The sequence below is a fragment of the Trematomus bernacchii genome, unplaced genomic scaffold (genome assembly GCF_902827165.1).
Source record: "Trematomus bernacchii unplaced genomic scaffold, fTreBer1.1, whole genome shotgun sequence".
Taxonomy (NCBI): Eukaryota; Metazoa; Chordata; class Actinopteri; order Perciformes; family Nototheniidae; genus Trematomus; species Trematomus bernacchii.
In genome coordinates this window covers 2858973-2980868 of record NW_022987567.1, presented here as the reverse complement: position 1 = coordinate 2980868, position 121896 = coordinate 2858973, and the positions used below count along the sequence as shown (strand labels likewise).

The 121896-nt window shown below is 41.3% G+C and overlaps 5 protein-coding genes and 1 long non-coding RNA gene across 6 annotated transcripts; 2 read left to right on the top strand and 4 right to left on the bottom strand.

Annotated features, from left to right (window-relative positions):
• Nucleotides 1–326: 326 nt before the first annotated feature.
• Nucleotides 327–8506, bottom strand: cel.2 (carboxyl ester lipase, tandem duplicate 2). Its single transcript, XM_034125655.1, has 11 exons — nucleotides 8434–8506; nucleotides 8046–8193; nucleotides 7510–7629; nucleotides 7236–7433; nucleotides 6981–7111; nucleotides 5152–5259; nucleotides 2062–2176; nucleotides 1504–1690; nucleotides 1190–1393; nucleotides 724–933; nucleotides 327–601 (listed from the first exon to the last, which is right to left on the bottom strand). Exons 1-11 carry the CDS (start codon nucleotides 8494–8496, stop codon nucleotides 418–420), a joined length of 1668 nt encoding a protein of 555 aa, XP_033981546.1. The 5' UTR covers nucleotides 8497–8506; the 3' UTR covers nucleotides 327–417.
• A 1822-nt stretch (nucleotides 8507–10328) lies between these two features.
• Nucleotides 10329–17191, bottom strand: gtf3c5 (general transcription factor IIIC, polypeptide 5). The gene is made up of 11 exons (XM_034126083.1): nucleotides 16857–17191; nucleotides 16046–16244; nucleotides 15751–15952; nucleotides 15433–15613; nucleotides 13910–14014; nucleotides 13531–13645; nucleotides 12829–12909; nucleotides 12501–12589; nucleotides 11708–11790; nucleotides 11254–11396; nucleotides 10329–10596 (listed from the first exon to the last, which is right to left on the bottom strand). The coding sequence occupies exons 1-11, from the start codon at nucleotides 17055–17057 to the stop codon at nucleotides 10415–10417; spliced, it is 1581 nt and encodes a 526-aa protein (XP_033981974.1). The 5' UTR covers nucleotides 17058–17191; the 3' UTR covers nucleotides 10329–10414.
• Nucleotides 17192–19058: 1867 nt separating this feature from the next.
• LOC117479059 lies at nucleotides 19059–22213 on the top strand. The gene is made up of 3 exons (XR_004555521.1): nucleotides 19059–19079; nucleotides 19694–19891; nucleotides 19983–22213. It is a non-coding gene; the product is annotated as an uncharacterized LOC117479059 (long non-coding RNA).
• Nucleotides 22214–25925: 3712 nt separating this feature from the next.
• Nucleotides 25926–30912, bottom strand: gfi1b (growth factor independent 1B transcription repressor). Its single transcript, XM_034125650.1, has 7 exons — nucleotides 30728–30912; nucleotides 30238–30338; nucleotides 29452–29631; nucleotides 28793–29022; nucleotides 27612–27749; nucleotides 26772–26937; nucleotides 25926–26386 (listed from the first exon to the last, which is right to left on the bottom strand). The coding sequence occupies exons 2-7, from the start codon at nucleotides 30329–30331 to the stop codon at nucleotides 26208–26210; spliced, it is 987 nt and encodes a 328-aa protein (XP_033981541.1). The 5' UTR covers nucleotides 30332–30338; nucleotides 30728–30912; the 3' UTR covers nucleotides 25926–26207.
• Nucleotides 30913–33519: 2607 nt separating this feature from the next.
• On the top strand, nucleotides 33520–62365 carry tsc1b (TSC complex subunit 1b). The gene is made up of 22 exons (XM_034125791.1): nucleotides 33520–33744; nucleotides 39183–39395; nucleotides 39484–39587; nucleotides 40733–40885; nucleotides 41993–42137; nucleotides 42398–42552; nucleotides 42640–42713; nucleotides 42818–42996; nucleotides 43550–43662; nucleotides 44953–45118; nucleotides 45213–45319; nucleotides 46140–46233; nucleotides 48642–48749; nucleotides 49568–50195; nucleotides 52468–52511; nucleotides 54690–54856; nucleotides 55803–55985; nucleotides 56103–56213; nucleotides 57609–57731; nucleotides 58391–58578; nucleotides 59104–59277; nucleotides 59922–62365. Exons 2-22 carry the CDS (start codon nucleotides 39287–39289, stop codon nucleotides 60598–60600), a joined length of 3804 nt encoding a protein of 1267 aa, XP_033981682.1. The 5' UTR covers nucleotides 33520–33744; nucleotides 39183–39286; the 3' UTR covers nucleotides 60601–62365.
• Nucleotides 62366–105021: 42656 nt separating this feature from the next.
• Nucleotides 105022–113494, bottom strand: gtf3c4 (general transcription factor IIIC, polypeptide 4). The gene is made up of 5 exons (XM_034126054.1): nucleotides 113129–113494; nucleotides 108695–110434; nucleotides 107605–107735; nucleotides 107136–107224; nucleotides 105022–105251 (listed from the first exon to the last, which is right to left on the bottom strand). Exons 1-5 carry the CDS (start codon nucleotides 113441–113443, stop codon nucleotides 105187–105189), a joined length of 2340 nt encoding a protein of 779 aa, XP_033981945.1. The 5' UTR covers nucleotides 113444–113494; the 3' UTR covers nucleotides 105022–105186.
• Between the last annotated feature and the right edge of the window lie 8402 nt (nucleotides 113495–121896).

Sequence of the window (121896 nt, the reverse complement as noted above, 5' to 3'; positions counted from 1 at the left end):
ATACTCAAGGTTTTTTGTGAGAAGATTTAGACAAAAGGATTTGGTGAGACATAAAGCATATTACTTGAAACAACTGCTTTAATTTTGCTGCTTGTACTTTAGCTCACGCAGATGATAACAATAAAATACACAAATATTCTCATGTTTTCATCTCTGGTTTGCCGTCTATTTTGTAAATCTAGTTAACACACACTCTTATCTTCTATAAAACAAACAAACCCATGTTGCAGGTTCCATACAAATTGAAATTGTTGAGTACTACTAAGTATATAGTTCAATAGGTCAAACTAAAGAAAAAAAAACAAGGAAAGATCATTTGTATTTTTCATCAATTTATTTTTTACATGGACCAATGATTATTTAATAATACAGGTTTATAGATCCACACTGCAGCTGCACATCTGATGCACAAGGAGGTTATTCTGAGGCTGAAATGGGAAGGTTGGGCAGGACGCTGGTCCAGAAATGCACATGACGCATTCTCATCTTCTCTCTCACATAGGCTTTGTTCATATCATGATGGATCTCCACGTACTGGTGTCCAGTGCTGGTGAACTGAGGCCAAGGAGTGGGCACCCTCTGACCTCCTTTGTTGGGGTCCCTGTGGATACAATTGGGAAAGTGCAAAACATTTAAGACAGTTTAGGTTTCTACTTGAATGTCTAATTCAGGTCTGTTTGAATTCTGTGAATCTCCTATCTCTTGTATCTGCAGAAATGTTACCCAGTTTTGGCGAAGTTGGTCCAATAAGCGATAATGTAGCCAGAGACGTCACGGTGGCGGGGCCAGTACCCCAGTGGTGAGGAGAAAGGCTTTCCGAAAACGTACTGCAGATCATCAGCGTGGTCGGCTCCCATCCAGCTGGGGTAGGGCCTGGCAATGCCGCCCATACGGCTGGGCTCAGAGAAGAGGTAGGAGTAGGTCCGTCCGGTTCTTTGGTGAGGCAAGGAAAAAAAGGTATGTGACAATGACTACACAACAAAAAAAAGCGTAGAAATTCACAAGTACAGTCGACAATGGCACTAGAGTTTGTGAAGAGCACATTATGACTTGCTTGTAATACAAAACAATTTAAGGACTTTGGAGATTACTAGGGACATGACTAGGGACTAGGAAATCACAATTACGATGTGGAACAAAAGGGCTTTTAAATAATAGCATCCTCCGTATAAGAATATCTTATTCTCACTTTGCGTTGGCAGCATGAAGGTAAAGAGCAGCCTGAATAGGAACCAGGAAGATGTAGTCTGTTCCGATCTCCACCACGGTTTTCTTGATGGTCTCCCAGCTGGGGTTTGAGCCCCAATTTGAGGTGTATGTGGAATAAGCATTGTCCGCACCGGCCTTGCCCTTGTCCTTAGTGTACGCAGTCAGGAGCCTCTTCACATCCTCGCTGCAATCAGGTATGTTAGACATTAGAAACATACAAAACAGTTCTAACCAAAGTATGGTATGTTGCTCTGGGAACAGAATCTTTAAAGTGACCAAATGGCTTAAACTCACATAGGGGTGTTCACCAGGGGGGAGTTGATCGTAGGAACATCTAAACCAGTGAAGAGGTGTCCGTCCATGTTGTTGACTCCAGCGATGTAATCGATGTCAGCCGTATTGTTGAACAATTTGGAAGGGTCATCAGGAATGAAGTCCCCGTCGATCACAGGAGAGAGGGCCAGGTTGAATACAAGGGGTTCTGACAGAGGCAGATACAATGAGACATTACCATTCAGAGTACTAACTTGTATGCCTAACGAAAGTGGAATTCTGATTTCCCATTTTCTAGATCTTGTATTGTTTTGTCATATATGGCATGTGCTTAAGAGTGTTGAAGTATGCATTTTCGAGAACATTAGGTTGTGTGAGGCCACTAAGTGTTTGACGACAGCTTGTTATGTTAGGGCAACACTCACTAGCCAAATTTCCATCTGAATTTAGCGTACATTTTAATCAAAACAATGCAGAAGGAGTCAGCACAACAATATGCTTTTTCCTCTCCATTGCTCTGGTAAAAAGCACCACAATGTCTGAACAGAAAATGTAAACTGTCTGTGGAGTGCAGCTTACGGTCAGGTGAGCTGGAAATACTGAGAGAGCCTGCCAGTGTAAGAACTGCGGGATCAGTCATCTTCAAACAGGGAGCCATCCTTTCATCGGTGGGGCAGTTGACCTTAATAGCAACCTGAGGAGAAATGTAAATCATGTTAAAAAGTGGAAACGGGCAACTTGTGGTTATGCTTCAACTGTGTTAGAGCTTGACGACGGCCAACCAACATTTCTGATAGGGGTGGGAATCACCAGGCACCCCACGATACGATACGATCGCGATGCTTAAGCCACGATACGATAGTGTTGCGATTCTACGATATGCTAAGTATTGCGATACGATATATTGCGATATTGCAAAACACATGCGTCATATCCATGTCCGTCTTCCCTTCCTGGTTAAAAAATGTATTTGCAATATGAATAGTTTATGTAAAAAACCCAATTTGTGTTCTTTGAACCTGAAAAGGAGATGGCATTGTTTTTGTTACTTTCATTGCAATTGTACACGTCTTAACGTATCTTCCTGTTTTATATAGACATGCTTTTATATTGAAGGCGACTTTGTGATATAAGCAGGAAGTTACTGTTCCCAAAGCAAAAACTTGACGGAGAAAAAGAACGGAGATAAAGTACAGATATTAACGGAGATATCAACATTTAAAGGGGACCTATCATTCAAAATGCACTTTTGTACATCTTTTATACATGAATATGTGTCCCCGGTGTTCCAGGGAACTCACCAAGTGTCAGAAAACACAACCCTCTCTATTTTCCTCCATACCCAAATCTCTAAAAAAGGGGCTGCAACGGATCTGATAAAAACTGATCCAGATTTGAACACTGTCCTGACGTCAGGACAGTGGCCAACTCCACCAATCAGGAGGAGACAGCCACGGCCATTGCCGTTCGAAAGCGCTGGAGACGCTGTAGTACATATGCCAGGCCTGTAGATGGTGCTGTTCTCACTGAATCTGCCCTTGCAAATAAAGAGCTAAAAAATGTCAAATTGAGCAAAATGAGGCATGGCTAAAATGCATAATCTGTTTGGTATTTTGAAAAAAAAAAAGTATAAATATGCCTTATATAGGTATGGTCCTACACTATATTATTCAAATATAGCATGATAGGTCCACTTTAAATACAGCAATATTAAAAGATAAAGTTTACATTTAAGTGTTAGCACCCCGAAAAGGCACAAGGTTAGTATTAACTGTAATGTAAAAAATGTGGTTTGTGTCTAAATTCGTTTATATACTGTATTATACCTTTGCTAACTATTTGAAGTTCACCTGTTTAATGATATTCTAAACTGTTAAGCCCGAGAGACCCCGGTACCGGGGCAGTGCCGCAACATCTTGCAGGAAACAGTGTCTGAGGGCATGTTCATTTAATAAAACTATGAATGTTTTATATCCATGTAACGGGAAGAAACTCATCTAACTGATATATTTTTTTTTTTTTTAAAAAGAAAACCCACAATGCTAACACTGAGCCTCTGAATTAGCAACGAGCGAAAAATGCTAACACCTTACTGCACCGAAAATCACTCACAAAACCTTATTATTTATCTCTTCTCTACATCCATGACATCGTTTCACATCGTGAGGTGACACAGAATCGATGGACACCCACATTATCACTGAATTATACGAAATGGCGACGTTATAAGCAAAAACGGACATCAAAACAGGTGACGCTAGGTAGCTAAAAATGCTAACATTTTTACCTTGGCTCTGTAGTCTCTCCAAAGTGGTCTTCAATGGCATTAAAACGATAAAAACGCTGCTGAAGTTAATCCATAGGTTAATCCAATGTGTCTGTGTCCCTTTGAAATGATTTCTGATAATCCATAAGCATTAAAACTGCTTTTCCGTTTCCAGATGTCAAAGCTAGAGATAGGTTCACTCTGATGCAAAATTACATGCGCGAAGCCCCCACCGTTTTGTTTCACAACGTGTGTGTGTGGGGGACTCCCCCTTCGATTCTATTGGCTCTAACGGTCAGAAAGAGGTGTCAACCATCAAAATTGAGCAAGGGAAGCCAGAGATATGGAAAATCCACCCAAATGACCCCAGAAGTGGTTTCTTTTTGCTAAATCTCTCTAAAAAGGTCAAATGTCACTTGTTTTGCATCAATCTTGATACAGGGTACTTATTATATGTTGTACTTTGGATTCCTAAAGCTTTTAGTCTACCTTACCATCATCCAAGGGTAGTTTTCACTATAAGTTCAAATACGGACGGACACTATAATTTACAGTTTTTTACTATGTAAAATCTGAATTTTCTTTAAAATAAAAAACATCTATATTGATTCTGACTTTTCTACATCCAACTCACAGGTTTATCATTACTTTGAGAAATAAGATGATTAATTTAACCCTTTTAGAAGGGAAGATATGGTCATTTGTTCTGGGAATGTCATTTTCGAGCCTGAGACCTAAAAAACAGGCTCAGGGCTTAACAGGGCATAGCCGCGGGAAGTAGGGGTGCTGGAGGTGCTGCAGCACCCCCTGTTGGCGAATGGTGTACATTTGAAAAACTGATCTTTCTTTATAAATATGTACATTTAGTGCACCAATTGAAATGCCACTGTCAATGTGGTTTGCCATTATTGATAGGGCTTTTTTGCTGGTTACTATTATGTTCAGGCAGGCTCGGATTGGCCATCGGGAGAATCGGGAGTTATCCCGGTGTGCATTTGTGTATTCTGGAGAATCACAGAACGGCCGGGCGTCAGCGGGCCGGCTCGTATCGCTGACGGCCGGCACCGCGCCCCCCCGTTGACAATTCATGAGCAACGAGCTCCCCCCCCGTTGACAATCTCCCCACTTTTGGTCACACCCCTCAAGTAAAATCACTGGCATCCGTGAATCGATACAATATCGCCACGCAAAGTATCGCAATACTATGCTGTATCGATTACTTCCCCCACCCCTAATTTCTGATGTGTCAGAAATTCAACAGAACGGTCAAGAGCAGTTGAGTGGCCATTATCGGTCTACGCTGCACCCTTTACACTGCATGGCAAACAATGCGACACCAGCTTTACATTTCAGGGAACTATTCCATATAAGAAACAAAACATGTAAGTAAAGCTTTTGTATACCTCCTCAGCAAACCTGCGGGGGTTCTTGTTGATAGCCCATGGGCAAAGGGCGACACCGCTCTGGGAGATGGCTCTCTTGAAAAGCCCTTTGTTGTGGGGAGTGAGAGTCTGTGTGTAGATACAAAAATTTGGTTAGATACATACTAAGGAATTTTTATTCAATGTACTATATGGGCCATTCTACCGAATTGGTGCAAAGTCAGGTTGGAACAGTTTTGAAATTTTGTATGTTTTTTCCCCAAAACTTTGTCCATATATATTTTGTACCATATCTAAATTACACATATCTAGTAAAAGAACCGTACATTTTTATATCGTATTTTCAGACTGTATTGGAATGTTCTTCCTCTACCAACAATGGTCACTACCGAAACATAGTAAATACACTGTCGTAAAAAAGTATTATATTAACCTGTTAAGATTGTTTTACCTTCCCTCCTCTAAATAGTATTTTAACAAATATTTCTTGAGGGTTTTCACAATTAAATCAATGCAATTTAATTTTTAATCAAATTTCAAAGTTCAATTTATACAATTCATAAAAATCATAATGCAAACTTTCTTTGTAAAATGCATAATACTGATCATATTGATTCCAGAGTTGATGATTGTTGAAATATAACATACATTAAACCAATTAGTATCATATCATTTTAGTTGATAAGTCAATATACTTAATCTTTTACAAAACATCCACTGTTTCGGTAGTGACTGCAGCATTTTTTTTATCTCAAAGTTGTATCATATTCCCTCAACCTTATTGCTTAATCTTAACTCATAACATGCCTTATGTTGAAGTGTGAATGTTTGAAGCTACTGACCCAGAATCAGCACTTTAGTAACAGGCTGAAATAGAGGGGGATGAGGCTAGAATGGGTAATCTGTTTGGTATTTTGAGCAAAACACTTCATAGACATGTTTTTTATATATCTGAGACCTATAATATATGCCTAACAATAGTATAATAAGAGACCTTTAAAGTAACACACTGATTTTCAGACTTCAAAACACATTTATTTCAAAATGGTGGGATTTACCTGCTTACTATTCCATTTTGTCACTACCGAAACGATCATGTCAATTACTGAAACGTAACCATATGTTTCAGTAGTGACGATTCTAGCTAAAATTGAGCATAACTAAAGAATGCTAGCAAGTACATGGCTAGCATACACGTCTTTGAAGAGGTTTACACACATAAAAACCTAATACTTTGCATAAAAGCCCGAAAAGGTTTACTTAATTGAAGCTAATATGTGTTAGGTAGTGACAATTCTTAAGGTTACAAGCAGATTTTCAGATTTTGGAACAGATGTATATCAAAAGTATGGGATATAGCTACTTGTGGCTAAAAACCAGGCTCACCCATTGGACTAAAATCCCTTGTGTTTCGGTAGTGACATGAAAACTGGGGACATGATTTTTTTAGTATAGTTTTTTTAACACAATAAATCGAAATATTCCAACTTCTGTTTGAATGTTATCATAAAGATCTTCTAAATACACCATTGAACAATTTAAAATAAAATGTTTTAAGTGTTATTTACAGAAATTGAAATATAGATGTCAGGGTTGGGGACAGCTACTTCCCAATAGAAAGTACCCTATATAAATGATGTTTTTGTATATATTAAGCTTATCACTATATAATTGAATGCCTTATGTTTAAATAGACCATAACATATCTTAGTAAATATCTATGTCTGAATACTTAATTGTTTTGTTAAATAGTTTTTCTTGTTGTGGGACCGCACTTTGTACTAATTCGGTAGAATGCCCCATATATGTATTATCTATCAATCATTCCACACAATGGGGTGGACACTGACCTGGAAGTTAACACTAGCTCCACCTGCAGACTCTCCAAAGACGGTGATCTTGTCAGGGTCTCCTCCAAATGAGCGGATGTTCCTGTTCACCCAGGCAATGGCGGTGTGCTGGTCCCAGAGACCGTAGTTTCCTGACGAGAATCAAATGTTTCACTTAATAACGGAAGTTTAATGGTATATTAAATTGGCAGGAAGGTCAACATTTATTCAGATCTGTACAATTTGTCACTTTTGTGAAAAAAAGCTGGCACCAACCAGGGAGGTCTGACTCTCCAGTGCTCAGGAAGCCCAAAGCTCCCACACGGTAGTTAATTGTCACCACGATAACATCTCCTCTGTCTGCAATCTCCTGCCCGCTGTACAGATAGTTTTCCAGGAAGTTAGCTCCCATCGAGCCTCCAACCAGGAAGCCTCCGCCAAAGATCCAGATCATGACGGGCAGACCAGTGGACACTAAAAGACAGGGAATATTAATGCCATTCATAGACCTAATATGGGAGACACTTTGTAGAGTTTTCTCAGTTTTTACCTGAGCGGCCGTGAGGAACCCAGATGTTGAGGAAAAGACAGTCCTCACTGCCTCTGGTATCAGTCATCAAAAGGTTCACCTGAATGCATCTGTTCCTGTACTCTGTGGCCTTCAGGACACCTGAGTACACACACAGTGTTAGAGCAGGGGTAGGACAATTTTAAATCAGGTTCAAGCACTTTATGTCTGTAGTTGGTAAACATTATATCGCACACAAAAAACAGAAAATACCATGATTGGTATTTTCTTGTTTGTTTTGTCAGTCACTTAGTTGAAATGTTATTAAATTACATTATTAAAAATCATGGACTCCTCTTTCAAAGTGGGGCTCACAGGGGGCCAAGCTCAGTGTTACAGGAGCACTGGCCCCTGTTGGCCCCCCCTTTAGAGCCACCCATGCACAGGACAGCAACAAAGCCACATAGGATGATTTTATTTAATCTAATGCACTGCTGTAGATTAAGGGATTTTTAATAAACACAACATTTTACATCTATTACACTAAACATACACATAAGTAATACTGCTCCACTCACCATCCCAGCCTGGATGACGTTTTGGTTTCTCAAACCTTCCCGGGATGTCAGCAAAAGGAATCCCCCTGAAGACGTCCATGTGGCGGCGGAAACCAAGACGGATGTTCTTGCCCTGCACCTTACCTCCATCTGTGTACACCACCCCGAGCTGCAGAAATCACACACAACATTCCTTTATTTTATTCCTTTTTTTACAGTGAAGTGTAACAATGAAAGTTGTCACACATATATAATGACATTTTCTCCAATAAAATATATCTATCAGTGTTTGATGATTGAAAAATGAACAAATAAATAATCCTACTTCCTAAAGAAGTATTAAGTGAAGACTTGAATACTATTAAAGAGATACTGAAAAGAGTGAGAATAATATAATTGTGACACTTACAGAGGTCGCAGAGACCGTCTCCAAGAACACAGCAACAGCTACCAAAATCCCAAGCTTCAACATCTTGATGGTGGGAATTAGATTACCTGAGATTGCCTGCCACTTTTATAAAGGAATAACCCTCCCCTACATGACGCTTGATCAGAAGGAGTTACATAACATGTAATATTGAACCGCCCTGTGTCCGAAGCACTTTCTTTGATACAATTTAGTGATGACTTCAAACACTTGTTTAGCTAAATCACAATGTTTTTATTGATCACACATAAACCTTTCTCTGTTTTCTATGACCGATGTAAAAGGACATCTGATTGGTTGAGCTTAATGTGGTTGTTATTTGTTACTTGTTACTTGTTAGATGCTTTTATCCAAAGCGACTTACATACTCAGTACTGTGGACAATCCCCACAGGAGCAATTTGGGGTGAAGTGACTTGCCCACAACGACATGCTGACTGCAGTGGGGTTTGAACCTGTGCCCCCCTGATCCGAAGACCAACGCACTAGTCCACTGTGCCACATGCCTCCCGCCAGTTGTATTTTCTTATTACATATAAAGTTGTACAACCTTAACTGCCAACATGCAAACTCCATTCATTGGACTGAGCCGAGGCGAGCCAAGAGCATGGATGTATAAAGATAACTTATCCGCTGATTTACAGACGTCTCCAAATGTACTTTCCAAATGTAAGTCAATGGGAAAAAGTGTTTTTGGGCCCAATGACCTCACATAAATTTAAGTACCAGCGTTTGGCCACTATGAACATTTGCTCCAACGTCCGGCACACTTCCTGGGGACTTAGCCTAGAGCTGGAGCGCATGCTCTAAAAGCAAAAGGCCCCAGATGATCCGGGTACTTTCTGAATCTACAGTCGCTCCATTTTGGGCTTGAGTATGAAGCGCCACTGAGCACAGAACTTGTTTAGCACTAAGAAATATTCGTCACACCAGGTGACATTAAGTTATTGGGCCATGACTGAATCATCTTCGATTTCAATTTTGTTTTGTTTTCATGCTCAGTAAAAGGTGAGAGAACACAGGCCTGAGGTGACCCAGCAGAAACATTTATTAAATCGGATAAAATGTTCACTTCACACTAATCCATTACACAAAACCCCAGACTGAGACTCAACTCAAAATGGTCTTTCAGCCTAATGTCTAAAATATGGGGTTTGGTATTATAGGGCTGTAGAGAAATAAAAATCAATAAATAGCAATCTAGCACGGCTTATATTCCCCTAAAGGTTTATTAATTCCTCTGAGTGCCATATAAGAACATTTCCTGTTTACAATCTCTGTCGGGCCTTGCACTTGTGTATCAGGTGGCCAGCTCTGCTGAGTTGACACAGCTGTGCAACAATCCACAAACAAGCATCCTCATGGCTGTGCCAAAAGCACCTGTACAGACTGGATTTGTTAATTTTTAACAGGGGGGGGGGGGGGGGGGGGGGGGGACACAATGAGAGCTCTCCCCTGCTGCCACACCCCTCTACACACCCCCTGTACACCCCCTGTACACACCTCCCACAGGATATATGTAGCATTCTCTCTGCTACTATATGGAGAGAGGGCTTGTAAGGTTAACAAGGGCCCCCTGGCCTCGTATAGCATGTAGATACAAATGTCTTGGGCTGGCAGAGGCTGCGGCGGAATAGGGTTCGAATCCAATTTACTTGAGTCATCCCCTCTGAACGGCACTTTCAAAACAATCTTAAAACAATAAAAACGTTTTGCATAGAATAATACATTTGCAACACTGGTAAATAAAGGATAGGTATGTGAAGCATGTGGCACTTTCAAGGTATTTGCTTTGACAATGTTGCGTATCTCTTATGTCAGAATTTTGAATCCTTTCAGTTGTACCGTATAATCCAAAAACATAATAGAAGACAAAACCACTAGAAATACTTTCTTTTTTATTTAGATTTAACTGAAAAAATAATACAGACTTATCAACTCTATCAGGAAATGGCAGTCTTTTGTTACATGTAGTCCAGAATTTCTGTCTCCATCTCGTTTTCGCTGCCCTCCGACGGCAGAAACTCATCGTCCTCGTCCTCGTCTTCGTCATCCTTGTTGTCGTTCTCTTCCTCTGAATCCGAGCCTCTCCCCGGGGATATTGCAAGGCCTTTGCGTCTGCGTCTCTTGGGGAGTTCTGGCATTGCTGAAGGGAGAGAAATGAAATCAGAACCAATTCTTCAAGGATTTTCTGTCCATATTCCAACAAACATTAGGATGTACTTCCTCAATGGTTAGTATCCAGGTATAAAGCAGCATTTTTAATTAGCTTAGTCTTAGCTACCGAAGCCTTATTAGCTTTCTATGCTTCTAGTATTTTTCGTCTTGTAAATTTAACCTTAAAGGTAGGGTAGGTAAGTTTGAGAAACCGGCTCGAGATACACTTTTTGTTATATTCCATGGAATGCTCTTAACATCCCGATAGCAATGAATATCTTAAGTGCTTTGACAAAAAATCCATAAAAAAATGTCATCTGTGGAAGCCGTAATACTGTAAAAAGCACGACCAATCATTTGAGCCAGCCCGGCTAAAATAACTGGATGGCCTACCTGGCTGTCAGCCTTCCATCTGTGCACAAACTTATCTCGTGCCCTCATTGGTCATGTGCGCGTTCGTGTGTGTTGGAGGAGGGGCTCTATAAGGAAGTGGCAGATTTTCTCCGGTTGTGTATTTTCAAATTCTAGCGATCTCGAGCTGGTTTCTCAAACTTACCTACCCTACCTTTAACAATCTTTGTACTAGTTGTCCATGAAGACACCCCGAGTAAGAGCAGCCATTCTCTGTCATGGATGTTTTCCTTACGTGGTTTACTGGCTCGGATGAGCTTCTTGATCATGGCTGAGATCATGTCCCGCAGTTTGTCCGTAGTGCCGAGGACACACCAGCCGTCCCGCTCGTCACAGGGCAGATCCTCATCGGCAATCTGAGCGATCACCTTTTTGATACTGGAGACACAAAAAGCTGAATCAAAGACACACACTGGTGCAAATACACATTTTCTTAAGCACTGTTAGTACAATTTAGAGGTGCTTGTTCTTAAAGGGGCCCCATTATGCTGTTTGGGGTTTTCCCTTTCCTGAAGTGTGTTATATAGGTTTTTGTGCATTTAAATGGTCTACAAAGGCTAAAATCCCAAAGTCCCTCCAGAGGGAGTTTCTCTCCCACACACTGTCCCCCTGATTTGAGTTTCAGAGCCCATATTATTTAGTGAAGTGAATACTAGAAAGAAGAATGCACCCTCAGCAATTTAACGTACCTTTCCACATCCAGATCACAGAGCTGGTAGAACATCTGTCTGTGTGGAGGCAGCATGCCCTCTTTGAAAATGTAGGATGACTCCTGTGAGGATTAAACACAATAAAAATGTTGTCTAAGGAAAGTTTTCCATCACTTTACTCTTCTATTTAGACTCAAACAAGTAAAGCAACCCTTGTTATCTTCTAACATGAATCGACATTTAGCTTAATAAAATCTCAAGATAGGAAGATATTGGATAGATAATGACAAAATGTAAGATATAACGACAAATCAGTTCCGCCGAGAAATAGTTTAAAACTAGCATGTTAGCACCATGCTGCAGCATTGTCCTATCACTCCAGTTACTGAGCTTCAGTAGAGGAAGAATTAAATCAGACTTTTTACTTGAGTAAAAGTAGAAATACAAAACTGTTAAAGTACTGCTAAGTATAAAAAGTCAAAGTACAAAAGTATTGGCATTAAAATATACTTAATGTACCAAAAGTAAAATAACTTATTCTGCAAATTAGCCCATTTATGACGCATTAATGTGTTCATAACAGCTTGTAATAGTGGAGCTTATTTGAATTACCAAAAAATCTTAACCTATAATAATAAAACATGGTTTGTTTGATAGTTTATCTATATTTTGTATGAGTTTATAATCTGATTCTGTCACAAAAACGAGTAACTACAGCTGTCAGATAAACGTAGGGGAGTGGCATGAAATGGAAATGCTCATGTAAAGTACTAGTAACTCAAAAGATCTTACTCAAGTACAGTACTTGGGTAAATGTACTTCATACACTGACCTTCAGCTGGTAGGAAATCGGGGTTGGGTCTCGAGTGGAGCCCGGACCCTCCTGCGCGGGAAGCTCCATCACACTCGCAGCCTGAGGACCTGGGGGAAAAACACACGATTTTTCCAGAACATTATCAGTGAACTTTGTATATTATCAGTGAACATTGGAAACAGTAGCGGGAGGATGGAGATTGTTTTATAGATTCTCAGACAGGACATTTAAAATCGATGAGAGAACTTTTATAAAGCCATATGCTTTTTCAGAAAGAACCAGAAACCACGTCTGAACTTTACATATCTCCTTTATATAGTTTGTCTACATCCACTCACAAACTCACCTGCTTTGTTCATTGTGATGGACAGGTTGTAGTTCAGAGCGCTCCTCTTGGCTTTCACTGGCATGTCAGATAATGAATACCCTGAAGGTGTAAAGAAAATAAACAGGGCCAGATGGAAATTGTTCTTAATCTTTGATGTTAAAAATGGAAAAAACATGATAACGGTGAACTGGAAAAATAACCTTCTGGTAGATAACGATGAGTTCCTCTAGTTCATGGGCGGGCCACATACAGAAAAATATACGAAGGGCTGGGCCACTCACTAGAGGTATATTGCCTCATAAGTTCAGTTCTAAGTTAGCAAAATCAATCAAATGTAGGTCAATGATGCTTGTGAGTGTTGACAGCTCATCCCTTAAAACAGAAGCCTCAGATTGATTATAATAAGGAGAAATAGGAAGGGTGTATTTCAAGTTTGCTATGTAAATAAGTCATTGGGCTTTTTTCTTATCAACTAAGATATGTTAGAAAATGTTTCCAACTTGAATTGACTGAATTTATGTGAAAATTAGTCTTATTAACACATGAATACTACTGTGTAATATATGTTTACATTTACATTTAAGAAGTACAAGCACAAGTTTTATTTGTGGGCCATATTCCATTACACTTTTTGAATTTGCTGAGGGCCGATTTAAAATGGTCCGCGGGCCGCATTTGGCTCCCGGGCCGTAGTTTGGACACCCCTACTCTAGTTCTTACCATGCTTGGTGCTACAGCGGATCCTGAAGTCCAGTAGCTGGTATTTCTTGGACTCTTTGGTCTTCCGGGGGTCATAGCCCAGCCTCACCCACAGACTCCTCCACGGCCCTGTCACCTGCAAGGGCAAATCTGATGTTTAACTTTCTTGTGGGTAGGGAAAAAAAATCTTTAGTTGAGTCATTGCTTTGGTAAGATAACATTGTACTTCCTTACTTTCTTTACAAAACACTGCCTCTATGAAGCTTATAGTATTGCATGTTTTGATCCACAGGATTTTTTTTCTTGGAATCCTCAAAGGGACTCTGGAAATCTATTTCTAGAGATGTATTTTCTATGTATTTCCCCCCCCCCCCCCCCCAACTGTTGACCCTCATCTCACCATGTAGTAGGCGAAGACGGGCAGCAGCAGTTTCAGTTTATCAGGGTGGATGTTGATGTTGGCCTTGACCGCGTTCCGGGACCAGATGGGCCGGCTCTCAAACATCTAAGGACAAAAAAGTTTGGCTTGAGATTAGATAAAAGTTTGATCTGTGTGATGTTACATAAAATCATGTTTAGTGTGACAAGCAGCTAGTTCTTGAGTCAAAACAGTTGTTTATGATAGTCAGTGGTGAGTGATTTAATAAAAAGGCATACATGTTTTTAAAAGTGCTCTGTGGAGTTTTGACCACTGTGGAGCAGGAAGTGAGGCTCTGTTTTGTTTGCTCATTAGCATGTGGGGGACAAATCGTTTACACTTTTAGGTGAATACGCAGAAACGCACCTGCAGGAACAGGGAGAAGAAAACTGCAAGCTTGCAAACATGGATGTTGAAAATACAGGTTTAAAATCTACAAATGAAAAATCCAGCCTTGCAATTGGTATATGAGGAAGGGGATGAATTTAAGGTCTATGCACAGAGATAGACAATGTGTTTTGGTGAATAATACCAAAAGTATTTAAAATATATTTTACTGTTAAAGGTGGGGTAGGTAATTCACTTCAGAAACACTTTTTGTTATATTCCATGGAATGCTCTTAACATCCCGATAGCAATGAATATATTAAATGCTTTGGCAATAAATACATAAAAATATTTCATCTTTGGAAGCCGTGGCGACCAGTTATTTTAGCCGGCCCGGCTAAAATAACTGGATAGCCTACCTGCCTGTCAGCCTTCCATCTCGTGCACAAACTTATCTCGTGCCCTCATTGGTCATGTGCGCGTTCGTGTGTGTTGGAGGAGGGGCTCTGTAAGGAAGTCTGAAGGAAGGGGCAGATTTTTTTCAGCTGCGTACTTTCAAATTCTAGCGCACTCGAGCTGGTTTCTCCATTCTTACCTACCCTACCTTTAGGCTTTAGAGAACAGGGAAGGAAATATAAGGGCTGAGGACACATTTATTTTCAATAAAATCGCAGGGAATATTGAAAGAAGAACATCACCATATTATTATATTAAAATTGTATTATGTTATTAAATATAATGTCAGTAAGTGGGTTTTTTGGAGCCATCGTCCACAACCAAGATATCTATAGTAAAATGATATGAAACAGAGAAAGGAAGCAAACACTCACGATTGGTAACCAAAAAACAATAATCTTTCAGCAACAGAACAAAATGATTAAGAACTGTCAGACTAAGAACTCTTGCTGTAAATTAATTAACTTTCAAATGAACATTTAGCAGTTTTTAGCCTTTTCAATTAAAGAGACAGCATATTTTTTTGTCTAATGAGCCCTTATTAAACTTTTCAAGAGAAGCCTCCCTGGATACTGGCCTCTCCTGCTTTATTCAAATACTTAACCTATTTCAGACTTCATTATGTTTTTTCTTAATAATTTTTCATTATACTAGCAAGCCTCAATTAGAGTATGTTTTCTGATTTCATTAAGCAGTAACCATGACTGCAGCAGCACACATACCTGTCTCAAATGTTCCTCGGCCTGCTTGTCGCTCTCCTTCACGCAGACTCGCTTCCAGTTGAGTTTCGCCGCCTCGAGGCACTCGCCAGGGACAGTTGGGTCATTGAAGGTGAAAAAGATGGCGTTGTGGGGCCGACGAGCTCGATTCAAACCGATGAAGTTGCTCTTGTTCATGGGCTGGCTGTGAACAGAAAGGAGAAGAAAAAGTGTGAACATTTTCCAGATACGCTGCATTAGCACAGTGACATTGAAAATTAAGAATGTCCAATATTGTTGTTTACAGAGGACAAATAAGGTTACATTATGTTTTTCCCTTACGCTATATTTTGATTGACGTCAGGCCGGAAATAATAATCCACTGGGGTGTCGAGGCGGGAAAAGCTGGCCGGGGGAATAAACAGGGGAATGGGCTTCTCAAAGAAATCTTGATTCTCGGGTTTGCGCAGGATGATTTTATCGTACAAAGAAGTGTCTTTTCCACCTTCTGAATTAACAGCGAGGCACTGGAAGTCTGCCATCCCTGCACAAAAACAAATGTAATCAGTCAAGAAAATATCTCACATTAGTGAAAGGGGAAAACACTTCTCTACACAATAAGGAGGTTAAATTAAACCTTGGAATTTGTATGTTGTTGCAATGACTCCCAGGATATCCATGTGGATCTCAACGTCTTTGGGGTCCTTCTTTCGCACCCGACGCCGCACTCTGAGCACCAGGTTGCTCGATGGGTAGCGGTTTCCACACAGGGAGTGACAGAAAGGATCCTGAGGTCGGAAACGCAGCTCAAGACGCCTGTTTGGGTGAGCGAAGGTCTGTGGGATTCACAGGGAATGCAGACAGGTATCAGATTAATTAAGTTTAGATACTGCGCTGATGATAAACATAAGCATTAATGTCTACCGTTATGTACTCACAAAACAGCCACTTGACAGAAAATCTGTGTAACCAACCATGAAGGCCCTCATCATGTCAGGTGATAGTGAACTTTAGTTGTGCATGTTCGTGTACCAAGTTCAAACTGTTCTGCCTTTGAAGAATGGCTGTCAGTTCACTAGAATTTGAAAATGCAATCAACCTTACGTAAATTAGTATTTTAAGATTACATTTTAATTGTGTCTTTCTAATGCTTCCATAGATTAAAGCTAGTCAAACGTCATTTGAAATGTAGCACTGTGGCTAACTATGAAGCTATGCTTTTTTAAATCATATAGGCAGGGTATATAACACCAATTACTAAATAATATAATGCTTCGCTACAGTATGCAGTTATATCAGTATGATATTTGTAACATACGTCATAAGTGAGGGCATTTGAATACAGTATAATGGACAGTATACAAGTGAACTGGAACGGTTTGTAGGACTGTTTTAGGACTCCAGGACTTAAGAGCAACAGCATTGTGTCCCAGTGACGGCCAGCTTACTTTGGACACGGCTCTTTCCCCCCCGAGAGTCTCCAGCATCCTGTCCGCGCTGCTGACCACCGCCGGGTACTCCACACACACCAGCCTCTGGTCCTGCAGCTCCACGCTGGACGAGCTGCCGGGGACAGCCTCCTCAGCCTGCGGGGACAGAGTGAGCTCCTTCAAGATGAAGTCCAGCTTCAGCTCCTTGTTCTCCGACATGCTGGATGATTTAGTTGGGATATTCACGCAGACACATTAACAAACATGTAGTTAAACCATAAACTAGAAGTAAGAACGCGCGCACAATTAATTACAGCAGTGTGTGAGTGTGTGTCCATGTTCAAAATAACACCGTGCGGAAACAAAGTTCAGCTAAGGTTGGTTCCGCAGGCGTACGTCCCCTATTGTAGATTGGGTTTCTCTGTTTAATAAATGCAGGGAATTTACCACTCATTTTAATATGTATATAATAAAAATGTAAACAAAGTGATGTCGACATTTACCTTGATTTTTTTTATTCGACCATTAAATGTGGCCATTACCGATACTATAAATTATCCATATATACTGTATGTAAACAATTTGGAAACATATTATCATTAAACGCAACAGATATGTATTTAAATGCTGAGATTCAACTCACATACCAAAAAGACTGATGTAGAATCATATATGATTTAATTACATTTTGTAGTTTTTTTACTTGATATATATTATTAATTTGATATTGTTAAATTATGTTTTTAAATTATGCAAAGACGTTATCACATTTGTACGTCACCCTATACTCGCACCTTTTTTGTAATCAAATAAGTAAAAACTTGCTGTGTGTTACATACGGTGTAACACACAACATTGTTACATTACAGGTAAACCTGTAACAATGAACTCAATGCGTACATTTGGCCACGAGATGGCGCTGTAAAACCAAAGAAAATATATGATGGAGAAAACCCTCAGGCAGTGAGAATACCATGATGCCTCCATCAAAATTAAACAACTCAAGTAACTGAATTACTTTTTTTGAATACTCTGTGTCCACTTGAATGATCTGTCTTATTCCTATTATTTTATATTGAAGATCAAATATTTACACAGCCATTTTATTTAATCTTTGTATTATCAGAAAGAGACACTCTTTTGTGACCTTTGTAAAGAGGTCCCTCCCAGAAACTATCAGCAGACAAGAAGAGAAGAAGACTTTGAAGAAAAACTGTTTTGTTTACCAAGTGATAAAAGATGTTGTTATAAAGGTGACTTTAATGTGAGGTGACACTGTGTTTACTTAGATTCTAGTTTGTCTTCTTCTCTTGTGCCTTTAAGGGAGTACAACGCTTAACATTGTTTTCTTAACCAACTCATATTTGTTTTTTCATGTTTTTATCTTCGTGTTCTTGAGTGGGCCATTTTGGTGATGACTGCTGGAATGGTGCATTCATGTGCAGTTGTAGGGATTGGGAAAATAACTTCCCTTATTGAAGGCCAGCTAATGTGATGTTGTTTTTGGTGATGGAACTATCGAGTTATCAGCCTGTAAGTTAAGACAGGTCTGGAACATGTTTCACATTAGCTTAAAGTTGTAAAGCAGTGAGTCCTCCAAAAAATACAAAGTTATCAAATTCACATTGTGTTTTTCCAACATGTGAAACACACACACGTACCACAAACAAATCCATGCATCTCTTCAATATGCTGATGGGTCACCTGCTGCTTGTAAATAAAATATGGCAGATTTGGAGTTCAATTGAAAAGTTATTTATTTTGTATTGTGAAAATGCTAACTGTTTCCCTTTGCATCAATTACTAACCCCCTGAATTCCTGAAGAAGAAGAAATGACTCCACAATGAAAACCGTAATAAATGGAAGTCAATTAAGGTGGTATTTAACAATTGTTAAACAGTAGAGGGATGAAACCCTCTTTTAATGGTCACACATGCAGAGCACACAGCACACACAGTGAAATGTGTTCTCTGCTTTTAACCCATCCTAGTACCAGGAGTCTAGTACTAGGAGCAGTGGGCAGCTATTGTACAGCGCCCGGGGAGCAATGGGAGTGAGGGGGGAAGGGGGGTGTCTGGTGCCTTGCTCAAGGGCACCACGGCAGGGCAGGAGGTGAACTGAGACCTCTCCAAGTAGCAGTCCACACTCCATATTTTAGGTCTGGTCGGGGACTTGAACCGGCGACCCTACAGCTCACAGTCCAAGCCCCTACTGACTGAGCCACTGCCGGACACACCAATGTAAGACTGCTTACATAAAAATAAATTGTGAATATTTAAGTTTAGCATAAATGCTACATGAGTTGTGGGACAGTTAAAGAAGTTTGAACTTTTTAGTTTTTTAAAACATAGCCGATACTTAGTTCAAATCATTAACATTTTAAATGTTTTGGAAATCATTTTGTTCAACATAGAGGCATGACAGCAATACAAAGTATTTGTTTAAATATGAGTCACCCATCTGATTCTGTGTAAGATTATTTTTTGGACTGCTCACATTTGCACAGGTGTAATCAATAATGTTAACGATGGCTCTCTGATTGACCTACTCAGCTGATTATAGAGAAGCCATCGTTAGCATTATCAGTGACACCTGTGCTTGCTCTGCTATGACAAGGTAAAAATACCTGCAGTGAAAAGGGCTCATGGCCTTATATTAGCTAGAAAACTTCAACAACACTGGACAAGAACTAATGATGGCTGAAATATCTGGCAGTTACCCTTCATCTTTGATAGAAACAAGTTTGCTCTGAAATATAAACTAGAAGACTCCCTTCATTGGTTTTCTTGATTAAGTCTACCAATTCTGACGAAAACACTGTTAACTATGATTGCTTTGTTGGTTTGTTTATCAGCAGGACCAGGAAAAACTACCGAACCCATTTTCATGTAACTTGAAAGATGGGTGTAGCATGGGCCAATGAAGAACCCATAAAATGTTGAAGCATGTCCGAACGAATTTGAATCAACTTGAGCACTATCAGAGCTTCAATAAACACATAAATGGTGACGTCCAGCCTGGCTTATCACACTGTGAAGCTCAGTGTTCTGTGGTATGGATATAAGGAGGAGGGGACAAAAGACTGACAATCTGTTGTGTTCTGTGGTAAGGATTTCAACTTTTTTTTTCTGTCTCTTCTCTAGGGGGCCCTCGTCCATCGAACAGTGTTCCAGCTCTGGGTGCTATCTCAGTCAAAGGCCTGTCCACTCCTCCCTGCACACAGCAGGCCTGTTCCAGCCGTTACAGTGTGGGGAGGCCATGATAAGGTTATCAGACGGTTACTCTGAAAGAGCCTGCTGCCTTCAGATTTCCCCCTTCTGACACTCACTCTGACTTCTCACTCAGCGTTTCCCCTCTCCTGTCATCCCTTCTCTCAGCTTCCGGACATCCAACGTTTCTGACTTGGGTTTGCAGCTGGCTGTATGTTAGTCTGAAAGACTTTCTGTATGCATGACAATATTTGAGTATGTGGAGTATGCATTAAGACACACCTATAGGGCCTTGTCATCTTCTGTATGCAAAATCCAAGATTATTATAGTTAATTGCTTGCGCTGCACTTTTGTAAGTCATCCGTAGTTTTCATGTTTTATATATGAGCACACCTTTCATACCATGCTGTTTTTTAGATGCTACTCTTAAATTGCCAATGTCTAATTTTGATCCATTTCACTGGTTAAAAAATATTCTACACCATGATAATTAAAGAGGCCTGGAAATGAAAAGATCAACATGTTAACTAGCTTAAATATTATTTGTCCCCTTTTATCCTGTCATGAACCTTCAGATTTAACCATTGTAGTGGACGTTATCCCTAGGTTTGGAAACACTGCATGGTATGATGCTTCGTTTAAACCTTCCCCATGAAATGTGTTGCTAAAATCAAAGATTTTCTTTTCAGATTAATATTCATTACAAATCAGTATCTAGTAGTCAAATTTGTATGGCATGGTTTGCCGTTATGAAACACTTCTGGCAGTGGCAGGGAAACATAGGGCAGAGTTAGGTGTATGGTTCCTGTACACATGGCTTCCATCCAAGCCAGTATCAGCACTCACCACCGCTGACATATTTTAAAGGCGTGACGATTGATTTATCTTTTGCAGGAAATACAAATGCATTTTGTGAGGCATATATTTAAATGGAGTTTTAATAAAGAGTCCACAAAGAGTCTGAAGTTCATTAAACATCAACATTTACAAACTGAGCTAATTTTTAAACGGTTTCCGAGACCTGTAACCACATCAAGGGATGTTCATGAGCATTTTCTAAATTGGCATGTTCTTTTTTTCTATTTCCTGTATTTTGAAGTGTTTGGTCTCTTCTGCTATTGATAACAGGCTTAAAGTCAACATTTTGAATTGCCTACTTGTGAAATAGATAATTAAATCCCAGGAACCACAGAAAACTTTTTTCCCCGTCACTCTTACGTCTCTTTGTAGGAGTGGCCTTCGGTGCGTCATCACTGCACTTATCAATGGGAGGCCAGGACGTTCAGCCTGGACCACAACACAGTGCCACTGGCAATCAAATAGTATCTCACCCACACACACACAGGATGTGATCATACTGCATCTTCCTGTGTTCAGTCACACGGAGGAAATCTGCTGACAGTTTCTTTTTCTATTTGGATTCTGTCAGCGTGATGGATCACTGGCATGTCATTCAACACTGAGTTTAAAAAGACAAGGAATAGCTTACTGTAGTTGTGTATAAGGACTTAAGGGCCAACTTTTCCTTGATACTTGTAGATCTTATTAATAAACTGTGTATTTTATGGTTCAAACACAAAATATCTAATATGTTTTCTATGGGTTAACATATGCTCCAAGTCCTTACACTCTTTACTCAATATTTTGATGTGTAATATTTTGGAAATAACTTTCAAATGTGTGATTTTGTTTACTTAATACTATTGTTTTTTGGTTGTGTGTGTATCTGTCCGTTCGTCCAGAGCTAATCTCGTATACTTCTGGATCTATCAGTCTAATATGTCGGTGTACATGTATGACTTTATGCTCTCATGGGTGTGGTCATTCACACTTTTTGAAAAACCTATGTCATCGGCTGTTTCATACCAGAATTGACTGCTTACCCCTCGCTCCTCTTAACCGTTAGGTTAGGGCAGCAAGTCCTCCCCATTACTTCAGGAGCAAAAAGTATTAGTGGCAATTGGTCGGCTAAAAACATGCCTAACCTACCAGTTTGGCCTTTTTCGTGGCTCGAAACTGTCATCCATAGATAATTGTAGTTTTGTTTTGAACCAGTGAAACTGCCAATTAATTCCATCCAGATATGTTATGATGAAAATCCCGGTTTTTGTAATATTGCCGCCATTTTGACGGTACGGGAGCCATTTGTGTGAGATACAACTCTTCATTGTTACGAAGGGAGACACACTTGGCTGAGATATTATTACATCTAATATTTCTATTCTTTATAAAAGGTACAATCAGTTTTGAAATGTATCATTTGTGTCACAGGTGAAAGCTCTATAAACAGCAGCTCTAGGTAGTCTGGTCCTGTTTTTAGAAAATATGATAAGTAACACCTCTTATACAGATTTGTAAGCCTACATAATTGCAGCTTTACCTTTCCTGGCCACCGTACACATCCCTGTGCTGCTGTAACACCTGCATAATTAGATGTATTTTATTTCAAAATAAAAGACCAACACATGACAAATTCAACTTTTAAAGCGTCTCGTACTGGATAAAGTTACCTTTAAAGTTTAATTCAGGGGTTTTGACATATATTCCTAAATATGAATAGTCAAAGTAACTGGTTCATTGGGTTCAACACTCATGAACCACTTGGTCTTACATTTTAAATTAACATTAAACTATCTTTTAAATTAACATTATTAAATAACCTGATGTTATGGAAAGCACTTGACATGCTGCTCTGTCAAATTCACCCTTAAAGTAGAGGAACAGTTTGTGTTAGTGATAATACAACTTGTAAGTCAAACATCCTGAGCTGCTTTTACAGCCAACACAGAATCAGATTAAATGTAGAAAAAGGAGGAACAAATCTGGGTCCTACAACTGTAAAAGTGATTTTTTTTAGGGGGGGATGTGCTTTTCCAAACATAGCAGTTGATGTTGACTGTGTCCTCGATGCCTCAGGCTCTCCTGCCATCCTGCAGTGTTTCCACACCACAGCAGCAGCCAGGGTTCATTTGCATGCTCATTTGCAAGACAAATTTTGAGCTGTGTGATCTATCTGTTCATGTATGTGAGATACAGAGGGACAGAACTGCATTTGGACTGGGGTTTGTTAGTTTTTGAGCCACAGTGCTGATGTTTGAGTCTTGATTTGTTCATTTGTTGGCTGTTGGATGGAACAGCGTTGGTTTTTAGTGCTAAGGCTCCACTGTACTGGCAGCAACTTGAAGAAATGACTTCTGTCACACATTTCATGTTACTTGTTAGACGCTTTTATCCAAAGCGACTTACATACTCAATACTGTGGGCAATCCCCACAGGAGCAATTTGGGGTGAAGTGTCTTGCCCAGGGACACAACGACATGCTGACTGCAGTGGGGTTTGAACCTGTGACCCCCTGATCCCATCACCAAGGCTCTATCCACTGTGCCACACTGCAAACATACTATAAATTCAATATATTGAATGCACTTTTTCATGCTGAGTACTGAATTTCAGAAACGTATGTTTTACTAGTGGTGCTCTGTGAGAGGTGAACAGTTAGAAAGAGTAAATTTGCAAGTTTCACGATACCGAACGCTTCAGGGAACACATATGCAAATGAACAAAAGTTTAGATAACCACATAAAAAGTTCCTGCACAGTCTTCATCTGCTTTTCTCTCAGACATCTCTGTTACAAAGCAAACATTCTCCACTTTAAGCTTTTCACAACCAAACAATTGTACACTTGTGTTACAGGTGACCTCTCCACACTATTTTCACTTTTTCCCGTTTCCCCCCAGGCTTGGCTCCTCCCCTTTCAGGAACTTCATGTCCTGTTTGTTAGGTCCCACCCAAAATGCATCCCTTTACTGTTGGTTAAACCTGTGCAGTATTTTGATTTGCTCCGTCTGCTCTCACCAGGATGTGGTGGTGGCAGCAGCAGTTGTAACTGTACAGGATCACAACGGACCCTGTTGCCGTGGTAATGGCAACACATTTTGCATAAAGGCCTCAGATTTGTTTGCCAGACCGTAAGCCCTAACTCGTCCTCCCTGATTTCTGCAGCAGTGACTCCCCTCGGCACAACACGGGGGAAATCATGATCCCAGGTTTTAATTGTTAGTACATATATGTATTTTTTAAAGATCCCATAGATGCAGGAAGAAGTCCAGAAACCTAGAAAGTAGTTTGCATTTCACCACTACTGGTCCCCTTTCTTTAGTTATATGCCTTAAAATATATCTGTAGTCAACACAAACTTAAAGGTCCCCTATTATACAGTTTTTCATTACTTTATTATAGGTCTCAGATATACACAAAATATGTCTCTGAAGTGTTTGACCTCAAAATACCAAACAGGTCATGCATTGCAGCATTACCCATAATCCCCTCTGTTTCAGCCCTGTTTCAAAAGTGCTGATTCTCTGTCTTACTTTAGATGAAAATAAGGAGCCACTCCCAACGCCCCTCTGAGAGATATTTGGTAACACAATGGTGCTCTAGGAGGAGATTCAGGTGATAAGGTGGGGGGGGTTACCTTGGTTGGTGATTGGCTAATGGTTACACAAGCCAAAAAATCGTTATGACATCATAAAGTGGCCAAAATCTGATAAGTTCATTTTCAGACAGGTTTTTATATAAATGGATCAGGACAAAAAGTGAGCGAATCTTTTTTCCTGAAACTTTCAGAATCTCTTTTACACAGAGGGGACACATGTTTATGTATAAAAGACATGAAAAAGTGGATTTTGCATAATAGTTGACCTTTTAGACATGTTCTATTTGTGTTCTGTGACAAAAAATACACGAGTAAACACACCTTACTTGAATATCGAATACTTCTATGTATCAACAGTGGTTGCTAACATCGACTAAATGAGACTACTAAACATCACAATGCGAACATTAGCCGCCTGTAGCTTAGCGGTGGTGACATTAAGGTCAAGTGACCATGATGTTTGTTTGTAGCCTAAAGTTAGCTTTTTACTTCTGGCATTGCATGTACACTTCAAATATGGAGTCAAATATGTATCAAAGACATTTGTTTGCCACAGATGTTATTTTCTGCTATATTACCCAATGGACAAATCCCATTAGCTTTCTGCCTTGCGATGCTAACCTGGGTCGGCCTAGAAAAAATGTGTCATCATTGCCCCACTGAGAACAAATTGAGAAAAAGGTATTGCCATCACTATCTTATATCAGCAATTGGTCCAATTTATCCAAAAACCAACACTTGTACAAGTTCTGGCAGCGCTGCATCCCGTTGGTGTCAGATTTATAAGGCCCAGGTGATGATCTGATTTGCCTCGAGCAGCTTAATGTCCTAACAGGTTTGGTGTTTGAGGAAGGGGGTGTGTCTTCGTTAGAGCCGACACTTGTTTGTTGAAGTTAATCCAAAAGGCGGCTGGGTGTGGTAACAGTTGACTAAGTAATCAATCCCTTTTTACACAGTCCTGTATTAATCCCTGTACCCGATTCGACTCACCGCAGGGTAAGGGCTGAGCAGCTACACTGACTGCATGTGTGCAAAGGTGTGTGGCCAAAGTTTGTTGCAGTCCATCCAACAGTTTGGGCAATTTTGATTTTCTACTCAGATTAGTAGACTAACCCTAACCCTAATCCTTCATCTGCTTTCCAGTCAACTCTCTGGGTTTATATTTGCATGCTGTTCTGTGTGTTATTTGAACTCCATTTCACATCGTCCCTGTAAGAGATTTTCACCCAAGGCCGCAGTTAGATATTTTACATCCTGCTCTGACAGGAAAAGTGACAAAACACACAGAAAGAGGCGAACGGAGGAGTAAAAGTGTGTTTACAGTTCTCATCCAGTTCTCATCCAGTCATCTTAGACAAACATGTATTCTGCCTTAAGGGCACGAAGATGTTATATTGCATTTCCCTTTGCATGTCGTTATTCTAAAAGAAAAAACAAAGATTGGCAGACATTTCACCCTTTTATTCCAATTGAAAGCATTGAACAGCTCACACACATTGATCAGGCATACTTTAAATAAATTATATGAAATCAAAAATAAAAGTATATTTAGCATTGACACATCTCCCACTCATCATGTAAGCACATCTTTAAATGACCACTTAATATATTAACAGATACATTTTCATCAATCACTCAATTTCTTCATTATAAATGGCCTTCAATGAGGAATCAATATCAGCTTATTTAATAGAAATGTACACATAGACACTGTTTTCCTTTTCATTTCAGGCCGTGCTGACTCTCGTGATGTCGGCGAAGATCCACCTTTCGCTGGAAGCCCTTTGAACAAATGTCACACCCAAATGGTTTGAAGCCTGTGTGTTTTCTACTGTGTGTGATCAGGTTGGAGCTTTGGCTGAACGCTTTACCACACACTTGGCATTTGTGGGGTTTTTCACCTATAATAAAACACACAAAAACAACACAGTAAGAAATAATATCCAATATCTTCAATTCATTCAAAATGGTGCTTGTATGAGTTTTCCCTCGAAAATGTTTGCAATAACAACTACGGGTGAAGAATCATGCCATTGTTCAGATTTGTCAAACATTTATTTGCAACAAATGTCACCAGCATAGACCTCCTTTCACAGAGCGCTGCGTGGAAGCAGGAAAACCAGATATGCAAATCAACAGGATATTTGTTTAAGTTTCTTTTTCTGATTTATCAGTAGTTTTATTACTCCTGGAAACAATTCCTGCTTGCTGCACCTGGATAGCAGATAATAACATCCATGAACAGCTTCATATAAGGTCGCCTTTTGTAAAATGACTGTGACCTACCGGTGTGAATGTACGTGTGTTTCTTCATGTCAGACTTCTGGTGGAACCTCTTGCCGCAGTACTGGCAGGGGTACGGCCTCGTGTCCGAGTGGATGAGCAAGTGTGTGGACAGAGTGGAGGAGCGCTTGAAGGTTTTCCCGCACATTTTGCACTCAAAGCTTTTTTCCTGGTCAAAGAAGAAAGTAAAAGCGTTACACAGTTATCAACAAATAAAAAAGATGTGAGAAAAGATCATTTTTCTCCAAGTTTATAGGTCACATTTAGACCAGCATAGACAAGAAGTTCTTAATAGTACAAGAATAAAATGGAAATTTGAACACCAACAATATCTACTCAATAGACCTGTTGGTGGGTCCATTGGTGGGAAAAGGTCAGGTTTTTTATATTGCGTAAAAACTAAACTATGGATTGAGTGAAATCAACTTTTGCTAATGGGAATGTCTTGATTCTTTTTTCATATCATAACCATTTCTTCAGATGTATTAAGTCATGTTTAGTGCCATTAACTTAACAACTTGGGAAAAACCTTTAAAACTCAGAACTAGGTCAGGTAAATGCAAAAGCAGCTTTTTCAAAAGGCACAACCCATCCATTTTACATTTTTAAAGATTTCAACTTTTCTCTTGGAACTGAAATATCTGCTTATTTTAACTTTAATTATGCCCTTCATATGTATTTACATCACTTATACATAATGTATGTGCCGCTATTGTCTACTGGATTTTATTGAATTTGATCCTTTTGTCAATAAACAAGAAGACAAACTTTAATTGAGTAGCCCATTCAATTCAAGAAACTTTTAATATGTCATACAGCTTTGGAGTGTCACCATAGATTTACCTGGGAGTGGACATTCATGTGTTGCTCCAGGCTCACGGCGTGGCCGAAGGTTTTCCTGCAGATGCTGCATCCGAAAGGTCTCGTTCCACTGTGCGACCTCCTGACGTGAACCTCCAGTCCGTGGGGCGTTGAGAACACCTGAAACAGATAACATGGGAGTTGTTGTCTTAACCATTAACATCAACGCAGTCAGCTTCTTACTGGGATTACTTCATTGTTCATTGTTCAGGAGGTTTTTAACGGGAGCCTCATTATCCACACAGGTCATCTCCACTCCAAAACAAACACTGTGATTAAAACAGGTACAAATATTAAAGTAGAGCTGTTCACATAAAAGATCTCTGTTTCTTTAGCAGTTGTTGCTCAGCTTGTTCGTGTGATAACTTCACATCAAGACGTTGAGGAGGTTTTTACTGGGAGCCGAATTAACCGCAGAGGTCTCCACCTCTCTAAAACAACAAGACCAGGTGATAAATAAGTAAACAACGGTAATGATAAAATCATAGTTTTGTTCTAGGTTGTTTTGGCTGTCTCCAACGTTTCCTCAGGTTGTTTCTTTGATAAATTAAGAACCAGCAACCGATTACCATAATCCATCATCCGGCTAAAATATACAATATCTTAAAACAACCAAAATATAAGAAAAGTATCATAAATAAAACAAATACCCAGAGGTGATACACCATCATCACAGAGACCAAATGAAATGGATTGTTATCTTGATTAGTTTCACTTGGTCTAAGTTGTTGAAAACTTTTGGTATAATGTAATGTGATACACACTTCAACAAAGATATTTAACAAATGAAAACTACTGCAGCAATTTTTTTAACTGATGTCAACCTAAACATTTGCGTTTACAGTCATGGAAATTGTACATACAATAATTCCTGTGTAAAAGTAATATGTAAAAAGTATTTGTTTTTTGGAAATTCAATCTAAACGTTTTGGCTCAAGTCAAATGTAATTAAAAATATATTTGAAAAACACATTACAAATTCCTCCAACTCAGTGTAGGTTCTTGGTTAAACATAATTTCAATTTAAGTTGACTTAACTCAAAAAGGTCAATGCACTCTGCTGCGTTTATTTATTTGTTTACCTTTTGGAGCATTTGTTTTTAGAGTGTATTTAGAACAGTCACATATTATAGTACATATGTACAGGTGTGATGCTGACCTACCTTTTCACAGGTGAGACAGTGGAAGGTGTTGGAGGTGGGGGAGTAGTGCGTGCTGCAGTCCAGAGGCTGCTGGGGCTGGGGGCTTCGGCTGATGTGGGACCCGTACAGGCTGCTGGCGTGCTGCAGCACCGTGGGGCTGAAGCTCATCTGCCGAATCTTATAGGAGGGGGGCATCGGCTCCCAGGCGTACGGCGGCTTGTAGTAGGGAGGGAATCCGGCCATGTGAGGCTCTGAGGGAGAACACATACAGAAAATCATCCATCTGAACGAAGGTTTTAAAGTCAAGTCAAAGTCAACTTTATTGTCAATCTTCCAGTTTGTGTGTACAGACAGAGAGATCGAAATACTGTTTCCCACAATCCTGAATATAAAAACAAATGTATATAAAATATGTGTGCAAATATGTATAGATATACACAGTCAAAGACACATTTTGCACACATTAAGACCTAAATAAAAACACAACAATCAATATACAAAATAACAGTCTCAATATTTTGAGAATGTACATTAGTGCAGATTGTCCATCGAATGTGCAAAAATAAATATTAGTGCAAGATTGTCCATATAATGTGCATTATTGCAATATTGTCCATAGCAGCGTAAAAAGTAAAATATTTTTATAAAATCTGAAGGAGATATATGCTTTTGCAGCTCACCGTTGAGGTAGTATGGCTGAGTGGGAGCCACAGGGGGTCTGGTTGGCTCTGGGTGAGCAGGTAAGGGGCTTTCGAGCTTCACCTCCTCCTCAAAGGAGCAGGGGTCTGCAGGGGAAGACTGCTCCTCCGACTGAGGCCTGTCTTCAGAGTCTGTGCTCTGATGAGCCTCAGGTGGGGCATCTGCAAAACCACAATAAATAAAAGATTCAGGAGATTGAAAGGCTTTATTTGTCATAATGCAGAATAACTATAGCATAGTTAATATTATAAGTCTCAGGGTCTTCCAACATTGCAACATAGAAGCTATAGAACATTAAAGAAACATACATAAAATAGTGAATTAGAAAAATATGTACATATAAAATGATAAAGATAAAGCAAAAAGTAAATTAGTGTACAGTAGAATAAATACTGAAAACGATATACTGTTGGATATGTGAAATATATATATCATGTATGTACAATTAACAGTGTTATTGATTCAAATAAAGAAAAACCCTCAAATTGTGCATTTCATAAAACAATAAAACTCTGCAAGTCGTCACAATTTCTTAAATTGGTTAACTTATATTCAGTGTTTTACCATCATTAATAACATATGTAGGATTAGTGCATATCTCTTATATAATCTGCCTTCAAATCGAAATTCATGCAAATATTTCAGACAGCAGCTGCTTCAAAATAACGACTTAAGGCAGTACAAGAAGGCAGTTTTAATTTAATTAACCTAACCGTATTTCCAAATATATTTAGATAATTAAACGTTTTATTGCAGTAGGCTATTACCTGTTTGTAAGGGGGCCTTCGGCTCGTCTTCATATGACCGGTGAACATTAAAGGACGTGCACCTTTTGTTCTTCACCAGAAATGACCGCGGCATGTTGATCCTAAACGATACAAAAACATGTGCGACAAAATTAGGATAAAAACAAAATTCACCATGGAAACCAAACAAGTGAAAGACGTAAAAAGACGTCACTAGCTACATGTTTTTAAATCTAAGATATTCTGAATACAGTTATATTTATAATTTCAGTTACTTTTATATTTAATTTACATGTTTTGTTTATGTTCCCAGTGGGATACTCAGCAGTAATGTCAAGTAGCCTACTATGGTAACTTAAGTGAATATGCGTAGGCTATATCTTTCTTCTTGGTCAACAGAATAAAGTTTAATTAGCAGTTGTTTGATATTCGTACGGCTTAAATTGTTATATTATTTGTTGAAATAGTATTACAAGTTTTACTAACTGTATTTAGAAGTTATTTTACTCACCGTTAACCAAGAAAGTTCCCGCAAAATGGAAATCGGTGTAATAAAAAGTAATGTCCTTCTTCTTCGGTTGTAAAGAAGCTAAGATGAGGGAAATTCGTCGCTAAAATCCTTTACTAAAAAGTCAGCAAAGCAAAGCAGTGTAAAACCATCACACTTGTTGCTCTCCCCTTTTCTCCCCTCCCTGATTTTCAATCAGATAATTTCGCAAGGGGAATCTGACTGTGGTTTCAACCAATGAAAAGGCCAACCTGCAGGTGCGAATTTGCGTAAAAAACACAGGCCTTCTCTGTCACTGAACAGTTAGCACACAAAACACCCAATGCTCCGGGGTAAAAGGAATATTATAAGGTACATGTTTAAAAAATAAAGTCAATAAATACTTTCTTCCAAAGAACCTTTTTGTGCTTTAATTTAAGCTTAATTAGTTTGCCTTTTTGCTGAACTTAGAGAGAAATGTCCCCCAAAAAAAACAACTAAATCACTATTTATAAAAATAAAAGAATAGGAAAAACAGAAACAAGATTTTACCACGAAAATCCGACCAAATATTTCCACCACACACTGTTTGATTTACAGGATTTACTCTGAATCGTACTGTGTGTATGACTGTGTTGTGTGAAGGATTTAAATGATCATATGAGACTGTAGCACCTCCAAAGATACACACACCAAACCAGTCCGTGAGACTGACAACGTTACACTGCTGACTCTGTCTTTATTTGCCAAAGCCTGTCAGTATTCAGACATGACAGATTTCTTAGTTTGATGCTTCAGTGTCACGCATGTAGGTAACATAACTAAAAGATATGTTGATATGATCTAATAAGGCAGTTACAAAATATTAGTAGGTGAGAAAAGTTTTCAGAAATCACTTTATTTCTATTATATATTTATATGTAAATCTTGAAGAGCAAGTGGAAGACTGGATACACATTTTGAGGATGAGGATTTATATAAGGAGGAGGTGCACGTGCGACATCTGGTGGACAGAGTGTCTTGACTCTTGAGACTTGAACTGGTATTAGAGATTTTCTTATATTTATAATATTTGATCTCTAAAATTGTTTTTTTTAAATGTATTTATAAATACATCTTTCCACTCTATCAAACGTAACTTATTAATTCACATACATTTTGTTTCATCCTTTCTGTATGTAATACAAATCATTAAAAAAATAAGAATTTAGCTTATTTTTTCAGATTTAAAATGAATTTATTTGGCTGTTTTTATCATCAGGATGTTATGACACAAAATAGATAATTACAGTTTTATAATATAACTTATCGCAGTTTAGGATAATGAAAAATAATGTTGTAAAATGAAATATATAAGAACATGATACAATACAATTTGTAACCACATTTTCAAGATGTTTGCATCATATTTTGTATACCAGTTACATTCACTCTATACCACCTTCAAACTCACCTCTTCAATCTGGCTTTTAATGTGTGATTGTTGTTGTATTGATTGATTTTAATGTGACTTTAACTATATTTATTTGTTGTTCTTTTCTTTTCACTATCTCTGTAAAGCGACTTTGAGCCCCTGTAAAAGCGCTTACAAAATAAACTATTATTATTATTATTATTATTACTACTCCATCGTCCACAGTACATGCCAGAATTACATTCAGTCAAGGTTTATAGGCTATGTTAATCTTTTGTTACTTATATTTCTACTTTCCCGTTTGATGCTCAACTGTATGAAGATGTACAAGTTCAAGGTTCAAGGTTCAAGGTTCTTTATTGTCAATCTGACATAGCTACAGAGTAATTATGTAGTTGAAAATCTTATGTCACAGGCTTCTCCAACAATGCAACATAATAACATAATAACAATAAGAGCAAGAGCAATACAAAAAGAAAAATAGTTATAAAATAAAGTGATGATGTGGAATAGTGCAGTACAAGTCTATATACAAGTTATTGGAATGATATATATTAGGTATTAGATACATCATACTGAGTAGCAGATGAATGTTTTGAAGTTGTTTCAACAGTTCAATTTTTTAACAACTACTGTTCATCTTCAACAAGAGTCATGGCATACGTAATGGCAATATTAAATACCATTTCTACTTTTATGGCCGAACATTGTTTGTAGATGTATCTACACAAAGTAAAGGCAACAAAGGAATGTTACTATAATTGAGTTAGGCCCACTCTTGAGTTACAGTACATATACGTTACTACAAAATCTAGTAAAAGTAATAGTGTGATTACATGTTATCACTTCTCCCCAATACTGCATACATGCATTTTGTCATTCCTAACTTTATATTTAATTTTCTGGCGTTATTGGGCTTCAATGCTTATCCCACACTACCTACTGTAGACAAAAATGTGCGTGCGCTCTTCACATGTGGGTCAGAGGGTGTTCATTTAAAGATGAGTAATGGCAAAATATAAATATCATTGCTTACTTTTATAGCACAACATTGTTTGTAGTTTCAGTAGCAAATGGCAAACAAGAAATACATGTATTTGAGATAAGATTACTGCAAACACTACGTGTTTGATTACATGTAATTATTTCCAAATACTGCCTACATACATACATAGGCCTACATTTTACAATTCCTAACTACTCGATTTTTAAAAATATTTTCTGGCGTCAATGGGCTTCCATAGTGATCTCACCACTACCTGGTAAAAAAAAAATCTAATATGCGCGTGCGCTCTTCACATGTGGGTCACGCGAAACCGCATTACACACATTTCATCCTTCCACCAATGGGTGAGATGGGAAAAACAATCTTAGCTCTGCAACCTAGCGATTAATGTGTCGGGTTATGGATGCTATTATAATTTAAGATTGACTTAATGTAAGTCAACATATTTTTTAGAGCTATTTTTAAGGTTTAATTAGTTGTAAAAGTCTCTCTTGCGACTTGCGGGGCGCTAATTTATGGGATTAGTTTGTATGCAGCCCGACAGCGGAGGCAGACTGCGGTGGGATGGGCTGTGAGGTGTTCAAGATGGCGGCGCCCTGTGGAGTGCAGCTACTCTAACAGGTAAACAGGTCCAATTATTTATAGCTTATGTGTTTTTCTGACAGTGAATATCAACGCATATGATTTGTTTTACTGTACACGGGGTGTTCGGCTTGCTTTTTGGCCGGCAAAACACGGCTGACAGGCAAGATAAATCCCCGACCGAGAGTGGGTCGCTGCTCCCAGCTAACGTTAGCTCTCGCGCTGGGGCTGACTTGTTTTTGGAGAGACCCAGTGATGGATTTAGTAGACGTTGGTGCTTTGATGTTTAATCGAGGTTATATCTGCGTTTTCTGCGGGGCTTGAATAGGTTATCTGTTCGCAGGAGAACATATATATGCATATTTTTATAATCGGATAAAGTAAACCCAACCCTGCCCATTGTTCTCTGCGAGTTGTTTACGACAAGCAGCCAGTGGTCAGTCCTCCAGAGCAGCGGTGCTCAGACCTGAGCCTGGCCGGGCTCTGAGGCGCTCTGTCCGGGCTTGTCCTCGATCTGTCCCTCTCTCCTTATGCATGTCAGTACGACGTATTATAATGATGGCCTATTTGCTTAATTGTTTGCTCATTATGCATCAGAGTACAAATATTTGTCTTGCAGCATTCTGCACTATACTTATTTTATATTTTGGTTGCAATCCCACTCTAATACACCAGTTTGTACCCCATGCTAATCATTAATATACTGTTGTTAGCATGTGTTCATTCAGTCGTCATTAAGCTTTCCTGCCACCATGGAGACAAAACGGTCCACTAGTTTCATGGTTTGACCTTCTTGACCTCTCTGTCATATTATACTAAACTCACTGTCACCATGTCGCATGTCTGCCTGACATAGCTTTGTATAAGTTATGAAAACACTAACATCTGAGTAGAAGGGCTGTCGCCAGTGTTTCAGAACTACTGAGGTGATGAATTCAATGTCTGAACAGAAACCTTAGATGTTTCTGAAATGTTCTTATGTCAAATTATTTTATTTATTCAGCTTGTTTTCTGTATATTTGATTTCCTAAAGCCAGTTCCTACGTGTTTTTATGGCTGGCATGATTTAAACTGATATATATATATATAGGTTTTTTTTTAAATATTGATAGGATTCTAATATTCAGAGGCATTGAGTTCCATAGTTTTTGGTTATTAAAACTTTCAAATACTGAATTATTGGGATACTTTAGGAACATTTGACAGATTATGGATCTAGCTGAAACATACAATTATTATTTTGAAGGCCTGAATGTAGTGAAGTGTCACTTTACTGAGCGTCGGAATAACAGAGGGAGCCTTTTTTTTTTTTAAGAAGTGAACTTCCCCCAGGAAGCACATTCCCTGAGAAATACCAGAGGCTCTCCTCAAAATCCCTGTGACCATTATAAGGCACTTGCAAGACTATTTTCTTGTTACTGTCAATTAGAAAAATACTTGTTTGCAATACCTCTCTTTTAAAAACATCTTCGTCTCTCAGTGCATCAGTGCTTAATGTCCGTAGACGAAAGCGGCCTTGCAAGAACTTTTGTAAAAATAAGATGTGATCTAAATGAAGATGGATATCTGCTGATCTTAATTAAGTTTGGTATAGAATGAGGGACTGTGGGATTTCCAGGAAGTACAGACCTAACACTGTTTTTTTTTGTTATTTAGCAAGGAGAAATTCAGATGATTCCCACCCACTCACTGTTGTTAATAGTTTGCTTATTATTGACCGGCCCGATGCTGGAGGTTTTTTGTTTTATGATATGAACGAATTAATAGTTTTATTCTTGTGTCAACAACATACCACACATTCTGTTAAGTAAACCCCCCAGCAACTAACAGCACGACATAGATCCCTCTTAAAAAGTATAATTACTTTACATATAATCCCCCACAAATAATGAAGTATGTCGTTTTGTAAGTTTTCTTCTCCTACTAGTTAACTCAATTGCCAGTTTATGAGGTGCTAAGTTAGAATAGGTGCAGTCTTTTGTTTTTCATAAACGTATTTTAAGTGGTGTCAATAAACCTGTATTGTCATGTTGGAGCTTACCGTTTGGGATTCTGTGGCATTGCACTGCGTTTTTAACCACGACGGGTTTCTATTATTTTGGCCACCATGTTTATGTTCTATATCACGGTAGACTAAATGTTTGATAGAAACACGCCCCAGAATTATGCATTACTGTTACCATAAAATGCATGTTTTAGCTAATCGACTGTATCGACTGAGTGCATATTCAGAGAGATCATATTTACGATATGACATAAACAAGTGGCCTTATGTCAGTAATATTGCATGGTTTGATCCTATTATTCATAAATAATTACATTTGAGGTTTTCTTTATATAACATTTTTCTTATCTCAGTTGTTAGATGTTTTATGTGTGGCTGTGGCTCTGGAGGTAGTACAGGTTGTCCTTCAAGATTGGCGGTTAGATCCCAGCTTCTTGTCCCTATGTTTGCACGCGTAAATGGACGATAGGCATGTTTCAAAGCACATATTCCGGCAATATAAAAAACACAGTGCATCTACCATGTAACGTAATTTAAGGATAGTTCATGGTCTGTATCATTATCACCATCAAGTAACTTGCAGACTCTCAATTCATCAATTAATCTGCTGACAGAAAATTAACTTAAACCAAATATTAAATGGATTAATGTTAAAGTTTCTAGCAAAAAAAAAAAGAAGCATTCTCAGATAAAAGGAATTACTACTTTGAATATGATATGAATATCTTTTGGACTTTGGACAGCTGGTTGGGTAGAACCAAACATCACATCATCTCTGGGAAGATGTGATGGCCATTTTGCCCCACAAATCAAATTTAGAATTATAGTTAAAGCATTTTTGAAACTTTTATTCCAGAATTGCACCACGATACTAGACCTTGTTCCTCCATGGTTTATTTTTGACACAAATCGCCTAGTTCCTCTCTTCAAACATGCTGGAACATTTTTTCACTGATAACATAGTGAGTGTGCCTTTCACATTACTGTCTGTACTGTTCAGTGTGTGGCAAAAAAAACCACCATGCAGCACATGTGTGTACATTTGACCGGCAAAATTATCAACGTTGATCAATGGTCACCAGTCATGGCCGATCAACTCAAAACCTGCCACCATTGGCTGATCGATTGGTGCATTGTTAAAAGTAATTACCATTCATTAATCTGTACTGACAATTATTGTAAGATGTGCTCAAACCCCTGTTTAGTCCAACTTCAAATTCCCCTAGTTCCTTTCATCTCCTGCAGCAAGTAGATAAAAGCAATCTGCCGTTTGCTACCTGAAAAGGGCTCTTAGGATCTTGAAAATCATTCCTTCACAAGGACTGAGCAGGCTGTTTGTGTCTTTTATGAAACCGTTTTAAAGCATTCACCCAGGACAGGAGAAAAGGAGGCTGGTGGTAAACAACTTGCACACAGCCAAATGTAATTCCAGTGTGTAAATGGAAGTGCTCAGGCCGCATAAAGCTCCTTTGTGTCCTTCTGACGTTCCCAAGCTGAGTTCACACTCGGTGCGATTCGTGTTTGTGCCACAGACGGACCTGTCCTTTCGCAAGACGCTAACTCGCAGGGTGAAAAAAACTGCACACAGACTGCCAACCCTGTGACTGAGCAGTTAATTGATAACAGGGGGACAATCGCGCCGTGACCTCTTCTGTGAATCTACGAACGGGAGCACGTTGAGAAGAACTAGAGAGGCCCGAGGACATTTATATTGTCATGTTTCTACCCAGAGGGCAGTGTTTTTATCTGACATATGACTTCATTGAAATATCTTCCCATCCCACGCTCCAAATTAGCTCTTGTTGTTTTCCTGGTAGCATGTGACTGTGTTGAAAAGATTGAATACTCCGCGATAATGGGACAGTTTGTCAGATTCATCCTCTCGCGTGTCGAGGGCCAAACGCGATCTTAAGAGTTGATGAGATGTCTGCTGCTGATTCATTCATCTCGTGTTTAGGGAATAAGCTGCTGGTGCACCCTGGCGATGATGACCTGCCTATCAGGATTATTTATGCCTGTTTTCTTCAGATGGAGATTTGCAAGGCTCCACTGGCCTCCTTTTCTGTGAATGGCTGACTCAGCGTTCTGCCTAAATGTATCATAAGCTAATAATCTGAAATGGTAAACACATTAGGCAAGTAAATTACTTTATTGGTATAATTTAGATGTCTAATTTAGGCTAGGTTCTTGAAATAAACTGAACATTCATAGAAGTGGTAGGAAAAAGAGGATTTTAATTGAAAACAATTACCTATAGAACACTTTACAGGAAAGGGAAAACCCCAAAGAGCATAATAGGGCCCCTTCAACTTTTACTTTGTACTAAATTGTATAACCTTTGAGGTTTTGGTCTGCTTTTGCCTTTTTGTTATGACAAGTTAAAAGGTCTGGTGCGAAAAGGGGCGTCTTTTAATTTTAAATGAATACAATGAAGACCATTAACATGCACAAAACCCTATGTAACACACTACACTGAAGGGAAAATCCCCAAAAGCCACCAATGATGTAATGTGTGCGTGTGGCTGTGACATGTGTAATGCAAATTAAACCATTATATTGGGTATATGATAGTGATAAACTGAGGCCTTAACCAATCGCTATATCCCTACTTTAGTGAATTACAAATGTGTCATTACAATTGGCAAGCTAGTGCTGATGGTAAATGCTAGCGTTCATTGCTTCTTTTGCAGTTCATTTTAATTTATGGCCAACACACAGCCTGCACAACTTGTTTTTCGGGTGTCTGGGGCATGACATCATAGCCTCTTATTCAGCCGCAGCAGCAAATTAGGTTTAACCTTTATTTATCCAGTGACGTTTCAGAGCAGTGCTGTTTTTTTTTCACGACCTGTTTACACTCACAGTTTTCGCACATTCACACCTGAGAGTGGCCCAGCACTTCCACTGTTGGCGTCTGAGCTTCTCCAGTTAGGCATTTGGGGGCTAAGGGCTTTACTGAAGGATAAAGGTGGTGAGAAGGTACTGCTTTCACTTGACAAAGATACAACATAGCAATTCATGAAAACAGTCCTGGTGTTCTTTTTGAAACAATAGAAAGACAGACTAGATCATGTAAAAATACCCTCTGTTTATTATACAACAGAATTCAGTAACACTAAAATGTGAGTCCTCATAGCAAAGCCATTCTGTTCATGTGTATTAAAACTATGAAAATGGGAACATATTGTCGAAGATAAGTGAAGCCAGTCTGTCTGAAAGGATGATATCATCTCAAGATCATCATATCACTGAAAAATGTAGCTTATCTCCTCAGAGCCTTTCTTCTTTATGACTGAGTCAATTTCATAAAAGCCCTCATTAGTGACAACACTTCAATTTGTTTCCATTATGCCCTGAGCACAAACCCTGCTCCCCAGTTATGAGTTGGTAATGTCATGTGACCGCTAATCCAAGATCAGAGCTCTTAACTCATTCTGGGAAATGTTTATGCATTTGTCTCGGTGCGATGTAGAGGTGCCTGGAGACTGTATTGGTGGGTGGCCCCAGGAGTCCTCCAGGCAGGCAGGGACGGACACCGTAAGAGAGACGCTGCCTCCCCCCAGCTCTGCCACCACCATGGCCAGGGAGCAGCCCAACGTGGGGGACCTCCTCCCGCTCCTTGAGACCTCCGACCTCCAGCAGCTAGATGAGATCCGAGGCCTCATCAACGAGCATCTCAGCACCGGTAGGACAGCGTGGCGTTTTTAAAAACATTTATCTTGGTGTCTCCAGACTACTCTTTCTTTTTCTAACTGATACTTCCCCCCTTATAGAACGAGGGTCCATGCTGCTAAACGGACTGGTGGATTACTTTTTGGAAACAAATTCGGCCCAGGCCATGCATATCCTCTCCTCTGTCAGAGAGCCACACGATAAGGTGAGAAAAGCAGCTTGATGGTCGTACACCGGGATGTAAAACTGCACAATTTGGTGGTGAAATCATTTTTTGCCAATCGGAAAAGAGGATCTGAGTGACTGTTGATCCATACTTTCAATATATTTAGTTTGAGAGGGACAACAAATAAATGAAGTCTGGCCTCCTGATTTATATACACCGACTGATATGTCGGTCTGATATATGATGACAGGAGAGGTCCAGCCAAGCATGTAAAATAATGGAATAATATGGAGATGGAACCATAAACACAGTCACAGATAGATTACATTACATTACATGTCACTTGTTAGACGCTTTTATCCAAAGCGACTGACATACTCAATACTGTGGACAATCCCCACAGGAGCAATTTGGGGTGAAGTGTCTTTCCCAGGGACACAACGACATGCTGACTGCAGTGGGGTTTGAACCTGTGACCCCCTGATCCGAACACCAACGCACTGCGCCACACGCCTCCTATAAGATATCTTATACATATTTTAAAAAGTCTACACTTTTATGCAGAACAATGTAGAAAAACAACACAATTTCAACACTGACGTTTTTTTAGATGCGGTAATGTTGACACAAAAATGCAAAATCTCTCTTCAGTTTCTTTCAAAAAGAATGAGACAAAATATCACAGGCTGTCTTTGTCGCTGCATTTTCACATTGCCAGGAGTCACATCATTGAAAGAGTTACATTTAACAATGAACACAACAGAACTTAAATCAACAGAACACATTAAGTGTGTTAGTGGTGTTGCCCTTAGCTCTTCAAAATAGTATCAATTGTCTTTGTGTTGTTGTTTTTATTAGTATTTGCATATTGCCATGGCAAACGTAGATGTGGATCTGTTGTGGCTTTGTGGCGATTTTCATTATTTCTGTAGTCTCTTTTATTTGCATCTAGTCAAAACGATCTTACCATCCTGGACTTCTGAACCTCCATTAGAGAGATCAAAGTAGAATCAAACAGCTGATTTGTAAATACAGCATACATATATCTATAGAAATGGAAAAAGCTCAATTTCTAAATGAAGTTCCCTGAATGAAAGTTGCCTATAAGTCAATGACACGAAACACTCCTGCTCCCTGATGTGTTGAATACAAAGCTAACTCGGCTCTCCCTCCCTCGCTCACAGCACCTTCTGGACAAGATGAATGAGTGTATGACCAAACAGGCCTGCCGGCTGCCGACCCTCACTCTGCTCGGCCATGTCATCCGCAAGCAGCCGTCCTGGATCCACAAGATCGCTCGATACCCTCTGCTGCTCTCGCTGCTCAAATGCCTGAAGGTAACCAAATGAAATGTGTATTGTCCTGCCAACTTTAACTCCACGGTACAGTTGGAAGATGTTCTAGCGACCTAAACACAGACCTTTCCTGGACTCACTTGCACCTCTTTCTGCCAAATTAAGACAGTAAGAGAGGTTGTATTAAATGACATGCATGCTCTGCCAAAGCAACAAATTACCCTTTTTGAATAGTTAATATTAAACATAACACTTAAGCCAAACCTCCCTCAAAAACAACAGCCGGTTAGAAAACTCAGGTTTTTTTTATAGACACAGAAAAAAAGTTGAAAATAGATGCAAAATTATTTCCATCTTCTCTAGTGAAATAAATATTCATATGTTGAATACTAGTGTCTTGAAAACATTGTGTAAGCAGGTGTTATCTTCCTAACCAACCACCTGCCTCCTCAACTCTCTACCAGCATGTTAAATATCTCCATTTCTGGAACCTACAAGCTGAATATTAGCAATAAATTACTTATCAATGCCTGTCCTTACTAGCTTAGCTTGAATACGGCTGTGGTTAAATCCCTTAAACTGCAAGGCCACCCTCATTATAATGACATTGTTACGACCTGGCTCAAAAGGCCATAACAAAGAGGAGACACACCATATCAACGGTTACTAAAATGTGTTTATTTAACCAAACAATTCAAATTAGCCAAATCAAATGAAGTGCAACAATAAGTAAAGCATGAGGTGTGGACGTCAGTGGTATCAGTAGTGTAAATGCAGGGTGAGGGTTGCATGGACGTGTATGTGTGAGGGTGTTGAGGTGCACAAAGTAAAGCAACTAAAGTAACAACAGCATATACTCAACAAAACCGGGGGCCTGCAGGGAAAAGCAGAGAGACAACAGAGAGGCTTTAAATAGCTGCAGGGCACCAGACCTGAGTTACTGCAATCAGTGCAATCAATGCAGCACAGACAGGACAGCCACACCCTCTCCATTGATGGACCCACAGGGGCATCACAGACATATTCAGAAACATCAACTTAAGAGACCATCTTATCAGAGATAAGTAATTAAAGGTTCTTAACTATTAACAACTATTAGTCTCTGACTTTATCACTAACTTGAATACTTGCGTGTTCTCTCTCCTGCAGACGGACACAGACGTAGTGGTGCTGATAACTGGAGTTCTAGTGCTGATCACTCTGCTACCCATGATCCCTCAAGCTGGGAAACAACACCTGTGGGAGTACTTCGACATCTTCGGTCGCCTGGCGTCTTGGAACCTTAAGAATCCAGGTTAGAGCTTCCTGTCATTTCCCACAAAACATTGCGGTGCAACACTTTTGTATTATACACATACAAGTGATATTATTTTGGAGGGAGTAGGTGTTAAGTTATCATTTGTTTATATCGTTTATATATATGAAGTACATCTCATCAAAGTGTCAATCACTCTACTTAAATTATAGTTACCATCTTTATTTCCAGATATCGTGTCGTGTATCGCAGCAGTTCAAGTTTGTGCTTCTTTTCTTTGATTCTCTTCACATGTTCAGGGCACGTTTCTGAGGTGTATCTAATCCACCTGCACGCCAGCGTCTACTCCCTCTTCCACCGTCTCTACGGCATGTATCCGTGCAACTTCGTGTCCTACCTGCGCTCCCATTACAGCATGAAGGAGAACATGGAAACCTTTGAAGAAGTAGTGAAGGTGAGGATGTTATCCCTGCTGCTTCGTGCACTTCATTCGAGTTTTTTCAGCCGATTACTAACAAAGATTTTGAACCTTTCCCTTCAGCCGATGCTTGAACACGTCCGTATTCACCCAGAACTGGTGACAGGAACCAAGGACCACGAGCTGGACCCCACCAGGTTATTATTTCCTGCTCTGCCTAGAAACGGAACAATTACGTTCTCAATCTATTTTCCGAAGTCAACTGCATCTCTTTGGCTAACGGTGCTATGCTTTTTTGTAGGTGGAAAAAGTATGAAATCCACGATATCGTCATCGAATGTGCCAAAGTGTCTCTCGACCCGAAGGAGGCCTCCTGTGAGGAGGGGTACGCCACCATGCCTGAGAACTTCTACCCCCAAATCCACCTGCGACCACAAGACTGCACTTCCAGCCCCTACACTGACCTCCACAGCAGCTTCGGTCAGAAACGCATCATACACTTGATAGAGCCTCAATGAGACTGGATTTATTTTCTTTTTTAGACGATAGTGCCTTTATTTTTTAGATTGCAGTGTTAAAAGAGGTGGTGACACTGTCTAATTATTCTCCTATCTATACTGGATTTTTAACATGAACAGCAGAATTTGAAATCTTGTAAGCCCCATTTGTATCTTAAAACTGTATTGAGTTAAAACCAAACTCTAGACAAAGGGTCTGGAAAAATATTTTGAGAAACATATGAGTAATATGAGGATAAGATAAGCCTGTTTGTTTCCTTGCTTTGTCAAAAATATAGTTTCAATTTCACTTTTAATTTCAAACAAGAAACATTCTGTATCCTTTTCAATAATGAAAAATGTTATTTGTAGCCATAATAGGCCTTTTTCAGTGAAACACTTGTGTTTTTGATATGAATCTTTTTTGAACGAGCAGTCATCAAACAGTGTCGTCCAAAGACTAAAGAAGCACCACTGCAAGTCGGCAGGTGCATCCATTGAAAGATTGATCAGACTATTTGTGTTCTCGCCAACAGGAAGCTCCTCTTCGACCCCGTTCTCGACTCCGCGGCTCCCCCCGCCCCTGTCCTTGCCCCCCTTCCCAGGGACACAGTCCTCCTCCCGCAGCCCACAGACCTCCAGACGGCAGGTAAGATCATCCGTAATGCGGTTAAAAGCTGTCAAAATCATGGTTCAGAGGGTAGTAACGGAGCTACATGCCGTTAATCTTCTGTTTGCTGCTAACTCTTGTAAATGCAGCCATGTTTACACTCCCTACTGTATGTCAGGGCATTCCTCTGAAAACCACACATTACTCTCATTCACATCAACCATTCATGTTCTTTAAAAGAGCGGATAGGAAGTGAGTGGGCAGTTTTTGAGTCATCAAAGTCAGCAGGCAGATCAATAGTCAGGAATTAAACATGTGCACCGTCCTCATCATGCCACCTCTATGTAGTCACTCCCTAGGGCTGGTTGCCATAGAGATCAAGTCCCTTCCTTTCTATTATTGGGTCTGCCACACAAGGGAGGGGTGTTATTTTACCCCCTGGGGTCTCTCTGAGGATTTATGAATAATTAGGGAAACATTGAAGAATTTAAATGTAATGGAGAAATCTGTGGATTCTGGGTTACTATAGCAAGGATTGATCATTTTGTCATTTTCTATGTGCACATTTCTTGAAACACACTATTTCTTGATGATCAGTTTTACTTCACCTATGGGTTTAGTACATGATGTAGATGTAGTCATTCCATCTGCATCAGAAAGATGTTTTTCAGTAAAAAGCGCCAAAAAAGAGCCATTTTTAGTGTTCAATATCTTCAGACATATAACTCCTAAAACATTACATTTTTTAGGAGAAGAGACAGATGGAGATCCACATTTTAAAATGCATAAGCATATTATTGGCATGTATATATTGATGATTGATGATGCTCAAAATAGGCACTGTAACATAAGCAGAATTGGAGATATGGCAAGTATAACAAGCCAGGGTTGCCATTTTAAGATTACCAAATAGGACCATAAAACTTTCTGTGAAAAAGGCTTTAAATATTGTCATTTTGTGTTGGTCAATCTGATTGGTTGTAGTTTCATCGGATTGTGTCCTGCCTCATTTTGTTCTATGTCTGCTGAACACATTGAACATTCAAAATGAAATGACAGGTTCACCTTCAGGCTAGGTTATCTTAGCTATCCATAAAGAATCAAACAGGAGGGAATAGGTAATCTCGCCACTTGTACGTATATCAAATGAACAGAGCTAAGGTAGCTGTTTCCCCCCCATTTGCAGACCTTATCCTAAAATAAAACAACTTGCCGCCAATTGTAATTCCACTTTACAGACATAATCCATCTCCCTTCTGGAGAGAGAACAATGCTAAACCATTCTTACTGATCTGTAATAATTGTACTGTTTCGTCTCTTTCCGTGCAGAACTCCACCTGTGAACTCAACTCTTCCTGCGTGGGGAAGGACCCTCTGTGGAGCCCCTCCTCGTTGTGCGGCATGGCCACGCCCCCTTCCTCCAGGGGCATGTCGCCCAACCTAGAGCTCTCCCACAGTGCCTCACACCTTCCCAGCCGCTTCCACTGCACATCAGGTACACACTCACACTACTACACCAGGTTTAAAACAACTGTTGATTGACGGTAGTGACTGGAGTAAGTAACAGTGGAATTTTATCTCCTGAGCAGGAGGGAAAGGAACGCCAGCCACCTCCTCCCCGCCTCCCAGCCTATCAGATGACTTCCCCATAATCTCCTTACCAGCCAACACAGTCCAGTCCAGTCCACCTAGAAAGGTATGCTCTCCCCCCTCCATGCTCACATTTTTACACCACACCCCATGCACCTGAATGTTTTCAGTGTAACAGAATTGCAAAGGGTCAATGACCTTGTGATGAATATTAATTTCCAGTAGGCTGTTTTTCTGAATTTTGTTCCAGATCCTGTTCCTCTCTTTTTACATTGGCTTTTATTTCTACTTGAGATGTGTGTCATGTCTTCTGTTATTACGTTTGTTCCTTTCAGGGCTCCACGTGGTCTGGGTTTTGTTTTTATGTTGACCTAAAATGTCTGCCTCATGTGCTTATGAGTATTCATGTTTCTGTGGTCTTACTTGTGAAGCACTTTGTGAATTCTATTTCTGTGAAAGGTGCTATAATAAGTACACTTATTATTATTATTATTATTATTATTATTATTATTATTATTATTATTATTATTATTATTATTATTATTATTATGCGGCTTAATGAGGAAGATCCAAGCAAATATGATAAATATTCTATTATCTTGAAAACTAAATTCATTGATAGCAAGAAAGAACATTTATTTATCAAGATTTAAATGTTTGATTTTTGTAAAGCAGCAAAAAAAGGTTGAAGTCAGTATACTCGCATCATTGTTTTGTCTTGTTTGGGTTTTTGTCTCATAAATGTTCTTTATTCTAGTGCAGAAATAAGCAAAGAGTCTCTAATCAGACTGTTATGCACGTTTTTAATCGCATTTTACCTCACGGGGAATGTTGAAATGTTCTCAGAAACATAAGGAGCTGAAGTAAACCACGACAAATATTATCCTAAACGAATTATTAATACTGTTGTCTGTGTAACTCTCCAGGACCGCCGGCAAGGAGAGAGCAGTAAGCCCGCGCTGGTGAGACAGGAGCCCGTGAAAGAGACCGAGAAGAGCGCAGAAGGATCCGCAAACAGAGGTTAGTCACGGCGAGTCTCAACACTTTAATTTACCATCAGTAATTCCAAAGTAAAGGCCCTACATTTTTCAATTGTATCTGAAATGACTTCTAGGAACAAGCATGGTTAATTGTCTATCTGGAAAGGACCAGAAAGGGCAGTCAGAGGCGCAAATAATTTGTCCGGAGCCAAAATATGTCTAACCTGAAAAGACCTAGTAGAAACAGAACATCACGAGCAAGCAATTAACTCAGTCGCGGTAAAAAGGTGTCAAATCATTTGACACTTTTACAGATTTGTCTGGCTCCTGAGGGGACAATGATGTACCACATGATCAGAACTGACAGAGTCCATTTGATCCAGGTGTTTAACATATAGACAGGCAGACCTGCTGCAATACAACAGGATCCAACATGGACTCAATTAGCCTGGATGTAATTGAAACTCAGCTTGAGCTCTCGTTTTGTTGCTACATTTTGAATAATTTGGTTCACATTTTACATTTTCACTACAATATACAGAATACTTCCTTCTTTGGAAATGGCACAAACATGGAACTCATAAATCTTTTGGTGCAGATATAATACCGTAAACCAGGGGTTTTCAAAGTGTGGGAAGGTGAGCCTCCCCTCAGAGAATATAAGAACAGCCGCGCCCCCCCTCCCAATTATTATTGCTATTATTATTATTATTGTTGTTGCTATAATGCAGGGGTATTATTATCCAGTGGAATGCCCTTACCTACTGGCCTAGTTAAATCAAAGTGGTTACTTATTTTTGTCTGGGCAGTGTAGTTTTACACACCATCTTATTTGACTTTCTCAGGGCAGACCCCCACAAAGAAAAAAATATATGTACACACGTAAGGTCATCATCTTAACAGTTTTTAATGCTCGAGTCATCCGTGAGCAGAGCATCAAGTTGGCATGCCTATTACAGCTGAATGCGGCGATTACCATCTTGTTCAGCAAAACGCCTCACAAACGTATTAACATCCAAAGCTTTAGTGCGTTTTGATTCAATGCTGAGCACAGCCAAATTTGACAGTCTCTTCTCTGTCATTGTAGACCGCAAATACCTTATTCCTTCCGTGTACTTGGGTCCGAATGCTTCTCGTTTTCTGCCGCCCGTTCAAATGAAATCGCCGCCAATCACATTTCCTCGCTCGCGCCAGGGTTACAAGGCTCGCGTCTTGTGCTGCATTCACTTGCACTCGGACATCAGGGATTTTCTCTGATAAATGTCCGATGAGCCACAACTTTTATTTCAAAACAAAGCTGCCAACTGGGGTGGCCAGACGCTGTCTCCTCTCTCACTTTAGGTAACTTCACTAAAAATCGATCCATGTTGCCGCTCGCATAAAGTTAGCTGAAGTTAACGAGCTAGATTTCATTGTTTCTCTTTATTTTTTTCTCACGCTGCGCCTCCCCTGAAGCTCTCTGGCGCCCCCCAGGGGAGGCGCGCCTCACACTTTGAAAACCGCTGCCGTAAACAAAAAACATGTTTACTTTCTTTAAAGGGGCCTATTTTGTGCCTCTACTGTGACATGTTTCCATGCTTTAATGTTCTATAAGGTCTTTATTTTTCTCATACTGCCTGTGCTGCAGCACTTCTTTTCACCCTCTGTCTGAAACCAGAGCCCAGTGATATCGTTGTGTTACGAACATCTTTACCAATATTCTTATTGTCTTAGGCTGGAGCCACACGAGAACGGTAACGATGACGCAATAGCCCCGCCTCTCCCCACCTCTCCTGCTCACTCCCGTGTCACCCGCGTCATTGCTGATGTGTTTCGCCAACAACAACAGTTTTCCGAGTGTTTCGAGCCAGGTCCCGGTATCTCGCAGGACAGTGCACCCAGCAGGTGCCTCCAGCAGACCCCCCCGCACGGCAGAGTTTCCGTTAGCCGAAATCTAAAATTCTCCGGTCAAAATGTCGCTTATTGTTTAGGTGTCCTTTGACACTCAGGCAGTCATATCATTAGCTAGAACTAGCTAGATATGGACATAAACGCGAGTGAAGTCTAATCGGACAGGAGAGAGAGAGATCAGAGATCAGCTGACGGAGAAAAAGAGCCCTGCCTCTCCCCACCTCTGCTGCTAAATCCACTGTGGAGAATAAACAGAAGGGCAACCATGGAAACCATGCTCGGAAGTCTTCTTCGCTGCTTTTGGTGTATTTTGTGGCGGAAGTACAGCGCCACTTACAGGCCCGGCATATGTACTACAGCGTCTCCAGCGGGTCGAGAGGTCTCGTGTGGACGGACACGTTTCTGGTGCCTATTGCGTGTGGACGGAAGACCTTTTTGATAACGATTTCGGTTCATTTGCGTTACCGTTCTCGTGTGGCTCCAGCCTTAGTTACATGTTGTGTATATGCTTTGGAGATGTTATTTTTCATACGTCTGTTAAAAACACCTCCTCATCAGATGCAGGAGCTGCTGAGATCATCTCCATGACTCTGACGGAGCTGTCGGTCTTTATGAAGAAGCAGGAGCTGGAGCTTCAGCTGAGAACAGAGAAGGAGAGGGAAGAGGGTGAGTATCCACTTGGTAAAAAATCAATAACAACATACAATCAGTGTTTGACTCGGCATGGAAAAACACCGGGACACATTGTGGGATATATCCACTAAAACCAAATGTAAGTGTTACATTGGGCCGTCCCAGAAAGAAGAAATGAACTGTTTTTGATTTCTCTTTGACGAGGCGTGGAGGCTCTAAAAAACATGAGCCAAACCACAGGGTTTCCTGACTCAAGTCTGCTTATCCAGTTCCAGTGGTAAAACAATATTTATTTATAAAGAACATAGCACATAAATGCAGCCTAGACAATTACTAATGTGTATAATAATTACCATGAAGGTGTAACACAATTTCACAATTTGTACCGAATTCAGATATTGTTACTATTATGTGAGGATCCTTCTTTTAGAGTTTACTTCATCTAAAAGAACCTGAGCTCATGCACCTTTACTAAAATATCCAAGATACTAACACATCCCTGTTTATATGCCTGTGTGTTTAGCTAGCTCTGCACAGTTATTGGTTTAAATCCCACTTGAGCCACTCGTACTAAAAATAAATGCACCTACAGTTCTGTGAACCGCTTTGGATCAGAGCATCTGCCAAATGGTACAAGATCTTCTGCCAAAGCTCGCTGCTTTAGACTTAAACATTTCCACTCTCTTTGGGGGGAAAACAGAAGCCCAGAAATCTTCTTTCTTTCTGTTTAGGATAGCAGGTACTTGGCACTTGAAGCGCCGGCAGAAATATTTAAGCACAGCTATTGGCATTCTGAACATACACGCAGGTTTAAATCCTCCAAAATCCTCCTTATGTTGTTTCTGATGCAGCTGCCATCACTGAGGAGCTGCTGAAGATCACCGAGGAGAAGCAGGAGCTGTCGGGCCTGAGGGGCTTCGACTCTCCCTTCTACCACACCACTGAGACTCTGACTGGCTGTCAGGCACTAGACAAGACCCTCTCCAACGCCCAGTCCGGAGACCCCGTCACCCACCATGTTGAATCAACGCCAGACAAAGGGGAGAGCACCGTGAGCACCAGCGGGAGCGAAAGAGAAGGACGGGGAGCGGGGGACAGCAGGAGTTCAGCCCTCGATCAGTCCTGGTCCTTCCAGTCAGGATTCACCCCCATCGACCACCACCTGCACCGGAGCCCTTCAGCTCCAGACGACGAGGTGGGCAAGTTTGGGATGTTCTCCCCGAGCCCCTGCAGCAAGACCCCGGGGGCCATGGTGCCCTACGAGTCGTTCTTTGACCTGGCTCTGCCCCGAGCCGCCTCGCTCTTCGTGGGCCAGAAGACGTCGGAGGCGGTGCACAAGGCGGCGCTGGAGAGGCTGCTGCAGCAGGAGGAGGGCCTGGAGGACGGGGAGGAGGAGGGGGTAGTGACCGCTTCGCCACTGGAGGTGCTGGATCGCCTTGTTCAGCAGGGGAGCGACACCCATGATAAAGTTCTCAAGAGGTGAGGGGCTAACTTCAAATGAGTTCGTACTTTATTCAAGGTTTAATGGCCGGTTTATGTAATTATTTAGAATCGTTGTCGTGTAAAGAGGTTTTCCACCATTTTACTTTTGCACCTAACCCTAACTCTTTTTCAGCCTTATTTTTAACATCCGATAATCTTCAAATCACGTACATAGCATATTGAGACGATTTCCCCACAATTGTTCACAAGGCATACAGTTCTACAAGATTTGTCGAGGGTGCACTGTTTGACTCACTGCTGTCACTGCCACATGACAGCAGAGCTTCAGAATACCAACTCGTGTGTACCATCACACACAGCGCTTTATCTGTGAGTGGAATAGCATACTTGCATACGAGCGTTACTGCGCCGTGTGCACAAATGTTGTGTGAGCATGGGGCTGTGACGAGCGCAAGCCGGACCCTCCCTTCTCTGTCGTTAGTCAAGTTGAAGATTTGGAGATAGAATAGACAGTGGTTCATGTTTTTGTCCTGGCATGACACCACTGAAAGTTATAAATGAATGAATGCAACCATGGAAAGTTTACCTGGCACACACAAAAAAGTATAGCGAATTCAGCCATTTTGGTTCCAATTTATAACAATACAATCCCATTATTCCCACTACTTTTTGTGAGTAAGTGATCTCATGTAGTGGACAGTGCAGCCGTGGAGGAGGTGTTTGTGCTCTCTAGTTCCTGAAACTCATGTTGATCACACACTCGGTAAACAGATTACATCAAAACTCTCTCCTGTGCTCAGCCTGGCTGGGTCGCTTCCAGTCTGTTACTGCGGCCAAAAGAAAACAGCCCGTTGAGAACAAGCACGACATTGTTCAGAGTCCGTCTGCCCTTTTTTTCTTTCTCCACACACACAGCAAACCGGTCAGAGCCAATAATACAACTGCGTCAGCAGAGTCAACTCTGGACACAGAACAATCTGGCTTCACTCATTTCACTCATCTATCACCCCCACGCCTGTCTTCATCGGAGACAAACACTGGCTGCTGCTGTTCATTGCATTAAATGTCAACATGGCGGTCATATTGGTACAGTTAGGCCACGCCCCCTTTACATATCTATGTCTATCAAGGCAGGAGATTTAAAATTGTCACACCTCGCTGAATTTTGAACACATTTTTAAGCAGTTTTGTTCAACAAAAAAAGTCAGGCATGTTTATTTTTGAAACTTTGTTAAATTTATCATGCAGTGTTTTTATATCAAAATATTTGAAACCAATAACTAGACTGCAGCAGTGACATTTCTACAATATAATATTTAAGATCAAATTACCCTATGTAATTAGTTTTTTATGGTTTTAGTATTTACTTTTATTTGTATTCAAGTGTTTGCGATACTCTTTTGTTTCAGATGGTTTTATATTATAAATGCTGTATGGTAGTTTATTCTTTAACAATGTAATATATCATCCTCCAATTTGTTACTACATTGTTAAATGGCTTTTTTATTTAAATGTATTCATTTAAAAAACAAACAATTACAAGAAAGTATAAACTTAATTTAAAACGTTCAAATATCTCCTGCATTGTTAAATTGCTGCTGAGATAGTTGTGTTTATATTTTTGGGAAATAAATAAAGATTTAAATGTATTTCATTAAAAAAGATAAGCAATTACAAAAATACACTAAAGTTAAAATATTTAGTAAATTAATCCAGAAAGGACTTTAAACCTCTGACGACTAAGTACACATACAAGCAAATGTGAAAAAAATAACAGGTTGCTTTACATACACATCAAGTTGGTTTAAATGACAATATAAACGGTGTGGATAGATTTTTTTTTACTGATATTTATTGTACTTATTGTGATAAATTCAACACGTTTAAATCAGTAAAATCCGTACAACATAGAAAATGTTATTGCCTGTTGCTTGGGTCCATCACTTCTTTAATTGGAACATCCAAAAGCAGGACAAAAGTCTGGCATGTGCTCTGTTTGAACTGGCAAAACCTGTGTTTCCTTTTGAATATGGCACAGTACTTGCGGTAAACCGGGAAAACCTGGTTTGAGATGTACTGTGTTTTGTAATACAACCAACGTCAATAAAACATGGATGAATTTGGACACGGCAATATTTTTTCCCAATCCAAAAACCACAAGCTCTTCCCCAAACACTTATTTATACACATATTTAAATGGCTACTGGAAGGACTTCTGTTTACAGTCTTATCCTGAGCAGCTTAAGAGAGAAACATCCGAGGCAGATCATCCTTCTAAAATGTTTTTCTTTCTCTCCTTTTTTTCCAGATTACCTTTGCCAAGTAAGTCAGCTGACTGGACGCACTTTGGAGGTAAACACTGGCAGCGCAGCACTGCCGTACACTGATAAAAGACTCTATTATGAGGACTGCAGATGGAGCGTTTTTCAGGCATGACTAGTGATTCGTCACAAGCTCCGAGACGTGAACAGCATGTTAAAAACGTTAGACAGACAGACAGGGAATTTGTTCAGCGGAGGGGTTTATCGAGAAGCACAAAGTTCCCACAGTCACGCAGAAACCCGATCAACTCAGAAATTCGAAAAGTTTGCCACTTATTAGAGATTTACTCAACGTTTATTTACCTCCCCTGTGTGCATTCAGTCAACCAGAGCCAGAATCTAATCTTCTCCAGCTGACAACAAAACAGAAACGCTCTGTTGTCTTTTTTGAAAACTCTCCGCCAACTTGTAATTACAACGGAAACGTAATCATCTCCCCGGGTTTGTGTGATGGGAGTCATTTCTCTCAAACCGATGTGACCTCTCTGGATCAGATTCTCATGGGAATCTTCCTCTAAATGCTCTTTCTCTGCCCTCTTCCCCTTTGTACACGTTAACAAGTGAAGCTCTGTGTGCAGCGTTATCTTGAAAGGGGACAGCATTTTCCACATTTTTAATATCTTTACAATGTGATTAAATGGTTAAAGCAGCCTTAAAGGGATAGTACGGATGTCTTGAGGTTGAGATGTGTATACTAATCCACAAGTCAGCCTGTTTTAAAGTCGAGGGCTGTCGGCATGCCACTAGTTTGGAGGAACACACAGGAGTATGAGAAAGGAAGCTAAGCATTGTTCTGCTTTGGATGGGGGCAGCACCAAAATGTATTTTTAACTAAAACACACCAAACCCATTTTTCAAATACAGATATTTTACCTTGCAGAACACATAGAAACTCCCTCTGGAGGGAACTTTGGGATTTTAGCGTTTGCAGACCATTTACATGCACGAAAACCTATATAACACACTATAGGAAAGGGAAAATCTTTAACTTCTGTGCCGTAGTTTTCACCAAACTGGCGGTGTGCAGATTGTCATCTATTGTAAGTAATAAAATGACTTTAGATATTTACTTAATACAACCTTCAAACATACGAACGGTGCCTTTTTAAGGTCAGCCAAGTAGAGTTCTAACCATCGGGTCAGTGGTTCAAATTAAAAGACAAGCTGATATAATCCTATCACTGGATATGGATCTATAAAACAGTCACCTTTTTATGGTTGTTTTCAGTCCTGTTTGGCTGTGGGAAGTTTGCACCATGAGCCAAGGTACAAGTGATTAGTTTAAGTGCAGATTTGGAAATGTTATTATATCATTTCTTGAAACCGAAAAAGTCTTAGCACAATGCAGCTAACTTGTCTCCACCTAATTAGATTCCAGCATTTTGGTATGGGTGTGTATTTTCTTCAAAAATGTCCTTTGCAAATACAAAAAAACGCTTTTGTTCCGACGCCTAACCTTACTTTTCACTTGAAACCATTTTTGATTTAATAATAGAATCGAAATTTTTCAAAAAGTAAATGCTGTACTCAATAAAATTGCCAAATCAGATTAGATGTATGTAAGAAACTCTTTAATCAAATAGTAGATAAACAAGATCATTGATGTTACACCAGATGGTCAAGGCTAACTTTTGGTCCTTGAGATATTTGTTATGCTGCTCCAGTCAGATTTCAGTCGGTACCAACAGAAGTAGGTAGAGGTTCAAAGCCTTGGACTGTTAACAGAGATTTATGTATCTTTTGTGCAAAAGCTCATCCTTTTTCGCACGTTTTCTTTCAATTAAAATATCCCAAAATATAAGATCCATAGTATTTATACAGTATTTTATCTTTTGCACAGTCATTTAATTATCTGTAATATTCTGGTGTGTATATCCGAGGGGTAAATTAGGTTCAGGGTTTGTAGCTACATTTTAGGGGAAAAAATTATATAAATATATATTTAAAAATATGATATATTTAAAATACAAATGTGCAATAATAAGATGAATAGAATATATTTAATATATATGCATATTGTACAAAACAATTGATTAGCAACCATTCCACTCTAACTACAGTGCTATTAAAGTATTAGCTACAATCCTAATGACAACCTGACTATTGCTTGAAATGTGCAATATAATACACCTTAATGCACATTTAAACTTTAATGTGTGTCATGATTGTGACCTTGTTATTTACACAATTATTCCCGCGGGCTCCCCAGGTTCGGCCCCGCTGGACGAGCTCCACACGCTGCGCAGCCAGCTGCTGCTGCTGCACAACCAGCTGCTGTACGAGCGCTACAAGAGGGAGCAGCACGCCGTGCGCAACCGCCGCCTCCTCCGCCGCATCATCAACGCCACCGCGCTGGAGGAGCAGAACAACGCCATGGCAAGTTTGCACGTTATCTTTTTCATGAGATGAGCCCCACACAAAAACAGTAACACATCTAAGTACTTCAAAGATATCTTCAGAGGCATTTAAAAACTCTAGCTGTCAAATGAGTCAAGAATCATATGTAGGACGCCGCAGAGAAGCTGTGACTGAAGTTGTTTTGGTGACCGAGACAACAAGTGATGCTTTCAAAGAAGGCTGTTCTGTCTCATGGGATGAAATGTAAACAAAGTGGTGAAACACTGACACATTCATGCAGCAATCAGCGGAAACTTGTGCTTGGTAATTGAGTTTTGTTAACGGGGAAAATGCCCTCAGTTAAGTTGTGTTCGCACTGCAAGGCTTTGTGCTCTATTTGGAATAATTTGCTTAGATCAGATTTTTCTTTACATGTGTCCGATGTCAGATTCCTGTGTGAATTGGTCATGTTTCTGGATTGACCCAAATGCAAAAAGAACAATCCCATCACACTTAGCATGCTGTCATAGGAAATTAAACATGAAGGCCACTTGCGTAAGCTTTTGCGGTTTGATTTGTTAGCAGTGGTTAGCGCCAGGAGTTATGTCTGTTTTCTATTCACTGAGTGGATCGGGCTAGCACAGAATGTAAATGACTTTTTCCATCTAGAGTGAAATAAAAGTCACACCAATTCCAACCTGTATCTGATTTTTGTTGTCCAAAAGAAGTTATCCAAATCATATTCCAGAGAGATCAGATTCCATGTGATTTTTATGTTCACCCTATTACAAAAACCCCCTGAGTCACACAGGCACAGAAAAAACATTCCATTTTAGGACACTTTTTCCAGCAGTGTGAACGCAGCAAAAAAGACCGTCTGGACTGCATAAACTGCTGCAAAGTGCTTTAAAAGATCTATTTTCTCTAACCGCTTCACACTTTGTGCTTATTTTGTGCATTTGTGTGTGTGTGTGTGTGTGTGCAGAAGGACCAGCTGAACCTGCAGAGCGTGGACATCGTGTCTCTGAGGGAGAGTCTGCAGGTGGAGCAGCAGCGCTACAGGCAGCTGTGGGACGACCGGGAGACGGTGGTGACGCGACTGCACAGTCAGATCAGACAGCTGCAGCAGGGCCGGGACGACTACTACACCAAGAACCAGGAGCTCCAGGTACACATCCTTCACCTCTATATACACATTAAATATCAGACTGTACAAATACACGTGTCCACAGTTTTTGCATTTGTAAGATATTTGTAAATCTCTTTAATCTGATTTTGTGTTCAGAGTAAATTGCAAGAGGGTCAGAAAAGGATAGATGATCTGGAGGCGGAGCTTCAGAGGGCCAACAACAAAGTCTGCCACACTGGTCACCTTCTCAACCAGATGACTATCAAGGTAAAAAAACACCTGAGTCATGGTCTGATTATAATCATGTATTTGTCAGTTTCAGGTGGTTTATTCAGTACCAGAGCCTGTACTCTGAAACGATTTGTATTACTGTTGGTACGGATGTGTAAAAGTAAATCAGCTTCAATAAATTGCTGCTATATTATTACTGGAAGTTGAATTGAACTGGTGTTTCTGCCATGGAAAAATGTCAGCCTTTTACATTACAATATGTTACGTCTCATTTAGCTGATGCTTTCATCCAGCGTGACTTACAATAGGTGCATTGCAATATGAACCAAAAAAACACAAAAATCCTGCATATAAATTCCAAAAAGCCAAACTTTTCAGTGCTAAATACAAAAGTGACGCTTCCAGTCCAACTTGTATCTGATGCTTCCTTCCAAAAAGCAGGATGTCTTCTGTTTTTTTTATCTTTCATGTCTGGGCAGGTTTTACATTTCACATAAGGAGATAAACGCGCCTCTGCTCACTAACACTGATCACTATCACACAGCATTAAATTGCTCTTAGTTTAATCAGAACTAGTGTTTAGTCGCTGCCATTCAGGCTCCTCTGGTGAAAATAAAAATCCACCTTCTTTTGCATTATAAACAAATAGTATAGTTACTCAAAACTCTAATATATAAAATATATATCAACAAACATAAGTGGAAAAAAAGCTAGAAAGAGACAGATAAAGGAAATGATAAACGTCAATTTACAGAATATAGTAGGAAACTTCATTAATTAAAAAATAGCACAAGTACATTTATTGTCAACGACCAACCAGAGAGTCATTAATAATGTCAGATTTCTTAATGTCTTTTTCTGCCTTTCTATAAAAAGAACTTGAGCAGGATAGTGATTAGACAGTTGGGTCAGACTATAGGAGGGTTACAGCAGCACATGCCCCCCCCCCCTCGTTCTGCCACCTCTCTGTAGTCTGCACGCTGTCCCAGGGCTCCGTTGCCTTGGAAATTCTGTCTCTCCTTCTCTATTTTTGGGTCAGCGGCACAGGGGGTCCGGGTGTTTTTCTGCCTCCTGGGGTTTGTGTGAGGTCTGTTTAAATCCTCTGACCCAGGAAACAGGGATTTAGTGGACTAAAGGTCCTATTTATGATATTCAGCCAGAAGAAATAGCCTGTATAGTTTAGTATTCTGTCATATCAAGGCCTGGGGATGAATTTCTTAAGAGCATTTTAATAGGAACAGAGAAATAAAGTGAACTTCCGCCACAGATGTGTATGCCGGGATGTGCACGGCACATTTGGAGAGATCATTAATGACTCATTCCGCCGTACTCAGTGTTGATGCTTTCCCAGATATTTCGGGACAGGTGTGATTTGTAGTATAATTGCTGTTTTGCCCTCCATCGTCATTGTTTGTCTTGCGTGTCCTTCAGCTGAGCAACAGCGAGAGCACCCAGCAGCAGATGAGCTTCCTGAACAAGCAGCTGCTGCTCCTCGGGGAGGCGCACAAGCTGTCCATGCAGGACCTGCAGCACGGAAGCACTGATAACACCAAGGTACGCTGGAGAGAGGGTGTGTCTGTGTGTGGGACAGATGCAAAGGACCACAGAGACAATATAGGAACACTAATTTACTGGTATTACTGGCTTACAGTTCCCTAACTTAGTACTCTTACCACCCTGGGAAAATACTTAGTTACAAGGAAAAGTCCTGCGTTGGTATTTTTAGAATAATATGACTACTGGATTAATGAGTAAGTTGCATTTTCCTGCTCTTTATGTTTTAGGTTTGGTAGTTTAATCTCCATTAAAGAATGATATCGTATCAGGTTATCATATGTTTGAAGCTTTGTCCGTATTCTGTGAGAAAGACGCATCTCTAAAAAATGTCAACTTTTCATGAGTTTCTCAGAAGAAAAGTCAAGTTTTCAGCTTTTGTAATTTGTGGAGTAAAAAGTACAATATTTCCCAATGAGATTTAATGGAATATAAAGTAGCTAGAGGGAAACACTCATGTTGATTAAGTACCTTAATCTCATACTTAATAGGATAATTTAGTGTGGTTTTAATTGCATCTCATTTCTAGCTCCATTATTTGTAAAGTCTGGAAGTAGAAATTACAAAGCGTAGGGGTCAAACTGTCTCCTAGTCTCTTTTTATTTCTTAATCCTTTCTTCACTTTGTGCCTGTGTGGACACTGACCCACCACCATGCAGGAGGCCCAGATGCTGAAGGTGTCTTACGGGAACGAGGTGGAGACCCTGAAGCAAAGCCTGCTGGTCCAGGGTCAGAAACTGGAGGCGGCCCAGCAGAGAGTCGCCGAGCTGGAGACGCACCTCTCCAAGAAGGAACACCTCATCGCCGAGCAGAAGAAGTTCCTGGAGGATGTGAAGTGTCAAGCAAAGTGAGTCTGAACCTCCAAGTCCTCACAAGAAGCTTCATATATCCTCTTTGCCCTCTTCATCTTTGTTGGGAAAATTCTGAATGTACTCTTCCAATATCAGAGTAACACATGATAACAAAGGCCCTACGTTGCTGTGTACATAACCGGATGTATGATTACCCAGAAGAGCGTCAGGACACACTGTTTTAGGCATATGATAGCTATGTGACAAGGATTAGCATGAAGATTCAGCCTCTATGGAGATAGAAATATGACTGTATTGCTTATGTGGGTCTTAGCTAATCTAAACTAAACATTGTATACTGCTTTGAACCGGTATTCCTGCATCTTGTGACTGATACACCCTCTCTTGTATATAAAGCATGTGAAGGACACTGTTCTGGGAACTATTTTGTCTCATGCAGCTCTGTATGTGATGACTACTTCCATTCTTGCAAGGATAATAAATGCATGTATCCTGATATTGAAGCTCAAGCCGGTGACGAGTGATATTTTTCCTAACAATCTTCCTCTCTCTGTTTGCAGGGCGGAGCTGCAGGCCTCCGACAGCAGGTATCATGCTCAGAGGAGGATCACTCAGATGCTGCAGACTGAACTCCTGCAGCTCTACAGCAGGGTGGAGATGGAGGCTCCTGTCAGCACTGTCAGCAGTCCACCACCAGGGGGCAGAGCTGACCCACAGACTTGTGCTGACTCCAGGTCAGGCTCTGCACATTTTCTTTAGTGAGCTGTTGTGTTGAATTGCGATTTCACTGCTAAAATGACCACTCGATTCAATCTACTTAAGCTATGTTTTATAATGGTCCCCAATCTTTGTGCATTGTGAGAGTTTAAACGGACCAGTGTGATGCTCACATGTGGTATGTCTTACGAGCAACACCACATGTTATATTTGTACTTTTTTAACCCATTTATAAAAGCCTAAATATATTAAAACTATCAACTATGACTGTATTTAATGTAAAAAATTGAAGAGTAAAAAAAGAAACAGATTTCAGCTATTTCTTTTTGATCTTGTTAATCATCCAATGACCTCTCAGGTAAATATCTTGGGTTATGCACTTCTAAGTTAAATTGGTCATTTGGAAACATTATGAATTTAGTTTGTGTCTCATTGCGCTTTATAAGTGCTTACATTTCGTCACTTTTACTATATTAGTGATAGCAGTGCCTTCACCTAAATGATATATTTAACTAACTTTGGAGTAAAACCTGATACAATGGTGATGGTGTCAGATACTGTATGAATGAATGTTATCTATGCAATCATTTAAATATTAGTGGCCAGTCAATGGTTTTCTGGGTCCTTTTTTATAATGTGTTAATATTATTCTCCTCCACAGTGTCACGGTGCCAGGTGGACGAAGCAAACCTCACACCATCGAGGAGTTGGTAGACGGTAGACCGCCCCGCGACTCCTCCCGGGGCAACGGCAGCACTTTATCGCCACGGCAACCAAAGGTGAGCAACTCTTCCAAGACGACGAAGGCGGCAGCCAACTCCATGAACGGCAGCCAGGACCCGGCCCCCCCGCCCCTGTTGGTTGAGCCCTCCCTGACCTGTCCCTACAGCAACCCGCTCACTGCCCTGCCCCCCTGCGACGCACCGGTAACCGTGGGCTCCTACCCCAGCGCCAAGAGCTTCCTGGGCATGAGGGCCCGCGAGCTGTTCCGCAACAAGAGCGAGAGCCAGTGCGACGCGGAGCAACCGGCGACGCGTTTGTCCGGTCTCGCCCACGGCCTGAAGACGGATCTGTGCGTGGAGCCGCCCTGCCCAGGTTATGGCGCCCCCGTTGGTCCCGCACCTTCCTCCACTCCAACCCCAACCACCCCTCTCACTGTGCCCACCCCCTCTGAGCCCAAGCAGCGGGCCACCAGCCAGGAAAGCCCCCGCAGGAAGGCAGCGTCAGGCTCAGGCGGAGGGAGGGGTCAGGCGGGGTCAGGGCGCCCCCGGCAGCAGCAGCAGCAGCAGCAGCAGCTAAAGATCATGGACTACAACGAAACACACCACGAGCACAGCTAGAGACACGGATCTGAGGCGGGACGTAGGGCGGAGGCCGAGAGACTACAAGTTTTAAACAATGGAGAAGAGCTACAAATCAGCTAAAGAGTTAACATGTCAGTGACTCTTTGGAATTCAGTGTTATTTGTTCAAATCCTCTGAGTGGACAACAGGATTTCCCACAATGTTTTCCTATATTTTTTTTTCTTATTTTTTTTCTAGTCATTCCCCTGAAAAATGTTGACAAGGATACAAAGTTGATGAGTTGTTACCAGTGGAGATGCTAGTGGTATGCATTTAGATTTTATGCAAAGACGCTCATGCTAGCAAGATGCAGTTATCGATAACTGTGTGACACTGTGAGTCTGAAGATTAAAGGATAAATTAATCCAAATGACAAAAAACCCCACTTTGCTTGAAAACATTTACCCATATTTTTCAGATATTTGTCGCTTTATTATGCCTTCACAGCCAACACAATGGTAGGAGCAACTTGTCTTCTGAAACAGTGTCACAGTTACGTTGGATAATCAACAAACTTTTCTGAATTTGTACTGGAACTACTTTCTAGTGAAGAAATAGTCCATTTGAAAACGAATTATAGTGAGGTTTGTCGAGTCACATGGATACTATTTCACAAAGACGGGCTGTGATATTTTTTTAGATGTCAATTGTAACTTCTGAGGGCACCACAATTATAGCTTATTTCACCACCATTGTGTTGCTTATGAAAACAGGAATCTACGAGACAAACATCTCCAAATTTGGACAGATAAAACAATATACTATTAGAGTTAAGTGAGAATTCCTTTTTGTAGTTTGGATGTGCTGACCCTTTAAAATCCAAACAAAGAGCTAGTAATGTTACATCTGTCACGATCATCTGTTAGGCATGCTTTGGCGTTGACCATGGACCGAAATATATGTTTGATATCAGAATGCATGTTGAGGGTTACATCAAAGCGGTTGAGGTGATAAGTACCTACAAGACGCTTAGTTTACTATGGGGAAACTTTGAAGTGAAACCACTTGAAAAACTGACATTTCCATACAAAACTCAATTGAGTTTTTGTCCAAATTAAGTCAGAGAGAGAATGTGTGTTGTTTGCAAAAAGGCAAGCATGTAGGTCGAGTTGGTTCGCGTATTTCAGCAGAAATGAAATTAGGAAAGTGTATGAAAATGTAAAACTGATTAAATTGTTTGCATTCTTTTGAATTCCATTGTACCTTTTATGTTTTATTTATTCAGCCATGAAGGGCTCCCATGGCGTACATATCCTACAGAATCAGACCTGGCAAGTAACGCAAGCCCAAGCTATAAAAAGTCATCTTTCTCTGTTGAAAGGTGATTTCTGAATTGTGTTTTTTTTCTCATGTTAAGTGTACATTCAGCTAGTACAGCGTGGGAAACAAACTAATTACATCTTGTCAAATCAGGTTTCTTTCTGCGGGTCTGATAAACTGGGAGTTACCTAGTTTTCTTCTGATTATTAGAAGTAAACTCTGGCATTGAAAGTCGTCTAAATCCTGTTGTCCACCTGGAACTCCTGCTGTCACTTCCTTTTGCCTCGCTATCTAAAGCATGTTCAACAATCCACTTTAAATGCCAACAGTAGTAACTACCGCAAACCAAGAAAGAAGGTACAATCAGCACAAACTGAAGAAACCAGGACTCTGACCAGAGCTGGAGATATCTGGGATAAAATGGCAAAAAGGAAGTTCTTAAAGCAGTGGCTTGTGTTTAACTGTGAACAATAAAGATCGTCTTCAATGTTTTGCACTACAATTCTGAGTTTGGCTTTTTTTCTGTCGCCTAATGTAATCCCCTCCATTTGTACCTCTGTGGAAATGTAGCATCATGGTGTTTTTTCATTATGGCCAGTAGAGGTTGAGTTTGGTTTGGGGACGAGCCACTTTCAGGTGTTTGCACAGAGTCAGTCTGTCCTTCTAAACTGTGTTGTTGGTTTTCAGCTCAATTGAAAACAGAAAGACAATCAAGGAGTTTCTCATGACAGTACAGTATTGGATAATTGTCTTTGGTTGTCAACCCTGTGAAATTAAATAACGCCCAACTACGCACAAAAGCACAGGTTTGACCCACTAGAATATACAAATATATTATTAAAATAAGGATTAATCATTTTAGTAATTTTCTTTACCATATTTTCCTTTTAGTGTACCACAGTATACTCAATATATTTGGTTTTTCAATTGTTATTCACACACTTAATGCAATTAGAAATGGGCAATTTTCACTCCTTTCCACTATTTTTAAATACGCAACTATTCATTAGCTTAGTTTAGCATAAACCGCTAGCTTAGCCCTGTTCACGGTTTAAAGACCGCCCAGCTGAACTTAATGAGGCGAATTAACCTGCTTCTGCCTTATCGTAGCATATATTACTGTAATGAATGGATATCGTATTTTCAACTAACGTAAACTCTCAGTATAAGACGGCCACATTTTCCAAAATGTATTTTTTCTTCAATGAATACAGAGGTAAGTCTAAAAAGTTCTCAAATTCAACATTTCGGTTTCGTTAGCAAAACACAAGATGGCAAATTAGCCAATTCCTGCAGCAACATGGAGTTTAATTTGACTACATGCATGAAAACTGTAATTTCAGTGTTACTTGGTATTTAAGTGAAAAGAACGTTAAAAATTGTACATAATTTACATACAAACATGCTTTAAAAACAATAGGACATGTACAGTAGGCAGGACAGTAACCAAGGTAGGCCTACATGTTAATTATTCACATATGACATTGACGAGAGGATATTTATTTACTAGCCTGCTTAAGTCTTATGGGATATCTCAATATAACCTTGTACAGTGAATCTAAATGTTCAAATTTAAAGTGGGAGGTTGTGCTTTTTAATAGAATTAATCTGCATGCTGAAAGATCTTGCTAAAGTGGAAGTGAGTCCTCTTTGTAATGCCTACCCAAAGTACAGCCAATACCAAATGTGCCAAATCAGGCAAAATGTATATCATTTATATTCATTTTGGTATATGATAGTTTATCCACTAATTTCGTGAGTTGAGGGTTTGTGTCTGGAATTAAATATCTACTGTTGACACTCAAAATATTGAATTTAGCTTGATTAGGCCTTTTTTTGTTTGGTTTTTTGTATGTTTTCTAGTCCAAAGACAGTTGTTCTTGAAATACTCTCTTCCAATAACCTCAAATGTATAGTTGGACATGTTTTCATTATATACCATATTCTTTCTTCACACTCTTGTTAGTGTCCCTGTTTCTTTATTGTTTGTATTTACTTGTATCCTTCTGTTTGTTGTCTTCCACCAGAGGACACTGTTGCTCCAAAATGCAGCCCACTCCACAGCCATGTTGGGATCAACAGGTAAGACAGTGTGGTAAATACGGTGTTACACAGATGATGATTGAACATGATCCACATGCTTAGGCTGTTAATGGTGCTGTTCAATATATGACAGCTGAATTGATGATATTGACGAGAAGTGCTGTTATTTTTCCTGTTTTTTTCCTGTTATATTTCAGTCTAGGAAATGGTATCACAACTGTTGAAAAAGCAGAAAAACCTTCTGTAAAGACAGCATACAATACATTCAATAAAATATGACTGATGCTTAAACAAAAGTTGAGTTATACAATTACATTCATCCTATTTATTCATGAATCTGTTTGAATTTTATTACACAAATGTGAATGTAACAGAATTCTGTCTCTTTGTGTTAGTATTTTTTTTTATGTGTGAATGTACATACGTGACTGTGTGTGTGTGTTTTATCAACTCCCTATTCCCCAGGCCTGGCTGTGAACTCTCATCCTGTTTCCAGGACTGAATCATTTTTTGTGAGTACAACCGACCAAGTATGATTAGTTTATCAAACGTGTGCATATGTATTTCACGAGAGTCCAAAAAAAAAAAAAAAAAAGGGAAAAAAGTGGTATGATTAATTTACCAGCATTCCGCAGGGTCAAGGAAATTGATGCAGGATAATTGGGCACACAGGGAATCCTTGGCAATTTGTGCTTTCAGACTCTACTTGAGAAATTAGATGTCAGTGCAAATGTGAAATTGCTCCTCAATGTTCTCAAAGATTCCATGAAAAATTTAAACATAAATCTTAAGTATTTCCAGCAAAGGGATTCTTCCCCTTTTTTTAGTGCCAACTTGAAATGAAGCCCTGTGAAAATGATCTGAATGAAAGTGTGTGTGAGGGGGGGGGGGGGGGGGGGGGGGGGGGAACATGCGAGCTTGTGTAAAGTTGGGGCTGCACTCGGAGGAGGATGTTCGGGGCTCATGCTCTCGGTATAATCCTCATGCAAGAATTCATTAGGTTCTTCTTTTTGACAGGAAGTAAAGTTTGAATTCATCTGAAGATGTGTAATTATAATATTGGAGATGTGTACACCTATAGCGAAGAAATATAACTCAGACGGAGCGGTATAGCCTAGTTTTTTATTCTCCGGTTGTCAGTTTCGAAGTTGTAGGTACAAACGTGCGACACATGTGTTCATTTGAATGAAAATAAATTACACAGGAGTGAATAATTGATATAAAGGAGAATACATTTGTCAAGTTCGGATAGTTCACTGATTGATAAAGTTCCTGTGTATGTTTCAATTTGACGTATTTATTTTGAAAAGCATCTCTGATAAACCATTTGTTTTTAATTCACTGGTCATTAATTACATGTTATCAATTTAGCCCTATAACAAGCAACACTGAAAATTAATAAATCATCCTCATCAGATCCTAACTTGTGTGAAATTTGATATTAATGCGAGATCAAGATAAACTGATCGCTTAAAAGTCTCGCTTCAAACTTGTAGTTATATTCAAATGTTAGTGTTTATTCCTCACGGACACAGAGTGCTAAAAGAAAATGCTAAACAAGAATATTTTTGGTAAGCATACTACATACTGACACTCTGGAAAACGGCTTCATTTGTCCTCATTAAAAGCTTAAAAGTCCATGAATAAATAATCATTAAAGAGGATACTTTTTCCCCCTTTTTTTTTCTATCTTCGGCCTTATGCAAAAACACCCACTGACTAAATAAATATGCTCCGTAAAGGCTGTTTAGAAGTGTGCCCTCCCCCCTCTACTTCCACATTTAGAAAGCTGACATGCACCTAAAGATCAATTCCTACATTGGCTGTTGCCGTTGGAGGGAAAAATTGGACCTCCGAGAGTCAACTTAATGCAATTAAGTGAGGATGATGAGTCTTTCTCTCTCTGTGCTGCTTGAATCCGTAAGCAAGGCGGTATAAAAACTTGAAGGCAAGAAGAAAAGAAAAAGAGTGCGAGATGAGCGTGCACAGACGGGTCCCAGCGGTTTAATTATTTTAATTATCTCTCCTCTTTTAGCTTTCCTAAAAAAACAGGCCATTAAAGGATGCCCGTTTGGGTTAATCTGATTAAAAAAACAAGATGGAGGGAGAGATGAAAGGCTGCAGATGTCAGTGCTAATCAGGGGAGTTAAAACTGCTATTTGTGAACTGGGACGGTTGTTAAAGTGGGTAGAAAGTGCGTGAAGTGTTTTTCTAAATGCGTTTTTCCTCACTTCAAAACACCTCCTTCCTGCAGCCTCTGTTGATAAACTCCCTCTCTTGCATCTCTTCAAACTAACGCCATGTTTGATTCTCCGCCGCGCTCTGTAACTGCGCTGGCAGCAGGTCAGGCAAACACAGCGCGACTGGAGAGGCATGTTCAAAGTTTAACTTTAGTCCCCAGTGAAACGGCTTCATTTTCGCAAAGGAAGATGCCATTTGATGAAGTGATGAAAGCGGCATAGGCAATTAGCAACAACAGAATTAATTTTTCTTCAGATTTTTGCTGAATCTCGGCCAATAAGGCATTATCGATTTACCAGTCAAGTCATTTCTGTTATTAACTTGGTCTTTAAAGTGTTATTTTCTTAAACAGAAGAAGAAAGTCTGTCAGTTTCCTCTGCAGATGAATCATTGCATGCATTTAGAAAACTAGTTTCAATATGCATGAAGGTACAGTAGAAGAAAATGGAGTTGAGTTTGTTCTAACTCCAAGTCCAGCATGTACAAAACATTAGTGTGCTCAAATCACTCAGAATGACCTTTTGAAATCTGCAACATTATTTCAGATCCTGTGTTTAACAAAGAGGATTTAAACAGACAGTTTTGGTATTTCATTTTGAACGTTTCAAGAAACAGATGGTCGTTTCTACGATTGCTTTCTCAAGGATTTAAAAAAGAAAAAAATGTAATACATTTTTCTAACAGCAAAAATGTAAAACTGACTTGATAAGATAGAGAGGACTTCTGCAGTGTAATTATTTGATATAGTCATGCTGTAGGAAGCTGTATACTTTGCATCACTCAGCAGATGCAACACTGTCAACTCTGATAACGCAGGCAGTTGTTAAAGTTCCTCTGACTGCAGAGCTTGACATTTGTTCAGGCAAGAATGAGCACAAACCCAGCACAGGTGTTGAGCCGCAGCATGGTCGAGAGAGGAGGGGAAAGGAGAGGTGAAAAAAATAAAACAAAGATCTACTTTCAAACTAAATCAAGCAGAAGGAATGTCCTGAGTGTGTACAGAGATGGACGGGAGCCCATGCAATATTAAAGCGCCATGTCTGGCGATGCCAACCGTGCCACTCCTCTCCGAGCCTCCCGCCCTCCCGGCTTCCCGGCCATCGGCTCTTCCCTCAAGGTGACACTTCAAAGCGGGCACGCAGACGTGGCAGGCCTGGCTGTCGGCATGGAGCCAGCCCCCCCCTTCCCCTCCTCCCTTCCTCCTCTCTCTCCCGCCCACCACCCATTCTACCCCCACCACCGCCACCACCTCAAAGACACAGCTCCTTCCCCTGCTGGGCCAGGTCAGCGCCAAGATCCACACCGCTCGCCGCCTCGGGAGCCGCTGTCAAAAAAACTCTTCCCCACAAGCTTAATTAATAACGGGCCATTCCTAATGCAAACCCTCCGAATCTGCAGCCTGTTTCCCTCCCATCCTATTGGTGAGTTCTGAGGCCTCGACAGAAGGCAGACAAGCAGAGGATGGCTGGTTGGGGATGCATCCAAATCATTTGAATTTCGATGATTGGGATTCACATGCATTATTCTCCACGCTTTATAACCTATTTTCTGTGGTGTACAGTGCCTGCCCGCCTGTCTGTCTGTTTTTTTCTTTTAAAGACGTCTCTCTTCTGCAGATGATTGGAGACACTCCAACCAAAGAATATAGGGCGGCTGTCCTCGGCCCTTCTTGACAGGTGGGGAATGAAAAACCTAAATGTCCACACACATACACACACCCAGTCTGCATCAGCTGGGTCCAGGGCCCGTAATCACCTTTCAAACCTGGAGGGAGAATTTTACAGAGCACGCCGTGATCGATATTTGCCGATCCGTCTAGCCGCATCAACCTCAAATAAAAGCAGAGTGCAGGAGACAAGGCAGCACCGGCAGGTCGTGGGGAGGTCTGCGGCGCCCCGTTTGATGTCTGTGAGAGCGCTCATCAGTGTGTAGAACCGGCCTCATCTCGGCACGCCGGGTCACCGCCGCCTCACCCCGAGCAGCGCACGGCTGATTGTCTCGCTGTCGGGGCGGGTGGGGTTGTTGTTTTCCGAGGTGAGAGGAGGGATCCTTTCCACAAGCTGGGCTTCGGTTTTTTAATAGGGCCCCAGCTCCGGCACCTCGCAGGCCCACTCAGGCCGACACGCTGATGATGAGGAGGGGAACTCGTCCAAAATGCACTCCTCCTCCTCCTACTGCTGCCAGTCCTCAGCTCATGTTGTTACTGTATTTTTATTCACTGCATGTGCTCCTCTGTCTCGTCCGTTGCATTCTTGATGGACTGAGTGAATGGGGAGGGGGGGGGGGCGAGCAGGCTAAACAACCCTGCGTGCCTCGAGAAGCCGTGGTTAAATGGTACACGGCTCGGAAACATAAGGTCTGCAAATACGAGAGCATTGCTGCATTTAGGGCAAGGTGCTGGTTAGGTTAGCTGACACACTGATATAATTAGGTCATAATAAAATAGTAAGGCAATGGAGAGCGAGGGCGTGTCTCATCTGAGGCCATTAGAGAAACCATGTAGGTTGCATTTTTGGGGGGAAAAGGTAACCTGTCCACCTGGAAAAGCTCACTTTCTTTCTGCTCGGTCTCACACACATTTAGTCAGTGTCCTACTTGCAGAGTTCTTGCGATTGTTTTTCTAAACCCCAGAAGTCCTGTCCCTCTTAGTGAGCTAACTGGGGTGGTTGTAGGCTCAAACCAACCTAATTAGAACACTTACTGCACAGCGAGGGCAGGTATGAATGCGAGCCTCCGCGCTGCAGCCTCCCTCAGATTAAGCCTCTTTTAGACAAGGCTGTAACCTCCCACAATGAAGCCGTAATTAACTTCATTAGCCTTCCATTCGTTTTTAGTTTTGGCAAAGTGGGCGAGGCTTAGTATGGGCCTCTGTTGAGATAAGAGTCACAGAAATCGGTTAATCTCGTCTGTCTGTGTGTTAGCTCCACCGATGTTGCTGTATTTCAAGGGTGTTACCTGCTGTTCATCTTGGCGACATGCATGTGCATGAGCGGTTTGTAATGAGTCAGGCATCGGGTTTTAATAAGCAGAGCTTTACCCGCAGATCCTTCTGTGATTTGCATCCATGTCCGACACGAGGCGTAAAGCGGGGTGATTGATTCATGGCTCGTCCCATATTGGAGCAAAAAAGAGGGAGGAGAGAGACAGAGAGAGAGAGAGAGAGAGAGAGAGAGAGAGAGGAAGGCCGTAGATTTATTATCAAGCTCAGCGACAAAGGGAGGAAGAGAGTGTGCATATGTTAATCCGCTGGCTGAACGATGATCAAAGACTGGAACAAGCTGAGCCCTGCTGATCGCCTCGGGGCAAACGATGCTCTCCAAGCAGCTGGGAAAGTGAGCAGACGAGGAGTAAACAGATAGTTAGAAAAATCAATAGCCGAGGTTCAGGCCATGGCTTGGTCTGAAGGTCAAAGGAGGCTGGTGTCTGCGGCGAGTGCAGGGAAGTCTGGAAACCAGGGGCGCTTTTAGGCCAATTTAAGAGAAGTGATGTGTTTACGACTGAGTTGTGTCCAGGCATGAAGGAAGTTCAAGCTGAGGTTACGGCTGCTCTGGTCAGCTTGGTGATATGAAAAATAACACCATGAAAGGCTGACTCAGACTTTAACATCTAAGGATTTGATTCATGGGCAGTGGCATGGCTGTGTGTTTGGAACAATGACCTCGCATCATCTCATTTGGGTTTCAAAGGGAGAAGGATTTTCTTTTTAGTGTCAAAACACCCTGCGTGGGACTCGATTGTTCGTTATCTGTTTTCTCACCTTCTTCTTTAGACTGACCCAAAGTATTCCCACAAGGCCTCTACCTTAGGTACCCTCGCTGGATGCCTGCTTAGGGAATTTGTTCCATCCCTGTGATCTCGTCCTCTAGGCTCATATTTGATTTGAATTCCACAATTTCCATCGTCAAAAACACCCGATTCTCCTATATGTCCTCATGTAAATATTGAACAAAGCCGGTCATCAAAGCAGCCACCCCGCAGCTGCATAATCTACAGTGGCTGTTGAAAAATAAAAATATTATCTGTCACGGCTCTATTCATTATAATATCACGTCTTTGTTTGGCTAGCTGAATAATTAAGAAGACTTAGCTTTTCACCCCCAAGCTTTGGCGTCTTTTGACTCCCTCCACTTCAGAAGCGGATTGTTTTTGTGATTAGTCACTTTGTTTAATCTGGTAATGATGGCATCCCCTCAGGCTAAGTGCCTGATTTGTGCTTACCAGTTTATTTATTCATTTGTACTTTTGACGCGTTAATCTGCATAAACGGCGCAGAGCTCCGCCAGGACCCCGTACCGTCTCTCTGCACCTGTCAATTACAACAAATCCGAGACACCTGGAAGCAGCCACCCTGGTCTCGGCACCCCGATCGGGTGAGGAGGCGTCCTGTCAATCAGCCCTCATCTACCCTGTCCTGTCAGGGAGATTTTCATATTCAGCCCTTCATCTTTACTTCAAGCATGCACCATTAATTGATCCGAACTGCAGCTAATTATGATTGATGAGAGGCCTGCCAGCATGGCACAGAAATGGATACAGATAGTACCCCACAATGCAGTGATTCCTAACCTTTTTGGCTGTTCACAACTCGTTATTGGTTGTGAGAATTATATCTTCATGAATTGTTTATGTAAGAATAGTTTTTGACCAGATAAAATCATGATAATCTACTACAGTAGAAGTGAATAGAAAGTCTGCACGAGCCTCCTTTTTTGTATCACTTTTAATCTTATTTTGGAAAAACACATAGCAATAGACAAACCAATGATGAATGGAATATGAAATAACTTGGTATTAACGGTGCACACTTGTAAGCAATTCATAACACGATTAATGATTTATGGTCTGTTTATTTATAGTGTCACTGTTGTGCACATTTAGCTGAATGACTCTGAGTAGATGTGTGTATTTGCCAAGTAAATAAGAATGCAATTGTGCAATGCATTTAATAGTAATGGTACCAAATATCAAATAGACTACACCTAAATTAATGTTAGAGGAACACACTGATTCTCAGCATAAATGGGTAAGCACCCAACCGTTTTTTTATTTGCTCTTCTGATATATGATGATATCTGATATGATATGTAAAATAATGTGAAATCAATTCAACTGAAGGACATTTGATAAAGGTAGGAGGTAGAGTGGGTTGTCAATTAATGGTGGGCTTAATTAGTTTGATACTCTTGATACTTATCACATCGTTTGATGAGTTTGTAATATAACATTTACAAGTTTAGACCAAGGAAGAGTGGAATTGAAATAGAGTTGACAACACATTAAAAGGAACCAGCTGACCTCTCGTGTCGCAGTTTGGCGATTAGCAATAGTCGGGTATGCTGTCAAACAGTCGGAGACCTATCATTTACTGCAGCGCGGCTCAGTTAGCCCTACAGCGGGCCTCTGGTTATCTGATGCAAATGTTCCCAAATGAAACGAATGGGAAATATCAACAAGCTCTGAGTAATTGCAGCTGATAAAAAATGCATGGGGGTTGTGGGGCCGGCCTCGGTTCCCGCAGACGCAGGGAAGTTATCTCTCATTACCCGGACCGTGATAAAGTGCGCCGACTTCACCGTCAAGCAAAAGCAATGCATTCAGCTCCGTCTAATAAAGGCTGCTGCCTACCACGCTCTAGCTTGTGAAATCCATTTGCAGCAGTTTGTTATGGAGGAGAAATATTGTTGCTTGCTGCGGCGATTAATTTTCTCTCTCTGTGCTTTGACGCTTGTCTCCGTAGTTAAAAAATCCCTGCATATCAAGTCTAGATGTTTTATTCATTTTAAAACTTAATTTATATACAAGTATGGATCTAAACTATGTGCAGATTTCACACTAACAACCCCCACAGTACATTTAAAAGTAGAGTTTGTTGCAATTCTTCACCGGTGTACTGGGAATTTACGATATAACTTTGTTTTCAACAGCAACTAGTCTTTATGTGTTTCTCGCTGTGCCTTATTCAAGACCTTCAATCTGCCACCTGAATGTCAGGAGTCAGGACGAGTTTTAATGCTCGGCATCTGCCATGCAAAACAGCTGTTTGGCTCCAAGAAATCTGAATAATAAAGAGGATGACATGACGGCTGTTGCTGCGAGCACAGCAGGGAATCCAAACTCCACAAACCAAAACATGAGACTAGATTATGAGGAGTGGAAGAGGTCGGTTTCATGGTAAAGATGAGCAGCTTTACTGTGCTGCTGGGGAACTTGTAGTCTGTGGAGATTTGAAAATTATTCTAAAGGGAAAAGTAGATGTGTTTAAGGCCTCAAATAAAAAAATCTGGGAAAGATCAGCTGAAACACGGTGGCAATGTTTCTGCATGTCTCAAGCACATGCTAATTCACACTAAGTTGCTATCGTTTTTTCAAAATGACATCTTTAAAAAATAATTGACAAGAAGTTGTTGTTCTCCTTTCAGTTCACAGATGCATACGTGATTCATAGCAGTGAATGTAATTTCTTTTTTTTTAAAGTGGACCTATCATGCTATATTTGAATAATATATTGTAGGGCCATACCTATATAAGTTATATTTATACGTTTTCTTTTTCAAAATACCAAACAGATCATGCATTTTAGCCATGCCTCATTTCGCTCTATTTTGCTCTCCTCCACCCTGTCTTTGCATGCGCTGCAGCTGACCACAGGGGGCCGAGTTACGAGCGTCGTGTTACCATGCTGTTACCATGCTGTTACCATGCTGTTACCATGCCACGGCAACCTCTCATTCCCCTGATAGGTGGAGAGTTGGCCATATAGGCGGAGCTCCTCCGTCCTGACGTCAGAGAAATGTTCAAATCTGGATCAGTTTTTATCAGATCCGTTGCAGCCCCGTTTTTAGAGATTTGGGTATGGAGGAAAATAGAGAGCGTTGTGTTTTCTGACACTTGGTGAGTTCCCTGGAACACCGGGGACACATATTCATGTATACAAGACGTACAAAAGTGCATTTTGCATGATAGGTCCCCTTTTTTAAGTAATCTTGGCATGGTTACACAACTAAAGCTGCTTTACTGTATTTAGTAAGTTCAAGTCAAGTATACATGAATGATTTAGGTTTCTTAGTGTTAGCATTGTCATTGCGTCCATTTTAGCATGCTGACATTAGCATTTAGCTCAAAGCAATAGTGCATCTCAGTGGCAGTTGCAGGGCTGTAGGTTTTTTTGTTTTTTTTAGATCCCAGGTTGCAAGTCTCAAAGGACTCGAATTCAAGTCGAGACTTAAGTCCTGTCTCTATAACTGATCTTCATTCTAAGTCTCAAGCTTTAAGTGTACATCACTGGGTGAGAGCATTAACTTATTTTAACACAATACAGGGTGAGAACATAACTTAAAGTAGACATATAAGTGAGAAAAGGAATGATGTATCATCCACTTTAAGTTCCACACACAACTGAAACGAATGGAATCCAATTACTTCCCGGAACGTGTAAAATATATATAAATTATTTTTAATATGCTTTTGGACAGCTATGTAAAGCACGCACCCAAAGATGCAAAAACCAAATTAATTACATTCATTGTTCTGTTCATCCTCTCCAAAGTCTTCCAGAAAACGCTGTCAGGAGATGATCCCTTTTTGATGACAGATAACACTTCTGTGAACTTTGAGATCAGCATGTTGCCCATGCAGATGAAAGGATCATCAGCAATTCAGGAAAAAAAATACTTCACTTCTCAACTAGGGTTAATGCTTTTGGCAGTGCACTGACGTCAACAGCTGTTCTCAAACAAGCCCTTTGATGACTCATTGACAGCAGAAGCTCCCGATTGCCACTTTCACTAACTGGGGAAATGTCAGCGTCTGCGCTCAACGGAGGCTGATCACAGTCCCTCCGCAGCTCCCGCCTGCCAGAATGTGGCAGTGATGAAATAGCGCCGGTGTTAATGGATGTTAGAGCAATCTTGACCCCCCTCCAAAGAGCAGGCTCTCTGTCTCCATTAAAAAGGGGCCTTTTACTTTGGTCTGGATCAGAGCCTGGGCTCTCCGTGTGCCACGGGGAGTATCCAGACAAAGGTAATTGTACGCCTCCTCGGCCCCTCCACCTCCACGTCAGGACTCAGGGGAGCGCCTGTGGAGGACACGGATTTTGAAATGGAGAGAAAAACACACACAGACAAGTAATGATTAGGTTATTAGCACCGAGGTGACTAATTACCTAATTGTACTGTCAAAAGGGGGAGCAGGAGGGGGGAGTTGGGCTGCAAGGTGAGGAGAGGAGAGGGGAGCAGAGGTTTGGAGAGACTCCCCCGGCTGGCTGCAGGGGTGGCTCCCTCACTACACATCTCATTCCCCGCGGCGTCCCCCCAGCCTGCTGTTCGGGTCCTGGTGACATCTGCTCGTGGCACGGCGGGTCCTCCCTCCCCTCCCTCAGAGGCCGGAATCACCCCCCCCCCCCGCACACCCCTGCATGCCTCCCGTGCAAGATGTTTTCAGTCCCTGGGTCCTGCCTGCGTGGAGAGGCCTGTTTGATGTGCGATGAAACAGAATCAAGCGAGCCACTCGGGGGCTCAGGGAGCAAAGGGGGGAAGAGGGGGCGAGCAAGGGTACCAAGGAAGACAGGACCGGGGGGGGGGGGGAGTACAGGGAGGAAGGGATGTTGGGATAAGTCTCATTACAATATCAATCAGAGGACAGGCACAGAGTTGGGATGTCCCTGCACTGGAGGTCAGAAATCTCAGGAGATGAGGCGGATCGAGGAGAGGAGAGGAGAGAGAGAGGAGATGCGAGAGAGATAGAGGAGAGAGAGGAGAGATGAGAGGAGAGGAGAGATGAGTGGAGAGGAGAGATGAGGGGCAGACAGAAGTGAGATGGCATCAGAGACAAGGAAATAAGAGTTAAGAAAACGAAAGGAAACACACTTGAGAGGAAAGTTGATGAGGGAAGTTTTTAAAAGAAAAAGAGAGGAACGAGAAATAATAGCATTAAAGTGGACCTATCATGCTATATTTTAATAATATATTGTAGGGCCATACCTATATAAGGTATATTTATATGTTTTCTTTTTCAAAATACCAAACAGATCATGCATTTTAGCCATGCCTCATTTCGCTCTATTTTGCTCTCCTCCACCCTGTCTTTGCATGCGCTGCAGCTGACCACGCCCCCCTGCAAAGGAGGGGGCCGAGTTACGAGCGTTGTGTTACCATGCTGTTACCATGCTGTTACCATGCCACGGCAACCTCTCATTCCCCTGATAGGTCAGCTCCACCGTCCTGACGTCAGGAAAGTGTTCAAATCTGGATCAGTTTTTATCAGATCCGTTGCAGCCCCTTTTTTAGAGATTTGGGTATGGAGGAAAAGAGAGAGGGTTGTGTTTTCTGACACTTGGTGAGTTCCCTGGAACACCGGGGACACATATTCATGTATAAAAGACGTACAAAAGTGCATTTTGCATGATAGGTCCCCTTTAAGTGGGAAATGGGCAAAACAAGGGGAGAATAACCATGTGAGAATAAGCATGTGAGCTAATGAATACTACAACAAGAGAGTAAAGAAAAGCTAAATACGGTTAGACAAGACTACATGAGATGTGAACTTAGGAAATAAGAGAAAGGGAGCAAGATGAAAGTAGAGGAAACATCATAGGAGGAGATAAAAGTCAGTGAAGAGACGGGGTGATGAGGAAAGGAGGACAGGAGAGAGAGCATGAGAAGTGAAGAGGAACCGGGAAAGAAGATGAGACAAACGGATATTAGGGATGAAAGGAAAGAAAGGAGGATAGGTGAGGACAGGAAGAGAGAAAATGAAACTAGATGAAAGAAGACGATATGAAAGGAGAGGACGCGAGAGAGTGAAGGAAATAAGTGTAAGAGAAGAGGAACTTAAAGGAGAAAAATTAGACGAGACAAAAGGAGATGAAGAGGCAAGGGAACAAGTGAGAGGCAGTGAAAGCTAGGAGAGGAAACCATAAGGACAAATACAATTCAAATGAAGTTAAATTAAAGGAAATGAGAAAACAGGAAATGAGAGTAGAGGTGAGGAATTACATGAAAAAGGACACTGAGTAAGTAAAGAAGACAAAAAAGAGGAAAGGAAACTAGGATAGAGGAAATAGCAAACAAGGAGAAAAGCAGATGAGGAGAGTCGGAACAAAAAGGAAGGGAAGCAAATCAGAGAAATTGCGATGATGAGAGGAAGTGAGAGTAGAGGAGCTGGTCGCATCTTTCTCTCATGTCTCCTTCCTCCCTTTCTTCCTCCAACATGGCTTCCTTCCCTCGTCTCCTTGCTCTCCGCCTTCCTCCACACTCCCTCATTTACGCCTGCATCTCTGCGCCTAATCCTGCTCCCTGTGCACTATGTTAATTATTGTTGTGAAAGAACAGAAAGTTAATGACGACAACGCGGAGAAAGATGATGATGATGATGATGATGTTATGATTACCACTTAGCGCGGGCAGTGGCGTGCCACGCGGAGAAAAGTTGAACGGCAGGAAGTGGGTGAGGAGGCGCTAACGGGGGATCAGGTGAAGCGATGGATAGGTTAGCAGTTAGAGATCAAAGTGAAACACAAAGGCGGGTTTCAAACGGGCCCAGAGAGCTTGGCAACAGACCCGCGGCTCCTCTGATAATACTTAGATCTATAAATGTTTCCCTTTTTTTATTTATTTTCTTATTTATTTTTTAAATTATTCATCGCCATAATAATTTGGGCCTAACAAGCACTTGAGGGAGACGGCTTTCTTTTGCATCTCTCTCTCTCTCCCCCATTTCTTTAGTTCCCCGCTCCGTGGATGCTGGGAGCTCGGGGATTTGGGGGCACTATTAGAGAGAATTTCTTTTATTTGCTGCTAATGAATGATATGCATGATACTATTTTCTTTTTTCTTGTGTACTTTGCGGGGGTAAGCGCGACGATCGGGGCAGGAGCTGGAGAATTGGACTCTTTTTCAAGGCTTTGTTCACTTAACCCTCTTCGCGCCTTCCCAGAGAGTGCACGAGGTTGTTATCGTCACTTTGCCAGATTTCCAATTCAAATGTGCAATCATACTTCACTTGACACCAGTGATATGGCATAGTTTGACTTTGTTTTTCTATTTTCAGTACCACTGTATGTTTATGAAATATGGGTTAACTGCTCTGTAGATACAGGAGAGGCACAGCAGGTCTGTAAACATCTCCGCCGCCACCGAGAGAAATAACTGCACATTTACCATTCATGATTGTTAAAAGGATTCCAACTGTTTGTTTTTTTACGTCCATATAGAGCAAAACAGAGCGATTTACTCAACTGATGGTGGGCAGACACTGTGCCATATTATTAGTCTAAACTACATGTTTAAACATCACTTTAAATGTAATACTGTACGGATGAATTGATCGTGATCGCACACTGAAAAAGTTGCTGATGAAAAAAGGTCTCACACACTGACAAAGAACGATCTTTTATCACCTATCCAAAATATGTTTTATAGCCTTTTTAGGTTTATAGAATAACATAGTCTTTAAATAATGTTGTAAATTAGCCTCCGACTTAAACGGTAACTGTTCAGTTGACCTTTTTACACTTCTTCACATTTCAAATGCGTAATAAATTGATCGTCGATAGCATCTTTAAGTACCCCAACAAGCTAAATACACAAACCTTTACAAAATGTTACACTTATGCCAAGTGTATGTCTTAAAGGTGGGGTAGGTAATTTTGGAGAAACCAGCTCGAGTGCGCTAAAATTTGAAAATACACAGCCGGAAAAAATCTGCCACTTCCTTACAGAGCCCCTCCTCCAACACACACGAACGCGCACATGACCAATGAGGGCACCAGATAAGTTTGTGCACAGATGGAAGGCTGACAGGTAGGTAGGCCATCCAGTTATTTTAGCCGGGCCGGCTAAAATGATTGGTCGTGCTTTTTACAGTATTACGGCTTCCACAGATGACATTTTTTTATGGATTTTTTGTCAAAGCACTTAAGATATTCATTGCTATCGGGATGTTAAGAGCATTCCATGGAATATAACAAAAAGTGTATCTCAAGCCGGTTTCTCTAACTTACCTACCCCACCTTTAATATGCGGCTTCTCATGCAGTGCAAATATTGTTCAATTTATCAGGTACTTCAGTTTAAAAGTGTTATTTACAAGACACAAAAAACATATAGACATGTTCACCTAATTGTCTGTATCACAATAATATGTTAAACCAACCTTGAAAAGTATTATATTACGGGTTATGTGGTGCATTTTATATTTCATATGTATGCATCTGATCTAATGAACACCTGAGATTCAAGTCATAACATCAATAATTGATCAAATGTAGTCATTTAATGAGACAAGCAATACTTTTCATGTTGAATACATTCCTCAATTTCATATTTTTGGAAAGCAGGAACTAAAACGTCTATTAAAAGAAAGACAGTTCTCATAACAAACCTGATGACTTGTTAAATCTGTTACGTTCACAGTGTATTCTCCTGCTGCCTTATAGTATCAAGTATTCATTCAGCTGTTTGTGCAAAGTTGTTGATATTCGCTGGGGAAACACTGACCTTCACCTCTCTATGCAGGAAATTATGCAAATACTTGCTAAAGTGTCGTCTCGGTAGACCTTTAAAACAACCACACACACGCATACCTACACACGCATACCTACACAAACACACACACACGCATACCTACACAAACACAGGGACATAAACTATCTTGCCTTCAGAGATGGCTGCAGCGCTATATTCCAAATGCAGCCTCTGTGCAGCCGTAAACATGGCCCGATAATGACCTCCCATCTGACTGGGGAGAGGCTCCTCCTCGTCTGTCCCTCCTCTCCTTCTTCTTCTTTGGTGTGATGTGTGCGCCGACCCCGGGCCCCGGAAAAAAACGTTGACGTTGCCTCTCTGCCACCTTCTTCCCAAATCGGCAGCTTCTGATGGGAGTTGATGGAGGCGCTATCGTCTCCCTTTGGAGCTCTCTGCAAGAGAAGGTTGTGTGATGAATGTTTGAGCAGCGGTGATATAGCTGCACTTTTCCCATGCTGAGAGTCATGCCAGAGGCTTCACACGCCTGGCCGGTCAGGAGGGGAGTCTCCAGGCCGAGCTGCCCTGATCTTTACCTCCTACAGTGGGCTATATGGACGGGGCTTCAGGGAGCTCCGGGGCTAAAGGTCGCCTGTGTAAGTGTAGAGCAACATCCATAACACAGCTGAGAAAAAAAGCTTTGAGTGTTGATTCACATTGAAGTCTTCTCTTTTACACACCCGGCACAAAAACAAACTTTATACTAATACGTGTGGACGCACGGGGCTTGTGTCAATGTTTTATTCAACCCTGTAAATGAACATTAATTCATAAACCTCATACTTCAGTCTTCTCCATGTTGCATGAGCGAGCGTTTAACTTTTAATCGAGCTTGTCGACACATGCTTTCGTCTGAATTAAAAAAAACAGATTGACTCAATTAGAGCGATCCGATATGACTGCAATTCGAAGATGTTAAATATTCGTCTTTGTTTGTTTCTTGCACAGCTTGTTGCTCCCCAAACCCGGAACATCTGTGCAGAGGGAGGGGACATGGGACGTGGGGGGGGGTTGATGGCAGGCCACATGGGGAGGTCCTCCTCTCCCTCAGTCTGTCAGCCCACCTAACTGCTGCTGTGGCAGGCCTGCCCAAGGCAAGACCACAGGCTAGGGCCTCTTGTGGGCCTCCAGCAGGGCCAGCCAGACTCCCACAGCCCATTAGAGCACCCTTCCTTCCACCTAGGGCCCCCACCCCGCCCTGCAGCCCTGTGCCCCAAGATGCCATTGCTCTCCGTCCCGCTCTGCACCGTGCTGAAATAACTCTATTGTTTTCTACTGTTTGCCATGCTGTGTTTGTAATAGGAGCGGTTTGGGGGCATGTTGTTTTATCTTTATTTATTTTGCCGCCTTTGCTCGCCTTGTCCTCAGGCTGCGAGGTTTTTGGAATCCTGAGAGGCTCCAGATTCCAGTGGTGTGAGAGTATTTTTAGGGAACAGGAAAGGCCTTTTAGAGTTACTGCACTAATGCGGTGCGACTGTCAAAGCTTCCACTTGCATTGAAACGGACCAACATGGAGGATTGTATCAGCCCTTCACCAGGATTCACTGTGTCTTATAGCAAAAACAATAGCAGGGTGTATTGCTGTTGTATATTCCCCTCTCTGCTTCTTACATCTTATGATTTAATGAGATCGTCTCTGGAGCCTCCGAGATTCTCAGAGGCAAGGTGAGGTGGGGGGGGAAATGATCAGATATTCTGGATATCCTGTGATTCTCTGTCTATTTGAGTCTTTTTGATCTAAATGAAACTACAGGGTGCAGAACGGACCCTGCATGTGAATCAGACCGGGCGGCTTTGCATACGAGCTTCAGAAATACCAGGAGAGCAAATCCATGTTCAACCCCGGCTTGTGGATGCAATTTGTGAACGTGAGCTTCTGAAGCGCGCTGTAATGGCTCAATTTATAATTAATAATATCTGATTTGCCGGATTGCCATAAACTTGGGGAATAAAATTGGGGTGTGTTGGGGTTTGAGATGTTTTTTAAAGCATTAAGTATTCATGATCCTTGATGGATATATAAACTGTGGTAAATCCATTGCCTTGAATATGGATTATCTCTAATTAAAAATGCAGTTTGATAAGAAGGTTAGCAGCTTTCTCTGGTCAGCCACGCGCCACTTTCATACTAGTTTAAAAAAAATCCTGACCTCCTTGTGGTGTTTCCCTGTTTGCAGTTCAGTATGCCAATTAGCTGCGGAGCTCTTTAACGAGCGAGTCATTAGTTCTAATTAAGATGTGGTTAACTGCGATGCATTAAAAGGCGAAACCCATCATGTTGAAGGATGGGGGTATCGCCGCTAAACCAGACTGGAAACAGCTGTTGACTTTCCTGAGAGGGTCACGCTTTAAACAAATACTCCCCTGAGCACAGCGAGAGAAGGGGACAACGACTCGTACACAATGATTAAAAGCACAACATAATGATTAATTGAATGAGTGCAGTTGGAATAGTTAATTCTTTGGAAATGCAATTTGGTGTGTCTCAAAATCGGTAGAACCACAACATTTTTAGCAACCTATGTTCGACTGTCTCATAAAAATCAGGTTAACTGTGAAGACAGAAAAACAATAATATACAGATTACATTAACATCATAAGGAAACATTTTATTAACTGGATCTGCAAAGTAAGGTCAAGTGTTCATACTGAATAGGCCTGGATATCAGCATTTGTATTGATTATTGACACGTTTCCATGTGTTTCCCCTATGGGTATGTTCAGGTCACTTTTCATGGAAAGATTGAACAAATCCAAAGTGACATGTTATTTGACTACTAAGTTACAAAAAGTAAATGGAGGTGTTTTTCCTGATCTTTGACCAGGTTTACTATTTTAGGCAGACTAAGCATGTGTGGTCAATTCAAAGAAAAGTTGACTGTAGGTATGAAATGGGAATGGAGGTCTCATATATCCAAATACCATAGCATGCATCCTGATCTCCTCACTAAGAGGAAGTCTAACAAAACATCACAGCCTTTTTTGAGGTAACAATGTTGATTTTTCAAGATACCTGTAGAACACCAGAAAACATTCATGGTGAAAACTATAAGTCCATTTCAGTCATTGTCACTTAACTACAGTGTGTACAGTAGTTCAATATTCTGTAAGCTCGTCATTTCCGTCTCCTGGTGTTTTGTTCAGTACAAAACAGTAAATATGAGCACCACCGCCTTTTAACCATCAGTCGTCAGAGTAGTTTTTGTGACTTTCGCAGCTTTTAGCTAGCTATTGTCTACAAAATATACATGTCATGTATATCATGGCTGAGATGACAATAGATCAGCATGTGAGAGAGCCACTTCTTAAAGCTACAGATTCAGACGGTGATGATTCGGTGTTTGAGATGTATTTGTGCTGGTACTGTACACCTCCTGCTTTTCAAGAATTCAACATTCATCAGCCATTTCTGTATTTTTGTGTTTAGGACGGTGTCTTCCCAAACTCTTTCATAGAGGGCTAGTTGTGCCAACACAGTCTCACGGCATTTCGTGTTACAGTCACAAAATGAATCTATTGATTTCGTGTCACACAGAACGATTTTAAAAGCAATGTATTTCCTATTGCTAGTGTGTTTCCTGCCTGCACCAAATAATAACAAATTAGAAGGAAAAAGAAATTGAAAAAATACAGATTTCAGTATTCTGTGGCTCTGAGCCCCATTTCCTTTCCTCGCGGACGGCAAAAAAACTCCGACATTATACAATTTAAAATAAAAGTGTTAGGCTTAGGGTAAGATATTGAGTAAGAAAATGTTTTTATGAACCACACAGCTTCTGGTCTTCCAAGACCCGACCGGACAAAAAGACGTGGTGCAGGCACGAAATATACTACCAATACATTGCTTTTAAAATCGTTCTGTGTCACACGAAAAAAATGCAAAAATCGTGTTGGTGAACACGAATCAATAGATTAAATTAATTTCGTGACTATAACACACGAAATGCCGTGAAACTGGGTTGGTTGTGCGGTGGTTTTGTTAGGCCATGGCTAAGTACTTTACTTTATATGTGTGTTAAAATTGTAACATTTTCAATCTGTGACGAATTATACCATGGTTTATTAGTACCACTAGTAGAACATTAAGAAAGGGAGCTGTCTCAATAATGTCAGTAACAGAGCAGAAATATGCATCTTAAGTTTGCTAACATTAGCCAACATAAGCTACTGGTGATACTAAGGTTGTGTAAGTATTTGGAATTAAGCAAAGGTGTGTTTAATTCCAATACAACTTTTGTAGTGTGAGAACAAAATATGATATTTCTCCCTTTAGGCATTTACAATTCTCATTTTGAAGATTACTTTTAACCATTGTTTAGGGATGTTCCTGACAGCTTCACATTGGCTTTGTATATATTTTCCCTATGGGGGATAGATGAAGGAAAGGCTTTAAACACTTACAGATTAAACAATTCCACAGCATGAGGACTGTTAGGGCTTTTTAGAGAACAATCCCCTGTACTTTTGCAACATAGGACAGGTTGGAATGTCTGAATGTGTACCTGAAGTCGGAATAGCTGTTTTTGCTAATGTGTACGAAGGAGGAGGATGGAGATGGCGGGGTGTAGCTGCAGGTGCACAGTGAACGTGACAGAAAGGTACACAGGCGGGAAAAACAGACAGAAAGCGGAATGGAACACGGTGACAAAAGATAAAGAAGAAGAAAGAAATCATTGAGCGAGACTCGTAAGTGGGAGTCGGAGGCTCGGCATAAATCGTGGTAGATTACGGAGCCTGTGGAGATCTTTTGACTTGTGTTCCTCCTCTACCTGCCTTCTGTTTGACATGAGAGTGAATGAGGTAATCCACCGTGCTCAGGGGTACACAGGCTTTGCTCCCATCTGGGCTTTGAACCTTTTTGCTCACCTCATGCTCCGTCTCTGGTGTGTCGTGGTACAGTGCGGCATGTCAGACAAAGAAATTAAAGATGGCAGTTTACAGGGAAACACTCGGCGCTTTTGGTAACGCGTGTCTAAGAAGAAGCTGACAAATTGATTTAAAAAGGATGAAATACGTTCCCCAACCCACAAACGTTTTCCCCCTCACCTTTTAAAACATATTTACCTCCCCGTCTGCTCCCGCTTTGTCACTTTGGGAACGTCTCTACGCACTTTTGTGTCTGTTTGCAAGGTAGCATTTATGTCCTCATTCATTTTTAATGCTCATAATAGTACTTCTTTACAGCTATCGCTATCAATCAGGGTTTTTTTGTTTGTTGTTTGCATGTGAGATTATATACGTGAGTTCATATATAGGCCTATGTGTGTGTGTTTTTGAAAGTGCTCTGCTTGCAAGTGTGTTTTCAAAAGCAGGACTGCGACTGTTCTTTTGTTGCTCACAGCTGTCCCACATTAGGGATCAGCCGCTATTCCCCAGGCAGTAAAGGGTTTTCAGAGGCCCTGCTAATTGGCTGTAATCTCCTTTTTAAACTTGAAAGCCAGCGAGCCTCCAGCCTCGCAGTTTACAAGCAATTAATGCAAGAGAACACCAATATAGCTGGTCACAACTAGTGTATATCTGTTCCTGCGGCTCCTTCTCATCTGATCTCACGGCCGTCTCCGAGGCGGATTGACTCGGTGTAAACAGCTACTCAGTAGTGGGGCCTTCTGGGGAAGCGGCGCGACGGGGGGATTTGGTCTGAATCTTGAAGTGTCCGTGGGGATGATGCCAGGGTTTGCGGATCGGAGGGGTTTCCTTCTCAGGAGCTGATGAAATAATAATGCATGGGACTTGGCGAGGCTGAAATTTGCACATGAAAATCCTCTCCCCTCGCGCTCCTTGCGTCTAATGTGCCGCCGATGACAATCCCTGCCTCTCACAGTTTATATGCAAATGAGTTCTCTCAGCTCACTCCTCCTCAGAGAGTCGCCCAGCTCAGCTAGAGAGAGCCAGATAGACACAGAGATATAAAGTGAAAGAGACAGAGTGGGGCTTTTTTGTTGTGTTTTGTTTGTGTTAGTCTTGTTTATTTTTAAAAGGATTTTTAAAAGATGATAATATATTTTAATTTTTCCCTTTGTTTTTTTTTCCTGAAAGGCGATATGCAGATTCTCTGAAGAGTTTGCAATGCCAGACTTTTCTTTTGTGTTTAATTGGAACATAATGCCGGTAGTCTAAATAAAGTGTTTGTGTGAAGTTAGAAATGGTTGTATAATCGCTAATTTTTCCTCCAACAAACAAGGCTCATCCGCCCCTCAGGAGTCTCCTCCGCCTGCCTGTCTAAATATTCTCTTTGGATATAAATACTGTTTCCTCTCCATGACCTCTGCTCTGTCTGGTTCCCTCTTCATTTTTTCATAGCACTCCAAGTTATACATTTGGGTAAACGGAAACAGAAGAACAACAGACAAAAATACCATCAATGCTTTAAAATATAAATCTCATGAGCTTAGCTATTATTTTTTGTCTGAAAAATATCCACTGAGGAGGCCACACCAATAAAAAAAAAGTGGTTTAAATGTTTTTTTTTAAATAGCTAACCTAATGAGAAACTCCTTTAACTAGGCCTTGTAGATGCATGTATAGGAAATAAGAAGATTCAGCAATAGCATTTAGCAAGTATTTAGAACTTGGGTAAACTTTCCCAAAACATTACCATTTTGCAATAAAACATTTAGTATTTTCTACTTCTTCAGATGTCTGCCCAGGGCCCACCTAGTCGAATCTGCAGCCTGGCTAATTGATACTTTTGAAATGAGTATAACAAGATAACAAGAAATGCTTTCCTGTACCCCCATTCAAAGCGACTAGGGCCCAGTTAGACAGAGGAAGGGTGAGATGGAAGGGGGGGTAGTGGTGGGAGTAAAGAGAGGAGAGGGGCTTCATGTCAGCCCGCTCTCCTCAGTCACGGCCAGTTAGTTAAAGCAAACGCAGGCGGACCCTGGAGAGAACGCAGGGCGGCGGAGAGTGCCAATCACGGCCGAGCCCTGGGCATTCCCCGCTACAGCTCGCCTTGAGCAACTTTTTTATTAATTTAATAAACATCCCACTGAGACGCAGCAGCGTGGACTTATGTACCCTCGCAGACAACAGCTACGCTCGGCCTAATGAGATGTGCTACTCAAACACACACATATTCACACATACACCAACTGTGCACACACTCTTTCTGGAAACACACAAGCAGGCAGCCCGGAGGACAGAGTGTTAAAGAGTTGGTTTGTAAATTGCAAAAAATATATATTTTCTTATTGTACTCTCTATCCATGGAGATAGTTTGGGATTATTCGCAGAAGTTTTAGAATATGTGATTCTGAAATCTCTACATCGAACCCAATACAATGAAAGTTAATATAGTGAATAGAATCACTGCAAGGATTGTAATACATTATATATTGTCTGGAGTAAGACAACGTATCGAGTTTGAATTTAATTCAACAAAAATATTGAGTATTATATTATTGCTTCCTCTAAGATTGTCCACTCGCTGTGTTCAGAAATCAAAACAGTCTCCATTGTAACGTTCTGTTATTCATTGCAACGTTCTGGTATAAAGAAATAACTGCAGAGTGAAATAATTGACCAAACACAGTCAAGTCTTCACGATGTTGCCGTTGGATTCTTACACATATTTCAATGCTTTGAGCCCCACATTCTATATTCCATTAACCTCAAATATATTGGGTTCAAGGAAGAAATCTTACGGGCCAATATATTAAAAATGTTGGTAAACTACCTCTGAAATTTCACCTGACACTTGGAAGCTACTTTTGATACTTTTGGCATTTTGTAATACTTAATACTCTGAGAAGGGAAGTTAAGTACTAGCCTTACTATCTCTAGAAACTGTTCAGTTTGGGTTATCCAACAAGTGCAGGGAAAACTTTATAGGAAATAAATAGTCCTATTTAAAATTGTTGTATTCTGTTGAGTACCATTGATTCTAGAAAGAGATGTTGCTTTTACATTTTGAAAGGTCATCTTTTCAAGATAAAATTCATTTGACCTCGATTGTATTTGGGTGTAGGCAGAAATGTTAGAGGTGGATGTCACCCTTGGGCAAACAAAACTATCTGAATTGTTAGATACCACTAGAGGAAGTGAGAAAATATATTGTTTTTGTAATGTGGGTGGACTGACTCTTCAAACCGGCACGCCATCTTTGAAATAAACTTCTCCTCTTCTTCGCGGCCCACAAAACCCTCCTCAGTATCGAGTTCATTACGATTCTGCGGGCAGCGCGGCGTGTGCGTCGGGGGTCCGACTGAGAGCACAAAACATTATGAAAATAATAATGATCTCACTTTCACGCTTGTTTCTTCCTGCCCCGGCTGCTTATGGCGGGCGCCGGTGTCGATGGGAGTCATTAGAAGGGTCGGGCTCTCCTCTGGATGATGAGGAGCGGCTGCAGCAGGAGGGACCGGAGGGGCGGGCGGAGGACACACTCCTAACGCTAACAACCACAACCATCATCACCACCACGCGTACCTGCTGCTCCGGGGAGACGCTGCCTCCTGTCAAACAGCGGAAGGACCTCGGTTCACCTGCAATGCAAAGTCGTGTGTGTGTAAATATATGTGACTGCATCTGCTTGTGTATGTGTGTGTACATATGCAAGTGTGTGCTGCTGTCTACATCCCAGGCTCACCTCACTCTTTGGCTTTGACTGTTCACTCCTCTCCCTTCACCTCACCCCCCCTCACAACCTCTATTTCCCACTGTATCACTCCATATATTCATGAATTTCCTTGTTTATCATGAAAACTTATGCATGGGAATAGAGGGTGGGAAAGGGGGGGGGGGAGAAAAACAAAAACAACAGAAAAAACGAAAAAACAAACAGTGAATGTTGATGGGGGTTTTGTCTCGTCTGGGTGCCGCTCTGCTCAGGCAGCCCAGTCCTCAGGGGACATATGCAAGAAGACCCTGATTCCATCTCCCTTTTCTCTCCTTTTCATTTCCTTTCTCTCCATCCAACCATCCACCCACCTACCGCCTTCCTTCTCTCCTTCCTAACGTTCGTCCCCCCTCGCTTTAGCCTCCCCCCCCCTCCGCCTACCCGCTGCCTTTCTCTTCTCCTTCACACTGTCAAAGCCAGTTACAGGCAGAAGAGCTCTCCTTCTTAAATAATTCACAAGTTGATTAATAGACTCACAAGGGTATAATTAGGCAGGGGAGAGACAGTGGCTAGTGTAACCAGTACAGTGCTTAAGGGAATTACAGAGCGGGGTTATTGAGGAAATGGAGAGTACCAGTAAAGAAAATAAAGAAAATAAAAATAACGTAGCGGCTGCAGCAGTGGTGGACTCGTGGAGAGGATGAAGAGGCAGGGGGGGTGTGAGTAGAAGAGGAGGGGATGGGGGGGGGGGGGCACCTTTTTCTGAGGCTATGTGTTGGATATGAGGCAGCCTCTCCAGGAGCATGGAGCCCGGGGTTTGTTTGATGTGGAAATTGGACAGTTTGAATCCGTCTCCTTTAATTTTTCACAACTTACAGGCCCCCCTGGGTGCCTCACATTCTTCTTATAGGATATAAATTAGGTTTTTTTTGTCCTCTCCTTCGGTTTTTTACCCCCCCCCCCCCCTTTTTTCTCTTTTTCTTTTACACATTACCCAGGTACCCCTGTTATTTTTTTCACCAGCGCCTTCTTCCTCCTTCCTCACTGAACGGAGTTGCAGTTTCACCCCCGATGTTTGTCAAACAGTCAGTCATCAGCATAAAACTTCACTTATGTTGCCTCTAAGGCATCTTTTGTATTCTGAAAGGGATGTGCCTTACGCTGCCAGACTGGTCTTCAAAACAAACAAACAGAACAATGGAACAACAGATCTCTTTTCTCAGTTCAGACACCATATTTCTGTTGTGGTGATCTCTGTCTGCCTCGCTTTTGCTGTTAAAATAAAATGAAAAGAACCAACGGAAATACACCTAGACAGGTACAACACTGTCTTTCCAGCTTGTGTGTTTTTGTTCTCCTTTCCTGGGAAGTTCTCTGCGAGTTAAAGCACTCATATTGGGTACACACTGCTGTTTCTTTGGTTTGTTCTTCTGTATTTATTTCATTGTCGATATCTCAGATTGCTTCCCGCGGTCCCACTCAGCTGTGTGTTTTTCACACTCACGATTCGCCGATATCCAAACAGACTGATGTGTCCATCTTGGCACGCGGGGCTGTCTGATGTGCGCCGTGTCTGCCTGCATGTCGACGTGTCAACTCTAATTCAAACTCCTCTGTTCTCCTCTCATCTGTCTGCTCCAGATGTTGCACTGGGTGTCAAAATGCATCTCTGCTCCCGCAAAAAAAAAAAAAAAAAAAGCCCGGAAAGCAACACATTTCTCTGTTTGTAGAAACTGATGGATACACTTTGAAATTCAATTCAGGCATGCAGGGGGAGATGAGCCCAATTCAGCATGTGTAAGCCTTCATGCAGATTTCATTTCTGAATAATCAGACGAGACTGCTAAGAGAACAAAAATCACTGCTTATTGGTTAGTTCTTTCCTCGCTTGCTTTTGACAATTGTGAATTAATTATCCTTTCTGCCCCCTGTAATTGGCCCTTCTTTGTTGTGCCCAGCAGACGACTAATGACTTCTTGATATATTCCTTGGCTGTACAGATACCCTGCCACCAGGAGGCGCTGAGAAGAGCGGGACCCCCGTGTGTTGATTTATTTATCTGTGTCTGGATTAAAGCCTGTATACCTGATAAAGGGGATGTCAGAGAGGCTTTGACAGCCACAGAGGCGGCAGAGTGTGTGCGATTTGGTCGCTGCGCCGACAGAAACAAGGAGTGTCGATGGCATCTTTGAAGTCTTGACAGACGAGAGCCTCTGAGCATCCCCTTAATCTTGCCTTCCCCTCAGAAAGGGATTGCGAGCAGGCAGGTTCTGAGCGCGCTCTGCTCCCTGTTTGCCTTATTCTCTTAATGACACAAACCATTCAGCGACCACGCATGATAGCATTTCATCTGGCATAATGTGTGGTGGCTGCTTACTTCAAACGCTCCGGCGCCTCTCCGTGTTAAGCCGGATGGAGACGGCAAGAGCTGGGATGTGAACACACAAGGCTTTTCCTATTGGCTTGATGGGATGCCTGTGTGTAGTGCATGCTGTTTGATTGTGCTGATTGTTTTCGTGAGCCCACCTAAAGCAAATACAAAGAATCTGCCGTGTATGATTGTCTGGAAATCAGATCAGTGGAGAGAAAATGTTTCGCACCTGAGTGATTCACGGCACTCATAATGACCCTTGAACTGTTCCCATTACTGTTTCTTCACACGGCACATATGATATTGCTGCCTTCATAAAGACAAGTCACTACAAAGGCAATGTCAGGCGAGTACAGCAATAGGCTGTGAAGGGCTGCATTGCATTACTCTGCACTCTTGAGCTTATTTCCCATCAGCTCTGATTTGATGTTTTTCCATCGGCTCTCATCTTCCTCCCTATCACAATCTGGACTATGACAGAGCAGCGAGGCAGGCGCAGTGGAGTACGGGGGGCGTTGGTAGCGGAGGATCGTAGCTGCTGGGCAGAAGAGGGCGCTGGGGTTAATTACTCCATTACTGGGTGGCTCAGCCAGGAGCTGTTTAAACAGGCCCCAGTCAGCAGGGGATTAGGCCTCATTACTCCAGCTAAAGTTACGCCCACGACCCTTCCCCATTGCCTCTTACTGCGGGTTTGTCTGGCGTTCTGTGGAATATTCAAATTGAGGGAGGAGGGGAAGATATACGAAGGAAAAGAGAGATTAAGACGAAGCAGAGGCAGAAGGACAGGTGAGGGGAAGAAGAGCTAACTGACGGGGCTTAACTCCAGCGGGTCACCTGCATCATCACCTGAGCTCAACCAGGGCTACAATTATCCCCCAAAATGCCCGAGCGTAGCAAGATTAGCATCTGAGGCTCAGGTTACCCTCCCTCCCACCGAACCGAACCGAACCCCCGGCCATCCTCGGCCACCGCCTCCACACCGTCCTCCTGAAGGTGTCTGATGGCACTCGGTGATAATAACGGTGCTCGTTTGCAGGAAGGACGGGCCGTCTGAAATTAGATGTTTGTACTCAATGAGCGGAACGCGATGGGTCAGTTTACCAAGTCCATAGGGCATGAAATACTTGGGTTTACTGTGACATCTTTGTGAGATGTAGGAGGCGGTTTAAAGTCTGCTCGCTGCAAAGAATATTGTACTTAGGCATCCTTGTTTTGTCTGCATGCTTAGTTTAAAAAACGAAAAACTGGCTGAATAAATCCAATTGAAAAGAATCAATAATTTAAAATTCTGGGTGAGAATTGGATTTTTAAAATAACATTTGCAATGCAAACACTTTTACCTTTTACCGCTTTGTTTTTTTCACTTACATAGCGAGGCTGCATAATGAGAAGCTCATTTGTGATTTTTTTTTACCCATTTTTCTTTTCACTTTCTATTGTTAGTAGATTTTCTGGGCTTCGCTAATAGAGGCAGATCTCATTCAGTGTAAACTGCATGGTTTCCTGCAGTGTTTATCGCAGAGGGGGGCCTCCTCATCAAGAATAATGTTGCATTTTTAATGCATCTTCGTTTCCACTAGCAAAAGTTGTGGCTAGTACTTTTCTTTTCTTAGTACCTTCTTGCAGGCCATGAGGGGTCTTAAGGTGGCTTAGCCCCGATAGTTGTATCTCTTGCCCATTCTGTTTAGATTTAATGTGGCTTTAGAAAAATAGTAAAAACAACAAAATGATTGGCAAAGACGCGTTTTTCTGGACAGCCCTTTAGTTGTGCGTATACTGTATTGGGTTCTTGGTGCAAGAAGAACTTTCTTTGGTTTCTTTTTGTGGTTGTTGATAAACGTTGCCCATTAATTCAATATTTCCTATTGTAGCAAACACATGGTGTTAATCTAACTCTCAGCAGAAAAAGAGTTGGGTTATTATTAGTTGGTTTTTGATTCACCTAAAGATTCATTTGTACTCATTGGTAAATGCTTTTTATTTTCTGTAAGGGGTCGGATTGTTCTTAGACTGAACTGAACTTTTAATGGCTATTAGGTTGAGCCGAATATTATTTTTCAAGTGGCTTGTGGTGTTTTCACTCACAATGACTTAACCTGCATGTTCATATCGACATGCATGGGAGGATAAAGACTGCAAGGATGTATTTCAACAAAGTTGCCAATGGATCAAATGGCTAAAAAAAAGTGGGTGTCTTCCAATTAGAAGAGTCAACTGTGTACTGGGAGAACTAATCCAGGGGGCTTTTCAAAACAGATTTGTGAGAGCATGAGTTGTGGCTTGCTGAACTGTGCACTCAAAGTTTTGTGTCAGTGCCCCTTTGTCTTTAGTCCAACCACCTGGAACACATAAGAAAAAGGAAAACGTACAGGCCCTTTTGTATCGCACGTTCACACAGTAGCCACGCAAATCTCTCCGGAGGGGCTGCCAAACACAGTCGATAAAAATCCTATTTCTTATGAGTCCAAATGCTTTTCTTGATTTATGGGACACGCTCGCTCGCCAAACTATGTGATTTAAGTTCAAATCCAGAACAGAGCTTCTATTATATAATTGAGGACAGAAAAATCAATAGGAGCAGCTGCATGTGGCCGCGGCAGGCACGGTTCGCATCCATATTGAGAGTGTACCCTCTTCGATCTGTGTCTGGGCCGGGGCTCAGCTTCACTAGCCTAATCACACACGGAGCAGGTCGATTGGAGGACTTAGCCGGTGGCGTTCTCCAATGGCATATGTTAACATGATTCTCCCTCTTGCTCGCTGTTTAAAAAAAAGCTGCACCTGAGATCTTGCCCGTTCAGCGCTGAAAAAAACAGGGATTGTATTAAACATAGCCTGAGGTGAGAGCGAGATTCTCCGCTCCGGTAACCTGAGCAAGCTGGAGGTGGGCGGCTGAGGACAAGAGGGGCAAACAGGATATTTATCCTATTGATTTTCTAAAGTTGAAACAAGAAGATTTAGGGGGGCTTGACTCTTAAAATTCCCCAGGAGCCGCTTCTCACTTCTCAGCCGTGCGGCCGCGAACACACACATGGAGAGCATCCTGCTAGAGAGAAGTGTGAGCGAGGTTTAGGGGCCTTGAGCTGCAAAGCTGTGCTGTGCTGTGGAATGATGTGCCCCAATGTGTGTCAGAGGAATCATTATAGCTAGTGCCGAAGCCCGCCTATGGTGTGTGTGTGTGTGTGTGTGTGTGTGTGTGTGTGTGTGTGTGTGTGTGTGTGTGTGTGTGTGTGTGTGTGTGTGTGTGTGTGTGTGTGTGTGTGTGTGTGTGTGTGTGTGTGTGTCATGTAGCAAAGTGGAGGTGTGAGCCGACAACAGATGGGAAGGGTTTCAGTATTGCAGAGATGTGGCTTTTGTCTCTCCAGCTGAAGGGAGAAAACCTGCAAATCAACAACGATCGCGCGGTGAAGGAAAGTGTGTGGGAATGTGACTCAGCACACAGGAAGTCTGGAAATGTACAAATTAGGATGGCAGGTGCACAGTGCAAGGACCATGAAACTTTTCAAAATGCTATATTCAGAATGTTACATTTAGTCAGAAATTGTACTTTAAAATAATGATCTTACTAGAAATGACAATTTGGCTCATTTTCAGTGTAACCGTCCGAAGTTTTTTCCTTGACGGAGTTATTTCTGGTGTTCAGAGTTCAAGTGGTAAATCTCCAGTTCAGTGTCTCCTCCATAGGCAGTGTTAAGCCTCCGTTATACTCCCAATGGACGTGTGCATATAGACAGCTGCGGACACCACATATGTGAATTAGTTCTGTTATACTGTCCACTTGTAGGTCACGTGTCACACATGCACAGTCGATCACTACGGTACCACTTTTGTCGCTTATTCTTAAAAGTCCACAAAATACTTCACTACATTCAGAACTCTGCTTCTCGATTGCTCACTCCCACTCTTAGAAAGTTAACTGGCTCCTGCAGCACATTCAATTCAAACTTCTTCTCGCTACATCACAAACCCCCCCCCTCCTACCTCACTGACCTTCACCATGTCCACTTCTCTGCCAACAGCATCCTCCTGTCTCCCCCCTTTAGGACCAACATCAGCCCACTGACACCCCATTGCCCCAGTTTTTTATCCAAATCTAAAGCCTGTCCAAGTAAGCATGTCGATTTCCATTTCAGAAATATCAGATGACAAGGTTATAACTTGGCTCAAAATGGTGGAGAAGTGAACAGTGTTTGAATTTGAGTTCACCATGCCTACAGTAGCATCTTAATTTTGAATGTGTGAATAAAGACTTACTCAAAGGTTCCACATTGTTTCGTAAATGTACAAAAGTTATATTTACTGCATTAATTAAACTGTGTTTTTTTTTTATGCTTAACAAACATCACAAATGCATTTCTTTCTTTTTTTTATTGTTTTTATCCATGTTTATTGCCTAGTAGTGTCTTCACAGTCTTTGTTTTATTACTTACTTTCCTGGCGTACTGCCATTGATACTCAATTAGTAGAACAAAAGTACTTGTTGCACCGCATGTCTGGGTGCCATTTACAATAAATCCACAGCGTACTTTTAAGTGCTCTTTACATTGGGGGATTTTTTTTTTTTGGATTACCCAGATCAAATTATCTATGGCTGTGTCAGAGCTTCTGCAACCAAAGACAGTTTGCATCCGAAAGTGCGACTCAACATTTTCATTGGTTGCACCGGTCCAATGACCCGCCCCCTACTTCGCTTCTTATTGGCTCGGACCATGATATACTTCTTTACTGATTCAGGGTGGGGATGTTTAATGTTCTCCTTGAGCGACATCATGACTTTAGGGAGGCTGTGGCTCAGTGAATAGTGTGATGGACTTCGAATCAGGGGGTAGCAAGTTCGAGTCCCACTGCAGTCAGCATGTCGTTGTGTCCCTGGGCAAGACACTTCACCCCAAATTGCTCCTGTGGGGATTGCCCACAGTACTGAATGTATGTAAGTCGCTTTGGATAAAAGCGTCTAACAAATGACATGTAATGAAATGACATGTAATAACTTTAAAGGATACCGTTATTTTAAAAATACCAGAGAAATATTGATTGTAGAGACATACAAAATGTGGTGACAATTTCACATGTCCCCGGCCCAGCCCAGTCCCAACATCATTCATGGAGGTAACCACACCCTAACCTGTCTCCCCTAACCCCAGCCTGAGGCCTAAACCTGACCCAACATCTTCAACACAGATGGCCTCATCCAACCCTGAGAGATAACCAGAACCATACCATGTCCAACAACAAAAAGATATACAGCTTTTGCAAGAATAAATTGTCCAATTTCAGTGGCTCTGGTATAATGTTTTTGTATTTTGAAGCATTTACATTACCTAAATGATGTGCTGGTATACCTCAATTAAAAAAGTTATCAACCAATGTTAAGAGTTTTTGGAAACGGTCTTACAAGGGCCCAAGGACAAGACACTTAAATAACAATGGCGTTCATCAATCGATTGTATATGACCTTTCAATCCAGAACAAAAAAAAGCTCTGACGTTTTGAGCTGCATCGTCAAGCAACAACCACATTAACTGCGCTGTAGGTCATGTTGTGCTAAATGAGCTATATAAACAGTGTCGTGGTGATAATTACAGTCAGGCAGGTCTCAGGCCTGCAGGGGGCCGTCTGCGCTCTCCAGCTGCTGCTGTTGGACCTCCCGGGTCAGTCTGCAGCCGAGAGTTGTCGCCCCGCGGTCACGACTGGTGACTCCTCCGTCGTGTTCATGGGATGTTCGCTGATCTCATAGGTGGGGAGGGAGGCGCCACGTTAATTGTTCTTTGGAGTGCCCCAGTTATGCCAATAAACGGCCCCTCAGTGATGAGGCTAATGGCGAGAGACCTCGTTTGCATAGCATTATCTTAATTGAGCCTGAGGCCTGGCATGAAAACAAGCCGCAGATTATGTTACTGATGGATGGTGGCGATGGTCCGGCGGCAACCATTTACCCGACAGCTATATTAATTAACAGCTATCCAGTTACATGGGCTTTAACAGGGATGAATAAGTTAACATGTGACGGCGGTGGTGACAGGGCTTATGTGTAGAGGAGACACACCAATATGGGATGTGTGTGCGTGGAGAGGCACGCTAAAGAAAGCCTGGCAATGGATCTTATTACCCATTTCCTAAAGGAGGAAACCGAGCCAGCGTTAGTACCAGCCTTTAAATAAATCACCACACAAAGCCTGTACTAATACTTTTAATCGTGAATTAATGACACTCTCGTCGCAGGGAGAAAACCCTTAAATGTTCCAATATGCTCGGGCCTAAAATCTTTATCGCACAGCATTTCAGGGTAATTACGACAACACAATGTGTTGCTGTACGTGGTTACCCTCAGACTAGAACCCGGACCCACACACGCAGAGTGTCTATGGATCCGGGGGAAGTTTAACATGAAGCGAGCCAGTCAGGTAGCTCTTTTGTTATGTAAAGATCTGCAATGTGATCCGGCTGGATAAAAGAGGAGAGAAGAAGAAACCGTTCAGATAAGCTTCCCCTCATCAGATGATTAAGGATGCCTTTGCTCCAGTTTCCCCTTCTTAGCATAAGTGTCTGATCAACTTTCAAAAAGCTCATCAGTCAGAGTTACTCCTCGGAGCCCCCACTTAAAGGCCTAAAGATGTTCCTGCAAGATTTGCACCATAAATAAGCTGGCAGTCAATTACCCCAATAGACGACAGAAAACCAAATTGTTTTGCATTGTAACATATTTGAGGCCTGGAGTTAATTTTATTAGTAACTTTCCCAGGGCTGCAACTGATATTGATTAGTTTATGATGAGTTATTTTATAAAAAATTAAATAAATTCTGTGGATCAGTTGCTTTGTCTGAATAAGCTAAATACATTTTTAAATCAAGTCCCCAACTAACAATTATTATCATTACTTGTTTAGTTTATAAAAGCCAGAAAAACTGAGTAAAATGTCCTTTGGAAGTTGAGAGCAGTTTTTCTAAAAATATTCCTCATACGAAAGATATTTAATCAAGAATGATATAAAACATGAAACTATGTCTCACATTGAACAAACTGAAACCAGTGAATTTTTGCAGACGATGAAGTAACCTTCAGCACAATTTATCTGGGCTGAAACTGAGAAAAAGCTGCAAATGTCTGATTTGAGAGGCAGGAAAGTTCCTATGTTCTCCAATTTGACTAAATAAGATTTAAACAAAAATTCTGCCATACATTTTGGTTCATTTTGAGTCAGCTCATCGATAAATGGCTTTGTTCAGCAGCCTTACATCGTTTTTTAAGCCACAGTTCTCCAGCTACATTTCACTGGAGGGTTTTTTCCGTCCCTCGTTGACTCTTTGGATGTCACAACTTCCCCTTTGCCGTTGTGCAAATGAGGCATGCAAATGAGAAACCAGAATTACGAAATAGTTTCTTAACAATATGCAGAAGAAGGTCAGCGAGGCGCTCTTGGCTACAGGCTACAATAAGTGAAATTAATTACTGGTTGTGCTGCCATCTAATTGCAGCCTCTCAATGAACGGCTACCATTTTCTCCCCCCTGTTACAGTTTCCCACCTCGACACCCCTTTGCTCCTTGTCAAAACTCTTCCTCCACCTGTCACAGTGTCTGAGTTTTGTGCGCGGTCGCCCCCCTGAAAACACCCACCCTCCATCCTTACTCCCCCTCGTCGCCCCCTCCCTGCCTCCCCTGCTGCCAGTTTTTAACTACACTCCACTCTGGCCTCTGCTCTACTTGTTACAGCCCCAACACGAGTGCAAACAATCAAAGTCTTTGGGAACGCTAAAATATGCATGGCTATCCGTGACAGACAGATAAAGCAGGGCAATTAGCCACGTAATCCTAGAGCATCGTACGGAATAGTCCGCCTCAGCTGTCCTCCATCCCCTCCTTCCCTTTACTCTCTTGGTCTCCATTAGTTAAATGTACTCTGTGTGTCGGCTCCCCATCAAATCAAGTAACACTTCCCCTAATTGGCTTATAAATAATACAGCAGGGCCTACATTATAATTTCATCAGTGGTAAACATTGCGGGGGCAGTTGCTGAAGAACCTATCCCTCATTAATTTCTTAATTTGGGTAGATGGAACGGAGGGGAAGTGAGGGAATGAAAGGTGGAGAAATGTGTGGAGATCGGATGAACGGAGGGACTCGTATCACCTCGGGCGGAGGGAAAGAGAAAAATGTTTACAAAACAAACAAGGAAAATGCTACTTCTGCTGCTGCTTTTGTTAAGAGATGTCAGATATTCAATGCGGGGGTTTTGTCAGTACTCCTGAGCAATAGGTAATAAGGGCCCCGCCGCCCCCCATTTTACACACACACACACACACCACACACACACACACACACACACACACACACACACACACACACACACACACACACACACACAAACACACACACACACACACACACACACACACACACACACACAACACACACACACACACACACACACACACACACACACACACACACACACACACACACACACACAGTCCCGTTCGTTGTTCTTTTTTTTATACCGACTTAATGAATATTTCATAACGAGCAACATAAATATTCATTCTAATGGTTTTGCACATAGTTATTACCGGTATTTCCGCTTTTCTTTTTTAAGAAAACAAAAATACTCATTAGAAATTCTGCATAACCAAGCCCTGAAATCATTTCTCCCGCTCTCACGCAGAAGATGATCCAGATCAAATGCTCAGGCGACGCTTCATCAATAAGTCACCAGAACTATTATGAGAATCCTCCCAAACACATTTGCTCGAAGGTGTCGTTATTTGCATGTGCAAAAAACATATTTATCTATCGGAGCGGCACAAAGTTCATTTTTAATTTCAGTCATCGGCTTGCAATCGCTAGACAAACCGGAGAAATCCACAAAGGCTCCACGTGTGATGAAATCCCTTTTGTAAAAGGCAATAGGTCTGTAAGCAGCCTTTCCTCCCTTTGGCAGTTAAATGTCACCCAAACCTGCTATTATATTGCATAATGCACTTTTAAAGGAATTGTACATGTCCCGTGATTGATGCTATGAAATATGAGGTGTGAGAATATGACACCCTGTGATCTCTGAAAGACAGATATTAAAGCAAACTCTCAAATGAGCCATTTCCCCCCCTCTCTACTTTTTGTTCCTGCTGAAATGTGGAATATAAAAGGCACAGAGAGCCCTTCAGCCTTCAAAAGGAAAGTTAAGCGCTTCTCATTCTTGGTAAGATTTTGAAAATGGAGCCACCTGAAGGCAATCTGTCTCCGCTGGAACCTTAACTTGTCACCGTAACAGAGAGCTGTCACTTCACGGTGCCAGGCGCTGATGGAGACAGACATCCATCATCCGCCACGTTTACGAACACACCGCCTGATGTCTTGCAGGCCTGCTGAAGCAGTATGTTTCACTTAAGATCTGCCGAAAACACGCTCAGGCACCGCCACGAGTGCTTTCTGTTCACTTGTCCCTGTCGTCTTTAAGGAAAGAGAGAAAATAGAGTTCTGAGGCGATAAAGAAATAACTGTCCATCAATCACACTCACAGCTACATCACAGGGAGCTCATTAAGCTGAGACGTACTTAAATCTTTACTCCAGAAAAAGCACCTGATTTGGAAACATTAGCTTATCAAAAGTTTCGTAACAGCTTTCAATTATGGGCACATGTCAGGCCCAATTCAGATACAATGAAAATCACTGGAGATCCAATATGGCTCGTTCAGACACCTTTTTTTTGCTTGTTACTTATCAAAAAAAGTTATTTTTGAGTGACTGTCATGTCGTGACACCTTAGATCCTTGGTTGTTTTGACGTGGAACAAATGTGTTTTTTAACAAATTATGCATCAATCTGCATAGTAAGGAGGTGTCTTTCATCCAAGAGACTGAATCATACGAGCAGTTTTTCCATATGGAAGCATAATTTAAGCAAACTGTTAAAACATTTTAGTCCCCTCCATCTGTGCATTGTTAATGTACTCCTTCGTTATTAATAGTTCGTTTTTGTTAACTCGATTGCAGCCGATCAACTAGGTTTCACTTCCTTGAGGCCCCTTAAATTTCATATTTATTGTGCTTTGTTGCTAGATGCAAAACACAGTCTAAGTCTTTCTCTATACCATTACATATTCATGACTAAATAAGCAACAATCACATTTCTGAAAAAGGCATTTTGTTATTGTCTTTTCAAAGTTAATGCTCAGAAACTCTAGCTCTACGGGGACAGTGTGTCTGTGGTTTGATCGCATATGCTTTGCAGTGGGCTGAAAAATAAGAAAACACATTTTTGATTAAAATGTTGTCTAACAGTGATTGGTATGTGGAAGTTTAGGACATAACCTGAGCTCAACCATTAGTTAGCTGTTGATAGGGAAAATATGTTTTCAGGACTTTTAACTAACAAAACTGAAAATAATGAAATCACCACAAATAATTGCCACGAGGTGAAACAGGAACCTAAGGGCCCCCCGAGGGTCTGCCCGCTCTGCCTGGTTGCTAATCCAGCCATGGTTGGAGCTTCACTCAATAATTGTTTAGGGTGCATCACCTTACACACGATAAATCATTTGGGTGTGCATACACTATCTTCATTTTTATTTTCATAACATTGAGCTACATCACTTAAAATTAGGGACCCGAAAATCTTTCAAACTGAAGATAGAAGAGGGTTATCAGCCTGACTTTGATTAGTATTATGTAATTATACTGAGACAAACTGGTGTGATTTTAGTTCTAGTTGTTTCTAAAACCCTAAAAAAAAAATCAAATAGTATTGTATGAGCTTATTTCATGTTTCATCTAAATCTGCGAAAGTAACTAGTAAATAATTGTAGTTTATCGCTGAAACAATAACACATTTTTGACAATCCATTAACTATTGATGAAGTCCTGCAAGCACCAAACATTCTTTTGTTCCAGCTTTTCTGTTATGAGAATTTGTTTTAGTTCATGTTGAATCCAAAATCATTGAACTTGAGACTGTTGGTTGGTTAAAAAAAACAGATATAGATCTAGAAACTTATGTCGGAACATTAAGAAATAATAGCTAAACCATGAAAATCACCATTAGTTCCAGCCCTAGTAATATACGTACCGTAAAATTGTACTAAGTCACAGTACTCGAGTAAATGTACTCACTTCTCATCAGTGAGGGATGAAGTGCTTAACGTCAGAAAAGGTTAAAGCAGCCCAGGATCCACTTAACTCCAGCAGGAGGAGAGGAGACGCGGAGCATGTTGAGAATGAGTTTAATTAATGTAGCAGTAAAAAGTGGCCCTCCCTCTCCATGTCCATTCTGCTGTTCAGTATTAGTTCCACTCCAGTGCCCTCAAAGCCGGGAACAAATAGTGACTCTAATGATGGACATGCAACCTCCCCCTTCTCTATCCCCCCCGCACAAGCCCTCTGCTGGTCTCGGGTCAGTGCCCTCCCTCCCTCGCTCTTTCGGTTCCCTGGGGACGGCAGAGTCGGGGGACACAACCAGTTAGACAACCATGTTCACCCCATTAGATCACAGAGAGCAGAAGACAACCCTGCATACTGACTTCATTAGCACCAACAAGTTAGGGGGGGGGGATGCTGTTCAGTTTAGAAGACTTTAGAAACACAGGGGGGGTGGAGGTGGAGCAGCTGCTGAAGTGCAAGAGAGTGGTGCAGGAATTAGTCCTAAAGTTAGCATTCAGTTAGCATTCACACTTCTCGTTAGCTCGTTTCAAAGTCGATGCTTTTCTTTATGAAGTTATCGGTTTTAAAAAATGTTTCTACATAGAAAATACGTCAAAAATACCCCACATGTGAATGTTTTAAAAGTTTCTCAAAAAATGACGTTTGCAAAAGAAGAGACTGAATAAATGCCGACCATTAGCCGCCTTTAGCTTAGCGATGTTAACGTGAAGTCATGTCATGTTGTTTGTTTATAACGTTAGCTTTTTACTTCTAGAGATTACATTTAGGCTTCTAAGATTATAAAGCTGGTGTTAATATGTAACAAATATCGTACTAAACAAAACGTGCAAGTATCATAAATGTGTTGGCCGCAGATCTTATTTTTCTGCTATAATCAAATATCCAATTACTTACGATGCCAACTTTCAGGATAGCCTACACACAAATGCTTCATCCCTGCACTACTCTTTAAAGGCACGTCAACACAAGGAAACAACTGGAGATATCAAAAGAAAGCTACCTCTGTGTAGACCGTTTCTTCTCTGACGTTTGACAAATTGGTGTTACCTCATGGCGTTTATCTTCACAAACTGCTCCTCAACTGTGACAAAATGAACAAAGAATCAACAGGCGACTTCTGAAAGCAGCAGGTTTATAAAAACATTGCGATCCCACCAGGTGATGCAGTCACATGTCAAGCAGGTGCCACGTTTTACAATGTAAACCGGAATATTCTGAAGCAACAATGAATTGATACTCTTGAGAGAATACGGTGGGACGTATCATGTTCAAAATCAAATCTAAACAAAACAAAAGGAATATCACATGAAATTAAGGTGTGAAAAGGTGCCATGAATGTTTTATGGCAGCCAGCCACTGACATAAAGGATATAAATATTGTATGCAAAGAGAAAAATCCCCCGTTTGAAGTGTTGAGAGCAAAGACAGTGGGAGAGAAAGGGAGGGGAAGCAGGTAATTACGAGTAGAGCTGCTCTTTGACGGATTATTATATTAAAGCAGGAGGAGGATCAACCAAACACGGCTAACCTCTGTAACAGTGCTGGTCTCCACCTATCAGTGACAGCAACATTACAACCTGAAGAGCCACTTCCACTTGACAAACGGAGCACCAAATCCCCAGGCTGGGAAAAAGAAACCCGGCAGCCATGAAGGCACCAAACACCGCTCCTATAGACACAGCTCATTACAAGGCGCTTAGCTTCTTTAGCTTCCCCGTTAAATTGTGCTATTTGGAGAGGTCCAGAAATGGTTATTAAGCCGTTTTAATGAAGTGCTGAACTCAGCTCGTTTTCACCAAAGAGAGGTTAGCTTACAGTTCTGCTGCTTTGGCACAATCAGGAGGATTCATGCTTTCTTTTGAACTTCGATTGCTTTGTTTAAGAATCTGAAAGAAAGGGTTATGTTAAACATCCGATGGATACCACATTTCACCACAATTAAACCAAGTACACCTTTGGAAACCAACATTATCTGTAACTTCTATAGAAAGCTTGATTTGTACGTAACAATATTGTCTCTTCATCAAATTAAACTAAATAAATAATGGGTTTCTTCTTTTTTTGCAAAGGTTATGGTTAAAGGTAGGGTAGGTAAGTTTGAGAAACCGGCTCGAGATCGCTAGAATTTGAAAATACACAACCGGAGAAAATCTGCCACTTCCTTACAGAGCCCCTCCTCCAACACACACGAACGCGCACATGACCAATGAGGGCACGAGATAAGTTTGTGCACAGATGGAAGGCTGACAGGCAGGTAGGCCATCCAGTTATTTTAGCCGGGCCGGCTAAAATGATTGGTCGTGCTTTTTACAGTATTACGGCTTCCACAGATGACATTTTTTTATGGATTTTTTGTCAAAGCACTTAAGATATTCATTGCTATCGGGATGTTAAGAGCATTCCATGGAATATAACAAAAAGTGTATCTCGAGCCGGATTCTCAAATTTACCTACCCCACCTTTAAGGTTGGGAAACGTCACATGTCAGATTAGCAACATTGAACAAAACCGATCCGTACAGAATGAACTGAAAGTGATGTTGAGTGGTTTTGAACTTTACAAAAAAGAAAAAGTAATTTTGTGTTCGTGCCAGGAAATCAGTGTCTGAGTGCGAGGAAAACTAGGTGTTATACATATTTTACCCCACTTTATTAGCTTTTCTTTTAGCGAAAACTGAGGATACATCACTTGACTCCTTCTTTCTGAGTTCTGATGTTATCAAAAGCTCTGGAATACGCTAATAAGTGTCGCTTGGGTCAAGATTTTAATATTTATGATTATGTCTTGTAAGTTGTTGTTGCAAGTATTGTAAAAGAAACAATAGGCATGTTTAAGTCCACATATGAGATGATATCTTTGCAATGGAGGCTTGAATTTACTGTAAGATCAGGCTCAACTAACGGCTAGTAGAAGTACTCTTCAAAAGTGTTAAGAGGTGTTTAAGTTAATTATCATTATCTTAAATCAAGAAGTAAATCTTAATAGTATATTTTACTGGTATTGTTTTCACCCCCTTGCCCCTTGCCCCTGCCTGCCTTTGCAGCTGTACTAATTAAAACTAATCTTTCCACTATTCCAGACAGGATAATGTGATAAATGATTCACTTTCTAGAAAGCCAGAGACATCCCTTTCTTCCCCAAAAGGAAGGAATCTTCACTCGGAGTCTTGGGCCAATAAATGCCACCAGTGGGTGAAGAAATGTGGGGTTTAAAAAGGAATAAAATGTGGAGTTCCCCTTTCATGAAGTCCTGTGTTTGGAAGCCGAGCGCTCTCCTCTCCCCTCGCCCCGGGGCAGGCTATCATCTCCAGTGACACCAGAGGGAGGGCGGACCCCACCCCACCTCTGCCGGGCTGCTGATGTAAGGAGTGGGAGAGGCTCTGCCGCCCCCCCCCGTCTCTCAGGTCCACCTTTGATCACCGGCCACCGACCTCCATGTCTCCAAAACAAGGAGCCGGGGCCGAGAACATGCCGCTGAGCTGCCTTCAACCCTTGTTCCTCTCCAAATATGAGAAAAGGGTTAATTGTATTTAACAATATACTCTCTACACCCCCCCCCCCCCATCAGCGCCACCCTCCCCTCCTTGATTAGAATTAGAATCACATCTGGCGCCATGTTCTGTCCCTCATTACTGCTGAATCTCATTACAACGCGCTCCCACGGGAGGGACCGCGCCGGGATTTTAAGCACACTTTTCGCTTTCTTCCTGCCTCTTGCTCATCTCATCCACCTCGCCGCTGCTTCTCTTCTGCGTTTACATTAGCGGAAGTCCTCATCTGAGAGAATGACTGAGCACCACCCTCCTCCTCCTCCTCCTCCCATCCCAGAGCTTGGAAATTGTTTTACAGTGCCAATTAAAGTAGGTATGTTGAGTTTTTTCCAGAGTATGTATTATTCAGAGTGTATTATTTGTTGCGTTCAAAAAAAGAGAAAAAAAACTAAAATAGGACTAGCAGAGTAAGTTCCACTTACTTGCAATAAAAACTACACCAAAGGCTCGGAAATAAAGTCAACATAAGGAAAATGAGGAAGCTTATTTATGGTGCCCTGAAGTCCTGCTGAATAATAGAACCCTCCACATATAAGCACGTTTTCAACTTTCTTTCTTTGCATCCTCGTGCAAACACTGACTGGGAATTTATTTTAGAACGGAGGAAATAATGTAATCTGTAAAGTTTGAGTCCAAAATGTTTTACCTTAGTGAAATATTAATTTAAAGCCATGGCAGGCGGAATCAGTTCGTCTGGAGGTTATGAGGAAATAAGACTTAGAACGTATAATCAAAGCCTTTTATTTGCACTTTTAAGAACCCAATATAAAGTAATAAAAATATGAACACAAAAATAAAATAAAATGGTAGCAGTGATGTGGACCCTGCGTCAGAGCGGGAAACTCTGAAGGTCGCAGGGAAAGCCCTGAGGTTCCTCTTATCGGTCAGCTCTAGATCATGGGCGAGTCGCAGAGCGTGCACGGCCCTTGCAGAACCTTCCTGATCCACTCTGGATCTGTGAGGAGACAACAAGGTTTATAAATATGTAAATAAAGACTGTGTAGCCATGACACAACAATGTAACAACTACCAAGTTCGGGCTTTATATCAAATATAACTGCTGATTCTTCTACGTGGGATCTAGTAAGTTATTATATCGCAACATCTAGCAGAAATTGTAAAGAAAGATGTCTCCACTTCCAAAAAGACAAACATTGTTTCATGGTTTATGTATATCCTAGATAACAGTGTGTAAAAACCGACCTCAAATAAAAGCAACCTTCTGGTGAACATGACAATGACAATTTCATACATTCACTCATTAGGTCAGTCAGTAAATAGTAAATAATATAAAAATTAGGACTAAGCTAGAATTACGGCCTTGTTGTTTGATACCTAAGCCAACCAGTGAAGTTGCAGTTCACATCCATGTCGTTCCAAAATGCCATGACTTCATAATTTCATGCTATTAGATATTTGTATGAAATCTTTGAGTTATGGCCAAAAACGTGTTTTGTAAGGTCACAGAACCCAAGAGGACAGTTGTGCCAAATTAAAGAAATGTCCTTCCTGACATATATCATTCACCGACCGATGACTGGAGAACCTGAGAACATGATGAAAAAAAACAAATAAAGAAGATGGCTAAAATCTGGGAGATGCTTTGAGACAGGAGCTGGGATGATGTTGAATCTGACAGATCTAAGACAGATGCCAGAGGGGCACAAACCCGTCAGTCTGTAGCGGTGATAGGCTGGAACGACCAGAGGAGTCCTACAGGTGCTGAAGGTCGATAAAGACCTGGGATGAATGTTAGCAGCCAGATTAAGCCAATTCTCAAACACTAGGAAGAGTGGGTTTTCTTCCTTAACTGTCACCACCGTAAATACATGGTTCACGGTAAATAAATACGCTTTTCAGAGTCCAATTATGATAAATAATTGATTTAACGTCCTGTATCTTATTGGCATAGTTATGGATCAGTTTTCACCCGATGTTGCGCTCATATGACGACCGATCGTTATGTGCTGAGGACTGATTGAGATAAATACATTTAAAATTAAAGCGACTCATGCTAATCTCCAAGTTTAATAACACTCCTGTGTATTGACCATAACGACCACAGAAATGATTGACAGATCAAATCAATCAGTCTGGGTTCACACTGTTAAATGGCCTTATGCACTTTAATAACCTGGAACCTATAGTGCAGGCTTTGGATGGAATTATCTATAACACAAGGATGTATCGCTTTGTGTAGTGTATTGATCTTTCCTGTTATCCTGCCAGATACTTTCCATGTCTGGAGTCTTTGTCATCCACACGCTTGCATGTTAAAAAAAAAACCAATTAGAAACTCTGTTGCGCATGTACGTGTCTGAAAAATCCTCTTTTTCTGGTTCTGAAAAGTTGGAATAATGAGATTCCTGAGAAATGCATGAGACTTTTTGGCTTGTGCATCTGCCCAAGTAGCGAAACTCAATTAGGGCTACGTGCTTTGTTCAAGAACATGTTTTCGCTGTTGTCAAATAAAAGATCACAAAGTTTGCATTTTTACTTAGAGTTGGAAGAAACTTAAACTAAATTGGGACGAGAATACATTTGTCAAACATTGGAAAGGGAAGCATCAACGGAAAGCAGATGATGAGATAGGACCTGAGCTTTCTGACCAGTGTGTTAACTCGCAATTTTTAGGATGCAATGTGGCATCAGAAATGTTTTTTAACAAACAGCTAATTTCTACACATTTTCATTCATCGGTAGGAATTGTACGACTGCCTCGAAATGCATATTGTCAAGCGAGGAGCAGTACGAAGGCCCACGTTGAAGGTTGGCAGGAGGAAACGGCTGACGGAGAGTCTGAAACTGGAGGTGCGGAGAGACGGAGAGTGTTGCTTACCCTCGGGCTCTGGCAGTCTGGAGATGGTATCCAGCAGGAGGCAGCGTCTGAACGTCAGCTTCTGGCAGGCCTGGTATGACAACACACACCTGGAGGAGAGTGAGAGGGAGGCATTAGAGCTGGCTGCCAGGGACCGAGACATGCACACAGACAAAAAACTAGAGCAGGAACAACGCTGAGGTACACCTGACGGCACAGATTTCCCTCTCAGTGCCCACCGCGCTCTAGCTAGCGAGAAGGCAGAAGCGATGTTTGACAGATGATATTTATGAGACGACGAGAGTGGCACATGGGTAAATATCAAAAGGTGGGAGGCTTGATTACTGCTCCGCAAAGGTAAATAAACCGTCAAAGAAGGCACTTGGCATTAAGCTTCAATTCATATCCTGTCAGGCACGTAGTGAGGCGAAAGCTAATGTAAAAAAACATCTTGTTAGTCGATGTGATTTTAAGGATTTGATCTCCATACCTGAGCCACATGTGACCGTTTTTACAGATGGCTTGTTTGTGGTCCGAGAAGGGCAGCACCTCCTGACACAGGCTGCAGCGCTCAGAGAACGACTGCTTGTTCATCTTGTTCTTGATGTGGCCAATCAGGACCTGAGGAGGATGATACAGCACACACACACAGAGTCAGAGGGTGTAAGTGAAGGCATCCAACTTGTGTGTGTAATGGTAAGAGTATGAATGGGAGTATAGCGCTAATCTCGTAAGGGCCGAAAACAAATATATGAAGGGGGATACTAGTCAAATAATTTCTCAGATTTTAACTCGCTAATTCCAAAGAAAACCTCCATATTCTCTACAATAATAAATACATTTGCTAGATAATAAAAATATCTAGAATTATAATCCAAAATGTACAAGATGAAGATAAAAAAATAGATTTTAGGAGCGGAACCACATCGCTTTGTGCGGTTCGTTCAATCTCATCAAACCACTGCTTGCTGTGTATAATGCCTGTAGGGGAGGAACTAATTATAATGGGAAATCAGATCTAGCAAAAAGAAATACGTTTAGATGTTAGCCTAGATTTTCTTGAATACATTTAACACTTGAATCTCATAAAATATCCAAGTTATTTTCCAAGTTGTAAATTAATGACTCAAGGCTTGGAAATGTCCAAGTTTTCTCAGAATATTACACCTCTTTAAAAGCTCTGTTGTTTTTTCTTTAACCTACACTAGCCATAATACACCTTTCTAAAAATCAGAGCTTATCAGCAGCAGAAGAAGCTTTCCAAAGATTGTTGGTATTTTCACCTGATGAATTATACTTTCCATAATCTAATATGATTAAAAAACTTAAATTGCTATAATCGTTTTAAAATGAATATGGCAATAGCTTCCTAAATAGACTAAAAAGTGTTTAGTGTTTTCATACCAATTTAAGATATGACTGTAGTTCAATAACTTGTAATAAAACAGACAAATAAGCAATTAAACCATTATAGGGAGTCTATGTAAGTTTCCTGAATTGCAGCCACTGATGCAATTGTGAGATACTGGTAAAGGACACTAAGAGGTTGGATAATGATAATGTGAGTCCCTGAGTGTTACCTCTGAAGCTCTGTCGTTGGAGTCTCTGGAGAGGAACTCCACCAGGCCACAGGTGGGGATGCTGGTGTTCTGAGTAATCCAGGTGTTGAGGTAAACCACGCCCAGCACCTTCTTCATGTTTTCCCTCATAATGTGGCTCTCTACAGAATTGATCCAAGCCTGCGCCTCCTCAATCTGCTCCTTCAGATTATCCTTCTCCTGTTTTACTACTTTACCAACAGGCTCACTTTTCTCTTTAGCAGCGTCTTCTCCGTCCGTTCCTTCTCCCTCTTCCTCTTCCCTTATGAAGACTTTGTTCTCTTCGACTGTTGGTTTCCAGCGGTGATCTGTGGGAGGCTCCTGTAGCGACTGGTAAAGTGTCCTCACCAGGAAGAGCTTTAAACGCCAAAAGTAGGGCGAGTCTACTTCCTGGATCTTTTGATCGATTTCTTCCAGCAGCGATGCCGGAATGCACTTGTTTTTCAAAATTTGCCACCTCACGAGATCAAGCAGGTCAGCTGTTTTGTGCAAGTTCTGTGCGGGGGACTTGAGCAGCAATGCTGCTGCCGTTCCTGGCGCTTTCAGGGTCACAAAGTGCACCTGGTAAGTCTTGTTAACTGGGTGATAGCCGCCAACCATACCTTGTGTGCTGGTGAGCGCAATGTAGGCTCCGTTGTGGCTCACCGCAATCCCATGTATCTTCCTCCCCGAGAGGTTCTCAGGTCGCAACATGTCCTCTTGATTGAATATCAAAGTGTTCCCTGCAAATGTCGGTGTCAGCTTTTTAATCCACCCGTCTACAGAACATGTGTACACCGAGACTCCGTGCTGACTGATCGCTAGCGAGACCACGGGGAGCGAGTGCAGCCCTGCAACGTGAGAGTTGTGCACATTCAGTCCGGCTGGCGAAATCATGAGCAAACACCAAAAGACGTAGCAGCCGCGCGAGGCTACGATGAGACTGCAGCTGGTCTTCTGGATCGGGTGGATCATCGGCACACATTTGAGGTTTTCCACGGCGATCTCATCGCACTCCTTCCAGAGGATGACAGGGTGTCGGAGGGTGAAGTAGCCCTTCACTCCCGCCAGGCTGACCGGAACAATCTTGACGGGTCCCACCTCGCTGCCCACGATCAGGCCACTCATACGCCGATCGGTGCCGTCATACTCCCACCACGCCAAGTCGCTGGGACGATCCACACCTGACTCGACAACGTCATAAAACTCAACATCTGAAGTTTCTAAAAAAGGCAACACAAACTTCCACAAAACTACGTCGCCGTTTTCCATTAGGACGGCGAGGAGGACCATCTCTATGTTTTCACACGTGTTGTCCGGCTGAACCTGTTTGGTCGTGTAAACGCTCGACCACTCCATCCTCAGAGGGGTTTGCATTCTGAATCGCCGCTGCAGCTCGTCAAAGTGCAGCAGGGACGTCTGTGGAGGAATGTTGTCTTTTTTGGAGTAGCCTCGCTGCTTTAGCCTCTCGCTATACTTTTTGGTAAGATCTACTAGCAATTTCCACTCAAGACGCTTGTAGCTGTTGTGAATGGTCAGTCTGTGGTCTAGTGTTAGGCAAGCGAGCAGACAGCGCCCGTTCGAGTCACAACCTAACGGAGACCAACTGGCGTATTTCATTCCTTTGTGAAGTGCTATTGATGGGTTCATCGTTCTGTCGGCCAAAAAAAGTTGCCTTATTGTTGGGTCCGGATGTGTAGAGAACTTCTCCATCGCTGCAGCCTGCTCTGCTGATGGTCCTACCTTCAAAGTGACAAAAAACAAATGTAAAACATATGGTCAGAAAACATTAGCTAGTCATTTTAGCTGACATCCATAAGATAATAAAAAGGAGAGCATAGACATTCAACAAGGCTATTCCCTATTTTGCATTGTTAACGAAAGTGAATACTAATTGTTGTATCCGCTCAAATATGTAATGGTTTCTTCCTTGACCCGTGAAACTGGACCGGTAGTTTTTCAGTAAACCTGTTGACAAACAAATCAAACTGAAAACATATTCCTCTGGTATCATGCCACTGCCATGGGAACACGGTATGCATGCAGATGGATGATGCAGCACTATCAGCTGACAGATGTGACCTCTTTGGGTGCCATCATCTACTGCTCCCTGCTGTAGCCCTTCTATTTACAAGCAGTTAATCATATCTATAAAATGACAGCTGGAAACAACTCTGCCTGTCTGCCACTGCGCCTAGTGGATTATAAAAATTCAGTTTCATCCACTATTTTTTCTGCCAAGTGGATTTTTGGAGTGGAGATGAACCTATAAACAATCATGTTTACAAACCAGAGCAGCTGCGGAGACAGATTTACCTCAGCAAAATTGTTTTTCAGTTTCTGTTTTCATTTGTATGTCTTCTCGTTAAATTATCTTTCACTTTAGTAAATAATAAAAATACAGAAGCATCCACCACTGCCAATCTAATAGAACACAAGTGAATAGTAGCCTGGCTGTGTATCTGAGGCACGTTTACACAGGTTGCCTAACAAGTAGACAAACATTAGAAACTCTACTCCAACAGACTTACAGATTTCATTAAGATATAACCTGTAATGGATTTTTGGACACACTAGTGTTACACTCGCTTTAGCAGTGATATTTAAGGTGGCCGAACGCGCTTCAACGGCCCAAAACATTTCCACTTGGAGAAACGTGTGGTGCAGTGGGTTGTGCCTTGGTGTTCGGATCAGATGGTCACAGGTTCAAACCCCACTGCAGTCAGCATGTCGTTGTGTCCCTGGGCAAGACACTTCACCCCAAATTGCTCCTGTGGGGATTGCCCACAGTATTGAGTATGTAAGTCGCTTTGGATAAAAGCGTCTAACAAGTGACATGTAATGTAATGTGCTGCAGCATTTAGAAAACATGAAACATCTTAATTTGCATGTGTTTTAGCACAATTCTGTTTTACATTTGCATAGTTTCTAAAGCTGCAGCGTGTCTCATCAAATGGAAATGTTTTTGGGCCATTGTAGCGCGTTTGGACTAGGGATGGGAATGATTAATCGAATATTCGAAATTATTCAGGCATCCGAATATGGGAATTTGAGTTATGAATATTTTTATTGTAATTTCTTTTTTTTTGGGAGGGGTGCCTAAGTTGATTACATATTATCAAATGGAATAATTCAATGTATACGACAGTGCCATAGCTAAGTGTGTTATGTCTAAAGGTGTGTTTTGCTCCGCTCACCGGTCCCTCACAGTGGGCAGAGCTGCAGGTGCTGATCTCTCTCTCGCGTCCGGTTATACTTCACTCGCGTTTATGTCCAAATCCATCAGATCTAGCTAGTTCTAGCTAATGATATGGCTGCTGCCCCTCCCTACATGCAGATCACGCAGACTCAAACCTCATCTTATGCCCAAATGCAGCCCAAATGCGCTCCGCAGTTACCCCGTTGCGAGGTTCCGGCGCTAACAGTTCACGAGCGTGCGACCTCTTTACGATCAATGGGTTTTACTTATCGTTACTTCACTCTGGTGTTTGATCTTCACTGAAAGATGTATGGGAAGAGTTTGATTCTAATAGGCTTTTTTCAGATTCATCTGCTGTACTCCAGTGTAAATACGTCAAGACAGCCTTTCTGATGGGGAACAGAAGCCCTTTTATCTCTTCAAAGCAACCAGACTCCTTTGACCAAAACAGTCTTTTCAACTTGCTTTGGTTAATCCAAATTAACCCTTAAAAGTATGAAAAGTCAAACAATAATACAAACAAACTAACCAACAAGATAGTGGTAGACCAGTGTTTTAAACTTGTTCTGCAAGGTAAACATTGTCTTTTTGTCGATAGAGTCTGGTGTCTTTAACGGAAAAGGATGTCTGACCAGGTAAACTGTAACACTTCAACTGATATCATTTTTTTTAGGTGACTTTACACAGCTCTAATTCAAGAAAATCCAAACCATGATACTATTGCTTGTTAGGACACTCTAGCCAGTTCATGGAGATTAGCACTATTCCTTTCAAATTTGGAAATAGCTTATTTTACACCCAATATGTAGGCAACAGATTCGTACCCTGCACCTGTAGATGTAGACAGCAATGCATTGTTTGTTGTTGTATCCTAACACACAGTATCAGATGTTGACAGATGCTGTCCTAGTGGCAGGTTCAGCTTCCAGCCACAATGTTTACATGCTCAAGTCCTATTACATTACATGTTACTTGTTAGACGCTTTTATCCAAAGCGACTTACATACTCAATACTGTGGCCAATCCCCACAGGAACAATTTTGGGGTGAAGTGTCTTGCCCAGGGACACAACGACACGCTGACTGCAGTGGGGTTTGAACCTGTGCTCCCTGTTCCGAACACCAACGCACTAGTCCACTGCGCCACACGCCTCCACATCAACATCTTCCCTTGCCATGCTAACTTTACAGTGCTACATGTTGTTTCCTTTATCGGACAGTACACTGGTGGATATTTACCCGCATCTTCGTGGCTTCTGTCGGGACGGGGATGGAGGTCCGGTGCAGCGTGAGTTCCTGTTTGTTGCTGTGCACATCACACACCAGCTCAAGCAGCGACACGGAGTTGGTGGTGCTCACAGCCAGGCGGTGATCCTGAGACCATGTGAGCGGCTGCAGCCCGCTGACCGGGGCGATGAGCGAGACCACGGGGTCCCGCTTCACCGGCACATCCACCGGGCTTATCACGAGAGTATCCTCATCCTCTGGCTCTGTTTTAATCACTACATCTCTAGCCAGAGAAGGCATCGAAGCCGACTGACTGGCAGCCGCCATGTTTTCCCTGCGGAGGAAGTGACGTCGGTGAGCGCGGGAGGGGAGGAAGGAGGGACTTCCTCCGCGGTGTTAAATAGAGTGGCGAAGTCCCTCCCCTTCCGGTGGACCTCCATGGGACCTTATTTCGGAAAAATTATGTATTGAAGTCAATGGAGAGAGAAAGATTATCTTTCGATCCCGTTTGAATTGTGCCACGAATTACACATATGATGTTTGTCAATTTAAAAGATAATTTTGCAAGTCAAAAAAAAAAAATGTGTCGTAAAACTGTGAAGTAACACATTTGTTTGTGTGAAACGCTCAATGAACTACATCTCTGGTCAACAACACACGTCACCAAGATGGCCGTCACTACTGTCTTGTCAACAAAACGATTGACTTCCCTCACTATCACCACAATGAAACACGTCCTGAAGAATGTCATGCAAAGCTGCCTGCCTGCCTTCCTTTGATTCTCTCTGAACTGCCTGGTCGTTTTAATGTTTAATGTCAACCATTTGTGCAGATAGCATGAAGTAGAGAAGATCGCTAGCGTTAGCGTTAGCATTTCTCCCCCGGGCTTAAATTGTGTATTATAGAATGATCACACCGGTGACAGTACTCTTCAAAGGGTTCACGAAATGTGACTACTACTCTTACTGTTTAACATTTTGGGTTGCTTAATGTTACTTCATGTTATAGATTATATCTATATGGCGCTGATCTTAGTGGAGGAAAACAATTGTGACATCACTTACGCGACTCTGGGATTTGTAGTCTTTCTAGTTACGTATTTTTCATAGTCTTATATTTCAACAGTTTTACGACAAACTGTGACTTTTTTGACATGGAAATGATTTTTTAAGATTGACAAACATCATATGTGTAATTCATGGCACAATTCAAACGGGATCGAAAGATAAGTTTTCTCTCCCCATTGACTTCAATGCATAATTTTTCCGAAATAAGGTCCCATTACCCGGAAGTAAGTGGGCGTGACTTCGCCACTCTATAGTGCACTGTGTTTGATGTCAACATTAATGTTTAATTCTGGCAGGTCCGACTAATTATCACAGCTGTTTAAACAGTATTAAATAAGTATAACACATTTATATTTGCATGCATTCTCAATTTTAATATTTATTTTTCTATATTTGTAATAATAATAATAATAATGTTAGAAATCCTTTTATTGCAGGACTGTTGTAATGGACTGCAATGCATTTAGTAAGGTGTAGGCTACCTGACTAATCTGTCATATTCTGTGATATTGTTTTTTATTTTAAATAACAAATGTGTCAGTTTGAATAACCCTGAAAATGTGCTTTTAACTGAAACCATATATTGAAATGTCAACTGTACTCTGCAAACCAAATATGAATTATTAGGTGGAAACCATGACCAGTTAAATGCCACAGTATATGCAAAATTGTATCTTTTATTTGCCTAAAAAGTATATTTTGCATGTAGGGTTAAAATAATCCACAAAATGATGAGAGGGGTCGTCATCCAAGCAGAATAGCAACCATTGATTAAGATTCATTTTTCTACATACCTGATTATACAGACCCCTTATGTTGTTTAACTGTAGACGGTGTAAATGTTTAGTTGATACATAGGTCTCAAGATAAGCAGATGAAAGTATGTTGGACTATACTGCTTTTGTTCAGAGGTGTAGGTATGGTAATGTGAAAATATGAAAGAGGTGTATCAAAAAAAATCTTTAACCCTTTGTAGCTATAAGGAAAACTAGCACTGGATCAAACGTGGAAGAAACATCCCTGATCTCTGAAATATTGCCCTTTCAACTATGCACTTCAGTTGAGTGCCAATCAATCTGCCTTCACCCCCCGACAGACTGTCAGCGAGCATCTGAAGGAATCACAATCAATAGCCTTGCACAGATATGTTACATTAATGAGTGTTGTAATTATCCATACATACGCTCTCTATGCATATATGCAATTAGTACAATTTACATGTTGGAACTGCTTTTATAAATGTGTCTTTTGTCTATTTTTATATTTCATTTGCCTCAAGTTATTGGTAGTGACAAACCACAGTTACATTTAAGAGGAAAATAATGGAAAAGGGCAAAAATATATTTCCATTAGTGTGCAATGACAATGAAGTTTAAATGGATTAAACTGAAGAAAAATGTCGAATTAATTTAGGTTTTTTGTTTATATCACAGTTATGAAATCCAACCTTGATTTGTGCCATAACATTTTCAATGTGTATACATCCTGGAACATTTTTATTGGAAAATATAAATATAGTCTCCATAGAATCTTTTTAAGATTTTGATACTGCTGAATCATAAATAACATATTGTAACCCCACTACTCGACAACAGTCACACACCTATTTAGCATATTTATCTTTTCAAAAACAGCTTTATTAAATTCCTAATGAAAACTAAACATGTTTTAGTGTTTGTGTTAGGGGGAATAGCTGCCGTAAATTGACTTTAATGTCTGGGAACAGAACAGCACATGCAGCCTTGGGCAGTGTGTCAGGACTTGCACATCCTTGTTTTAATTAGATTAGATTAGATGAAACTTTAATGTGTTCCATGGGGAAATTTTGCTATCCATGTGACACATTCACTCAACCAGATTAGGCCTACGTCGAAACATCGCTGGCGCTCAACAATGACATATTCACGGCTCAGAGAGAAAAGAAGAATGAGCCTGACAGGCACCACATCAGTCATTTCATCCTTCCGAGATCAGTCACTCAGAGGGATCATTAATTGTCACATTTCATCGTTAATTAATAGAAAAAATATGAAAACTGTCCCTTCCTCGGTTGATGGCTCAGATATATATCAGCATGCTCTATGCGATGAGTCACCAGATGCTCCAGGACAGGTCAGAGGTCAAACAGTCGGATGCAGAGCTGGAGACTTGCAGGCAGACAGTGATTTGTTACCGCCCTCACATGAAAGCTCCTCTCTCGCAGTAACTCTCCTGACTCTCAGCGAGATGACAGCGGGATTTCAACAGGCAGGAGTTATTTGTCACAAAACAAATTGTTACAAATCTGCGAGACAAACACGTAATAGCTCGCCCACCATGTTTTAATCTCTCATTTTTCTGTCTTTTGTTTCGATAATCGAAATGAATAAATGAACGGGACCATGGTATGTTTCATTCTTAATGAAGCGTGTAGTGAATGAATATTTCACACACCTGCTGTGTGTCTTTGGTGGGTTTTGACTGGGGACCATATCCCAGCCCGGGATGTATGAATGTTGGATTAAACATTCATCAAATGCTGTCACAAAAACTTTATCGTCTCCTGTCAGCCACACGTAAAGACGGAAACAGGCCCAACGTAGCCTGGCGATGATTTGAACCTCGGCCTTTGGTTTACGTATAGTGTAGAATTATTTAGGCTGCTGTGGAGTCATGTCTGAAGGTATATAGGTTATGTACTGAGGGTTTATGGATATGGATGGGGTCAGCTCAGGTCAATCCCCTGCATCTCTAATATCCTCCTGCTGTCTTGTTATTGCCTGCAGGTTCCTCTTCAGCCTTTCAACCCTCAGTAGACCTTCTCCTCTGCTGTTTGCTTGCTCCGAGTGTCACTGGAGCTGCTTACATGTATCTTGTGAGGGGGAGCCCGCAGGGACGTTTTGATGCATGGTTCATCATACATGTTTTAATCATTCAGTCTCTCAGACACCTCCCAGGAGGGCGCTGCTGCAGCACATTACCGGGTACACACAATTAGTGATATAATCATGATGATGATAATGAAATGTATTTAGAGCATATCAGCACGGTTCGCTCTGTTTGGGGAGACATTAGCAGGACTGCAGCCCAGGAAAAGCTTCTCCGTGCAGGCTCCTGGCGTCCCCCCCCCCCCTCTGGAGACCGGCAGGATGCCACGTCAGAGATTAGCAGTCATAGCAGTCGACCTGGCGCTCCTTCTGCGCCGTCAACTGCGAAAGCCTCACCTGACAGGTGTTGCTCTCAATCAGTGCTCCTCTGCCCCCACCATGCTGTCCTTGGAGGGAAGAGAAGCCCCCCCCCCCCTTCTTACATACTGACAGCCTCTAACAGGCGATGCTCTGAGATGTACTGCTTCACAACAGAAACAGTGAATGCCCCATCTCAATGAGAGACTATTGATATCACATCAGTGACATCAGCGGGAAACACAGTGCTAGTCTTTATTTAGCTCCCCTCAGGGATGTTCAGTCACCTGTTAAAGGTCAAGGTGATCACATGTCAGGATCAGAGGAAGGGCTTCAGTGCAGGAATAATGGTACATGCTGGGAACTGTTTTTACAGACTGAAGGCCGGAACCAACGGGTGATTACTTGTTCAACAAATCACCAGAGGGCAAAGGATGTATTCGTTCCTGAATACAAATTGATTTCTGTCAATGTTCTATTAAATATTGCTGATGAAACCTCTGACATCTACCTCATGCCTACGGTAGTGAGGGAGAATTCCCTTTAAATAACAGGATTTAGCAGAAATAATTTTTGAACTGCTTCTTGCTTACTTATATAATAAAGGGAAATGGCCGTTTCACATACTTTTTGGTCACTCAGTATACATGCACACAATCAGCACAGCACAGCACATTCTATTCGAACAGAAGTAGAAAGTAACATATGAAATCGAAGAGAAAGATATGTTAAACTCTGGGCTAATGTTGCTACTAAAACTATCAGCTCAGTAAATTGTTTTTGTGTAATTTTGCTAAACTTCTTTAGTTGCAGTTGAACATGAAATTCAAAAAAGCCCATGAATTATCTTTATATCTAATCTAGGTCACTCTTTGTTGACATCAACTAACATTTTCCACCAAACACTATATTAGGCCTATAAATAACATGAGCAAAATGTATTTTCCATTTTCCAACTAATATAATTCTTAACAACAAATCAACATTTATGTTTCGGCTTTATATAACGTAACTTAGTCATGTCTTTAACATTTTCTCTGGTTTTTGATATGTGGTAGCATACAGCATTTCCGTACATTTTCCCAATTGGAGTAGATTTTTCAGATGTTTTTACACTACCTGAATGCAGCATTGCAATAACGCGGACTATTTAAACCTCGTGCCACGCCCACGCGCTTAGTCCGTCTGCAGGTGCTGCTCTTTTAGAAAGGTAAAAAGTTTAAAAACTCTAACAACTTGTTGCTGCTGCTGTTTATGTAGCTTTTCAGTTACAAGCTATTCCACCAAGAGTCTTCAATGCCGTATCAAAAAGCAAGCTGGAGTTTCCTGTTTTGTGTGGAAAACTTTGATTTATCCTCCGCAGCCAAACCAGAGTGGCCTTCTTCAACAAGGTAAGAAGCTAGCTTTATTTCTGCTAATGCTACTCTGGTGCTATATTGAGTGGATGTTGGCTTCATTCAGTCTCTGTTGATATGTTGAGAAATGTCTTGGTGTATGCTGGTGCTCAAATCTGCTCTTTTGGCATTTAGCTACTCATGGGAGAAATGTTGTAGTGCTACAGAAAAGTACAGGTGTACATAATCACAAATAATGCTGTACTAAATATAATTTTGCTTCTGTAGGCTTAGGCTAACTGTACATGCTAGCTCACTAATTAGTGTGATTAGTAACACCTGTTATGTTCCTGCTATGACGATTTCACCTGTCTGCTGTGAAATGATGTCTATTTTTTGCTTATTCATGTGTACAGTGTTGCTATAAGTTATGAGTTGTTTTCTGGTAGTTGCCAAGCATTTCTTCTTGTGGTTATTCGTTGTCTTAATGGTTAATAACAGTTAATAGGCTACAGTTCATTATTCAGAGGTGAACTCTTTATTAAGCCATAAGGCCTATAAGCCTTTTAGAACATACTTTTTAATCATCCCACAATTTAAATAAGGGCTGTTTAAGTGTCATAGTGGAATTTGAAATCTGTAAAAATGAACGCTGATTTACAGACACATTTTCCTAGGGTTAGTGTATGAGGAAATGTATTTTTAAGCCCAAAGGCATCACGTGATGGACCTAGTTATTGTAATGAGGTTTGGCCAGTGCTTGGCTTTTCCTGCGTTGATGTATGATGCTGTTTATGTGTTGATCTTTCCTGTAAATATAATCTTTTTTATTAATAATTAATGGCAATTCTCAAGAAAACAACAGGGCCCATTTCGCAGTATAACCTAAGTAGTCAAAGTATGCTCTTAGTTGGATGTGGAGGGAAAATAATAGAATCTGCTGTGTTTGCCTAATCAGCACCACAGGGGCCTGGACATCTCCGCTTCAGGCTAACCTGGGTTAAATATTCTATCTGGGTTAAATATGTAGGCTATATGCAGTGTCTGATGAGTTAATCAATAATGGATACTCCTTCGTGTTTCAGCCTATATTCATTGTTACAGTTGTCAAGACGCTGTCTATGCATGCTGGCATGGCACTGTGATAAACCTAAGTAAGAGGAATCAACATTTTATTTTCTACTGATAATATTTGAATATCATGTTATCTTGAGATAAGAAAGCTATATATCATGAGGACTTTGTTGCAAGCTTGCCCTTTCTCTTCTTCCTAACATTTGCACAACATCTCAATAATTAAGTGTTTTTTCTTATGAGCTTAATTTGTTTTGCTAGCTGGTTGTTTTTTTTTTTTTTGGGGCTTTTATTTTTAGCTCACCATAACCTCAGGCGTAGTTCAAAGGTAGGCTATTATAATTATGTGAACCTCATTTGACTGCCTTGAAAATGTTTGGCGGTGCTTTATTGAAAATGACAACAACGTGGTTGGTCCAGCTGGACAACCACATGGTAGATTTCACAAAATAACTGGCATCAATTGCAGTTTTGGAAACAAAAGCGTTTACCTTGTCACTTGCAGTGTTGTTGGTAGTGATCACATGTAGTACCATTTCACAAGCTTTTACCCAGCATACAATTTTGGACACGTTTTTTTTTAATGGACTTCACAGAGAAAGCGAGCCGAGCCGCCTACTCAAGTGAGTTTAACATCATGGCATCATTTCCAATTAGAGAGTTCTTGCATTGCCCATGCCCATTACACATGCCCACAAGTTGACTGACAGTTTGTTAAGTTTAAAACTAGCAGTTTTTCTTTTGTGTTTTCTTAAAAAATATATCCAATAGAAAATGATGAGCACTGGCCAAGCAGTACATCACCTGTGGTCATTTTGCATGATAATATAAATCTGCTGGACTCTATAAAAAGTAACTTTCTAGAACTGCTGAATCAAGAGACTATTTGTTTAGTTCACAATCCTGCCACTACCTATTAGCTGGAGGGTATGTTTACCTGGGGCCAGCCCTAATATGCTGTTTATTAAGTGAAACATGCAAACTGATTGGGTGGAATTGCGGAGGAAAGCCAGCCTTTCTATTTATTCCCAGCGATAATGGCTGAATTATTCATCTTGTGTGATGATTAATTAAAAAAGGCCCCGGGTCCTGTGGCAGGTACAGGCTGCCGAGGCACACACTGACATTCCCATGTGATGTGCTGGATGTCTCTGCCTCCACCCGGCCTCCTCCCGCTTTCCTCTGCACGTCTTTAGGGAAAGTGCCCTCACACACACACACACACACACACGTTACATGCCTGTGCACCCAACACTTTAACCTACTTCACAAATACATGAGGTGAAAGACCAGGGCCTGGTAATCGTATGTAAACACATATCTGCTTACATCCGAGTAGTGTTTGAAGTAAATAATTGTGTGTTTCAATTGTATTAATCTGTTTATGTGCTGAGCTACACACGCACGCACGCACGCACGCACGCACACACACACCATCATATTTGTATCGCCATTATCATTTTGTGTTAAAAAGCTTGGACCCATTTGACAATTTCTATCATAACCTTTGACATTTACAGTTGTCGCATGTTTACAGAAAAAGCATTGATAATGAAACAATTGCATAATTTTCAGAGATAAAGGGGACATGAGGATGTTCAGAGGCATAACATTACAATTGATTTAGCATGATAAGTTACAGGTTGGTCCATGAAGCAAGAAACTGCTTTTGTGTTTTGAGACTGAATGTAAAACAAGTATTTGTAACTGTTATTCAAATGTTCTGCTGTGACATAGCCCTGCAGCTTGTTCCCTTTTGTGGCTCCTGTCTTGGTAGTACAGTTTTTGCATGGTCTTTCCTCAACATTGATTCATCTTGTCTCAGTGTAACCAGCGGCTGCTTGCTGCCAGACTCAGGTAGGCAGCGGCTGTTGCGTCCTCTGACCTAGTGTGGGCAGCTGGCAGTGGGCAGGACATGCCCTGTGGCAGTGCCAGGGGAAGGCCAGGAGGGCGGGGGTCCAGGCCTGCTCTTGCCTCTGCTCAGGCCCCGCTAATGGAATGGGGCTGGGCCGCCCATATGGCACTTGTGAGAAGAACTGGGGGCTCTGGAGGTTGGCACGCAGTGTCACCATGCAGTCTCCCGTTAGAAATTAAACAGGACAGGGCCAGACCTACGTGATCACCCCACCAGCACCGGGCGT

Excerpts from the sequence above, each read along its gene's own strand:
- cel.2 (XM_034125655.1), bottom strand. The coding sequence starts at position 8,496 with ATGTTGAAGCTTGGGATTTTGGTAGCTGTTGCTGTGTTCTTGGAGACG. Across the intron at positions 2,177-5,151 it reads CCCGCAGGTTTGCTGAGGAG|GTTGCTATTAAGGTCAACTG; the intron begins GTATACAAAAGC and ends ATTTCTCCTCAG. Across the intron at positions 602-723 it reads ACCAACTTCGCCAAAACTGG|GGACCCCAACAAAGGAGGTC; the intron begins GTAACATTTCTG and ends TTGTATCCACAG.
- gtf3c5 (XM_034126083.1), bottom strand. The coding sequence starts at position 17,057 with ATGTCGGAGAACAAGGAGCTGAAGCTGGACTTCATCTTGAAGGAGCTC. Across the intron at positions 16,245-16,856 it reads GGGAAAGAGCCGTGTCCAAA|ACCTTCGCTCACCCAAACAG; the intron begins GTAAGCTGGCCG and ends TGAATCCCACAG. Across the intron at positions 15,953-16,045 it reads AACAACATACAAATTCCAAG|GGATGGCAGACTTCCAGTGC; the intron begins GTTTAATTTAAC and ends GTTTTTGTGCAG.
- gfi1b (XM_034125650.1), bottom strand. The coding sequence starts at position 30,331 with ATGCCGCGGTCATTTCTGGTGAAGAACAAAAGGTGCACGTCCTTTAAT. Across the intron at positions 29,023-29,451 it reads TCAGCCATACTACCTCAACG|AGCCTCACATGGCCGGATTC; the intron begins GTGAGCTGCAAA and ends GTTCTCCCTCAG. Across the intron at positions 27,750-28,792 it reads ACTGTCTCACCTGTGAAAAG|GTGTTCTCAACGCCCCACGG; the intron begins GTAGGTCAGCAT and ends TATCTGTTTCAG.
- tsc1b (XM_034125791.1), top strand. The coding sequence starts at position 39,287 with ATGGCCAGGGAGCAGCCCAACGTGGGGGACCTCCTCCCGCTCCTTGAG. Across the intron at positions 40,886-41,992 it reads CGCTGCTCAAATGCCTGAAG|ACGGACACAGACGTAGTGGT; the intron begins GTAACCAAATGA and ends TCTCTCCTGCAG. Across the intron at positions 42,553-42,639 it reads CCTTTGAAGAAGTAGTGAAG|CCGATGCTTGAACACGTCCG; the intron begins GTGAGGATGTTA and ends CTTTCCCTTCAG.
- gtf3c4 (XM_034126054.1), bottom strand. The coding sequence starts at position 113,443 with ATGGCGGCTGCCAGTCAGTCGGCTTCGATGCCTTCTCTGGCTAGAGAT. Across the intron at positions 107,736-108,694 it reads CCAACGACAGAGCTTCAGAG|GTCCTGATTGGCCACATCAA; the intron begins GTAACACTCAGG and ends CATCCTCCTCAG. Across the intron at positions 105,252-107,135 it reads CAGACTGCCAGAGCCCGAGG|ATCCAGAGTGGATCAGGAAG; the intron begins GTAAGCAACACT and ends GTCTCCTCACAG.